Raw genomic sequence first — 102,594 nt, forward strand, 5'->3', positions numbered from 1 at the left:
GGATTTAGAAAATGTTTTTGCTGATTCATTTGGCACAAAAGGTTTCCCCAAAACACAATGAAAATCCACTTGTAAAACAGGTTTTCCAGTGAACAAACATATTTTGATAGTGGTTCTGGTTATAACTCAAAGCAAGCTTCCAAGTTTCTTGATAAATTTGTTTTCTCTTCCATGACATCATGAAAGAACAATTCTTGCAAAAGACACATAGAAAACAAAACGAAACAAAACAAAAATTACTTAGGTCTGTCATTTAACTCTGCCAATTGCCAATTTATTGTTAGCAAAATGCATTACTTTTTTAAAGTGACGCAGGAGGTAAGTTACTTGAACAATATATAAGCTAAAAAACACCTAGCAAACTAAATAGTTCAGAGGTTTTCCACCCTACTCCATGATATTTCTAAGTTGTCAGACAAATTTATATTTATCAGTGATTATTTCTAAATGTTTTATCTCTGAAAGAAGGAACAAGTCAAACTGTAAGAAAAATAAACTTTGAAGAGTAAAATACTGTTCGGGGCAAAAGGAGAAATGGGAAATATAATTAGCAGTGATGAAATTATCTAAGTGACAGTTCGTTTTATTGGGCTGTAATAGAATGTTTCCACATTAGCAGGTCTAAATGTTCACTCCACCTAATCAAAACCAGTTGTTTCATGTTTTTTTTTTTGTTCCATATTGAGAAACAATTAAGCAAAACTCAAGGCTTCTCAGTGTAGCTTTAAGAAACTCAAATTACTTAGCCCTCCGAGCAAAGTTCAGGTTTCAAATAGAATTATTAAGGCGGAGAAGCTAAATCTCTTCCAAATCCAAATTACAGTTTTACCTGATTATTGATCTCAGATTTCAAATGTTAAAGACACAATTTACTCTCACTTCTTGCAACTGGTTTTGTGTCACTTTTTAAGCTTCAGACTGCAAACTCGTGGATATCAAGAGTACTGGTCATTGTGATTCTGTATGTTTGTTGTCTTAGTCTGCCTTGTCATATTTCATCTGCAAACTTTTGATCTTGATTTATGTGTCCTTTGTGCTTTTTATCAAGATTGGAAAGGAAAGAGAAAAAGGAAAATAACTTCCTAGTTCTTCTCTGGGGGAATATAATTTCTTATAACTATTTCTAAGTGGGTCAAATTCATTTTAGAAACCTCTCTATTTCATTCCCAAGTGCTATCCTTTGAGAAGATGGAAACTAGAAAGAGAGGAGAGGAGAGGAGAATATTCTTGGTTCTCCAACCCTTAGAAGCTTCTAGTTCTTAGGACATTTATTTCAATTTAATCTATTCATAGATATATTTTTATTGTTCAGTATCAATGAATACTGGGAGTGGGAAGGGGGCACTCCCCAATGAGGATATTCTCAAAATCCTCAAAGAAACAAATTTAGATGGGAATAAAATCCATAAAACAAGAGAAAGTTTGAAACTAGAACATGCTAGAACTAGAATCAACTAGAAATGTTAAAATGAAAATATAGTTGTTGAAATAAAAAATTTAAAAATGAGCTTCATAGCAGCTTCTTTACTGCTGAAGAATGAATGGGTAAACTGGAAGGTCAAACAAAGTTTATCTCCCAGAATAAAGAGAATGAAAATGTTAAAGAAGAGTTCAAAGAGAAGAGGACACATCCAAACCCTCCAATACCTATTTAATAAAGTGTCAGAAGCAGAGAATAGAAGAAATAGTGAACAGGTAATACTGAAGAGATACTAGGAAGAACATCCCAAACTGTAGGGAAAAAATGAGTCCTTAAATAGAAAATTCCCATCAAGTGTATAAAAGAATAAATTAAGAACACACTCTTAGGTATATCATGTAAAATTCCAGAGCATCCAAGATAAAGTGAACATTCTAAAAGCTATCAGAGGGAAAAGACATAATAATTCAAGGAAGGAATGAGAATGAGATTATCAGCAACACTGGAGGTTAGCAGTCAATGTGCTAAAGGAAAATAATTTTGGACCCAGAATTCTATATCTAGCCAAATTATTGTCCAAGTGGAAAGACAAAATAAAGACATTTTCAGACATACGAATATTTGGAAAGTTTACTATCCAAAGATTCTCTTTGAATAAAATATACTAGGGTGTACTCCCGCAAGAAGAAAAGTAAATCTAAAGGAAGGGTACAAAAAGTCACAGTGAGCAAATAAATCATCAGAAATATACTATTAAATCAAAATGAATAAGTTTTTAAAATTATGTGTTTAAAAACAAGCTGGAAACAAAATTTCAGAGAGTAGTAACACGGGAGTTGGGAGGAATAGTGTAGAGAGAAGTAAAAGTAAGTTGTATCTTTTTGTGCTTGGAGAATAGAGATACTGATTAAATTATGTGTTTAAATATTTTAAAGTAACCACTTACAGGCACACACATATATAAAACAGTAGAAGAGGGAAATGTGGAAAAAAGAAATGTAGTCAATACAATAAAAGACAGGACTAGAGAAGAAGAAAGGGAAAAAAAGAGTCAAGAGAAAAAAAGACTTAGCCTTAGTGACATTTTCTGAGCTCCTGGATTCAGCCTTACCTGATGCTAGATGCACTCCTGGACTTCTTACCTACTTGAGTCATTCAATCACCCTTTTGGCTAAAATTAGATTAGATGGATTTTTACCACATGCATCCCAAAGCATCTTAATCAATTCAGCCTTCATATTCATCACCCATATTTTTGCTTCACTTGCCTTCCCTTTCATGCTGAATTAAATGCTCACACATTTCCATAACGTGTTAAAATTTATTTTTGAAAACTTCCAGGATATAAATAATGAAAAAAAAATTGACTCATTGCTAGATTCCTCATTCCTCTGACTTTTCAACATTTCTGCTTTGCCATTCCCCAGCCCTGCATAGAGATGTCATCTATTTTTCCACCTCAGAGTCTGGGCCACACGGTCTTTGTTGGAAGAAGAACTTTTTAAAAATCAACTTCTTCAAGCAAAAGTGAAACACAGGATATGCCATTTATAGAGTGTTTTCATACCCAATTTGATCTGAGATGATAGCTTGGGGACAATTAAATAGCCATAAAATAAATCAGCCTCAGAGAGCCTATTTCCCAGGTCTAACATCCATCAGAGTTCCAAGCAGAGTTCCTAATCAGTTTTATTTACATAGGAAAGCACTTCCAGTTATATTTTTTTCCTGCTGCACTCACTGGCCAGGATTTTCTTTTGACCATCTGCAGAATAAAAAGTACTCCTTACCTGGATCACTCTTTCTCTGTTTATAGAGAACCTAGAAGCTTTTAAACATTCCACCGTCAGCATTTATCTCACTGTGGTGTGACTGTTGGTTCCCCTCTCCTAGCAGATGTTTGGTCAGAGGCTGTGCCTCAGCTATGTTTTGGTCCCAGGGCTTAGCGCAGGGCCTGGCCCCCAGGGGTTGCCTGGCCCCCAGTGGTGCTCAGTAAGCATTTGCTAAGTGGATGGATGGGGCCCCATACTTCCCCTGACTATGCTCTGTGCGTTCCAGCTTCCTCATTTAGCTTCTATCACCTCTCTCAATGCCTCCAATGTCCCCCTCACTCCCCCTGGACCTATTTTTCTCTATTTGACCAATTCAATCTCACTTTTTTTCAGGAAGACTTCCTTAACTTGGTGATCACCCTCTTTGGTGTCTGTCACCACCTGCCTCTTGCTTTATTATATTCTTTATTGAGGGCAGTCACTAGGAAACATGGCATCTTTGTGAAGATTAGGAAAAGGTGCCCTCTCTGGACAGATACGCCCTGAGGTACATCAGAGCACGTGGCTTTGGGGGCAAAGAACAGACCAAGCTCAACCCTTTTTCCCTATTAGCTTTGTGCCCTTGTGCAGTGAACCGTGTACAGAGCCAGATGAGGTGGCCCTGACACAGAGCCTCCTTCCTGAACCAGACCACACCTGGGGCAGGGACTTTGTTTGAACCTCACCTTCTAAATCTTTTTAAGCCCCTTTTTATATTCCCAGCCTTTCATCTACCACATTCTTCATTCTATGTGATAAACGTTGTAACTGCTGATGCTTATTATATGAATTTGTTGATTCTTGCTAGTTATTAGATTTCTTATAGGCTGGTTAAATGAAATACTGTCATTTTCTGAAAAACAGAGACAAAATGATTGTGAAGCAATTATACCTAGTTGCTTTTTATAACAGCTTAATTGAGATATAATTCTTACAACATAAAATTCATCCTTTTAAAGTGTACAATTCAGTGGTTTTTAGTATATTCAGAGTTATGGAACCCATTATTGCCACAACACTTTAGCATATTTTCCACCCAAAAGAAACCCCATATTCATAAACATTCACTCTCCTCTCTCCCCTCCTTCCAGCCTCTAGCTACCACTAATCTTCTTTCTGGATCTTTCTCTATGAATATGTCTATTCTGGACATTTCATATAAGTGCATTCATATAATATGTGATCTTTTGTGAATGGATCCTTTTACTTAGCATAATGATTTTAAGGTTAATAAACACTGTAGCATGGTTAAGTACTGCTATTCTTTCAAAGTTGAATAGGACTCCATTGTATGAAGTTATCACATTTTATTTGTCAATTCACCAATTGATAGATATTTGGGTTGTTTCCACTTTTGGGCTATTATGAATAATGCTGCTATGAACGTTCATGTGTAAGTTTTGTGTGGACACACATTTCCAATTTTCTTGGTTATATACCTAGGAGTGGAATTGCTGGGTCATATGATAACTCTATGTTTAACTTTTTGAGGAAATTCCAAGCTGTTTTCCAAAGTGGCTGCACCATTTTACAATCCCACCATCACTGTGGGTTCCAATTTCTGCACATTCTCATGTAAACATGCTATTGTCTTTCTTTTTTTATTAGAGCCCCTTAGTGTTTGTGAAGAGGTATTTCATTGTGGTTTTGATTTGTATTCCTAGTGAAAAGTGCTGTTGAGAACCTTTTTGTGAACAATCAGACTGAAGGTAGTGTAGGGATGCAGTGAGGTCTCAGAAACAACTGGAGGCAGGGTCACAAGTACAGTCAAGACTCCCTCTCTTTCCCCATCAGCTGCTCTGCTTTTCTTTTCTTTTTTTAAAGGAAAGCACATTTATTTGTTTTAAATTTATTTATTTATTTATTTTTGGCCGCGTCGGGTCTTCGTTGTGGCACGCGTGGCATGCGGCATCTTGCATTGCGGCGCGTGGGCTTCTCTCTAGTTGTGGTGTGCAGGCTCCAGAGCGCGTGGGCTCTGCTGTTTGCGGCATGCAGGCTCTCTAGTTGAGGCTCGCAGGCTTAGTTGCCCCAGGCATGTGGGATCTTAGTTCCCCAACCAGGGATGGAACCCCTGTCCCCTGCATTGGAAGGCGGATTCTTTACCACTGTCCACGAGGGAAGTCCCCCTGCTCTGCTTTTCTCTGCAGGTGGGCTAGGCTTTCTTCTCTCTCATTGCAGACCAGCTTCTTCCACACGGCTTCTGCCAGCTCCTGCCACCAGAGAGGGCCTGACTCCTTTTCTCAGGGAACTCTGATTCATCTGCCTTGGATCAGACACTCAGGACTAGACCAATTAATAGTGAACAGGAAATCAGCATAAGACAAAAACATGGCAGCTCCCAATGGAATCACATGACTGAAAAAGGAAGAGTGGTTCTCAAGAATAGGGAAATGTTATTGCCAGTGGAAAAAGGAGATACTGATAATATGAAATAGTATGAGTCCATGTCAGGACTAACTTTGAAGAGCAAAAGGTACTAGATTTTTGGTCTCTAAGAGTTTTAAAATGGCCTTTGGTCAAAAGCCTTAAAGGTTTTTACTCACCTGAACTATTGCCAAATACAAAGGAATATATACTTATAATCTTAATGCATATTAGTGATGTTCTTGATGTTGTTTGTCTATTTAAACAACAATATCCTGGGGCCAAGGTAACATTATAACAAAGTTTTTGAAGGAAATGCTATTTTAATAAACTACAGCATCATTCTGTTTGTTTCGCAACTTCCATTAACCTCACCAAAAAGGATTCTGATGAAAGGCTGAACTCAGAGGTCACAGTCTGGCAGCCTACATACCTGATTTCACCTTATAACACTTATTGTTTGACTCACATGGTGTTTTTTTTTAAGTTTGAATTAATTTCCCACACTAAAAAATCTGGAAATTTCACATAGAAATCTGGATTTCTAGCTTCTCTTGAAAAATCAAAGGCACCGCCATTCCATTCCCATTCTTCTGCAGGCATGTGGTTTGTAATCCCTGATTTGAATTATTTTGATCTCTAGTCATTAACTGTCTCTGAGGAAGCATATACCAAGTAACTAAGTCATAGTTTCCATTCATGTGGCCTTGCTGACTTGTAAGGTGACAGGATATAAATGGGGGATTCACTTCACAGTTGAATGAAACAAAAATCTCTTCCATAGGTATTTAAAGTTTGTGATCATTTTACTTTCGGGCTCTTGTATAACAGGAAGGGAGATTATAGAGACAACATAAATTCTCTTTGCAAAACCAGGAGTCTTTGTATTAATTCTTGATCTTCTCTCAAAACAGGCAACTCCTAATTAGTTTTAACTACCTACCACTGGAGGATTATATTTATCTAACAGTATTCCGTAGTTTCTTTAACAATTGTCATAAAACATGTCTTTAGTAAATAATATAAACATATATAGTTATAATAATATAAATATAGTTAATAACACTGTATTACATATTGGAAAGTTGCTATGAGAGTAGATCTTTAAAGTTCTCATCAGAAGAAAAAAAATTTTTTGTAACTGTGTAAGGTGATAGATGTTAAACTAGACTGTGGTGATCATTTTGCAATATATACAAATATGGAATCATATGTTATAACCTGAAACAAATATAATGTTATATGTCAATTATACCTCATAAAAATTTAAAAAAATGTTTTTAGCTTGAAGTGCTCTAAACAATTCTGGTTCTAATCTAAGGCCATCTGGTTGTCGTCTTACTCTAATTGATTGCAAGAAGTTTATAATCGTGCCTTTTACCTAAATCAACCCAATGAAAGATGGCACTCTGTGTTATTTCAATTCGGTTCCTTAAGACTCGAGAGGCCAAAGTATTGCTGTGTTAACCAACGACTGCCTGAGGTAGACCCTGGGCTATGGTACCCAGATTCCCCTTCAGGAATGAGGGATTTATTCCCTCAGATGCTGGGAGTGCTGTTGGAAGATGTCTTCAGCTGTCAACCCTATTTAAACTGCCTCACCCAAGGTCATGTCTTCTCCGAGGACATACCACATCTGAAGAATGATCATTTGAGGATATAAAATCCTGCCCCTCTTGCCCCAATGTGGGATATCTAAAGGGCCATTCCATCCCCAGAGCTCCTGAGGTCTTCGTTGGGAATGCATCTTAGTTCAACCTCTGCTTAATCCTGCTTCCCTGTGTCCCTTCCATAGGTGTTGATCTCAAGCTCTCTTTAGTAACCCCCTGCACCCTAATCTCCACCTTGGAGTCAGCTTTGTGGGAGCCCATCTTATGAAACTACTATGAAGAGGGTGGCTACGAATAAGGGTGGTGTTTCAGAGAGGAGGGGAAGAAACCAGGAGATCTGAAGCACAGGATTCCTATTTGGGAGAAAAGGCAAATTAGAAAGTGGGGAAAGTTTCTGAAAGTCCAGCAGGAAAGTCTCCACTGATTCTCAACCAAAGCTTCTAGAGAGCAGAAGCCAAGCAATACAAGCAATACTGATTATCCTTCTCCTATTTCCTATTATCAATAAAATACTCACAAACCCAAAGAGAGGAGATGAAAAAGTTACAGTGGCATTACAAACTAGAAATGCTGCCCAGCCATCTGTCAGATGTTAGGAAGAACGTTTATGTAGCAAAGCCTGGAATGAGAAGCCCGGGGACATAACCGAGGGCTCTAAGTAGGGAAACGTGGGATGGTGAATATGGGCAGAACTATAGACTGCTAGAGATGATTGCCCCCAGAGGGTGGGGGGATCAGTTTTGAAGGCTGGAAGCCCTATCTTGTAAGGGCCAGGGGATTTATCCCTTAGAGTGAACAGATTCAGAATAAAATGGAATCAGCAAGCTAACAGAAAGATGGGCTAGGTGGTTTGCCCATCCAGTCCTCCAGTCTAAGATGCAGATAGAGGATTCTAACACTGACCATTGCCCCATGTTTACAGGCATTCACCAGAGCTGAATACAGTTCTCCTTTTTCAAGGATAATCAATATTTAAAATGTCATAGGGGGAGCCTATGAAACATCACGTAACATAAATGACAGAGAATTTGGCATTTGAAGTTTTCCGAATAACGTGTTTGGAAAATATTCCTACAGGAAACTTAACTAATTTTAGAAAACCTCAGGTTTTTACCCTGGATAAGATTTAGGAAAATATGGATGTTTGAAATAAAAGATGAACTATGGGTAAGAAAACAAACAGATTAAAAAAGGAGCTAGCTGAGATGGAATCAGAAATCAAAAGCTGTATGAGAGGACGGGACTACTGTAAAAAAAAAGAGTTATAAATACAATCACAGAATTAGTCACACGTTGACAGGAAAGAAAATTGAAGCAGTGATTTGGAGAATGAGCTTGAGAAGAAAGAAGCATAAGAAAAAACAGAGATAACCAATTTTTTTTATGAATGGTTTGATTTTCATCTGTTTATTTGTTCATTGTTTTCATCTGTTTTCTACCTAAAAGATCTACTGGCTGGAAATTCAGTATTCATTCTCAGTGTGTTCTCTCAACTCCTTGATTTTATAACTATTAATCAAGCTTCACTCTATGGCATTTGTTTTCCTTACCATGCACAAATGTGAATGTTGCACTGGTAACTTCAGAATGACCCATTAGCAGTGCTATCCCCCTGAATATCTGTTATCTTAACTCTGTGGCTCTTGGGATACTGGGGACAGTGTTTCTGAGAGGAAGGCATGTATGTGGGAGGAAGTGGAGTAGAGAAGGTTACTCAAGTTTAAAAAAAAAAAAAAAGGGAACAAGAAAAAACTGAGGACTTCCCTGCTGGTCCAGTGGTTAAGACTCCGTGCTTCCAATGCAGGGGGCACGGGTTTGATCTCTGTCCTGGAAGTTCCATATGCCGCGTGGTGCGGTCAAAAAAAAGAAAAAGAAAAAAGAAAAAACGGAGAGTGAAAATGTGATAAATATGTACGGCAGAGACTAGAGATTCAAGATAATAATTATTCCTAAAATACAAGCCAGAATAAACATAAGCAACAAATTAACAATAGAAAACTTTGCTGATATGAAGATGTATCACAGTTCGTGGAATTCAAGAGCCCATATACCCGAACATGAAAAGTATGAAAAAAATGAACATCTAGACATATTCTGTTAAAATTTTCTTTTAGTTTCAAAAAATTGTGAAGTGCCCTACATACAGGAGAAACAACTGACCTACAGAGGAAAAACTATAGGTATAAAATGAGACATATTCTTTACCTCTCATGTAGAGATGAAGTCATAGACAGGAGGGTGGGCTGTAGAAAGAACAAGGGTGCCAAAGTTTGAGCTATTACAGTAACTCCTTGTCAAAGCAAGTCCTGGATCTAGGACGCAAGTTATACTCAGTATCTCTAATAGCTTCTTAGACTCCTTTGACCTGCTTGCCTTTCCCTCTGTCCTCTGCCAAGAATGAAGGACCCTTCACCAATGCTGTTATCAGCTAGTGCACATTATATCTTCACAATGAGGTTCAGTAAAGACCAGGCCACCATCAGATTGACTGCTCTGAACTCCTCTGTCATCACACTTTTGAGGCACCCAATCTGCTGGATCATTTGTAGTGATTTTTGTTTTCAGTTTGTGACCACAAACAGGTATATTAGTTTGCTATTGCTGCTATAACAAATTAGCACAAACTTGGTGGCTTAAAACCACTCAAATTTATTATCTTACAGTTCTGGAGGCTGGAAGTCTGAAATGGGTTTCACCGGGATAAATCAAGGTGTCACGAGGGCTGCAGTCCCTACTGGGGGCTCTAAGGGAGAATCTGTTTTCCTGCTCTTTCCAGGTTCTCAAGGCCCACCTGTATCCCTTGGAACATGGCCCTCTTCCATCTTCAAAGCTAACAACTGTTGGCCAAGTTCTCATCACGTTGCATCACTCTGACCTTCCCTTCTGCCTTCCTCTTCCACATTTAAGAACACATGTGATTATATTGGGCCCACCTGGATAATCCAGGATACACTCTCTCTCTTAAGGTCAGTTTGTTAGTAACCTTAATTCTATCTGCTACCTTAATTCCCCTTTGCCATATGACCTAATAAGTTTTAGGAATTAGAACATAGCCATCTTTGGAGTTCCATTATTCCTTCTACTACCAACAGGCTTCTCTTGTTTTGCTTCTGGCTACCTTAACTATTCATTAGCACTTCCAGAGAAGACTGATGATAAGAAAAAAAAAGGTAAATGTTGACATTTATTTATAATTGATAAGAGTTTGATGAAGGAGGGGGAAACTCATGGCTAAAATATAGACCTGAGATTACATCAGTGGTGATTAAATCAGATAAAATATGTGAAATCCTCTACCCTAGGATTGACCCAGAGCCTTCTGATTAAGTGGAATCTAAAGTTGATACCCCAGGTCCTTTCAAAGCATGGCTACTAGAGTTTGGTCTTTCATCTACTTTTACACGAGTCACTATTTCACAAAATTCTCGTTACCATCTTTCTCTTCTCCTCATCATCATCCTGAAAATATTTTTTATTTCTCTTCTGGATACATTCAGCATGGAAAGGCTGCCATGGACATTGTGTCTGTTTTATTGTTGTGGACCAAGAGTCTGTCCAGTTCCTCTTCTGAGCTGATATTATGCATCCCTGATCTATAATTATTATTTCAATGAAGGGATTGACAGAGGGAACTGTACAGTAAGCAAGGATTGAAGGAGCTCTAGCTATTTGGGAAGAAAGCAACCTCAATAGTCAAGAAAATGTAGAGTTTCATTTATATATGTTGTATCAGTTACGATCAAGTGTGGTTGTACGTAACAGAAACCCCCATAAAGGGAGTTAAACATAGAAGTGTTTTTCTTGGATGTAGAAGAATTCCCAAAGTGGGCAGTCCCAGGCTTGCGTGGTAACTGCAAATAAGACTGCAGTTTGTACAAGGCAAGGTAAATGTCTAATTCTTTCTTTTTAATGACCAGTTTTCAAAGTATGGTGTTAGTGTGCTGACTACCTTCAATGGTGAATTTTTTTTTCATTTTTTGAATTTTTAAAAGTATCATTATGAACTCAAATTTTCTGTGTTCAATGTGTTTCAATCAATTACAGTTATTCTTTTTGGTGCCCAAATTGTCTCATCTCCTGCCAGTTAAAAGCCCGTGTAGGTTGGCTCCAGTCCTTTTGACATGACCCTATTGGTCTTTGAGAACTTCCTTGCTTTGGGTACAAAAAATATGTCAGGCTCATCTTGTACATTCCTGCCCCAGACCAGGAATCAGCCATTTCTCCAATGTGCCCTGGCTCCTTCTAGTGGGAGATGGCATTTGGAGAACACGATCTAGTTTTTACTACTGGGTTGTCATTATTCTTAGGCCTCAGTAGACAGAGCTATTAAATATGTGTGTTTTGGAGGAACCAATAAAACCATTAACAATAAGGCTACTGAATAGAATTTAAGTTTCTTTAAAGTTCGTTTTGCCCTTAGAATATTTCCTAAAATATTGTGAAAGACTGTGAAAATTATTAATGTGAAGTAATTCTTCTTAGAGTAAATATGTCACCACCTTGATACCCAATTAGGTTTTCTTTTGTGTGTTTTTTAATTTTAGAGATCATGTGTTTTTCTTTCTGACTTAATCTTGTTTTTTAATTATAACATTTACCTAGTCACAAATAAAAATTTTAAATGGGGTATGTTTAGAAAAGTCTAGTTTCCTTTCCTCATAGCTAATTATTAGTTTTTGAGTTATCCTTTCATCATTTAAAAAAAAATACAAACAAATGCTTACAGATATTCCTATTTCTCTTCCTGTTTTACACACAAAGTATCACTATAAAAACTGTGCTGCACTGTGCTTTTTTCCACTTTAAAAAAATACCCTGGGGATTACTCCATACCAGTATGTACACAGCTTACCCATTTTTTTTTTCATGGCTGCAAAGACCATCATATGTATGTACCACAGTTTATTCAACCAACCCCCAACTGACAGACGTTTGTGCTACTTCTTCTCTTTTGCTATTATAAATAATGTTGTAATGAAAATCTTGAATGTATGTCATTATATTTTGTCAGTATACCTTTGGGATAGATTCCTAGACTGGGACAAAGGGTATCTGCATATATAGTATTGCAGATACTGACAAACTTCCCTCACTGGGTTATTTTGCATTCTCCCGGCAATGTATCAGAATGGATGTCTCCCTGTAGCCTTGCCAATAAAATGTCAAACTTTTGCATTTTTGCCATCTGATAGATGAAAAATGATATCAGCATAATTTTCATGTCTTTTATTTTGAATGAGCTTGACCATCTTTTCATGTTTAAGAATCATGGAAAATACATTTTAATTTAAATGTATTTGTTGCTTATGCTGGTATCTTCTCACTTGTAAAGTTGGAGAGAACAGGATGGATGTGATTAGGTATGAAACAAGTTTATATTGAGCCAAAGGTAATGCCCAATGTGTTTCTTAGAGTAGAGAAAGTTCTATGAAGCTTTATTTGAAAGATTGCATGGAGGAAATTTTATCCATCAGATTTTAACATGAATTCGTATCGTTTTCTTAGAGTATCCTACCCTCACTAGAGCGCTCATCTTTAGCTGTGCATCAGATTCACATACAGAATTTTTTTGAAAAAGAAAAGAAATAGATGCCTTGGCCCATCCCTGGACATTTGGACCCGGAGACTCCGGAGTCCCTGTCAGCTATGTTTTTTGTTCTTAGTTTTTTGGAGGTGTTTGTTTGTTTGTTTAAACTGAGGAGATGATTCTATGCAAATGCACTTGTTCAATAAATATTTATTGGGTGTCTACCAAGTGCCAGGGAATGAATTGGCTGGCAGGCGCACGGAACAGAGCAGTGATAAAACAGACATAGCCCCTGTCCTCAGAGACTGTAGAAAGATATACCAAAAATATTGACTAGATTCACATGAAGTGTCGCCAGTGCTCTGAAAGGACAGAGGGCTGAGATAGAGAGTAATAGGAAGGAATGCTTTTGGACAGCAATGGTCAGGGACAGTCTCCCTGAAGAGGTAATATTCAAGCTGATCTGCAGAAGCAAAATGGGCTTTGGAGCCATGCAGACCTAAACTTTTAAGGGCTATTGGAAACATCTGAACAGAATTCACATAAAGTCCTTCACTCAGTGCCGGGTTCATAGTAAATGGCAGCTGCTATGGTGATGGTGCAAACGATTTTCTGCTCAGCCAGACCTTCTTCCTCTAAGGCCCATTTCTGACTAAACTACTCCATTAAACCTTCTTTAGTGAATCCAGCCCACACTGATTCATTTATTCACCAAATGTTTATGGGGCCTCTACTGTTTGTCAGGTACCATCCTCAGCTCTGGGGATACACCGGTAAAGCCCACTTGGCTGTCACAGAACACATATTACAGGAGGAAATTCAATTCTGCAATTTTCTTTTCTTTTCCAGACACAATAGAATTACAGACTCCTGGAGGGCAGGGGACTTACCCCTTTTTGAATTCCCCCCCACAGTTCCTGACATCAACTAAGTGCTCTGTAAAGTGCTAGACTGTGACCTTTTAGCTGGTCCAGTGTGCACCACCTGCCCAGTAGCCAAGGACTTTGAGACCTGGCAGTTCTATTAGGAGAGAGAAGAGAAAGTGTAGAGTCTGACACATTAAGGGCCCCAAAGCTATCTTTATGCCTTGAAAAAAGGCCGACATCTCTACCATTCCAGTCTGCTGAAAGGCCTGAAGTTGTAAAGTGCCAAAACTCAGATCCTGTTGGCCTGGCCTTTAAAGAAGCAGTTTTCATGAATTTGTTGATTTTGTTGTGGTAGTAGTGGTTAACCAACTTAAATTTTTTTTTTTTCTTAAGAGAATATGTTTGCCGATCCTGGAGAAGCTTTTGGTTTCCCGATGTTAACCAAAACCTTCCACCTTGCCCACTATTCACCCCGCTCCACATATGTGCATCCACATCTATATACTATGTAGAGTCTGTCATTTTATTTCAAACCTCCTGTTTCCTCCAAGTCAGTGCTTCCCAGCATAAAAAACACCTATTATGCCAATAACTTATTGAGCTACAGTTCACTTATTATTAGAGTTTATTATTAGATAAACAATACAGGATGCCTCATTAAATGTGAATTTCAGATAAACAACATATAATTATTTAGTGTAAGTGTGCCCCATGCAAGGTTTGGAACATAGTTATACAAAAAACATCTGTTGCTTTATGAAATTCTAATTTAACTAGGTGTCCTGTATTACTATTTGCCAGATCTGGCAATCCTACTTGTTATAGGTCTTTACCTGTGCTGTCTCTCATAAGCCTTTAAAAAATACACAAAGTAAGTATGCTAATTTTACAAATAAAGACACTGATGCTCAGACAGAGACAGTAATATCCTCAAGATTATAGCTGGTACATGGTAGAATCAGGATTTGAAGCTAGATATGTTCAAATACGAAGGCCCTGTTTTCACCTTTCTCAAGAAAACCAGTAATTGTTACAACTGTTTTGTCCAGAGCTAAATCAAGCTAGAGTTCTATAATGTGAGATTAATGGACATGCCTTTGCAGTTCCCAAAACACAGCTCTTTACCATGCTGAGACTTGGCACCCATCTGCCCCTTCTTGCCATGTGAGTGCTACTCAGCCTTCCTGACTCAGCTCAGAGGTTACCTCATGGAGGAAGCTTCTCTGATCCTCCCAGGAAGAGCTGATCATTCTATGTGTCTCCTCAGCACTTGTACAGCGCACCGCAATGATCTTCTTAAGGGTCTGTCTCCCTCAGAAGGCCAAGAGTTTCCTGAGATGGGCACCATGTCATTTTCCCAGTGCCTAGCATGAAAGTGGAGCCTCAGTAAATTCTCGGTAAATGCCCAAATTTGAAGCCCAAATCCTGGGCATCCGATTTATATAAACTCTGCTAAAACATGTATGAGATTACTGATTGGAAGACAATGGATCTCCTGGCTGTTTGTGAAAAACGTCATCAGAAGATGGATACTAGAAACTAACCTATGTCATGTGAGTCTTTATGGAGGTACTTTTATTTATTCAATAAACTGTAAATGATTCTATTTGAACTGTTAGAGTTCATCAGCTAAATATATATTCACAATACAAAATGTGTCTACTAGATTTCTGCATTTTAAAAATCTTATGAAATACAGTAATTAGACGTGTCCATTAACCATTTTTCAAGACTTTAATATCTTAGTTTTCTAAGGGTATTTTTGCAACAACAGCAAAAATAAATAAAGCATTAATGTAATAATAATAAAGAAACTAACCTATCTAGACATGGACAAGAAAACCATTACTATTTAACTTGAGAACTACCCTAACAGTTACACTTTTTCTAAATGATCCTATTTTGCTGTCGCCTTTGACATAGCTTTAAGTTGTATTGTTGCACAATTACCTTGAATGGAACATCTGAGAATGAATCAGATTTAGTTAACATTCATAAATATCTGCAGTGGCAGGAGGGAGGAGTAAAGCAAAGTTTAGCCTCACCTTCTAGCTCGGCAAAGTTCAAACCAGTCATTTTAAGAAGCCAATTTTGTGTGAAAAATGATGTCATTTTATATGCTAAAGATACATGTGCTTGGCATATGAGGACTTTCGTTATTCCTTAAAATATTTCCTTGAATATATTCCAGAGATTTTTTAAAAAGTCATTTAAAAATGAATTATAATTGTGGTGAATACAGGGCTTCTTTATGTCATTCCTCCTTTGTGGACAGACTCGGTGACTTCCAAAGGCACCCAATTAGATTACTGAAAAGAAATACAGTACTCTTGTCCCTTGGCTGACCTGCTCATCATCGTGAACTGATACTCATATTTAGTGCCAACAAAGCACAACTTCATTGAGAACAGAAATATACCCATTCCCTCTGGTTCTGAGTCATCTGACCACATCCAGGTCCTTTAGTTCTTTTGCCGAAATATTCCAGATAAGAATAACGATGGGTTGATGCCCTTTCCAAAACGATATGTAAGTGCTATAAAAGGCAGCTATTTATACTAGTCAGTAAGTGTTTTAGGAATGATGGACAAATTCAAATTTAGATAATTTCTATTAAGACAAATAATGACTAGACTCAAATGGCAACTCTTCTTTGGCAGAAGCACAAAGATATAAACAATCCACTGAGGAAAACATCTGATTTATTTCTTCATGCTGAGGAAATGACTGATGCAGTCTGGTGTGTCACTTCATGCGTCGGACAAAGCTTTAAGTCACAAGGATGTCTGTCTAATGGCGGAGTCCCAGACACCGGCCACGCAGTGCAGGCAGCATCTTGAGAACGAGAAGCGAACTCTCCCTAGTCTGGGCCAGCGTGAGCACACTGTCGGCTGTCCTCAGTATGTGTGGTGGAGGAGGGAGACACATATAATAGGTAAGAACACTGGCTGCAGAGTCAGACTGCTGGAATTTGTCTCCCACACCTAGCACGTCCTGACCTTGGACAAGGTACTTCGCTCTGAGCCTCGTTTTTTTTCATCTATGAAAGAGAAATGATAACAGTTATCTAGCTCATGGATTCTTGTGAGGATCAGTGAGACTACAGGTGAATGACTTAGTTCAAGGCCTAGCACGGTAAGCACACAACCTGTCAGTCCTTTCTTGCCTGTCAGAATGACTGAAATCAATGGAACAGTACGTTGGCACGCAGGTGGACAACGTTTCAGCTTCTGACCACAGCTTCCTCTAGACTGATTTCCATGAATAACGTAAATCATACTTAAAACGAGCAGAGATTACAAACAGAGGAAGGGATGGCAGGGACTCAGGATTTTAAATGCCTCTCTTCTTCCCCCTCTTTCCCCTTGGCCTCCTTCCCCCCTTGGGTTCTTGAAGGAAACAAACAAAATGCACAAAAGACAGGTCAGGAAAATGCACGTTATAAGCCTTTGGCCTAAACCCCCATGCAGACTATAGAGTAAGCTGAGCTGGCCCTTGGGGAGGATCCCTTTCACACGGCTAGAGGCAGGCCTAGGGCCTAAGAGCAAAGGAGCTCCTGCAGCCCTTTCCTCCCAAAGCCCATACCCAAGTTCCTCTGGATCTGACTGCTTTAACAGCATGCAAAAGGGGATTTGGGAAGAACTAGCAAGTCAGCAAAGAAGCAACACATTGAAGAGATCATGTGGCCCTCACCTAGCGCTCACCTGGTCCAGGCTTTCTCAGCAGGTTGGAGTAACGAATGGAAACTTAAGTCAGAATTTTTTTTTATGTTTCATTCTATCCGATTAATTCATGGTTCAGTATTTGAGTACAATTTGTACCATTTCAGATCTGTACTCCAGACAAAAATAGAGTAACTTGAAATACTGTGTTTAAAGAAATTCTCGTGTTCTATCATTAAATTATTTGCCTAATAGTTGATTATATGATTTGTTTAAGTACTTTACGTGCTAAGAGCCAATTATCAGGAACGTTTGAATTATGTATGGTGATATTTCAAGGTGATAGTTTTATTGCAATGAGCATTGTTTTTTTGTCAGCAAGATTCCTGATGTAAAATAACAACTACTGATAAAAATACATGTTCTATACACACCGCAGCCCCAGGACACCTGGCCTAGGTAAGCCCATCAGAGGGAGAGAAAAAGTCAGAAGAAAGAGTCAAGAGCAACAAGCACACCTGGCTCAGAACTTAAACTTGTTCAGTTCATTCAACAATTACTTTGTTGAACCGCTATTACGTGCTGGGCACTTGTTCCAGATGCTAAAACCGATCCACCCCAGTTTAGAAGTCAATGACAACCACAAAGAGGATTCAAGCCCTAGACCCCGTGCACCTCAAACCTGCCCTCTTCTTTCTCAGCGCTTAACTCCTTCCCCTCATGTTAATGGCTTTGCCCTCCACCCTCATGCATCCTGAGGGCAGGGTAGGAAAGAGGGGAGGAGAGGGAGGAGAAGACGGGTTTAAGCTTCCAGAGCTGGCAGATAACAGAGGATATCAAGAGAGGCGATGTTTTTGGTTGTTTTTCCTAGTTTCACTTTATTCAGCACTGGGGTCAAAAGCGGTAGTCCTGCTGACCCCAGCAGGTTCTGCTCTCACAAAGCATCTTTAGATTTTAACTCAATGCACAAAAGCCTCACTACTTCTCCCTCAGTTCCGAGTTACTACGAACCTCACATTTCTGTCACTGCACTGTCATTTGGCCCCAAATAGAAAATTAGCTAATTAGCTTTTGCTCTCAATTGGGGAAAAAGTGGCTTGCACCAGCCAGAAGAGATTCCGGTAGATAGCCTGTACTTGTTTGCTTTGGGAAGTGATTTGCCTGCATTACATCATAAGCAAGAAGATTTTCATACAGGACTAGCCTAGAGCAATAATAATCCACTCAAGTGTCATGAGCTGAGGTGAGGCCAAGTTCTAGAGACAAGAAAAAACAGCTCCACCAGACAACTTCCTTTCCAGGCCAATCCCAACCGTCAGTTATGCCAACGCAGGTCCCCAAATGGAGCTGGAGACTCAGTGGAGAGCTCAGCACAAACTTCTCTAAATCATCACAGGGCTTGATTTTTTTGAGCTGCTCCTTAAATTCCCTACTCACCTATCCCCACCATCTTTAAAAATTAAATCAACTTATATTAACATGCTTATATTTTAACTTTGGAGGTTTGAAATTGAACTAATTCAACCAACTAGGACACTCTGTGTTTAAAAACAAAGAATAGAATTCAGAGGGGAAAAAAAACCTCTCCAGACCTCATGATCTAAGTGTTTTCGTGCTTGTTCTATCACTAACATACTCTCTCTGGAACTCTCTTCATTTTCCAGATGTGAATAAAAAGGTGAGAATGTGAAGAAGGTAAGTGACCCTCGTCAAGTCACATAGCTAGTGAGTTGCAGAGATAACGCTAGACCACAAGACTGTACTTCAGTCTAGTGCTTTTGTTTTGTTCTCAAACACAACAGAGCCTTCCTATAGTCCGTAGACTTGTGTTGTAAATTACTCTATAAACTAGCTGTTAGCATATCAGAACAGGAGCCTGAATTTCTTTCATTGGCTAAAAAAAATGTTATCAGTTTCCTGAAAGTTTCAGGTTTTGTGGCTTTTTAAAAACCATCTCTTTAGTTGGGTTAGTTAGTAAATAAAAAGCAACAGGTAATTTTTTTTTTTTGGCCAGGCCTTACTTCCTTGATGATGTGGTCATTGTAACTGTTTTCACGATCTAAGAACCACCCCCGATCGTTCTCTCTTCCAGTTCTGCATCAGGCATGTTGCTTACACTGATGACATCCCAGTTTTCTGAGATTATAATAACTATGCAAAAAAGCTTCTTTCTCAATTGTTGCCCTTTGCTCTTTGCATAAGAATCAGCTCTGGGTAATTCCCTCTTGGTCCAGTTGTTATGACTGGGTTCTTTCACTGCTGGGGCCTGGGTTCAATCCCTGGTCAGGTAACTAAGGGGAACTAAGATCCTGCAAGCCAAGCGGCACGGCCAAAAAAAAAAAAAAAAAGAATCAACTTTTGTATCACACACATTCGACTTCTGAAACCTTATCAGATCTTCTGTTTGGAATTCCAGAAAGCAGTGTAAGAAAAACTGGAGAAATCCCCAACTTTCTAGTTAGAAGACTGGACTGGGTGGGTGTGGCATGCTATGGATTTGATTTCTTGATTGTCTGCTGTGTTTACAATGAGGATAGTTGTGAGGTATGGCAGAAACAGCTGCTGAGTCAGAAAGCAGAAAACGTGGATTTCAAGTGTCCTACACTACAAATTAGCTGACTGAACACAGACACAAATCATAGGTTGTAAGTTACATAAACAACAGAACTTAGAATTGGAATGGACTTTAAGGACCATGGTCCAATAGCCTTGTTTTACATATGAATCAACTGAGGTTCAGAGAAATTCAATAATTGTCCAATATATATATGTATTTTCTATATATATATAATTGTTCAATATATATACATATATATACATATATATGTATGTGTGTGTATATATATATATATATATATATTTTTTTTTTTTTGGCTGCACCGCACAGCTTGTGGGATTTTAGTTCCCCAACCAGGGATCGAACCAGGGCCCTCAACAGTGAGAACGTGGACTCCTAACCCCTTTATATTTTATACATATAAAAATATGTATATAACTGGATTTCTGGTCAAAATGACTCAGTAAGTCCACACTTTGACAAACCTCTTCTGCTCAAATAGTAATAAAGACAAAAATCAAAATAAAGAAAAGATATGAGGGGCCTCAAAAAAATACTACATATTCCATGAAACAGAAACAGAAGAGTAACATGAAGCAGTGAGAGGGGCTGATGCTCCTGGCCAGGAAGCGGGCAGACACGGGTGGGCCTCTAACTTCTGAAATTTAATGGGGATTAAATATGTTCCAAATGAGATAGGAAATTAATGATTTACTAGTTGAAACCAGGGATTTCAAAGGATGAAAAAAACTGCTGTACAGCCACTTCCAGGAGACATGTAGGCCTTGGCAGGCCAGGGAACACGGGGCAATGGCCTCAGGAATCAGCAAGATTTTTTGTCAGCAAGACTCCTGATGTAAAATAGCAACTACTGATAAAAATACATGTTCTATATACACTACAGAAAGACAATGCTTATGCCTAGGAATGGCTTGGTGATACAGGAGACCCCCAAATATCATTATGAGACATGGTTTGGGGCTAGGTATTCAGACTGCAGCCACTGCAGAACCATTAAACAGAGGTTAAGGACAGAAAGATTGTAAAAAGGAGAAAAAGAAGACATAAATAAACAACTTCTTTGGTAAACAAGTATGCTGAAGACATTTCAAACAAAAAGAAATCTAACGCTAAAAGAGAAAAACAAACAATAAAATCAACAATGAGAATATGAATTCATCCCTGAAAAAATTAATTTTATGTTACAGAATGGCAAAACTCTAAAATAAATGTTTAGAATGGCCAAAGAGATAAACTGAAGATGAACTTTCATTTTAAAAGAACAACAAAAGATAAAACAAAAAGAAATAAAACAGGTAAATATGAAAAAGAACCAATTAGAAGTACTGGAAATTATTTTTAAGTAGTCATGAAGTTTTTAAAAAGTAGTAATAAAATTAAACAAACAAACAAACAAAAAAACCCTCACCAGATTGGATAAACTCTAGACTAGACAAAAACAGTAAGGAAATTAGAAAGAAGCATTGAGAGACAAAGGTTGAAAAATATATAGAAAAGCTGTGAAGAGCCCTGAAGGATCAATTTACAGGTGAACAGATTGAAAGGATCCAACATACATCTAACAGGGGTTCCAGAAGAGGAGAATGGAAAAATGGCAGAGAAATATGTTTAAAGAAAGAAAAACTGAGAAGTTTCCAGATCTGGAAAAAACCATGAGTTTTCAGGTCTACCTTCTCGTACTAAACAAAGACAATCCCACACTTACATTTCAGAATATCAAGGATAAAGAAAAAGATTTAAAGCTACTAGAGCCTACAAATCAGTACAAGAAAAAAGGCAGGCAAACCAATACAAAAATGGGTAAAAGACTAGAAGAGGCACTTCACAAAAGAAGTTATGTAATGGTCATTTGAAAATGCTTAATTTCATTAACCATAAAGAAATGCGAATTAAAACCACAATGAGATAACTCAACACACTATAAAAGTAGCTAAAATGAAAAAGATGGATAATACCAACTATTGGTAGAATGTCAGCCATATGGCACTTTCACATAACCATTTTTGGGAGTATAGATTGGTTTAACTTCCTCAGAAAATTGTTTAGCAGTAACTACCAAAACTGAACATATGCAGACCCTATGGCCACAACTAGAGAAAGCCTGCGTGCAGCAACAAAGACCCAACAAGCCAAAAATAAATAAATAAGTAAATTTTTAAGAAGTGGGCAAATTATTTGAACAGGAACTTTGTTAGTGAAGATATATGAATGGTGATGATCCTCTAAAAGACTTAGAAAGGAGAATCTGAGAAGATGACAGTGATGGCATGATTTTTTTTAACGTTTCCCATCACCTCCCATCACCTAAAAAGAGAGCAACAAAGGTTAAAAAACAAAAACCCATAGACTGTATCTGCAACACAAGTTGATGAAGCATCCCTAAGAATTTCCCAAACTGAGACGGTGGAAGACAAACCACCAATTGCTACAAGGCCCATACCAATAAGCACCATCTTACTGGGAAGAAGCAGAGGGAAGCAGCAGAGTAGCTGCTGGAATGAGGGAACTCCCAAGTCACTATAGGTACTCACTGGAAGTTTAGAGGGCTAACTGCTGTTGTGTAAGGAATTACTACCTTAAGCTCTGAGAGGACTTGAGCAGAGGGGCCCTATGAACTCTCAAAACTCACCAGCTGAAGCTCCCTTCTGGAACATAACTTTGAGAAATATCTCCCAGGAATAAAAATCCATATTAAACATGATAGAGACAAAAAGGGTACAGGAAAGAGAAGGCCCAGATGAAAATGGGGGCAGGAACAGAATCAGATCTCTGAAAGGGCAAGGAAGAGCACTTCTGACCGACTCCACCCTCCCCATCCCGATACCCCAACCAAGGTTCGGGAAAATAACTTAGTACTAGATATGTAGGAAAATCTCACAGATCAGTTCTGAGCCATTTAATACCACCTCCCTAAGTACCCAGTAAACAGAACACTAAGGCTGCAACTCCTTCCCTACAATTTTGTTTAAACCTGCTGGTTAATTCTACTAATTCAGTAGAGGAATATTCCTGCTTGGTTTTTGTTTTGGCTCATTGGGATCTCATCTCAATTATTTCCCAGTTCCCTAGTGGCCTGTGTTTTAGTCATGTCCTGGTCTTCTGACGAGTCATTGTCCCAAGGACCCCACCTCTCTCTCTCTCTATCATAGATATGGTTCACAAGTACATATTTACATATTTTACATCAAAATTGGATTTTCTTCCAGAATGAGAATATTTATTGAAAAAGTTTCCAAAAGCACCCACATTGTTAACGTTTGGTCAAGAGACAATCAGAACCCCAAGGTTGGTAGAATGAACTCTAATGAAAACTGCTGAGAGAATCAAAAAATCCCAACTTAATCTTTCATATTAGCTATTTCATAAATAATGTAAAATAAATATTCTAATGAAACATTCTTATTATACTAGGAGTATTATTCAATTTGGAAGGCTATCATTCTAATGAACAATTATTTGTTCTCCCAGTAACACAAACAAAAGTGTGAACATAAACTGCTTGGGTCTAAATAATGGTTTAAAATCTGGGAATATAGTACATGGAAGATGTTGAACTGAGACTGGTTTTAGAAGTAATAAATTTAAGAATCCTTCTATCATAAAATGTATTATTCCAGTAATGATAAAATAGTTAAAGTTTTAGAAGTTAACTTCCTCTCAGGTTGCAAGGTATGAAGCTCAAACTACAAATCTTTTAACTAGAAGAATATAACATCTTTTTTCTTGCTGTGGAATTTTCTCAAAAATACTGTCTCTCTCCCTTTCTCTCTCTCTCCTCTCTCTCTCTCTCTCTCTCTCACACACACACACACACACACACACACACACCAATTAAAAAAATAGCTTAACAGATTGATGTGAAGGTGCTTAAGGGTAGACTGAGCTGATAGGTGAGTGGAAGAAAATGCTTGAGTGAGAGAAAATGAATAGTTAGGAGAGAATTCAGTGACCTGTGATTCTATGAGAATTAAGTGATTGGGTAAGTTAAGGAGAAGAGCTAGATACAGGCAAATTACACTGTAATGCAAATATTTATTTTCAGCTTACATTTGGCAGAACACAGTCCAAATTCCAAGGATCATTAATGAATTATATGGAATACTACCTTAGAGAAATATATTCCAGAAATTGACACTTATAGATTCTGGTTTGGTTGTATGTAGCTCCCAAATGTTTAAGGGCATGCATCAATTCTGAAGTTTATAAAAGGAAAGCACTCAAAGCTATCATAAAAGTTGATTTTGCCTAAAAAAAACGAAGCTCCTTTTGAGATCAAGATTATATACAAAAAGAGTTTCAAGTACATGATTATGTGTTGGAGAGAAAAAACTTCAAAATGATAAAATGACTATAAAAAACCGTAAGTACAGTGCACTGCACACATCAAGTTGTAAACTAGACAGAAAAATGGCTAATGTCCACAGGCTATTTACTAACTGACCAAAGTCTCAGAACCGACAGCGATTAAATTTTGGCTTGACTGAATAATTTGGTCACCTATCATGAATGAACTCTTGTTGGCCAAAGATTATTACTCAACATTCAACTTTTTATACATCCTACCCTAGAAAAGACCTTTTGCTTTTATCATGAGATTCTTCAGTTTCAGGCATTTCCTAAGTGAGAATAATAGCACCAGAGTAATGTCACAACCTCTGTAACATTAGGGAAAATGGACCACACTTATCCTCTATCCTGAACTATTTTACATACCAAGGACTACAATGATAACCATATAGTCCTATTTAACAATAAATTAAACAATTCCTATAAAACTTTAATAGTCTATGAAAAGTTTATGAATCAAATTAATGTTCCAGACATCAAGTAAATTTATTTTAAGGTCTTTTAAGATAATCCCCTTGAAAGAAAAACTAGGTTCATTCCACTTTAACATGCCCATAGACTTAGTCTAGTGTTTGTACATAAAAAGTACACAATAGGTATTGATGAACTGATGGTGTTAATTTAAGACAAGTGATCAGGATCAAGAAGTTTTGAAAAACAAATATAGCAATTAAAAGAAATCAATTATTCAAGAATGATACGCACAGTATAAGTCCATTTATAGAAAATTTTAAATTCCCACAACAATACTACAAGTTTTCAGAGTCAAGCATGCAATGGAGTGGTAAATACTGAGCTTCATGTTGGTGGCTACCTCTAAGAAGGGAGTGAGGGCAAAAGCACCAGGGAGGCATACAAAAGTCCTCAATTCTTCTTATTTGGATCTAAACCGAATGATATAATGTTAATTTTGATAAAACAGTATGATGGGCATGAATGCTCATTATACTGTTCTCTTCTTGTCTGCCTAATTACAAATTTAAAAAAAGAAAAAGATTAATACCAGACCTTTGCAGGAACAATCAGCAGTGTATTGATGTATCAGTAGTATTTATCAGCTAATCATCTATTTTATGAATATCATTCATTTGAAGATCAATGATCTACAGACCAATGATCTATGCATCTTCTTTTATACCTTCAATATATAGTTGTATCACTTTTTATTTAGATTTTTAATAAAACAGATTTCAATTTTTCTCTAATAAGTGAAAATCTGAGGAAACTTCTATTAGAAAAAAATTTCCTTATATTGCCTGATTTAGTCAAAGCTGCTTGAAATGCTAGCCTGTTACCATCAGTTACTGATTGTGTATTAATACGGAGAGCAGAAAAGACCTGGTAGTAAAGTCACAGGAATTCTGTTTATTATTATAGCAAACATTTTCCTGGCATTTGACAGAACTCAGAACCATTTCTTTGAAATGGGTTCATATCTGTGAAACTAAGCCCACCAGTAGGAAGTCTTTCTTTACAGAAATGAACAAAAAGGAAACTAAACCATCAAAAGATATATTTCACATAATAGTAAAATATAAAAATATAAGCAAAAATGACAAAATTTTTTAAAAAATGCTAAGCAATGGATTTAAGAAACTTTGATTCTATTCTTCTGTCTTGTTGCTAATGGTCCTCTTTGTTCTTCCACTGTTACATATGTGAAACAGGAATGATAATAATTAAAGAATGGCTTTGCAAGACTTACTAGGAGGTTAAAAGGAATTATTGAAACAGTGTTCAAATACTTTATAAATACTACTAGCAAAGATATTTATTACATTTTTGTCTTCCTTCAGTGAAGGTGTTCTTTTAAATCAGACTCTGTTTATTAATATCGTTTCGAATTCTCAACTAGAGAGATGTTAGCTTTCTTTCAAAGCGATACTCCCAGTGAATCATAATAGTTCTGATTAAGAAAGATGATACCAGAACTGTGCTACCTGAGGAAAAGAGAAAGAACTGCAGCACAACTGGCAAAGTTCCTAGACTTAGTCCAATCAAGTTATGGATTGTCCAACTGACATAATATTTTGTTACTCCAACTTTCAAGTATCATCCTGAAATCACATTCTATCTTAGTGTGAGTTTTCGTACATAAATATTTAACTTCTGTAAATGTTTGTAGTGCCAGTTATCTTTTTGAATAGATCTTTTTCCTTTAAGAGAGCTGCTCCAGTGAAGAATCATTTCTTACACATCCATGTCCAGACTCAAAAAGAAACGTTTTTCTTTGAAAAGACAGAAATACCCAAGTAATGTTAAAGCTTGCTGTAGCCAGGGACTGCCCACCTATTCCAAGCATGGGGTCACTCCCTGGAGATTTCTGATGAATTAAAAATGTTTTCCAGTTACTCATAGCTCATCAGATGTGTTCACCTTTGGTAGTTCACATTCTTCACTGGTGTGACAACTCTGAAGGATGTCCTTGTAGTGGTTCTTCAGATCTTCATACAAAGAAACAGTTTCTTGGGAGTGAGCCAATGGTAACACCTTTTCATTCAGTAACATCTGCACTTGGAATTCTTCCTTAGGAGTCTTAGCATTTTTACAATGGTAAAGCACAAATATTAGGTTTGAGGCATAGGGTACAATGTGACCACTTCGGAACTTCCGATGCATTTGCTCCTTGTAATTGTAAGCTGTTAGGGGCTCCTTGTCTTTGAAGTAGCCCATGAGAGAAAGCAGTGGAAGAAGGGTCTCTGCATGACCAAACTGAAGGATGACTGGAGAGGAAACTGGTTGAGAACTTAAAAGAGAAGTAGAGAAAAAAATACATATAAACATATTTTTACATACAAAGTAATTTAACATGATAGCTTTTAAACATAATAGCTATACTTAGAATTAGCATACAACTTTATCATCTCTTTGTAATCTTTATAACAACAGTCTACATAACAACAATATGGCTGAAATTCTGTGTGGCAGAGAACTGAACTTTTTTTTTTTTCCTTGCAGTACGCGGGCTTCTCACTGTTGCGGCCTCTCCCGTTGCAGAGCACAGGCTCCGGATGCTCAGGCTCAGCAGCCATGGCTCATGGGCCCAGCCGCTCTGTAGCATGTGGGATCTTCCCAGACCGGGGCACGAACCTGCGTCCCCTGCATCGGCAGGCGGACTCTCAAACACTGTGCCACCAGGGAAGCCCTGAACTTTTTATAATAAAAGTTATGTTCCAAAATTTTAGAACACTGTAGTATTGTAAACCCATCTAAAACAGTGAGCATACACATTATTCTTTAAGTTTAAAGAGAGTGTTGAGTCTTTTCTTGTAGATTAAGGAACTTGAAGTTGATATGTATTTCAAAACTGCATTGCCTGTCTGTGAAGGACTGGCCCTTAATAAATATTGATTACTCCTTGGAGCTCATCTGAATAAATTTCAAATGTTATTTTATCTTTATCTAGGGAATAAGGACAAGCACTATTCAGTAAATTTCTCGGTTAAAACCAAGTCTGAACAGTGAACAGTAATGCATGTTATTCCTCAATGTTTTATAAGACCCAACTTGGGCACAAAATGTGGAAGAGAGCTACAAAAGGGTAGAGACATAACCTATTCTAGCTCATATACTGTGTCTGTGGTTGGGAATGGACTTTATACACTGCCAGAAACACAACAGCTTCCAACACCATGAGCTAGGTCACCTTTATTTTTGTTTTTTCCAAGTTTTCTACGATTTTTTTCTGGTAAAGGCTTCTTTTAAAAGCAGCAGCAAATGACTGTTTAGCCTTCTCTCAACTTTTATAAAAAGAATATGACTATTGTTCTTAAATATAATTCATAAACCTATTCAAACACAGTTAACCATCTGACTTCTTGCCACCACCCCAACACATTAGGTTCACATTTTCTGGGAGGACAGCAGCATTTGCAGCAGTTTTTGAACCTTCCTAATTCCTTACATAAAAACAGATGGAGTTGGGCTTCCCTGGTGGCACAGTGGTTGAGAGTCTGTCTGCCGATGCAGGGGACACAGGTTCGTGCCCCAGTCCGGGAAGATCCCACATGCTGCGGAGCGGCTGGGCCTATGTGCCATGGCCGCTGAGCCTGCGCGTCCAGAGCCTGTGCTCTGCAACGGGAGAGGCCACAACAATGAGAGGCCCGCGTACCGCAAAAAAAAACAAAAAACAAAACACAGATGGAGCAAATGGACAGCAGATCCCAAACCCAAGGGAAACATTCACAACATAACTATGTGGAAAAGTATTCTCCATGAATCATCAATAGCCTCAAGACCTGCATATTATCAGTATCAGTGTAGAAGGAAGCAGAGGGAAGCATGTAAGAGATCTGAAAACTGGAGAATCCCAAACAGCCATCGGATATTCACTGGAAAGTGCTGTGGGCCAATCTGAGATAGCAGCTGAAATTGGGAAGGGTTTAGGTTACTCTAGTGTGTGTGTGTGTGTGTGTGTGTGTGTAGAATATGTATGTACTGATACTATATATTATATATGTATGTATATGTATATATATATAATGACAATAGTAATATAGATTGATTTTTTCTATATGCCATAAACATACAACATATCATAATTATTTTTGCTTTAGGTAATGTTACCTTTTAGAGCAATTAAAAATAGAATAAAAATTATGGTAGACAGAATTCTAAAATGACCTCCAAGAGTTCAGCCCCTTGGTGTATATACCCAGTATAATCCACACCTCTTAAATTGGGAAAGACCTACATATTATCAAGATATCACTTGCATGATTATGTCATATGATACGGCAGAAAATATTTTGTAGATGTAAATAAGTTTCCTAATCATTTGAGTTTGAGTTAATCAAAAGGAAGATTACTCTGGGTGGACCTAGCCTAATCTGGGTAGGTTACTGAAAGGGGATGAAGTTTCTGAGAGATCTTCCTGCTGACCTGAGAGCGGAAATAGCCATGTTGTAAACTACATATGGAGGGACCACATAACGAGAATATGAAATTGGCCTCCAACAGCTAAGAGCAGACCCCCGCTGACGAGCAAAAAAACAGGGACTCAAATGCTTCAACTTCAACTTGGTGAGTGCAAGGGAGGACTACCTCTAGGCCTCTCTTGGGGCTGCAGAAATCTAGCCCTTATGAACTCTCCAAACAACTGCTCCAAAGTTCCACTGAAGGACAGAGGCCACACTAAGGAGAAACTGCTGGGAATGGGGTCAAGACTGAGCAGGAGAGGGACCACAGAGATAAAGAAAAAAGGAAGCCCAGATAAAAGTGGGGGGAGAAGAGCAGAGCCAGGAAGCAAGCTACCATATTCCTGAACAGTACACACACACACACACACACACACACACACACACACACACACACACACACACACACACACACACACACACACACACACACACACCAGAAAAGGGAGCTCTGTAAGGTTAAAAGAGCAACCTGATACAGACTTCTTCTAAATGTTGAGGAAAACTAAATTTACATTATAACAAGCAACAGAAAAATAAATAAGAGAATAAGGAGCAGAAAAACATTCCTACAGAAAATAAACTATACTAGAAAAGTATACTCAAAAAATACAGAGAAACATACTATTTCTCAATTATCCATTATTTTGAGATTAATATTCTCTAAAAGGTGTGAGATTTAAAAACCATTCATCAGCAGGTGACTGTAAGCCTCTTTTCTTAACTGGTATACTTTAATTAGGTCATCTAAAGTACCTAAAACCTTTATTTATTTCCAAGCAGTATCTCCTTAAGTCCAAAGTTCTAAAGCAGTACCATTCAAACCACAGTTATATTTAGTTTGACTGCATAAATATTTTTACATCTTATAATATTTGTCAGTATTTTAAAAGTGGGAGATTTCAAATTCTTAAAAATCCAGATTTGTGGCTCCTCTTAAAAACCTGAAAGATCTGGCAACATGAACTCCTAACAAGGCAATCATCAGCTGAACAGGAATAAATAAGGTTTACCCTCCAGAGATGACATATACCTGTTGCACAGGACATATATCATTTCACGTTGTTTAAGATAGGATGGATTCATTCATTTGTTACTTGCCTCGCCCCTTTATATATTTGACTATAAATAAGCGAAAGCCACTGCCATAATGTAAATATAATGGAATTTAATAGTGATAGAAGTTAAAGAAAAACATGTAATATAAAGATACTGGTTTGTATTTTAAATCTTCTAGCCATGAGGCAGTAAGTGCAAAGCCAGGAACAACCCTCAGCTCAATACTCTACTATTGCTCTTTGTAAGGTTTATTAGGACACATCAGAGTTCAGGAAGGAGAGCAGCAATACCCTCCCTGTCTCACTGAAAGGCTTAACTGTCAGCAACCCTCTCCTCTTTTCCCCACTGGGGAACTCCAATAAACTGGGAAGAATATATAAGGCAATATATAATATAAAATATTCTACTTTTAACATGTAATTAACATAAAAATTATTAATAAAACTATTTTATTCTTTTCTACCAAGTCTTTGAAATGCCGTGTGTACTTTACATTTACAGCAATCTGAATTCAGATCAATCCCATTTTCAGATGCTGAATAACTGCATGTGGCTGGTGGCTATTATGTGGGAAAGTGATAGACAGTGGAGTAAACAGCCTTACCCTACCTACCTGGGTTTCAAAAGTCAATCAAATAAAGAGAAAATAGAAAAAAAGATAAAAAGCAAATAACAAACACACATATGAAACAAAAAAATGTGTGTTGGGGAAGAGAAGAGACCAACAGGGCTATGTACAAATGATGAGTTCAAAGTCCTATTAACTACATCCAAGCTACAGAATAAATTAAATCTAAGCTGTTACCCAAATTTAAGGTTTAAACCTAGGGTTCCTTAGGTTTATATAAAAAGCAATAAATCCCATTTTCTCTTTTGACTGCCTACTTTCAGTCACATATTAAAATCAGCTATTTTTGAGAAGAAAGTCGAGAAAAATTGTGCTTTAAAAATGCTTATTGGGAGTTTTATGGGAAATCAAATAACTTTATATATTAGATTCATATAGGAAGCCAAATCAACAAAAATAAATGACTGTCTTCTGCCATATGATCCACCTAAATTAAAAAAAATATTTTAGAATTCCAAGCAATTCTCAATAGGAAGGAAAAATGCAATTTAAAAAATAAATGCCATGAGTATCATCTTACTACAGATCAATCTCCATTACAGAAGTATGCAATATACAAAAACAGTATGTTTGAAGGTCTGGTTAAATGCATCAATACAATAATGATAACTAAGGACAAGGAAAACTACATACTAGAGGGTCAAGACTAATGTAGCCTTCCCCAAAACAATCTAAACAACTAAAAACATCAATTTACTTAGAGATCCAAATGTGCTTGCAGAAAATAGTAAGCAACTTACCATTTTTTGTAGGTTATATATTTCTACAATAATGCCAAATATAAAGAAGGAGAAATGAGCACAATTTCACTCATGATTATTTTTTGTCTGCCTTTAACCTTTGTGCCTTAAAGTGTCTTGCACAAATAGCAGATGCTGTTGCTACTTCAGAAAAAGAAGTTGGCTGATGTTGCTTGTATTCATACAAAAAAAGCATTGGACAAAAATGGATGTGCTCAATTTTCTGAAACATAAAGAAGAGACTTTTCAAAGATCCATTCTGCCATTTGTTTAGATGTGACAGATACTAGCATTCTCTGCCAAGTGCCAGGTACCATGATAGTTTCGCTTTTTAGAAGAGGGAGGAAAGATGAGAAAGGGGGAGAAAAAAGGTGGTAAGGTGAAAGAACAAAAATACAAACAAAACATATGCCTGGTTCTTGCAGATGAGAATTTGTCTACGTGTTAGGGGAACCCAGAGAAAGAGTAAAATCACTCTGTCTGAGGAAGAATTGGACGGACTTTGCTGAGGAGGTGGCGTTTGAGCTGGATCATGAATACATTCCTATGAAGTCTTATAATAGAAATGCTGCCCGTTGTGGCTTTAGTAAAGTGTAGTATCTGGTTTACCCTATGATGTAGGTATCATCATCCCATTTTTACAGATGAAAACACTGAGGTTAACTTACTTGCCTAAGTTAACTCTGAACCATCAATTAAACTCACTAGAAAAAATACTATGCATTAAATTCATAGGAATAGATAATATAAAAGATTAACCTAAATCCTTTCAAAAAAATATTAATCGTCCTCAGCCTGATTCTTAAGTTCAATTTTTCAAAATTGTTTTTTTTAAAGAAGGGCACATCTGAAATTATTTAATTTTTTAGCTTGAACTTGAATACAGGAATATTATAAATCGAGTTTCACGAATATAATATACACACAAAAAAATTCACTTGGAAAAAGCTCAATGCCTCTTATATAGGAAAATATTTGCGTAACTGGACTGGAGCAAATAAGTTAGGAATTTAGTAACCCAAGTTTACTTTCAAGCCATTGCTGATTTAAAATCAATCAAATCAAATAAAAAAAACTTAGTACAAATTTAAAATCAATTTCAAATCAAATCAGTGGGGGGGGGGGCTATGAAAACATGGCATTTCAATATACCAGCTGAGAAAAACCACATTGTTAGTGCTTGGTAACAAGGCCCCTGGCGTACTAATGTGAATTGGGCAATTTAAAAAATACTCTTTAGCAACATGCCCTTTGGTGAGAGCACATGTTAAATCCTACAGAATAAGAAAATGGACTATCTCTTAAACAAGGCATCAATTCTTCTCCAAGAATGTATAAAAGGCAAAGATTACATTCCCCGGGTTTTTAACCTGAAATAAATATGTGACAGAGGATAAACAAAAACAAAAGACAAGAAATCTTGCTTCAGGAACACACTACATGACTAACTGCTTCCTAAAATTTGAGACACCATGTGTCTATTATGAGCTTATGGAGACCATCTTTTCTCAATAACTCTGAGACACTCAGTACAACATACTCTCCACCATGAATTCAGTTTGCTGAGTAATAAAGGGTGTATGCAACTACATTTTTATTGTAGCATGAAGAAAGGGAATATGTCAACAAATGACAGTTCTCAGTTTCAGAGACCCAACATCTAAGCCAAATACTTTTCAACTCCCATTAGTAAGTACTAGCTATCTGGAACACTGTACTGAGGTTGTATCCAGATCCAATGTCATCTACTTCTTATTTCCTAAACACTTTCTTTATATATGAACATCTTCTCCTTGCCAACCAATCTCCCCCTCTTTATCTCTCTCATTTCCCAGACATAACTATTTAAAATCACTTTGCCCATTTCTAAGACACCTGATTACAAAATACAGCAGCAGACAATGCTTCAAGTTTGTATCAGGATGCATGATTTCTTGTTTTTTGACAGCAATATCACCCCTGGTCAAGTGTATTACAAAACAACACAAATATATATATAAAAAATATATACACATATATGTGTAATATATTTTTATATATATATATATATATATATATATATCCTACAATCACCTGAAACAAACGATCACTTTAAGAACTATGTGTAAATCATTCCTAAATGTATGTATACAAAACTTCATTGAGCGCAGAATAAGAAGACACTTAATTGGTTTGGTTTACATCTTTTTAAAAAATGTCAAGGAATATCATTAAAAATCTGGCTTAGAGAAATTTTATCTCACAGGGAAAGAGCTTATAAAATAGAAAAGAATGCCTTATGATACTTTGTAAAATATGCTATCAACAAGAACATAAAACTGAAACTCTCACATGGCCTAAAAGTTATCTTTAAGCACTTAACATGTTTCATACAATTCTAAAAATCTTTCTTCTTGATTTTTGCATTTCAAAAAAAAATTCAGAGATCACTAAATGTGCAGGTTGGATTTTAAGGGTAAGAAGCAGAATTTAGCACACTCCTAAATAAGTTAAAAGATCGAAAAAAGTAATTTTTCCATTAACTCAAAAAGTATTCCCAATAAATAATAGCTCAGAATATAAATCACTTGCCTCAGACATAACTGTTTTTCTTCACTATTTATTTTTCCTAGCTGATTCAACCTGGTAATCCTTAATGATTCAAGTGTTAAAACTAGAATAAATATAATAATCTTCTTCAAGCCTCCCTAAGAAAGCAGAAGTAAAACACCTACCTCATAATTATGAGGTATAAAATTCAAAAGAACTTAGCTAATAATTTTTCAGTCCTTTTAAACTACATACTTTAAATCAAGGGCCTACTTACAGCTAAGAATGCCAGAATGCTTTTCTTCACTAATAAACAGTGACTAAGCAATATGTAAACTGATTTCTACTTTACTATTTGAAACTCAACTGCCAAAATATCAAATGCTGGGTATAAAAAAAACAAGTAGAAATTTCAGTCTGCAGTCTGTAAGGAGCTTAGAAATTGCAATTCCATCCTAACAGCAAAGAGCTGAACAAACTGAAAAATCAACAATTCTTCTTAGATCCATCAGAGAAGTGAGGTCACAGGTCAAACCGCTGTCCCCCAAATTGGAGAGAGAGACAGGTAGATACAGAGAATAACAATTTACAGGAGCAGAAACCTCCATGGGAACCATGCCAGGGTCGGAAAACCTAAACTGTAATTGACAAATTGCTAGAGGCTCAGTGTGGACAAGTCTAAGTTAAAAACTTCAGGGGACCAGGGCTTCCCTGGTGGTGCAGTGGTTAAGAATCTGCCTGCCAATGCAGGGGGCACAGCTTCAAGCCCTGGTCTGGGAAGATCTCACATGCCGCGAAGCAACTAAGCTGTGAGCCACAGCTATTGAGCCTGTGCTCTAGAGACCGTGAGCCACAACTACTGAGCCCACATGTCACAACTACTGAAGCCCACACGCCTAGAGCCTGTGCTCTGCAACAAGAGAAACCACCGCAATGAGAAGCCCGTGCACCGCAATGAAGAGTAGCCCCTGCTCACCGCAACTAGAGGAAGCCTGCACACAGCAATGAAGACCCAATGCAGCCAAAAATTAATTAATTAACTTAAAAAAATAAATAAAAAGTAAAAAATAAAAATTTCAGGTGACTAGGCATAGCGAGGGGAGTGAACTCTGCCAGGTCCTCAGTGAATCCCCTCTTGCTTCTGGCAGGGAAAGGATAAAAGGAACCATTTTGAAATAAACCAGAGCTTTCTGTTCTTCTTAACAAGGCCTGCCCTCAGGAGAAACTATTTCACCAGAGTCTAACCTGCTAGGGGGTTTTATCAGAGCCTAGCCTACCTGGGAGAATAGAAATACTCAACTCTAGCCCCCTCTAACTCTCCTGTGTCATTTATGGAGGAGAAGAAAACTGAGAGGCACTGGTGAAGTTCACTGCTTGGGGCACAGGCTCATCAAAAGCCTGAGACCTAATCATAGGACTATAGAATGCTTCCCTTCCCTCCACACCTTACCACTATATTACTAAAGGCCTATTTACCATAGTTCCTCTTACCCAGTACATCATGTCCACTTTCAACAAAAAAATTACAAGGCATACTGAAAGGCGAAAAACATCATTTAAAGAGACTGAACAAGCATTAGAACCATAGTCAGATACAGCAGGTATGTTAGAATGATCAGGCCAGGAATTTTTTTAAAATATAATTTATCTGTCAAGGGCTTTAATGGAAATAAAAGCAGACAATATGCAAGAACAGATGAATAATTAAAGAGATGAAATTTCTAAGAAAGAATCAAAAATAAATACTAGAGATCAAAAACACAGTATAGAAACAAGGAATATCTTTGTAAACCTGACACAGATGAGGAAAGAATCTCTGGGCTTCAGCATATGACAACAGAGACTTCCAAAGCTGAAAAGCACAGAGAAAGAAGACTGGAAAAAACCGGAACAGAATATACAAGAACTGTGGGACAATTACAAAAGGTTTAAATTAACATATATGTAATGCGAATACCAGAAGGAGAAGAAAGAGAGACAGGGACAGATGAAATATTTAAATCAATAATGAATGAGAATTTACCCAAATTAATGTCAGATGCCAAACCACAGATCTAGGAAGAGAATATTGAATGGACAAATTCCAAAAAAAAAAAAACTATACCTACACATATAATATTCAAACTTCAGAAAATTAAAAATAATGAAAAAAAATTTTGAAAGAAGCCACAGGAAAAAAGCACCTTACCTATAGAGGCACAAAGATAAGAATTACACCTGACTTCTCTTCAGAAGCCATGCAAGCAAGAAGACAGTGGAGTGAAATATTTTTAAGTGTTGAGAGAAAAAAAAACCCAACCTAGAATTAATGTTGAGGAACTCAGAGCTTTCCTGCTAATATAAGGTACAGGCAAGAACGTTCCCTCTCACTACTGTTTTTCAACATTGTACTGTAAGTCCTGGCTAATGAGAGGAGATAAGAAAATAAAATAAAAGGTATACATATTGAGAAGGAAGAAATAAAACTGTCTTTGTTTGCAAATGACATGATCATCTATCTAGAAAATCCAAAGAATCAACAAAAAAAAACCTCCTGGAATCAATAAGCACTTATACCAAGATTGCAAGGTACAAGGTTAATATACTAAAGTCAACTGCTCTTCTATATACTAACAATAATCAAATTTCCATTTGAAATTAAAAACACATTACCATTTACACTAGCAACCCTAAAAATGAAATACTTAGGTATAAAATAACAAAATACGTACAAGATCTATATGAGGAAAACTACAAAGCTCTTATGAATGAAATCAAAGAATAAATAAATGAAGTGATATTCCATGCTCTCAGATAGGAAGGCTCAATATTGTCAAAATGTCAGTTTTCCCTAACTTGATCTATGGATTCAACACAATTCCAATCAAAATCCCAGCAAGTTGGGCTTCCCTGGTGGCGCAGTGGTTGAGAGTCTGCCTGCCGATGCAGGGGACATGGGTTCGTGCCCCGGTCCGGGAAGATCCCACATGCCGCGGAGCGGCTGGGCCCGTGAGCCATGGCCGCTGAGCCTGTGCGTCCGGAGCCTGTGCTCCGCCAACAGGAAAGGCCACAACAGTGAGAGGCCCGCGTACAAAAAAAAAAAAAAAAAAATCCCAGCAAGTTATTTTTGTGGATATATTCTAAAGTTTATACGGAGAGGCAAAAGACACAGAATAACCAACACTCAATATTGAAGGAGAAGAACAAAGTTGGAGGACTGATACTACTCGACTTCATGACTTACTATAAAGCTACAGTTACGAAGATAGTGTGGTATTAGTGAAATAGACAAATCAATGGAACAGAAGAGAGAGCCCAGAAATAGGCCCCTGTAAATAATGTCAACTGATCTTTGACAAAGGAACAAAGGCAATACAATGGATCAAAGACAGTCATTTCAATAAATGGTGCTGTAACACTAGAGATCCACATGCAAAAAAAACAAACAAACAAAAAACATCTAGTCACAGACCTAACACCCTTCACAAAAATTAACTCAAAAAGGATCAGAGGCTTAAATGTAAAACTCATAGAAGATATAACATCAGAGAAAACCTAGATGACCTTGAGGATGGCAATAACTTTTCAGATACAACACCAAAGGCACAATCCATGAAAGAAATAATTGATAAACTGGACTTCCTTAAAATTAAAAGCGTACGCTCTACTTAAGTCAACGTCAAGAGAATGAGAAGACAAGTCACAGATTGACAGAAAATATTTATAAAAGACACATCTGATAAAAGACTGTTATCTAAAATATACAAAGAGCTCTTTAAGATTCAACAATAAGAAAACAATCCAACTAAAAAATGGACAAAAGATCTGAATAGACACCTCAGAAAAGAAGATATACGGATGCAAACTAAGCATATGAAAAGGTGCTCATATGTCATTAGGCAATTAAAAATTAAAACAATGAGATACCACTACACACCTATTGGAAAGGCCCAAATCCAGAACACTGACAACACCAAGTGCTGGCAACAGGAACTCTCATTCATTCTTGGTGGGAATGCAAAATGATACAGCCACTGTGGAAGTTTCTTACAAAAAAACCATATTCTTATCATGTGATCCAGCAACTGCAATGCTTAGTATTCATGCAAATGAATTAAAAACGTATGTTCACACAAAAACCTGAACATCGATCTTTATAGCAGCTTTATTCATAATTATCAAAACTTGGAAGCAACCAAGATGTCCTTTAGTAGGTAAATGAGTAAATTAACTGTGGTACATCCAGTCAATGGAATAATATTCAGCACTAAAAAGAAATGCACTATCAGAGCATGAAAAGATACGGAGGGAACATAAATGCATATTACTAAGTAAAAGAAGCTAATCTGAAAAGGCTACATATTGTATGATTCCAACTATATGACATTCTGCAAAAGGCAAAACTATGAAGGTAGTAAAAAGATCAGTGGTTGCCGGGGTTGGTGAGAAGGGAGGGATAAACAGGCAAAGCACAGAGGATTTTTAGGGCAGTGAAATTATTCCATACAATACTACAATGGCAGATACGTGTCATTATACATTTGTCCAAACCCAGAAGACGTAAAACACCAACAGTGAACCCTAATGGAAACTATGGACTTTGGTGATAATGATGTGCTAATGTAGGGTCATCAATTATAACAAATGTACCACTGTGGTGTGAGATGTCAATAGTAAGGGAGGTTGGGGGGCACGTGGTAGGGAGTTTATGAGAAAACTCTGTACTTGCTGCTCAATTTTGCTGTAAACCTAAAACTGCTCTAGGAAATAAAGTTTATTAATTAAGCAACAACAAAAAAACTACTACATGGGAATATATGTGACCAAAAAAGCACACTTTTCCTTCCAAAGAGTTAAAATAGTCCCTCTTAAATAGCTGCTCATGCTTCTACCTGTTTGCCCTGCTATAAATGACTTACTCACATCTCAGTTTTCTTTGACAAAGTTAAGCAGCACACATGTTACATGTAAAAACATACTGTGTTTCTATTCTAAATTACTTCCAAACACCCAAAAATGGGGACTTGGATACCTTCAATTAGTGGAGGCTAAAGAGTTGTGGAGTTTCTGTGTGTGCACATATAGCAGTGATTTTTAAATGTGGGGTTATTTTTGTAACTCTAAAGATGTCAAAACAAATATACAAAAGTATTTATTTATGGTCCAGCTTTCATCAGAAGCCATTAAAGGTATGTGCCAGGTTTCTGTAAAGTAAATCAGTAATTCTTGTGAAGGTAGTGGGTTCCATCTCAGGAACACAACACTCTTTGCTTTGTCTCATAATGGAGAGTGCATCTTAGAAGTGTTCTAAGTCACCTGCTAGGAACTGATTTACTTCACTTAGTACAGGCACAACTGCTGTTTGAAAGAACCAAATCCCCAGCTTCTCCTTAAATATACCCAAGTTCCGAGGATGGCATGGGAATTTTTCTGGGTTTTATTCCCAAGCTTCGTCAAAGCAAAGTTGGTTTATGATTAAGCCCAAAATACTGACAACAGCCACTAGGTAAGTGTGTGTGCATATGTCTGAATGAGGGAGTACAGAAGTGTGTGTGTGTGTGTGTGTGTGTGTGTGTGTGTCTGTCTGTCTGGGGGCTGGGGGGTTAGAAAGACCAGAGAGAACAAGAGAACATAATGTATGGGAGGACAAAAAGGGAAAGAATGTGAAAAAAAATCACTTCTCAGTTTACTCAGTTCCTAATATAAGGCCACTGCACATAGTTTTGCCAGAAAATTGCTGAGCGCATGAAGACTGCTACATTCCATTCTACCTATGGTCCCATGTAAATAGCTTTCTTTGTATCATATGGCCATTCAATAAACAGAGTTGTGAGGTTCAAGATGCCATGACACCCAGAACTAGGTTTTTACCTTTAACCACTTAACAAATTAAGAAAAATTCAGATATTCTATAATTTGCTTTGAACATTCCTATTTTTCTTAAATCATGCTGTTCCTGTTCTCTATATCTTGGCTGCATACTCTAATCCTTCAACAAACATAGACTTCTATTAGTCACACTTCTCATATTAACTATATCTCTGACTTGTAATGATATTCTTTAGAACTCATAGCACAACAGTCTCCCAAAAAACAAGGAATAAAATGCCATGGCATAAACCTTTAACTCTGCCCTCTCCCTCTGATAAAGATGCATTAAAACTGAAATGTCACATTTTCCAAAAACTGACAAAACCACTTTTACAGAGGTTCATTTTAGCTTTAAAAAATTTTAACAACCCTAGAAAATGTAAACTACTAATACAAATATAAGAAAACAAATAACCTATATGAAATATATGTAGAAATACACAGTTGGAATTCTAATATTTTAGGGTTGAGATCTGGTCAAGATTTGCTCATTTTAGAAATAAGGAAAAGACAAGTGAATTACCTAATGTTATCTAGCAAGATAAGAATGCAGTTCTCTAAATTACAGTCCTCTTTTTACTTATATAAGTTGGTAAGGAGATTTTATCAAATCTTCCATTAAAAACCAAATTTAATTTGAAGTCTAAAATTATGTTGTTAACTGAGGTTTGATGACTATGCATGTGTTCAAAGTAAGTAAAACACCCCCCAAAAAGCTCAACTAGAAAAACAACTGATAATTGCATGTTTTTCCCTAAATGTACTCAGCTTAGATTTTTCTAAGCTCTTAATTCATGTTTCACACTCAACTAATGTTACACAAAGTGTATTTTTAAACATGATCCAGGAATATCAAATAGAGCTTTAGACAACTCATAAAATTCCCATACTTATGTAAGTGCACAAATAAGCAACATGAACTGCCAGAGATATGAGATGCTTTGGGAAGAAAATTAGGAGGAAAAAAAAATTTTTTTGAAGTCTTCTTTTACATCTGATTGAAGCATCAGCTCCAATGAGACATATGGAGAAGCATCAGGTTTGACAGTTTAACACAAATATAGAATGAAATGATTCAAGCATAAAATTTTATCTCAAGCAAAAATACATAGAAATAACTTCTGCTTCCAGCCAAGATGGAGTAACAGGGACTGGATTTACCTTCCTGCCTTAAACTACTATATAGCCAAACAAAATACATGAAACAGCAATTTTGAGACGTTCGACAATAGTGAGAATAAGAGCGAGGCAAGGCAAATGAGGTGAATCCCAACAGCTGTCCCATCTTAACTGCCCAGAGCTTCCAGGCTGCAGCACAGGGCAGGGGAACCCAAACAGAGCATGGCAGTCTTCCTGAGCAGATGAGACAGAACTGAAAATTTAGGGAGGCCAAGCTGGCTAGAATACACAGGCTAGAGTACCACAGAAGAGAGATCTACAGGGACTCCCCTCAAGTTTTCAGCTAGTACTGATCAGCTCATGTCTGTGAGAAAACTATCCAAACCCAGACAAAAAGTGTTAAAAAGAAGGAGGCGAAAAAAATGCCCAAAGCTAACACAAGGCCAGGAATAGTTTGTGTTCACACAAGCCAGACTAGGAAAACCTCAAAATATACAGGGTGCCAAATAGATGCTCAGGAGGAATTGCCTCAATAGTGGGCCAAAATTAGCCCATAAAAAACATTATTATAAACACAAAAAAGGTAAACCACAGACTAGGAGAATGTATTTGTAAAGCATAAATCTGAGAAAGAATTTGTATCTAGAATATACTTAAAGAACTCTTACAACAACAGTAAAAATGATAACCCAGTTAATAAATGGCAAAAGATTTGAACAGACACTTCACCATAGTAAACATATGGATGGTAAATAAGCACACAAAAAGATGCTCAATATCACTAGTTGTATGGCTGTTAGCATAACTGATACCATCTTGAGCCCTTAGAGTTTCTCCTTCCACTGACCCTGCCCAGAACTGTACTGTGTAGCAGTGAATCACTACTCTGTCATCAAGGGCTTTGTAGTTAATAGATACTGTTTAACAATCATCAGGACCAGGTGGCCTCAATGCTCTGTTCGTCCCCAAACAATAAAAACCTTCACTGACGTATTCCCAGTGCCCAGGAGACTCATTACCCATTCGTGAATCCTGACTTAGGAATGCACATCCTATTTCCAAGTTCCCACCCCCATACCCTAAGTTAACTATAAAACTGTCCCGATGCCCCCTTGGCGGTGCAGAGTACAGTTGTGAATGCTTCCAGATCACTGTCCGCCTGACCCTGATCCCACCATGTGCGTAAGTTACCCTATAATAACGGATCCATTGATTACATGGAGCTGCCCAACTTTTGTTTCCGTTTCAAGATGCCTTATCAGTTTGGTGGGCACTTTTCATTCCCTCTGTCCTCCAACACTAGTTTTTAGGGAAATGCAAACTAAAACCACAATGAGGTGCTCCAACACACCCATGAGAATGGCTAAAATTAAAAATACCTACCATATCAAGTGTTGGCCAGGATGTAGAACAACTGTAACTCACACACTGGTGGGGAGAGTTTGGCAGTTTCTCAAAAAGTTGAACATACACCTAAATATGACTCAGCTAGTCCATCTCTAGGTATTAATTACCCGAAAGAAATGAAAGCATATGTTCATACGAAGACCACAAATGTTCACAGCAGCTTTATTTGTAATAGCCTCAAACTGTAAACACCCAAATGTCCATCATAAAGAGAATGGATAAACAAATTGTGTAGTATCCATATAATGGAATACTAAGTAAAATGCTAAATAAAAAGGAATGAATGACTGATACCCACAACATTAATCTTATAACCATTATGCTGAGGGAAAGAAGCCAAACCAAAAAAAATGTGCATATACATACTATATGGTTCCATTATATAAAATTCTAGAAAATACAAGTTAATCTATAGTGACAGAAAGCAGATCAGTGGTCTGCCTGGGAATGGGGGGTGGGAAGTACATTAGAAAGAGTCACAAAGAAATTTCTTTATGCGATGGATAGTTCATTATCTTATTATGGTGATCGTTTCATGGGTGTATAAATATGTAAAAACTCATCAAATTGTATACTTCAAATATGTGTTGTTTATTTCACATCAGTTATACTTCAATAAAGTTTTAAAAAATCAAAACAAGTATTAATAGTTGGTATGCTGAGGTCTGTGAAAGAAATCTTCAATGACCAACCTCAAAAACTCCTCCTCCCATAAAGCCTTTACCAAACCCCAACAGTTCAAATCAATTCTCCTTCAGTATTTCTTTTTACCTGTTTTAGTGCTGTCATACAGATATCCTCCAAACTAGGATATGAGTTCCTTGAGACAATAATTTAAATGTATTCAACTTCGTATATACCCTCTGTTGCCTGCATCATAAGCTGCACTGGAGTAGAAGTAAAACTAAAATCAGGGAAGTACTCACTTAGGAGGCAGTTGCTAAAATCTAACAGAGAGAAGATATTAGCCTGAATTGAGATGGTAGCAGTGGGGATGAAGAAAAGTCAAAGGGCTTGATATAAAACTGGAAGAAAAAAAAAAACAAACCCCACAATATGGTGAGTAGATGTAGAAGGTGAGGGAGATAGAGTCAAGAATGATGCATAGGTTTGTGGCTTGGATGCCTGGGAGGATAAACAAGGACTGTAGATATTCCTTCGGTACATACTAAGCACCAACTGCATGGCAGCCTTGTTCTAGACACTGAGGACAGAGCAGGGAAATAAAGTTCTAGACATCACAGATCTACAGTCTACTGAGAGTCAAAACATGTCTTTCCAGAAGACCAATGGACACTTGAATCTGAATTCAAAGCATAGCCAGGCTGTGCTGGCTTTTACCATATTTAGCCAGTATCTTTCAACAACTAGCACTATCCTGGTACCTAGTTAAACTCTATGGAACACTGACTTCGGAAAGTTAGCAAAAAAACAAGCAAGAATATATTCTGAGAATTTAGAATCTGTATACATTCCTAAGAACTTTAAAAGACAAAGTTCATTGGTTACAATGGGCTAAGTAATCTCTTGGTGCCACTATACTTTTATTTCAATGCTGCCATCTTATGTTAAAATGTGGAACTACACAACTTAAAAAGCCATACTCTTATTCAACTGTGAAATATAAAAACATCAAAGATTTGAGAGTCAATGAAAAGGTAGATAAAGGCTAATGAGAGTTATTTAATGACCATAACATATATTTACAGCAATTACTTCTGGTATCTGAGAGTACCCCTGACAAAATGGAAGATCTCATGAGGTAATTAATACATAGTCCAGAATATAAACCTTACTTTGAAAAAGTAAGGAAGTGACTTACTGAATCCCCCCAGTTAAAAAATAAAAATAAAAATATACTAACAGAGGTAATGGGGAATGGGAAAGTAGAATAAAATCCAGATATATCTCATTTATTCAGTAAATTCAATCTGCTTTTCTCATCACAGCTGCTTAAACAGCAAGAGCTGTTTAAATTTGCTTAAATAGTAAAATTACTGGTTTTAACTTTAATCCCATCACTGTAGTGATGGTTTAAGAAGGAAAATAAAGTCAAGATCCTAATAAGAGCCAAGGACTATGCATTTGGAGGACTGGTTATATTTAACCAAAATGTTGACACTTGTCAATTAACATCATTTGCAATCTCCAATTTTTCTGTGAAGTAAAACATGCTATAAAAATTATGTTGAAAAATATTCAGAAACATTGAAGAATATCTTTGATTTAATGTTAATATAAAAAGATAACAAAAAAAAAGAGAACAACCTGTGTACACAGTATCATCTCAAAGTGGGGTGGAGGAGGGATGGAGATAGCAAACAGTAGTCTGGGAACTCTAGAATTAAGTGAAAGACATTTCCTCAGATAATATTAATGACAAAATATTGCTTTTGTATATATGTATACATATACATATATAAACACACTTGGTATAAACTCAATACAAATTCAAAAAAGAACTTTAAAAGTCATGAAGAAAAAAGGTTCATTGTTTTGATAGAACAGATCATAAAAAGTACAAAGATAAAATATTCTGTTAAAACATTATTATTATACCACACTGGTGTGTGATATTAGCAGCGGGAAGTCTGTGTATGTGGGAGAGGGGGTAGTGTGAGGGAACTCTTTTTTTTTTTTTTTTTTTTGGCGGTACGCGGGCCTCTCACTGTTGTGGCCTCTCCCGTTGCGAAGCACAGGCTCCGGACGCGCAGGCTCAGCGGCCATGGCTCACGGGCCCAGCCGCTCCGCGGCATGTGGGATCCTCCCGGACCGGGGCACGAACCCGTGTCCGCTGCATCGGCAGGCGGACTCTCAACCACTGCGCCACCAGGGAAGCCCGAGGGAACTCTTTAATTGCTACCCATTTTCGTTGTGAACCTAAAACTGCTCTAAAAAAGTCTATTAGCTTTTTGTTTTTTTGTAACCTATTATTCTCTCTTTGCTGAGCATATACTGGTTTTCTTGAGAAGTACCCTTAATTTTGGCACTGCTCATAGAATTGGATAGTGTCAATCTGTTTTTTGGAAAGAAATCTGACAGAAGTCTCGAAACTCACTTTCTTCCCTCTACTTATTTAAGATTTCATCTTGATTCGGCTAAATGCATATTTTTTAAAAACCCTAATCAGTCTTTTAGTATAGAGAAAACCAGTCTCTGAAAAGCACCTGCCAGTTTCTTCACAATCAGTGCTAACTCTCCTTCCTCTGTTAGAAAAGGAGGCAGTGGCCAAAATCATTTCCTGACTTACAAGGTCAAACTCTCCTTCCTTTAACTTTTTATACTGTTTTACAAACTTACATGAATAATTATACCATGGCCCATGGCTTTTATATACATTTCTATCTTCTCTCAATTGTAAGAGTCACAAGTGCAATGACTTTGTCTTACTCATCACTATATCCAGCTCCTAAGACACTGCCTGACATGTATCACAGTAGACGTTTAAAATATTGTTGAATGAATCTTCTTTTCAATTCACAAATAAAGGAGTAGTCCTCCAAAAGGAGTAAAAATTCAGGAGTAGTCCTCCAAAACAAGTAAAAATTTTCTCCATCTTGCTGATGAAAAGGGAATTAGTTTAAGAAATGAGCTCAAGACCATGAAAATTTGAAGAGACTAAGTACTACAAAATATGTGTTTCCAATATTTGAATAATCACAGCAGCAGAGGGAGGGGAGGTGTGTGAATGTCCGACAAAGACATTAAGGACATGTTTTGACCAGAGAACTCTCGTATACGATAATAATACCACCATTGTATACTGCATTATACTAAGTGCTTTAATAGACACTACCTCATTTGATTATCACAACAACCCTGTGAATCAGGAGAGATATTCGCCTTTTCAGAAGTGGGGAATCTGCAGCATCAATAAAGCAGAACCAGGACTCAAACCAAACCCAAGCATCTGCCCACTACATCACATTGCCTCTATATTACTGCATCTCATTCAACAAGCCACCTATGAAAGTTAGTCTCATTAGCTTCTAAGTATTTAAAAACACAGTCAGCTATTACCTAACATAATGGAGTACTCAGTTTGTTGCATTTTTTTCCCTCTGTACTTCACTTGTGGGTAAGATAAGCAAATTATAAGAAAATAAACTAAAACTGTTAGGATAAAAACAAAACTTCCTAGCAGGTAATCTAGATTACTATAAATGGACGAACCTCAGCTTGGAATGCTTCATCTTCAGATCACATCCAGGAACCACTGCATGTCAGGGATTGTATACACATCTACAGTTTTAATATTCTTTAGCAATCCCTGATAGTCAAAATTGCTGACCCCCTAGAAACTGCATTCCTAGGTATATACCAAAGCAAAATAAAAATAAGTCCCCACAAAAATATGAATACAAATGTTCACAGTAGCATTACTCACAACAACCCAAAAGTGAATATATCTCTCATGTCCATCAACTAATGAACAGATAAACAAAATATGGTATATTCATACAATGAAACATTATTCAGCCATAAAAAAAGAATGAAATACTGATACATGCTACAACATGGATGAACCTTGAAAACACTATGCTAAATCAAAGAAGCCAGTCACAAAGAACCACATATTATACGATTCTATTTATATGAAATGTCCAGAAAAGGCAAATCCAGACGCAAAAAGTAGATTAGTGCTTGCCTAGTGCTGAGAGGGCTGGGGTAAATGAGGAATGACTGCTCATTGGCATGGGTTTTTTTTGTTTTGTTTTGTTTTTAATTTTTTGAAATTGAAGTACTGTAGAGTTGATTTACAATGTTGTGTTAGTTTCAGGTATACAGCAAAGTGATTCAGTCATAATCTTTTTCAGATTCTTTTCCCTTATACGTTATTACAAAATACTGAGTATAGCTCCCTGTGCTATACAGTAGGTTATCTATTTTATGTATAGTAATGTGTATATGTTAATCCCAGACTCCTAACTTATTCCCCACTCCTTTCCCCTTTGGTAACCATAGTTTGTTTTCTATGTCTGTGGGTCTATTTCTGTTTTGTATGTAAGTTCATTTGTATCATTTTTTTTTTAAGATTCCACATATAAGCGATATCATATTTGTCTTTCTCTGTCTGGCTTACTTCACTTAATATGATGATCTCTAGGTCCATCCATGTTGTTGCAAATGGCATTATGTCATTCTTTTTTACAGTTGAGTAATATTCTATTGTGTATATATACCACATCTTTATCCATTCATCTGTCCATGTCAATTAATTGAAGTATAGTTGATTTACAACATTATGTTAGTTTCAGGTGTATAGCATAGTGATTCATTATTTTCATAGATTATACTCCATTAAAAGTTATTACAAAATAATGGCCATAATTCCCTGCGCTGTACAATATATATCTTATTTACTTATCTATTTTATATATAGTAGTTTATATGTCTTTTTTAAAAATTTATTTATTTTGGGCTGCTTTGGGTCTTCATTGCTGTGCGTGGGCTTTCTCTAGTTGCAGTGAGCGGGGGCTACTCTTCTTTGCGGTGCGCGGGCTTCTCATTGCAGTGGCTTCTCTTTTGCGGAGCACAGGCTCTAGGCGCATAGGCTTCAGTAGTTGTGGCACGTGGGCTCAGTAGTTATGGCTCGTGGGCTCTAGAGCGCAGGCTCAGTAGTTGTGGCTCACGGGCTTAGTTGCTCTGCAGCACGTGGGATTTTCCTGGACCAGGGATCGAACCCGCGTCCCCTGCAGTGGCAGGCGGATTCTTAATCACTGTGCACCAGGAAAGTCCAGTAGTTTTTATGTCTTAAGCGCATACCCTTATTGTGCCCTGCCCTACTTCCCTCCCCTCACTGGTAACAACTAGTTTGTTTTCTGTATCTGTGAGACTTTGTTTTGCTATATACATTTGTTTATTTTTTAGACTCTAAATATAAGTGATATCATACAGTATTTGCCCTTCTCTGTCTGACTTATTTCACTAAACATAATACCCTCCAGGTCCATCCATGTTGCAAACGGCAAACTTTCTTTTTTTATGGCTGAGTAATATTCCATTGTATTTACTCATATACACTGCATCTTCTTTATCCATTTGTATGTTGATGGACACTTGGGTTGCTTTCATATCTTGGCTATTGTAAATACTGCTGCTATGATCATTTTGGGGCATGTATCTTTTTGAATTAGTGTTTTCACTTTTTCCAGATACATACCCAGAAGTGGAATTGCTGGGTCATATGGTTGTTCTATTTTTAGTTTTTTAAGGAACCTCCATACTGTTTTCCATAGTGGTTACACCAAATTATGCTCCCACCAACAGTGCACAAGAGTTCCCTTTTCTCCACATCCTCACCAATATTTGTTATTTGCAGACTTTTTTTTTTTTTTTTTTGCGATACGCGGGCCTCTCACTGTTGTGGCCTCTCCCGTTGCAGAGCACAGGTTCCGGACGCGCAGGCTCAGCAGCCATGGCTCACGGGCCCAGCCGCTCCGTGGCATGTGGGATCTTCCCGGACTGGGGCACGAACCCGTGTCCCCTGCATCGGCAGGCGGACTCTCAACCACTGCGCCACCAGGGAAGCCCCTATTTGCAGACTTTTTGATGTTAGCCATTCTGACCAGTGTGAGGTGATATCCATTGTTGTTTTGATTTGCATTTCTCTAATAATTAGTGATGCTGAGCATCTTTTCATATGCCTGTTAGCCATCTGTATGTCTTCCTTGGAAAAATGTCTATTCTGGTCTTCTGCCTGTTTTTTGATTTGGTTGCCTGTTTTTCAGATATTGGATTGTATGAGCTGTTTATATATTTTAGATATTAACCCCTTGTCAGTCATATCATTTGCAAATATTTACTCCCATTTAGTAGATTGTCTTTTCGTTTTGTTGATGGTTTCCTTTGCTGTGCAAAAGTTTTTAAGTTTAATTAGGTTCCATTTGTTTATGTCTGCTTTTATTTCCTTTTTAGGAGATGGATCAAAAAAATTATTGCTACAATTTATGTCATAGAGTGTTCTGCCTATGTTGTCCTCTAGGAGTTTTATAGTATCTAGTCATACATTTAGGTCTTTAATGCATTTTGAGTTATTTTTGTATACAGTGTTAGAGAATGTTCTGATTTCATTCTTACATGTCATAAGCATTTTGGGGTCATCCTGAAAAAACTCTAAGGAAAGGTGCCATTTTTCTGAATTAGTAAATTCTTTTTTAAAAATAATTAATTAATTAATTAATTTTTGGCTGTGTTGAGTCTTCATTGCTACACGTGCGGGCTTTCTCTAGTTGCAGCGGGTAGGGGCTACTCTTCGTTGCGGTGCACGGGCTTCTCATTGCGGTGGCTTCTCTTGTTGCAGAGCACGGGCTCTAGGTGTGTGGGCTTCAGTTGTTGCAGCACGTGGGCTCAGTAGTTGTGGCTTGCGGGCTCTAGAGCGCAGGCTCAGTAGTTGTGGTGCACGGGCTTAGTTGCTCCACAGCATGTGGGATCTTCCCTGACCAGGGCTCAAACCCGTGTCCCCTGCACTGGCAGGCAGATTCTTAACCACTGTGCCACTAGGGAAGTCCTAAGAAGATTCTTTTTAAGAAGCTGTCAAACTTTTTCAAAGCAGCTATACAATTTTACATTCCCACCAAAAGTGCATAAGGTTTCCAGTTCCTCCACATCTCACCAACACTTGGTAAAATATATATTTTTTTAATTTTAGCCGGTGAATAAGAAAAATACGTAGTCCTTTCCTCCTCTGTTTCTCCTTTACTCTCACACTATCACCACATTCACAATACTTCTGACGCTTCTGGTTACCAAATGTGTAGGGTTTTTTCCCCCACATTAAGCAATTTTCTGTGACACCAGATGGCTGTTGTAAAATTTAACTCGATTCTGACACTATCTACCTAGAGACAGCATCAGATCCCACAGGCTAAGGGCTCAGTCCCACAAGACTGGCCCCCACTTCAGGTGCCAATTGTAAGCAGTAGGTTGTCACCCAGGTTACCCACAACTTCTATCCAGTATGGCTACAGATAGAAGGTTCTCATGACCCCTTCCTCGGGTTTAATTTGCTAGAGTGGTTCAAGAACTCAGGGAAATACTTATTTACATTTACCAGTTTACTAAAAAAGGATATATGACATAGGATACAGATGAACATCCAGATGGAAAAGATGTGCAGGGCAAGGTATGTGGGAAGGGGCACAGAGCTTCCATGTCCTCTCCAGGCAAGCCACTCTCGCCACACCTCTACTCATTCACCAACCCACAAGCTCCCTGAACCTCGTAGCCAAGATTGATCATTAACTCCACTTCCAGCCCTTTCCCCTTCTCAAGAGAATTGTGGGGGCGGGGGGGGGCCGGCGATGGGGCTGAAAATTCCAAGCTTCTAATCATGGCTTGGTCTTTCTGGTGACCAGTCGTCATCCTGGAGCCATCCATGAGCCTATACAGTCACCTCATTAGAACAAAAGACACTCCTATCACCCAGGAAATGACAATGGTTTCAGGAGCCCTGTGTCAAGAACCTGGGGCAGAGACCAATATATATATTTTTTCTATTATTTTACAGCCAGTTTAGGGGTATTACTGGTATTTCACAGTGGTTTTAATATCTAATAATATAATCAGTAGATAGTTTATTAGTATCTTTTCACGTGCTTATTTGCCATCCATATGTCTTCTTTAGTAAAGTATCTGTTCAAATCTTTTGCCCTTTTTTAAAACTGGGTTATGTGTCACCTTACTAGTGAGATATAACTTCTTTATATATTCTGGATTCAAATCCTTAATCATATATATGTTTTGCAATTATTTTCTCCAAGTCTATTGCTTGTCTTCTCATTTTCCAGATAGTGCTTTTTGAAGCACAAAGATTTTTTAATTTTGATGGAGTCCATTTCATCAATTTTTTAATGGACTGTGCTTTTAGTGTTGTTATCTAAGAAATCTCTGCCTAATCCCAAATAGGCAGAGTAGTAAATGAAGATTTACTACTATGTTTTCTTCTAAGAGTTTCATTGTTTTAGCTCTTATATCCAGGCCATTGATCCTGTATTTTTTGTTTACTTTTTAAAATTGAAGTATCATTGATTTACAATTATACTAGTTTCAGGTATATCACACAATGGTTCAATATTTTTATAGATTATACTGTTTAAGTTATTACAAAATAATGGCTATATGTCTCTACACTGTACAATATATCCTTGCTGCTTGATCTTACATTTTCTTCTAGAAGTCTTCTAATTCTACATTTTATACTTAAATTTATGATCAATTTTTGTGTAGAGTGTGAAGTAAGGGTCTGTCATTTTTTAACATATGGATGTCCAATTGTTCCAGCACCATTTGTTGAAAGGACTATTCTTTTCTCCAATGCATTACCATGGCATCTTTGTCAAAAACTGACCATATATATCGGAATTTATTTGTTGACTTTATTCTATTCTATTGATCCATTTGTTTACAGCTATAGTTTTATAAGTTTTGAAGTCAGGTATTTATTAAGTCTTTTTGTTCTTTTTCAAAATTGTTTTAGCTCTTCTGGGTGCTTTGCATTTCTGTATAGGTTTTAGAATAAGTTTCTCGATTTCTACAAAGAGACCTACTGGAATTACAATAGGGATTGCAGTCAGCCTACAGATGATCAATCTGAGTCTTCCAATCCATAAAGATAGTATCTCTCTGCATTTATTTGGGTTACCTTTAATTTCTCTCTGTAATGCTTTGTAGTTTCCAGTGTACAGAAATACTTATTTTTAAAACACCAATGATAAAATTCTTACTTAAGCTTTGAATCTGGTATCAAATTGTAACAGCAAACCTTGCAAAAGTTACTTAAGAATCTTTCTGACACAATTTTAATTACCTCACATTCAACAACGGGACAAACAAATAAACAATGAACAAACAGTAAAGATCTGTTATCTCATAAAGTCTAAGGGTTTTAAAAAGTTCATAAAACCAAGTAGGAAAGAAATTAATGCCTATCTCAAGATGGAATTTTCCTTGACTATTTTGCCCCAAAAAAGTGTTTGGTAGCAGAAACTAAGTACAGATCTTCCTCCACTTATGATGGGGTTATGTCTCAATAAACCCATCATTAAACTGAAAACATCAATAAGTCAAAAACCTACCAAACATCATAACTTAACCTAGCCTACCTTAAATGTGCTGAAAACACTTACATTTGCCTATAGTTGGGCAAAATCACCTAATACAAAGACTATTTTATAATAAAGTGTTGACTATTTCATATAATTTATTGAACACTGTACTCAAAGTGAAGACCAGAATGGTTGTATAGATATAGAAGAGTCGTAAGTATATTAGCAGTGTTTCACTCGTGATCGCATGGCTGACTGGGAGCTGCGGCTGACTGCCAATGCCCAGCATCATAAGAGAGTATCATACTGCATATAGCTAGCCCCAGAAAAGATCAAAATTCAAAGTACAGTTTCTACTGAATGTGTATCATTTCTGCACCATCAAAAAGTCAAAACATCATAAGCTGAACCATTGTAAGTCAGGGAAGAAAACCAGATCTAGTACAGATGGTCCCTAATTCCCAAACCCAAGAAAATTCCACAAACTAAAGTCATATCCACAAACTCACATAATTTCTCGCTATATCTGTATGTATATAAAACTTCATACTGCCAACCCAATTAAATACACCATCTTCAGTCTTTCTGTCTCAGTGTTTATAGCATGATTTTCATCTCCAACTGTGAATGTATAAGCTTTCAAGGAAGCATATTTATCAAATAAAATGGGGTTTATATTCTACCAAATGTTCAAATTATGAAAAGGTTTTTTTTAAACTTTGAGAAGTATGAATGTTAACAGAGACTTTTTGATGAGAAACTCTCATTTAAAATAAAAACAAAAAAAAAATTCATACCAGAAACCATGTACAATTACACTATTTATAATAGCAAAAAACAGAAACTACCCAAATGCCCACTGACAAGAGAAGATGATATAAACTGTGGTATTTATTTACTGAATATTGAACATTATTGAATATTGTACTGTAGTAAAAATGAATGAACTACAGTATATGCAACAACATGATAAATATTATAAATGTAATGTTGAGGGGGAAAAAAAACAAGTCCCATTTGCTTATGTCTCTAAGCAAAACTAAACATATTGTTTGGGCACACATACATTCATAATAAAGCCTTTTTATAGAGGCAAAGGAATGATATGCACCAAATGCAGAATAGTAGTTAAAGGGGATAGGGAGTAAATGGGGCAAGGGAGGGCAGGAAAATTGAGTCACTAAGGAACACATAAATAGACACATGCAAATTATTAGTAATGTTCCAGTTCCTGGGTTGAATGGAGGGTTTATATGTTTATATGCTTTATAACTTACATATGTCATCTAATTCTTTTGTAAGTATAATTATTTTTAAAAAACATAAGCAAAATCTATTTTTAAAAATCACCCATTATAAAACATTTTCCAGAAGCGTAACTGGGCACTCAGAATATATTGGGTTGGCCAAAAAGTTCACTTGGGTTTCTCCATAAGATCCTAAAACCCGAATGAACTTTCTGGCCAACCCAATACATCAAAAAACAAATTTTTTTAAGTTTTTACCTTTGTTTCTGTTCAACTGCTTTGTCCAAGTGCTGAAAGATATCCTGAAACAGGGTGCAGCTGGATTGACTATTAATCGTATACCCATATCCTCTTTTCCAATATTGTTTCAGATCATTTAAGTATTCTAAAACCTAAAAATACAAATTTCAAAAATCATTACTATTAATTTTTATTAATGTAACAGATTTTCTGATTTAATCATGATTTTTTCAGAAAAGGTTACATTGTTTAATCACCATTCTACACAAAGTATAGTAGAATCTTAGCATTTACAGAGTTTATACTTACCATTTCAAGCATTTAAGGGTTGAACCTAAAGGTCCATGACACAGAGATTTATGCTGAGACACAAACCCAAATGGGAATGTAGAGACTGACATGCAAGAGCAAGTTAGTAGTACTCACAAGCAGTAATCCAGCATCCATGACAGTTCAGGATACTGGGTTAAAGACATGTGCTCACCTCCGCTTTCTTCTAAAATTATTTTAAGATGATAGCAAAGATATATACAGAAAAAAGAAAAAATGTACATAGAAGAATATTCATTACAGCACAGAAGGTGCCAACAGTGAATCCGGAATTTTTAAGAATTTCAGGAAGGTAGAAACCAGATAGAAAATGAGTTACTTTGGTTCATGTACCAGTTTGGCAAAAACAGTAATAAAAGTAGACCAAGGGGGCTTCCCTGGTGGCGCAGTGGTTGAGAATCTGCCTGCCAATGCAGGGGACATGGGTTTGAGCCCTGGTCTGGGAAGATTCCACATGCCGCAGAGCAACTAGGCCCGTGAGCCACAACTACTGAGCCTGCGCGTCTGGAGCCTGTGCTACGCAACAAGAGAGCCTGCGACAGTGAGAGGCCCGCGCACCGCGATGAAGAGTGGCCCCCGCTCGCCGCAACTAGAGAAAGCCCTCGCACAGAAACAAAGACCCAACACAGCAAAAAAAAAAAAAAAAAAGTAGACCAAGGATATGGAAAACTGGTACTAGAAGGAATGTGTATTAATACAGATGTTCTAAAGGACAGACTGGCAAAATACACAAAAACACACATCTTTAAGGCCCGTTTAATTCTGTTTCTTATAAACTAATATTCACAGAGGAACAGAAGAGACAATGTACAAGAATATCTTAGAGTAGCACTGCTTAAAGGAGCTCCCCCCCCCCAAATTTCCTGGAAATACCTGAATTTCATTAATAGGTAGAGGCTTAAATAAACTGTGATATACACATACTATGGAATACTATAAGATTATTTATAGATCTACATGAACTGACATGGAAAGATCTCCAAAACATACTGCTAAATGAGAAGAGCAGGTTAAGAATGATAAATACTTACTGGCCTCTGCTACTTGCAATAGATCAGACCCACCAACTATTATTGTTGTAGTTCAGTGGGGCAATATTATGCCATTTCTGAACCTATCATGGCCAGAGTGCTCTTTATGTACTGGGTTTTTTTTTTTTTTAAGCTGTACGCGGGCCTGTCACTGTTGTGGCCTCTCCCGTTGCGGAGCACAGGCTCCGGACGCGCAGGCTCAGCGGCCATGGCTCACGGGCCCAGCGGCTCCGCGCCATGGGGGACCTTCGCGGACCGGAGCACGAACCCGTGTCCCCTGCATCCGCAGGTAGACACTCAACCACTGCGCCACCAGGGAAGCCCTGTACTGGGTTTTTGTATAAAACCCAGTGTATGTTGTCTAACTGCTGTTGGTAGCAGGAGAAGAGCAAGATGGTGGGGAAGGATTGTACACAGATATGTAGGGAAGGAAGCTAGCTATCTGTAAGTCAAGGAGAGAGGCCTGGAACAGATACTTCTCTTACAGCCCTCTGAGGAGACCAATACTCCTGACATCTTGATTGCAGACTAGCAAAGGAATACATAATTTTCCTTCTTCATTTTCATGAGAAGTAATTGAAAGCTATCATCTATGCAAGGGGAAGCTCTGGTCAGTTATTTTCAGTGTTTTGATCCTTATGCCTTTCACAGATCTAATTCAAATGCTGGATCTCTTCCTTATTAGCTTTGTAATCTTGGACGCATCCCATAATTTAGTTGAGTCTTACTTTCATTATCTGCAAACTGAGAGTTCTAGTACCTCCTGAGAATTGTGCAAAGCCCTCAAAAATGCCCTTAGCACACAGACGTTGTTCAGTAAATGTCAATTGCTTTGTGAATTCCTGTAGTTGTGTGCTGCAGTAATTTTTTTAAAAATAAATTTATTTATTTTATTTATTTATTTTTGGCTGTGTTGGGTCTTCGTTGCTGCATGTGGGCTTCTCACTGTGGTGGCTTCTCTTGCTGCAGTACACGGGCTCTAGGCACGTGGGCTTACTTGCCCACGTGGCTTACTTGCTCCATGGCATGTGGGATCTTCCGGACCAGGGATCAAACCTGTGTCCCCTGCACTGGCAGGCGGATTCTCAACCCCTGCGCCACCAGGGAAGCCCTGCTGCAGTAATTTATATGAGGGGTAATCTTTGTACAATAAACATATTTGTTAAAGACAAAAAAAAAAGGAATAATACAGTATAATATCATTTACTAGCAAAATACACACACAATTACACTGTTTACATTTCTAAGAATGGTATAAATTATAAATAGAGCACAGAAAAGGTTGAAAAGTACACATCAAACTGACAGGAGTGGTAGATTTCTGTGGAGAGGTCTTGAATTGGAGTTGGTGATTAAGGTAGCCTTTATCTGAATGTCAAACTTGTACTCATGTATCATTCTGATCCAACACCAAAAATAAAGGACTAAATCTTGAAACCCAAAAGAGGTACAAGAGAAGACTACACAGTAGTTATGAGCCATTCTTCTCAGAAGAGTCCCTAGAGAAATTAAGTGCAAGCCATAAATTTAAGAGCAAGAGCAAGGGTAGGCCACCGCCATATACCAAACACAAAACTAAACATATATTAAAGAGGCAATTAAATTAAGAAGTTAGCAAAAGGGACAAAGTAAACGTTAAAAAAATTAAAATAAAAAGAATTAGATAAAGTTCTGCCAAATCTATTCAAGAAATAAAACAAAAATAGTATCAGAAATGAAAAAGGAGAGGCGCTTCAAACTGTGGCACAGGGAAAAGGATGTCAAGCAGAATTAGGCAGTCTTGCTGAGTTGAGGAGTCAGAACTCAGAGTTTAGTAAGTCTGAAGTGGTTGGAATTAGCAGGGTAGAGTATCAGAGAGGAGGAAGCTACACAGAAAAAGAACTCCAAAAATCGTGGGGGGGTCCCCTTGATTCTGCTGCCAAAGGCCGTGGGAGTTGTAAGCTGATCAATTCCAGGGCTATCACAAGGCTGAGAGATATTCATGTTCCAAGCGGCCTAAGTAGAGAGAGCTTCCATAGATACCAAGACATCCAGGACTTCAATCTGGACCCCAGAAGAGACATACTTTAATAGTAAAGACATGTGTATAAGTAAGGTTTTGTTTCTGAGTTTTGTAAGGTCAGGTCGAGAGCATGAAACTCAGAAAAATGAAGCCTGAAAAGGATCAAACTGATCCACAAGTAACTTAACTGCAAAATAAAACAAAATTCAATACTTAGAAGACAAAATCCAGGCATTCAACACCATAACATTCACAGTGTCCAGTATCTAATAAATAATTACTGGAAATACATGAACAAACAAGAAACATGACTTATAACTAGAAGAAAAATCAGTCAGTAAAAGAATCTATCATAAGAAAGAAGGAATGTAAGGATAATTCAGTATTAGAAAATGTACTAATGTAATTTCTATGTTAGAAGATTAAAGAGGAAAAAAAATCATCTTCCTAGATGCCAGAAATTCAGCAAACATTCCTGATCTTAAAAACAATAAATAAATAGAAGGTTTTAGTAAGAAACAGAAATTTTCTTAACTTGGTAAGGATAACTACTAGTGACTATGCCAAACATCATATTTTGCAATGAAACACTGAAAGTGCTCTTAACTAGAAAATATAAACAAAGCTTTGGGTTTTAAGATGATGGAATTAAGATATATATGCTCTCTTCTCTCAGAAATCACTCTAAAAAAAGAAGAATGAAAAAGAAATGCAAATGCCCCTTTCAAAGAAATTAGGAGACCTCTGTACCCTGAGCCACCACCATAAATGAGGAAGGACTGCCAAATGCAGTGAAAATCAAATAAAACACAAACAAAACCCCTCAGATAAAACTAACAGAAGACAGATTCTCAAAGCACATTGTACACTTGCAGGAGTAGATCCAATAATCCTTTGCTTGAAACAATAAGAACGAAGTCTAAGAGGAGCCTCCCTGGACAGTATGTAACACCATTACAGGAAACAGACTGATCTTCCATCTTTACAAGAAGCATTCTACAAAGAATCTCAGAGAAAAACTCCAAACTGGAAGGAACACGACTTATCTCTGAATAGCTGCTCATCCCTACTGGCCGTGTGAGAAGTAAAAGCTGAATTCACTGCAAAGATGAGTAATAATTTAAAAGGTACTAGTATCTTTACAAACATACAAATTAAAAACAAGACTGCTACACAGATAAAATAGCCAGAAAAAAACCCCTCACCCTAGAAATTCTGCTACAGAGCAAATGAAAACTATAATTAAATAAACACAGTATCATGAATTCCAAAGACTTAAGAAAATAAAATAATCATTTAAAAAAGAATGAGTCCAAAACAAGAAAAAAAATACATGGAAAGAAGCAAAGATAGAAATATAAACTGGAACAGCTCCAAAAAATAATTGGGCATTATCTAGTAAATTTGAAGTTCTGCATATCCTATGATCCAGCAATTCTACTACAGACATAGACCTTCAGAAATGTGTATATACACACCTATAGACATACACAAGAATATTCATAATAGTCCCAAACTGAAAACAACCCAAATGTTCACCAACAAGATAATTGATTAAAAAACTATGGTAATTCATGTAATGGAATATTATACAGCAATAAAAATAACTGAACTATAGCTACATGAGGCATCATAGATAAATCTTAAAAACATAATGTTGATAAAAAACTAGATACAAAAAAACACATACTGGATGATTCCATTACATAAAGTTCAAAACATAGTTAAACTGTTTCTTGGGAAAAAAATAATAAATTAGTAGACACTAAACTAACATAATAAAGAAAATGCAGACACACAAATAAGTAATAATAATGGGGACATAATCTCAGATATAGAAGGAAGACATTTTTTTAAATCATGAGATAAATTTGCCAAACTCCACAAATAAATCTGAAAACCTAGAGAACATGAATGACTTTTACAAGAAAATATTAAATACCAAAACCGACCCCAGATGAGATAGAAAATCTAGATATACTTGTTACAGAAGATAGACACAAAGCTGCAAAAAGCTATCCCACAGAGAAGTACATAGTTCATGTGTCATTTCTTTTGTAAGGTTTACCTGACTGCCATTAATCAACTTCCTCCTTTGTGTATCACTATACACTATATATACTTCTGTTATAGCCATCCCATTGTCTTGCAATGGTTTTTTTGTCTTTCACTCCTTGTGACATTCTTTGAGGACAATGCCTATCTTACGTTAGTATCTTCAGTTTCAACCAAGTGCCTGGCATGGAGCAGGCACTCAAACAATATTTGCTGAATGAAGGCACAGATGGACCAGCATTTCATAAGGTCTTGGATATCTAATAATATCCAGAATTCTTAGAATTTCATACATTTCTATTCATTTTTAATTCTTAAAACATTTTTTTTTATAAATTAATTTATTTTATTTATTTATATTGGCTGTGTTGGGTCTTCGTTGCTGTGCGTGGGCTTTCTCTGGCTGTGGCAAGCGGGGGCTACTCTTCGTTGCCGTGCGCGGGCTTCTCATTGTGGTGGCTTCTCTTGTTGCGGAGCACGGACTCTAGTCACGCGGGCTTCAGTAGCTGTGGCTCGCGGGCTCTAGAGCGCAGGTCAGTAGTTGTGGCGCGCGGGCTTAGTTGCTCCGCGGCATGTGGGATCTTCCCTGACCAGGGCTTGAACCCATGTCCCCTGCATTGGCAGATGGATTGTTAACTACCGCACCACCAGGGAAGCCCCTTAAAACATTTTTAATAAAGAATTTCAAACATAAAAATAGAGAACAGGAGAATAATGAACCCCCACGTACCTCTCATCCAACTTCAACAACAATTAACACTTGGCCAATTCTGTTTCAGTTATGCCCCTACCACCACCACTGGATTATGCTAAAGCAAATTCCAGACATCATTTTATTGCATCTGTAAATACTTCAGTATGTAAACCTATTTCATAGTGAAAAGTCCTAAGCAGAGATTTTTGTGTCAAATTACTGAAAAAGAAAAAAAAAAAATCACAGGAAACATCTAAATCAAAAGAAAACTTTAGGGCTTCCCTGGTGGCACAGTGGTTGAGAGTCCGCCTGCCAATGCAGGGGACACGGGTTCGTGCCCCGGTCCGGGAAGATCCCACATGCCGCGGAGCGGCTGGGCCCGTGAGCCATGGCCGCTGAGCCTGCACGTCCGGAGCCTGTACTCCACAATGGGAGAGACCACAACAGTGAGAGGCCCACATACCACAAAAAAAAAAAAAAAGAAAACTTTATATTTTTTAATGAAGAATCTAACTTATTTGCTTTTACTATATAAAAAGAAAGTCTCTTATTCAATTAATTTAAACATGTATTTCAAATTTTCAAATCATGGTCATTTAAATGAGAAGTTCTTTGAAAGTGGCGGTGGGGGGTGGGGGAGGTAGGATAAAGTGGGAGATTGGTACTGACATATGTACACTAATATGTATAAAATGGATACCTAATAAGAACCTGCTGTATAAAAAATAAATAAAGTTCAAAAAAAATATGAGAAGTTGTTTAAAGGAACCTACACAATGGAGAAATCTGGAAGGTGCCACTTTAATCATATGATCAAACATATCATCATCAGTGATGTGACAAACTGACATCATTCCTTCTGATTAGACACACTATATAAGAATACTTATATAGTATTCTTGTCAAAAATGTTTAAACCCCAATCTAATCTTAAGTGAAAAAACAGACACAAAGACATTCTGCAAAAAAGCTGGCCTAGATGCCTGCAAAATGCCAGTGTATAAAAGACAAAAGAAAGGCTGGAACACTCTTCTAGATTAAAGGCAACTAAAGGCATGACAAATAAATACAATGAATGATCCTTGATTAGATCCTGAATTTAAAAATAAAAAAAAAGTGGGAGGGAGACGCAAAAGGGAGGAGATATGGGGATATATGTATATGTATAGCTGTTTCACTTTGTTATAAAGCAGAAACTAACACACCGTAATAAAGCAATTATACTCCAATAAAGATGTTTAAATATTTTTTTAAAATAAAAGCTATAAATATAGGATTCTATTAAGACAAGTGTGAAAACACAAATACTGACTGCATATTAGACAATACTGTACTATATATGCATATGTAAATTTACATTTTATTATGATTATGTAGGAGAAGTTTCTTGTTTAGATGTACGTCCAAGTATTTAAGGGTGAAGTGTCTTGATGTTTAGAAGAAAAAGGTTACATATATATGTGACAGAATAAATGTCCCTCAAAGATGTCTACATCCTAACGCCTACAACCAATGAATATGTTATCTTACATGATAAAAGGGAATTTGCAAATGTGATTAAGTTAAGGAGCTTAAGATGGAAAATTATCCTAGACTATCTAGATGGGCCCAATAATCACAAAGATCCTTATAAGAAGTAGGCAGGAAGGACACAGTAGGAGATATAACAATGAAGCCGTGGTCATAGTGATACAAGGAATGCAGGTGGGCTCTAGAGACTGGAAAGGGCAAGGAACAGATTTTCCCCTAGAGTCTCCAGAGAACACAGCCCCCTGTTGATACCTTGATTTTAGCCCTGTAAAATTCATTTTGGACTTCTGACTTCCAGAACTGTAAGATAATAAATTTGTGTTGCTTTCAACCACTAAGTTAGCAGTAATAGGAAACTATTACTGTTATAGCAGTTATAGCAGCAATAGGAAACTAATAGATTATAAAGAAAGAAAAACAAATGTGGCAAAAAAGTTTAAAAACTGGTGAATGTAGGTGAAGGACATGAATGTTCATTCTGTTATTCTTACAACTTCTGTCAGTTTGAAATTTTTCAAAATAAGTTGTGGGGAAAAAAAGAGAGAAGTTCATATGCAATAAAGAGATAAAAGGGTAATCCTAAAAATAAAAGGAAAAGAAAAACAAGTAGCACAGAATCTAAGTCACCTAATAGTTCCATCTTTTACGATATGGAAATAAAAGCACAGCGTTGTCGGTCTTTGGAAGTAAGGGACCACATGGATATAGCTACTCAGAATACAAAAAGGGCAGATAGCCAGGTAAGCATATGCCAAATATTCCAACAACTGTAGTAACTTGGGCAAATAAGTTGTTCTTCTGTTAAAAAGTAAATTTCCCTTTTGCCCACACCCCTCAGTCATTTACACAATACTGAAAATCACTTCAATTCTGTTTATTGGCCTTTTCCCCTACAGCAATCTGGGCAGGGAGAAAAGGGAGGTGAGGAATTTTGACACAAGTGAATGGTGACCATAAGTCTCAGTTTACACCTATACTGGTGTAATTATTACTGGTTCCCCTTTCACTTTTAAAAGTATTCAATTTAGGAGATTCCCTAGTGGTGGAGTGGTTAAGAATCCACCTGCCAGTGCAGGAGACACGGGTTCGAACCCTGGGCCGGGAAGATCCCACATGCCGTGGAGCAACTAAGCCCATGTACCATACTATTGAGCCTGCACTCTAGAGCCTGCGAGCCACAACTACTGAAGCCCGCGTGCCACAACTACTGAAGCCTGCGTGCCTAGAGCCTGTGCTCCGCAACAAGAAGCCACTGCGATGAGAAGCCCGCGCACCACAACAAAGAGTAGCCCCCACTCGCCACAACTAGAGAAAGCCCGTGCACAGCAACGAAGACCCAACGCAGCTAAAAATAAATAAATAAATTTATAAAAAATAAAGTATTCAATTTAGAACATAAATTTTATGATCATCCTAAGCACAGAGTATTTCAAAGAAGGGTAGGCCGGGATGTTTCTAAAGTGATAGTTATGGACACTTAGAGGAGATGAGAAGTGTTTTGAGTACTTGAGACAGAGAAAAAGTAGATCATCAGGGAGCAATTCAGGAGCACCGAGAGGAAATACATAAACCTATTACTTCTGGCGCTCAGCATCCTAGAGCAAGCATCCATCGAGGGCTCTTTTCCCTTCTTCCAACTTACCGGCTAAGCCCTACATCTGCATTGGCATAATACTACAGAAAAATCACCTTTAATCTGGTTGTTGGTCACTTTAGTCTTTAATTAACGAAATAAAGCACTTGTTTTACTTTCAAATGTACATTAGCTCTCAGCTTAAAAGCTTGCTTCTAACTGACAAATAGTACACTTCTTTTCAAAATTTGAGGTTAAATTCTGAAGTTAGTAATTGATTTTCATACAGAATGCTGAAGGTTCCATATGTATGCAAGGGATGACTGAAGTTTCTAAAGTCCGTATTTCTGAATGACCCATACATAAAGATACATCTTACTCTCATCCATCAGAATTCTATCCAATGCCTTGATCCTCAATACTTAAGAAAACAATTAACACTTTCCTACCCCAACTCTCTGGCTCCCAGCATCCCAGATTTGACCAGAATTTGCCTCCTTTACAGTCACCAGAGCTCTGTCTGCCCTTCTCTCTCTAGAGTCTAAAAGTCTACAAAGAAACAACATGAATGAAGAGGAAAGAAAGGGAATACAAAGTAGCCAGGCAGAACCAAGATGAATCACTGCCATCACTGGGTAGAAAATAGAACTCTATTTATTATGAAAACTTTATAAAAGAATAGGTATTTGGAAAACCATTCATCCTCTCTGAGCTTTGGCTTCCAATAAAAAGAAGAATTTGGATTATATTAGCTCTATAATCCTTTCCAGCAGTAAAATTTGATGATGGGTTAAGTAGGTTTTTAACTGGGTGGACTTAGAAATCAAATCACAATGGAAGAATGTTTTCCAGAGTTTTATGAGCCTAAACTATTTACAAGTAGGTAGGTCCTATCTGAACAATTAATCTCTCTTTTTAAGGAAAATTACAAGATAGTCAAAGGCACTTAATGTTCCCTACTCTGCTTATTTTTTGAAAAGCTGCTTCAAATAAAGACAACAATGAAAACCATGCAAAAAAAAAAGCAAAGAAACTGCAAAAGTAATACTTACCTTTGCATCATCTATGTCAAAAACATCACACCAAGGAGATTTAACACCTTTAATTGCCAGGTCAAATGAACAGGTGAAAAAAGCTACCTGAATTAAATCTGAGAGAAAAAAAAAGGTAAAATTTGTAGGTTACTATTTCCTGCAGTTTTCCAAAGGCTGAATATCTATAGAATGCCAAGGACTTACTACATAAAACATAACTTGATTTTGTTACTTTTAGAGGATTAGAGGAGGGGAGATAAAGTTATAAAAGGTTTTAGTCCCCAACTTGAAAGTCAGCAATGACAAAGAACATTTATTGAACAGTTCTTTTAACTACACAATTCACATTATAACTATTAAGAAGAAGCAAGTACAGAGAAGGATATAAAAAAGAAGAGAAGACTGCAAAAGGTAAAGAACAAAGAAAAGGCAGACTGAGGAGTCAGGAGGAAGGTGAAGCAAAGGGTCAAGAAGGAGAGAAACAAAGAGGGAAAAATCACACTATGAGACCTGACTCTGACATTAATTATCCTGGGTAAGTCACTCTAAGCTTCCTGGGTCTCAACACAAAATAGGTAAAGGATTTATTCTTTTGTCAAGCAATATCAAAGGACATATAATTAATATATCCATAACACATAAAGGGTACCTATGATCAATAAGAAAAAACATAAAAATAATCCAATAGAAGATGGCCAAGGTTATGAAGAGGCAATCCTCAGAAGGAATGAAATAGCTAATAAACATATGAAAAGATGTTCAACCTTACAAGTAACCAAAGAAATGCAAATTAAAGCTAGATATCATTTTTCATTAATTAAATTGGCAAAAGTCAAAAGACTAATAATATCCACTGTCAGATGAATTGGGGGAAATGAGCATTCTCACATATTGTTGATATAAATTTTTCTACACCTTCAGAGAACAATTTGGAAGTATATGTTAAGATGTAAAATATTCATGCACCTTAACCCAACAATTCTACCTATAGTTATCTTATAAACTCTCAAGTGCAAAAAGCAGACTATAAGAATGTCCACTGTTGCGTTATTTGAAAGAGTTAAAAACTAAGAAAAAGCTTAGTAGGAATGTAATTTCCTATAAAATAAAGAATTTGGACTGTATTAGCTCCAGCCTCTCTGACCAGTAAAACTTGATGATGGGTTAAATAAATTTTTAACTATCATTTACCTAAAAATGTAATCATATATATCCTATAAAATAACAGAATTTAAAAAAATGAGACAGATACATTGCTAAGTAAAAATAAGTTACAGAAAATACATACAGCATCACCTTTCTATGCAAAAAAAAAAAAGTATTTAAATAGGTAAAATATTTTTGAACAGTTACTCTGTGCCACGTACTGTGCTAATGCTTTGCATGAATTAATCTCATATAATCCTTGCAATAATCCTGTGAGGCAGGTACAATTCCTATATCCATTTTACAGAGAAAGAAACTACGGCACAGTGATATTAAGGAACTTGCCAAAGATCACAGAGTTAGTCAATAATATAACAAAGTCAAGAATCGAATAGTCGAATTCCAAACAGTCCAATTCCAGAACCCATGATTTTAACCACTATGCTAATATTGCCTCCAAAAAAAGGTTGTTCTCAGTTACCCCATCAGTAAAATACAAATAATCCTTGTCAAGTCAGAGACTAGAAATAATGTTTTTTAAAAAATCTTCAACAATCTTAAATGCCCACTAACAGAATAATGGCTAGATGCTGGTATTATATAATGGGATTCTGTACATAAGTTTAAAATGCAGAACTAGAATTACACACATTAAATAAAAAATGCAAAGTTGAATTAAAATCAAATTTCAGACTGATACCATAGTTTGATACCATTCCTAAAAGTTTAAAAATCTGCAAAATGCCCCATTTAGTCATAGAAACATAAATATAAAAACTGGCATGGGATGACTTAAATGTTCAATTCATGACAATGGTTACCTCTGGGAGAAAAGGAAAGGAATGAGATCCTAGAGAGGGACAAAGGACCCTCAATTTATTTAAAGCAACTAAGTGAAGCATAATGTTAAAATCTGATCAAACTAAGTTGTGGGTATACAGATACTCATTATATTAGCCTTTATTATTATCTATATACTTGAATTATTTCCCAAAGAAAATAATTTTTAAAGCTCTGCAAATGACCCCAATGTATAGCCAGTTGAAGAAAAGAGAAAAAACTCAATTTTAGACGCTAGTCTAGGCATCTTCACTTTTTTGATCCTTATAAAGCATTCAGACACCAGGACTGACATATTCTAGTCTAATTAATTTATTCCCAACATCTCCTATTTCTAGTCTTTGGAAATTTATTCACAGTATAATGAAATCACACTCTATATATCTGTCAATATCTGCTGTATGGATTATACATTCCTAGAAAACAGGAAAAAAAATCTTATTATTTTTTCTTAATTTCTCATTGCTAGGTAACCATGTACCTTGGTTTTCCACCTGCTCTCCCAGCATAATTATTAATAGTGTTTCCTTTCACCCTAAAGTGTCCCAGGTGGCACAGTCTACCATACACTGCAATAGCTTATGACATACATGACTGCTCATTTTCTCAGCATCTCTAGGTATAAAAGCTCCAAAGAAAAAAAAAAAAAAATCACACTACTTTTTAAAAACTTAACCTCTCTCAAAACATTAACATGTACTTCTGAACTGCTTTAAAAGCTAAAGAATTTATATGACTTTCCATTTGTATCACTTTAAGAGGAGATAATTCAGAAAAAGATAATTTTTGTTTTATAAATAATGTTTAGAGTTGAAGCTTTATATAACTTTGCCCTCAAAACAAAACAAAAAATTCCAGGATACATCAAGAGTCTTGTGTATTAATTTACATAAAACTCAAAGAAGAATCTGAATCTAAGAATAGTAAGCATGAGATATAGAATTTTCTTGACCTAGAACACATTATTTTCTCAACGTAAAATCAATTGTGGTCCTTTAAAAGGAATAACTTTATGCTTCCATATTTTTCCACGTTCAGAGTTTAAAAACCACTTAAACTATTTCAGAGTTCAAATGCAAGACAATAGGCACATTACCTGCATTTAAGTTGTTGACTGGCACTTGCAAAATACCTGCAACTTTTTTTAAAATGTTCTGCATTTCTGGTCCAGTTTTGAAGGCTTCTACATGATAAAGAGCCGTAGCATTCCTTTCCACTTGAGTTAAAAACTTCTCACAATGATCAAAGAACCTCATTAATTTATCATTAATTCTTGGAGGTCCACACTCCATGTCTGAAAGGGAAAAAAATAATTGTGTGTGTATGTATGTGTGTGTGTGTGTGTGTGTGTGTGTGTGTGTATCCATTGACACGAATGACAATTCCAAATTATTGGAAAATTTTGTTTCAAGTGTAAAAAGGAACCCTAAAAACCTATTTATTCATTGACATGTCTGAAATAAGTACACACTGCTCAAGAAAGACATAGGGCAAAACTATTCCCCATTTGTAATAATTGTTAGCTCATGAGAGGATACGCTAAAAAAGACTAAAGAAACAGAAAATATCAAAGATAAAATAAAATGTTAGAGCAATACTACACTATGAAATAAAGGTAACTGAAATGAATGTTTTCTTAAAGAAAACAAAAATAATTAGATATGAATGTCATAAAAAGTGTAAAAATCTATTACCTAAGTACTGTTTCCATCAGGCACAGAAAATTTGAGAAAACAACCTAAAAATGAGCAACGTTTCTAATTACAAAGTGAGAGAGAATTCAACAGACAGGCTCTGTTTTACTACTCTAAGCCATAGTCTAAATAGACTATTTTATTTTCTCAATTAAGTTTCTCAACCCTGTGTTCCTTTACAAAAGACTGCTTTGGACAAAAACTACTGACAATAGCACAAAATACATTAAAGTTTCAGGTCTTCTGTATTTCATTGTGCTAGATGCTTCTGATTCGGTTTATTTTCTAACTGAAGCTCCAGAATAACTTCCCATTTAGAATTTTATGTGTTAACATTATTTCCCCAATTCGGTAACAAATACATACTAGAAAAGCATTCGTAATCATGCTTCAGCTACTGGGGTGCCTTTTAAGTTTTCTCAGAGTCATATTTAAAAATACACAGATTCCAACCATCATTTCTCCAATAATTTACCATGAAAAGAACACCAAGTATACTATTTCTGTAATTAAAATAAGAAAATTATCCCTAGTTATACCATTTTGCTTCAGATGTGTATGTGAAAATATTTATATGTATGTGTGTGTGTATCCATTTCAGGAGCTCCTGAAATGAATAATTCTGCCAATTTTAACTGGTAATCAGATTACAGTTCTTAAGAAATTACTAGGAAAATCTTTGTCATCTTTTTCTGTGGCCTCAAAATTTCCTAAGTGGATCTGGATAATTCATCTCTGCTATTATCTAATTACTGCTATTCTTTAAATAGAAACAAAGGCATTGTTCTGTTTCTGTAAGAATACAAAATCCAATTCAGTGGCTTCCCTCCAAAGCCCAGATGTACACAACAGGCAAAACAATTGTCTGTAGATAATAATGAAGCAGCTAAGCAAAGGGTTTAATCTCTGATACTGAAAATGGTGAGGGGTGGCTTATCCTGAACTATTTTGATCCACGGCTGGCAAATGCCCATTCTCATAATCCATCTAAGGGCAAAAATTCATTCATCCCAGGAGGTCCAGTAGTCCCTTTTTGGTATACACTATATACATATATAGTACTATATTGAAGTATGTTCTGCTTTCAACATTCAGTTAATTTAACAGATTTGTGGAAAATCTTCACTCATATCAATGGAAAAAAGGCTAGCTATATTAAAAAGCATGATTCAACAAGTGACTGAACACAAGTCAGCCAACCGAGTTACTCACAGAGTCATGACAGAGTCATAACACATGACAGAGTCAATGGAAGAACCCCTTGGAGATGGCTGAACGGCTTAAGAGAGAATGCTATTAGAGAAATGACAAACCAGTCTACTTCTAATTTATTTTTTGCTTGGGCTTTTTAAAGCTAAATGATGCCTCACCTCAACTTTGATCTTAAAGCTGATCAAGAAAGTATTAACACTTGTTCATCTCTCTGGCACAAAAATGTCACGTTTTCATTCTTATCCTTAAGTTACAGGACAAATGGAAGCTGTACGTACAGTGTAATGGTTAAGAGACCAAGCTCTAAATCAGATTTCCTGGGTTCATACCTACTCATTTGAAATTAGGCAAATTAGTGTTTCTACGTCTCAATTTCCTCACCGGTTAAGAGGGGGGGAAATACAATCAACCTCAGAGAGCTGTTGTAAGGATTTTGTGAAATAAATGTGAGGCATGCAGAGCACATAGCAAGCATTAAGTGTTTGCTATTATTATTATGTGACTTTTAAAATATTTTCTAAGGAAAAAGCATCATTTGAGGGAAAACAGAAGACCTGGATTCTGGGCCTCAAACTAAGAAAGGACAATCAGCAGGGCATTTTCTTAGGCTCAGCTTCTTCACCTGTGAAATAAAAGAGCTCTGCTAGACGATCTCTCAAATTTTGCAAAAGTATTGGTAGTGGAATAAATTAGTAAAGTACTGTGCCATGACCATGGACCACAGCTACAAGGAGAGTAACTCTATAGTACATGCAAAATCAAAACAGAGAAAAAAGCAGAGCAGTAAAGAAAGTTTGAGAGTACTTCCCAAAATATGTTGTAGGTCTAGAATTAATATCTGAAAAAGCTGTTAAATGAAAAAAAAAAAAACAAAACAAAACCCAAATAGTATTAGTATCAGAAGTAAAACCTGAGGAAGAAAAGTCCTAGATTTAAAAAAAAAAAAAAAAAAGTGCGCCGAACTGCAGAACTAGTCGCCAGAGAGGGAGGAAGGGGAGAGGGGTTGGTGCTCAGATGGAGAAATTCATTTTGGGAATGGGTGATCAAAAACTGCCCTGGCCTGTCTCCCTTCCTACTGGATCCCCCAACGTCTACCACAGCGTCCTGCACGTAGAAGGTGCCAAACTCATCCCTGATGAATGAAAAAATGAACATTATGTACGAGGATAAGGGAGAGAGCCAAGTCCTGAACATCCCATGGGATGGGGGGCTGGGGACAGAAGGAAGTAAGGAGAGGCTGGGATCGGGGAAGTCCGGGATCTGGGGGAGGACCGAGGCAGGGCACTGGCTGGGCGGCCCGGGGTGGTCACCTGCGACGTCGGGCGGCGGTAACCCAGGGTGGTAGTGCTGCCACAGTCCCTGCAGGAAGGCGGCGCCGCTGTCCATGCAGCGGTGCTTGGAGCTGGTGACTAGCTGCAGGCGGCCGCAGTTTTCTCGGCTGAAGAGGACCGGGAAAAGGGAGGCCAGGCGCAGGGCCAGCTGTCGCATGTCCTGCCGCCCCTTCTCCACCAGCTGCCCGTCCATCCAGTCCGCGTACCACAGCGGCCAGTTGGCCAGCACAGCGCCCAGGTCGCCGCCGCCGGCAGCGCGGATCCGGTCATCCCCGGGCCCGCGGGCCTGCAGCAGTCCGTGTAGCTGCCGCAGCTTGCGGATCTGTTTGGTGGTCGGGTAGCGGGTGCCGTGGCGAATGAGGGCGACCAGCTGTACCGGGGTGCAGGTCTCCTCCAGCAGTTGTGGGTCCCGCCGTGGCGCCTCGGGGTCCGGCAGCAGCCCGGGGTTGGCATCCTCGTAGCGAGTCTTGGTGCCGAAGTAGGGGCTGAGCGGCGAGACCACGCTGTTCTCCGGCTCCAGGAGGGAGCAGCGAGAGAGCGACGAGACCAGCGCCACAGCCAGGGCCGCGACGGGTGCCACGGAAACCCTGAACAGGCGGCAAGGGCCACGGAGCATGATGCACTGCGGTCCCCGGAGGGAAACATACCGGCTCAGTCGACGGCTTCCGGATCCGGTGGGCAGGGGGCGGGCCCGGCGGGTGCTTCCGGCCAGTGCCCCACCCCGGGAATCACTGCGCGTACCCAGCTCTCAGGCTGTGAGGAGGCGGCCACTGTTAGCGGAGTACCGAGAATGCGGGCTGGACGCTCGGAGGAGCCCAGTGGCCCTGTGGCTCGAGTGAGCCGGTAGAAATCCTCGAGGCGCTTCGGAGACCTGTGGCTTAGGTGGAGCCGGCGTCGCCTGCACCCCCGAGCGTGGGCGAGTTTCCTTGTAGCTGGCGGCGCCTCAGGGACTGACTTAACGACTCCTGTTTAAATTCTCTTGGGTGTGAATAAGCCGGGACTCAGCCTTAAGTCTCCAAAGCTGCCAAAACAGGACACCTTTTAAGAGCTGACTTCTGTATCATCATCCATACCCCATTCTACTCTGTTTTTCAAAATGTACTTTGAACCAGCTGCATCAAATCCACCTGAGGCGGTGACTGAAAATGCAAACCCCAGGGCCCGGGCCCAGCATGCTTCCTGGAGCCCAAGGTTTACTCCTCCATTACAGTTTGAAATTAATCGCTATACATTAAGGCAGAGGCGAACCTGGAAAGAGGCTCAGTTCTCCAGGAAATTTAATTCCTGAGCGTTTGGTAGTATTTTGACCTGGACCAGCAAAGCTGACATCAGGGGGCAGCACCCCAGAAGAACTGTGCTTGTTGATACCGAGGGCTTAGACAGTAGAGACAGCAGTCCTGCTAACGGGCGCATTGAATCGTGGCCCAGCAGATTTACTCCATTATAAGTATGAGCTGATCTGTGTGAAGCAAACAAGATGTGTATTTACCGCCACTCCGAGTCCAAACTCTCCTCCCACGTAATGACATATTCAAATCAACCCCAACGTTTTTTCGTAGGTTATTGCTCCCCCCAAATCATAAATCTGAAGAATACCTTGGTTTCTCCACTTGAACCCTAGTTCATATGCCAGCTGGAAAAAGAATAAGTATTAAGTCATACGGTGATCCAGATTGAAGGAAGTTTGGGCCATGTTTTTATAAGTGCAGCTTTTCCTTCAGACACCATTAAATTGCTCTTGGTAAGTCCGCCTCCACGTTTACTCCTTTTCTCCTTAAAAGTGCCCCTCCGGTCCAGAGAGGTATACCTCTTAATGTTAACCCAGGGAAGAAAATGGTGTAAAATCAAGAATAGATTCCGACTTGAATGCTGCAAATTTTAAGCTGTTCTGTGGCAGGTAACCATCTTTAGAATATGTTCTTTTTTGGTATGCCATTTTGTGGAATGTCAATGCCTGAATAGTCATGGTCAGTGATATTGTCACAGAACTTTGCTCAAATTAATATTTATTGAATATCTACTCTGTATGAACTTCCTTTTTTAAAAAATTTTTATTGGAGTAGAGTTGATGTACAATGTTGTTTTAGTTTCAGGTGTACAGCACAGTGATGCAGTTATACATATACTTATATCCACTCCTTTAGATTTTTTTTCCCATATAGGCCATTAGAGTACTGGGTAGAGTTCCCTGTGCTACACAATAGGTCCTTATTAGTTATGTATTATATATACAGTGTAGTAGTGTGTATATGTCAATCCCAATCTCCCAATTTGTCCCTCCCACCCCCCTTTATGGACTTCCTAACCTTATATTTTATAGGCTGAGGTGCTTGGTAATATTTCTAACTTCATTCAGCAGGCATTTGTGCTAGATGCGTCTCACTATATTTTACTTAGTATATGTATTTAATAATGATCACCTCTCATGCCCAATCTTTTGAGTCCTCAGGAGCTACCAAGTCTTCCTAATGGCATCACTCCTTCCTAATGAAACAATCTTTAGAGACCCTGCCTAAATATTTACAAAACACTAAATTTGCCCCTAGCTTGATTTTATTTTTCTTCCTCTAATTACTCATTAATTTATGCTGGTTATATACTTATGTAAGCCAACTCTGATCATCTTTGGTGTCAAGCCAAGATGACAAATGATAAAATTAATCAATGCCTTCATGTTTTTGGCTAGGAAAAAGCAGCATAAAAAGGACAAAGAGCTCATAAGCTTTGGATCCAGACTACAGCTCAGTGACACATTAACCTCAGAAACCTACCCAAGTTCTCTGAGCCTTGGTTTCCTTACCTGAAAATAGGCATATTAGAACCTACATTGCAGGATTTTTGTGAGAGTCAGAGATGATTAAACCCAGTATAATAGGCTGCTATGAGTGATTTTTTTTTTTTTGCGGTACGCGGGCCTCTCACTGCTGTGGCCTCTCCCGTTGCGGAGCACAGGCTCCGGACGCGCAGGCCCAGCGGCCATGGCCCACGGGCCCAGCCGCTCCGCGGCACATGGGATCCTCCCGGACCGGGGCACGAACCCACGTCCCCTGCATCGGCAGGCGGACCCCTAACAACTGCACCACCAGGGAAGCCCTATGAGTGATATTTTTATCATAATGTTCAATGTTGTTATTATTTCTGTACTGAGATGCTTAGGTCTCTAGCAACTATACAGTGTAAACTTACTTCCACCTTAAAGTGAATGACTTTCACAGGCAAGACATGCATCAAAGATCATTTCATAACTTTTCTAATAATAAAAATCCACTCATCTCACTTAAAATGGGTCTCTCATTTTTAAAGCAGTGAGCACCTTTGAAAAGTTTTCATACCAGGCCATGTATTAATTCTCTACCAGTCTGTAAATTGGCTGCCCTTTGAAATAGATGCCCACCTTGTCCAATCAGTTAGTACACAAGAATTTGTATGGTACAAAACGTGGCTGCCCCTTTGCAAAGACTGGGTGGTTTCCCTTCCCTTATAAGAGGCTGTGGGCATGGCAGCAATGTATTTGACAAATCTACCACAACACAAGAGATAGAATGGAAAATTAATAGTTCAACTTCCTTGAAGAGATGGAAGAGGATGGAACCAAGAGCACAGAGAGTTTGATTTGGACCAGAAGGAGAGGAGACTTTATCTTCTGAAGGAGGATTGAAAGGATGGATGCATATGTGGATAAATTTATTGGTCTAGAGGCAGAGAATTTGTGGATTTCAGGCCTGGTGGCCTCACTTTCTTCTGTGACTTAGGAAGCAAGATTGTCTGAAGAGATGGAGGAATGGGAATTAAGTCCCATGGAATGTAGAAATGGCTTAGATTTGCAATTGAGAGAAAAGGGGAAAAAAGTAGAAGTTTGGATGTTCAGCTCTGAGGATCCAACTGAAAATGGAAGATTTGGATTGCTAATGGTTGTGCAGTTTTATCCAAAAGTAAACATTATCTGTTGTGTCTTTCAGAGTGGAAAAGAAAACTGAACTCAGTTCTACATTTTTCTAATTTGTCTTAAGTAGAACTTCTTTTCTAATCAATCTATTACATTAAAGCATAGGGTAGGTTATTTTTAAATTTTTATTTATTTATTTATTTATTTTTGCGGTACGCGGGCCTCTCACTGTTGTGGCCTCTCCCGCTGCGGAGCACAGGCTCCGGACGCACGGGCTCCGGACGCACAGGCTCAGCGGTCATGGCTCACGGGCCCAGCCGCTCCGCGGCATGTGGGATCTTCCCGGACCGGAGCATGAACCCGTGTCCCCTGCATCGGCAGGTGGACTCTCAACCACTGCGCCACCAGGGAAGCCCGGGTAGGTTATTTTTGTCAGATTATTCATAGGACTTTTAAAATGGTAAAGTCATTCTACTCTTAAGATTGCATGATGACATACGTAGCATTCAAAGTTACAGTTATCTACTAGACTTTTAAAGAAGTTATTAAAGAAGATGGCCTCCTGGTGAAGTAACAGTAAAGAAAGGAAAAAGCTAAATTCTGGGAGGAAAAGGGTAAGCTGTCTGAAAGGATAGAAAATATTAAGAACATGGTTTCTGAAGTTAGAATTCCTGGCTTTTAAAATTCCAGCTTCACTTAATATCTGTGAGAAAAAGGGTAGGCTCTCTATGAAAGGATAGAAAATACTAAGAACATGGTTTCTAAAGTTAGAATTCCTGGCTTTTAAAATTCCAGCTTCATCACTTAATATCTGTGAGATTTTAAACAAGTTAAACTCTTTGCCTCAATTGTTTTCTGTAGTGAGGAAGATACCTATGTCATGGGATTGTCCAGCGGATTAACTGAAACAGTTAACATAAGTGCTTTATATAGTTCCTGGCCCCAAATAAGTATCAGTTACTTTTAGTAAACAGAATTAAAATTTCTTATTATCACTTTTAATCAAGTAAACTGACAAATGGCCAGCTCTTCGTAGATATTTATTATCTCACAACTACATTAAGCAGCTAACTTTGTGCCTATGCCAAGAAGGTTTTATCTCTAGTATCTTAGTGCCCTGCTGTTTCATCTTTCCTTTGTCAGTTAATGATTCAGTGCTTACTTGTTTTTTACTGCAGTAGAAGAAGCCAACAGAGGAGGGGTCCATGTGTATGGACAGAGCTGGAGTGATCCATGCTTCAACGGCAGTCCCTTCAACCTTGCTTGAATGTGGAGGCTGCATAGATCACAAGCTCCGCAGACTGCAAGACAGCTTTGCTCCAAAGAAGCTGACCACTGTATGGTTCCCCAGCGTATCAAAGCTAACCTGAATTATTTAAGTTGTGTTTCAGTTGATGAATAGAACTTCACGGAACCACACAACAACAATGGAGGTGACCTGCTGTTTTACATTCTCTATTATACCCTGCTAAGGAAGTTATTTTGCAGTGACAAAGCTTCTTTTCTAGTGTCCTGACAAATCCTAGGATTTTGATGTTGGGAATTCTTCCCTCCCATCAAATTTTGGTTCTAAATCCACAGAACTATTTGAGAAACCAGGTAGAAAATTATGGTAAGTTTAAATTACCAATATGCTTTCTATAATGACTTTCAACAAGCCGGCACTATTGCTCAGAAACATAATTTCCTCCAGAAGTCCCCTCCATCCAAAATATATTGTTATCCTGTTACAGAAATAAATAATATTTTCCAAATCCTGGTAAAAATCTTTCTTCTCACACACACACACAAAAAAAATCTTTCTTCTCCCCTATATTTTTCAAGAACAAGCATAGGTGATAGCAATTGTGTTTTAACATCTTATTTTTTTTCTGAAATGTTAGTTTTCCAAAATTGAAAAATATTTTTGATCTGTTGGATCTTTTAGACAATTGGTTGGCTGACTTTAAAGCCATGAGTGTTTTCTTATCATTCCAAAGAATGGAGAACTTTCAGAACACAAGTTTATTAGTTCATCAGTTAGGCAATTTTTTACTTAGTTCATTAATGGCAATTTCATGTTGTCTCACTAGCCCGTGCAGGAACCAAACTTCTTTTAGTTTTTGTTCACTGTTTTGTTCTAGGATAAACCCATCTTGTTGCTTTGCTTGTATTATATATCAGTAAATATTAAAACACAATAATACCTAAGCTAGAAAAGCAATGTAGGCACCTCTGGACTCACACACTTGGTTGCAGCTACTTTAGTAAATAGGGTAGATCACACTACAATTGAAGCGACCTTTATGTTTCCAGAAACAACACCCCTCGTTACCCCACTTTACCTTTCTTGTCTTACATCTTACACTGCCTTGTAAGGCATCTTACACTTGCCTGATTCTGTACTCCAGGAGAAAGTAGTTGCTGCTAAATCATTCATTGGTTAATACCTTAGATGCAAGGACCATGGTGAAAACTTTTTTGATTCCCAAATATTTATTCCATGTCTTACATGAAGTATACTGTCAACAACTATTTGTTGAAAGGGTGTACAAATGAATGAATAAATGAAAATAGAACAAACAGGCAGTATGGGAAGCTAAAATAATATTGCTTTGTATTTATACAGTATAATTATTTTATTTTCCCAGCTATCCCATGATATATGAAGAGCAACATTTATATCACGTTGTGGGTGTGGAAATCAAGAGGTTAGTAGATGCCTTACCTAAAGTCATCCAACAAGTATTTAGTAGAACAAGTTCTAGAATGTGATTGATGGAAACAGAGCTGTCTTTAATGCCTACCCTATTTATGACAAATGAGCAGTGACTACAAAAAGTGTCACTTGTAGCTGAGGCTAAAAGATAAATTTAACACATAGTGCTATAGCACTTACTATTGGCTAACCACCCAACATTTAGTCCCCCTGTTTCATTGGAATCAATGTGTAAGTATTCACCTCTCAGGAAGATCACTCTATCCCCACCTCAGGAGAAAAATCCCGATTGGTTTAACCCAATCCCAGTAACTCTATTTTTCTTAATGGTTTTAGTTTAAGAAAGAGCATGTGATTCAGTTCTAGCCACTAAGATATGAGGGTCAGTCTCCTGAAAAGTTTCTGGGAAAGATTTTTGGTTCTAGGAAAGAGACAAATAATGGGGCAATGAACAGTCAACTGTCAATGGATTGGAGATTCTGTTGAGTCAGAGGAATATTGCATTTGGCGCAGTAAAATATTCTGGAAGGAAAGGAGATAGTATTCAGTGAATGAAATGCTTAATGTATATTTTGAAGGTGGTACAGTATTTGTTATTGATTAAATGAGACATTTTAGAATATGAGATTAAGAAAGCTTAGCCAAGGTAAATTACAGAATATAAATCTTTCAGAAGTAAGGAGGCAGGTTGGTTGTTTGGCCTGGGGCACCCAAGCACTCGAGGCTACAGCTTTTTGGTGGGGCTAATGGCGGACTCCGGGAGGGCTCAGGAGGGCTCACGCCAGGCAGTGCTTTCCGGAACTTCTGCTGCCAGTGTCCTTGTCCCCGCGGTGAGCCACAGCCAACCCCCACCTCTGTGCGGGAGACCCTCCAACAGTAGCAGGTATACATCCAAAAGAATTGAAAACAGATATTCAAACAAAACTTGTACATAAAAGTTCATAGCAGCACTATTCACAATAGTCAAAAGGAAACAATCCAGATAGCCAACTGATGAATGGATAAAATGTGATATGGCCATACAATTGTAATACCATTCAGCCACAAAAAGGAGCAAAGTACATGCTGCAACGTGGATAAACCTTGAAAATTTTATGGTTTATAAATCAAGGAGCTAAGCATGGCCCTCCAGCCAACAACCAGGGACAAACTGAAGTCCTCAGTCCAACATCCAGTAAGGAATCAAATCCCACCATCAACCATGTGGGTGAGCTGGGAAGGGCACCCTGCCCCAGTTGGGCCTTGAGAGAACTGCAGCTTTGGGAACACTTGTTTGCAACCTCGTGAGAGACCCTGAGCTGGAGGACCCAGATAAGCCATGCCCAGATTCCTGACCTGCAGAAACTGTTTCTCCTGTGGAACATCAAAATCACCATAGTGGGGACTTCCCTGGTGGCACAGTAGTTAAGAATTCGCCTGCCAATGCAGGGGACATGGATTCAATCCCTGGTCCGGAAAGATCCCATGTGCTGCAGAGCAACTAAGCCCGTGCACCACAACTACTGAGCCTGCGTGCCTAGAGCCTGTGCTCTGCAACAAGAGAAGCCACCGCAGTGAGAAGCCCGCACCCCACAACAAGGAGTAGCCCCTGCTAGCCGCAACTGGAGAAAGCCTGCTCGCAGCAATGAAGACCCAACCCAGCCAAAAATATAAATAAATAAATAATTTTAAAAAATATTCTAAAATAAAAGTAAGGAGGCCAAAAAAAAAGGCCAAAAAATCCTGGCCCGAAACTTTTGCTCCTGGCTGTAAATTTCTGTTCCTACTGGACTTAAGCCCCAGTAGCTTCTCACCTTCCACTAGCCTATACACCCCACCCCCTACCCCACCCCTAAAAATCCCCACCTCACTCAGCAACTATCCCATGAATGTTATTAAAATAAATTATTTTACACAGACATTTTGTTTTTAATAGATGCTACTGATGGTTTGGAAAGATGAAAGAGATCAACAACAAAAAGATGTCAGTAATTTAAAATATAATATTAAAAAACTTTATTCTTAAAATGAGAGAGATACACATACAAGGAAGAGAAAACTGCCCTGGACACTAGCATGTCCAATTGTGATGACTAGATATGCTGCAGCCATCTTGCAACCAGAGAGGAGCCAGCTTGAAAACAAAGCTAACACAATGAGATCACACAGCAGAAAATTAAAAGAACCTGAATCCTTGATAATCCTAATGAGCTGATGGATTAAACCTGGAGTATACCTACTATGGGTTTTCTGTCATCTCAAGTAATAAATGCTTTTACTGTTTAAACCAATGTTTCATTATTTTCTGTAGAAAGCCGATTGGGGTAAGTACCTATTAACCCCACTTAACCACTTAGGATGTCCTTTCAGTGCTTTTCTTGATTGTGCTTAAGTCATCTGAGAATAACAGAAAATCACAGGTGGTGATTTTCTGATTCCAACCCTTTAGATATTACTTTGGATTCTCATTCTGAATGATCATAGTTAATAAAGCATAGAAAGCACTGGGAAGAGTAGGAAGTAGTTGGGTAGGATGAGATATCTGGTGATGGAGGTGATCCTGGTCAGGTAAGATGAAGTGTAAGCCAAGCAGGAGATGCAAATGAAAACAGAAGGCAACGATTCTTTTTTTGGGGGGTGGTGGTGGTGGTATTCTAACCTTTATTATTTTTTAATTTTTTAATTTAAGTTCTATTTTATATTGGAGTATAGTTGATTTACAGTGTTGTGTTTCAGGTGTACAGCAAAGCAATTCAGTTTTACATAAACATATATACATTCTTTTTCAGATTCTTTTCCTATATAGGTTATTACAGGTTATTGAGTAGAGTTCCCTGTGCTATACAGTAGGTCCTTGTTGATTATCTGTTTTATACATCTTAGTGTGTATATGTTAATCCCAAACTCCTAATTTATCCCTCGCCTCTACATTTCCCCTTTGGTAACCGTAAGCTTGGTTTCAAGATCTGTGAGTCTGTTTCTGTTTTGTAAATAAGTTCATTTGTATCATCTTTTTATTAGGTTCTACATATAAGTGATATCATATGATATTTGTCTTTCTCTGTCTGACTTACTTCACTTAGTATGATAATCCCCAGGTCCATCCATGTTGCTGCAAATGGCATTATTTCATTCTTTCTTTATGGCTGGGTAGTATTCTATTGTGTATATGTACACAACTTCTTTATTCATTCCTCTGTCAATGGACATTTAGGTTACTTCCATGTCTTGGCTATTGTGAATAGTGCTGCAGTGAACATTGGGGTGTATATATCTATTTGAATTATGGTTTTCTCTGAATATATGTCCAGGAGCAGGATTAACTGACCATAGGGGCATGGGTTTATTTCTGGGCTTTCTATCCTGTTCCATTGAGCTATATTTCTGTTTTATGTGTGTGTCTGTACCATACTGTTTTGATTACTATAGCTTTGTAGTGTAGTCTGAAGTCAAGGAACCTGATTCCTCCAGCATTGTTTTTCTTTCTCAGGATTGCTTTGGCTATGTAGAGTCTTTTGTGTTTCTATACAAATTTAAATTTTTTTCTACTTCTGTGAAAAATGCCATTGATAATTTGATAGGGGTTGCATTGAATCTGTAGGTAGCCTTGGGTAGTATAGTCATTTTGACAATATTGATTCTTTCAATCCAAGAACATGGTATATCTTTCCAACTGTTTGTGTCATCTTTGATTTCTTTCATCAGTGTCTTATAGTTCTCAGAGTACAGGTCTTTTACCAACTTAGATTTATTCGTAGGTATTTTATTCCTTTTGATGCAATGGTAAATGGGATTGTTTCCTTAATTTCTCTTTCTGATATTTCATTGTTAGTGTTTATGAATGCAAGAGATTTCTGTGCATTAATTTTGTATCCTGCAACTTTACTGAATTCATTGATGAGCTCTAGTAGTTTTTTGGTAGAATCTTTATGATTTTCTATGTAAAGTATCATGTCATCTGCAAACAGTGACAGTTTTACTTCTTCTTTTCCAATTTGTATTCCTTTTATTTCTTTTTCTTCTCTGATTGCTATAGCTAGGACTTCCAAATCTATGTTGAATAAAAGTGGTGAGAGTGGACATCCTTTTCTTGTTCCTGATATTAGATGAAATGCTTTCAGCTTTTCACTGTTGAGAATGATGTTAGCTGTGGGTTTGTCATATGTGGCAGAAGGCAATTATTCTGAACAGACCCTTAGAAAGCCAGTCTTAGGGACATAAGAGCCATATCTTTGGGGAGAGTTGTGAAACCCACATTATACTAATGTTCTTCTCTCCAGGAGAGAAGTCAGTGTTCATGGGATATCACAGGGTTCTTGTCATGCTTGTCTTCTTCAGAAACAGACCTAAGTTCTGATGTGTCTCATGATGACATGATGATCTAAAAATGAGAAGCTTGATTTTAATTTTTCCTGTAAACATGCAAGAGGTCCATGGTATTGCTCTCTTTCAGCCTGGCACAAGTCTCATAAACTAGAAGATAACCTTAACATTCAATCTATGGTAGTTCTCCCCCATGACCTTTGCCCTTTTCTAAACATATTCGTAAAGACATAGTAATATTCTACTGTGAATTATATGAGAGCTCTTAACATGGATTTAAACAGTAAATTTAACAAATAGGCTGCTCTTTGCCTGATGACTCAGAGGTTGTTAATTATTCTTCAATTTTAGGCATTTGGAAGAAAAAATTAATTCCTTAATATACTGTATTCAATTGAGTTCAAACCATAAAGAGGAAAGAAATAATAAGAATTAGAGTAGAAATAAATGAAATAGAGAATAGAAAAACAATAGAATCAATGAAACCAAAAATTGATTCTTTGAAAAAAATCAACAAATTGAGAAACCTAAAGATTAAGAAAAAAAAAGAATACTCAAATTACTAAAATCAGAAATTAAAGAGGGAACATTACTACTGACCTTACAGGAATAAAAAGCATTATAAGAGAATACTATGAACTCTATGTGCCAATAAATCAGATAACCTGGATGAAATGGACAAATTCCTAGAAATACACAAACTACCAAAACTAAAGAAGAAATAGAAAATCTGAATAGACCTATAACAAGTAAGAAGATTGGATTAGCAATAGAAAATATCCCAACACAGAAAAGCCTAGGACCAGATAACTCCATTCGGTGAATTCTACAAACATTTAAAGAATAAACATGACTACTTCTCAAACTCTTCCAACAAATAGAAGAGGAAAGAATACTTCTTAACTCATTGTATGAGGCTGACATTATCCTAATACCAAAACCAGACAAAAAGACACTACAAGAAAAGAAAACTACAGACCAGTTTTTCTTGTGAATTTATTGATAGATACAAAACTCCTCAATAAAATGCTAACAGATAGAATTCAGCAGCATGTTAAAAGGATTATACACCAGGACCAAGGGGGATTTATCCCAGAAATGCAAGTGTAGTTCAACACACAAAATCAGTCAGTGTAATTCACCACATAAATAGAATGAAGGAGGGGAAGCACATGACCATCTCAATTGATGTTGAAAAAGCATTTGACAAAATCCAACATTCCTTCATGAGAAAACACTCATTAAACTAGAACTAGAAGGGAACTTTCTCAACATGATAAAGGCTATATATAAAGAACTCCCAGGTAACATCATCCTCAAGGGAAAAATACTGAAAGCTTTTCCCCTAAAATCTGTGTTGGGTGTTTGAAAGTCAAACATTCAGAAACCATTAGATGTTCTTTAAAAAAGAATCCATTTTGGGGGCTTCCCTGGTGGCACAGTGGTTAAGAATCCGCCTTCCAATGCAGGGGACACGGGTTCAAGCCCTGGTCTGGGAAGATCCCACATGCTGTGGAGCAACTGAGCCCGTGCGCCATAACTACTAAGCCTGTGCTCTAGAGCCCTCGAGCCACAACTACTGAGCCCACGTGCCACAACTACTGAAGCCCATGTGCCTAGAGCCCGTGCTCCACAACAACAGAAGCCACTGCGATGAGAAGCCCATGCACCGCAACGAAGAGTAGCCCCCGCTCGCCACAACTATAGAAAACCCACGTGCAGCAATGAAGACCCAATGCAGTCAAAAATAAATAAATAAACCAAAATTTATTTAAAAATAAAAAGAATCCATTTTCTTAAAGTTTCTGGAAAAAAGAATGTTCTCGGGCTTCCCTGGTGGCGCAGTGGTTGAGAGTCCGCCTGCCAATGCACGGGACGCGGGTTCGTGCCCCGGTCCGGGAAGATCCCACACGCCGCGGAGTGGCTGGACCCGTGAGCCATGGCCGCTGGGCTTGCACGTCTGGAGCCTATGCTCCGCAACGGGAGAGGCCACAACAGTGAGAGGCCCGCGTACCGCAAAAAAAAAAAAAAAAAAAAGAATGTGCTCCTCCGTATTAAAACCTCTTCATAATGAACATTGCTACATTGTACATTAGGCACAAGTATTATTGAAGTTTTAAAAGAATTGTTATTGTTCATGCAACTGGAGTATTTAATGTTTATTTCATAAATACATTTTGCAAACAATAGGAAATCTAGAGGACATTCTTTGAAGTATGAAGCAGTGGTGCTTAATTTTGGGGTACTTTTATTTATCCTCTGTTTTACACATGAATACAATAAAACCTTTTTTAAGAAATTCAAAATTTTTAAGGAGAATGCAGAAAAGCATTTGATGATCTGGGATGTAGATGAGGGGTGGCTTTTTTTTTTTTTTTTAAGTCCTTTCTAGACTCTTAATGTTTGGGCCAATTACTGTGATGGAGTTTCTGCCCTCAGACCAAATCCCAGTGATAAGATATCTGTTCTTCACATGAGCAATAACTGGAGTACATAGGATAAAACAAAATATTAAATGTCTGTCACAGTATAGAAGAAGTGAGGAAAGTGTAAAGTGATAAGGTGCTAGTCACCTCAGAGTGGTCAGTTCAGATATGGTGATGCAGCAGAGTAGAAACTCGTCAGAAAGGAAAGGTGTCAGGCAGGAGATAAATATGTGCCCACATTATCCAATGTCAAGAGCTGAAAACTGTTTTGAATTTTTATCCTGAAGATAGAAATGACATCCTTATGAGAAATTGAACATTAAATAGATATGTATTAAACCGGTTTTGCTTGTTGACACATTTGTTTATTTATTTGACAGTTACTGAGTGGCTACGTGGTAGTTTTTAGGCCTTAGAATTAACCTAAGGCAAAATTGTGAAGTAAAAATTTTCATTTCAGTCATTTTCCCTCTTTATACTGTGCTCTTTTTTGGATTCTTCAGCCTTCCTTTTCCTCCCTCAGGCTTTGGAGCTTAGAAACTAATAACATTAAAGCTCCGGTGACAGGAGTGACAGGACTCTAGGATAAAAGATGGTTGTGTTCAGAGGAAGAGAAAGTGTGTGTTTAGGAAAGAAGCAGCACCAAGTTGTAAATTCTATTACCTGTGGATAGGTAGAATTATGGTGTACTTTATATTCTTTTTGCTTTTCTACTGTAATGATATGCCTTGCTATCATAATACATGAAAAAGAGTACATATAAGAAAAGTAACAGCAAAAGGAATGTGTTAAAAATTATTTCTACCATTTCAGTTTTTTTTCTTTCTAATTCATTTTTTAGTCCATCAGGCCTGCTTTGCTTGTTTGGCAATGTCCTTTAAATTGTTTAAAAACTTTTCCAAATTGGTAAAAGCTTAATGTTTCCAAGTACTACAGACTTTTATAACTATTATGCATCATGCAAACATCATGAGGTGTGGTATGAGGCAATGAACATTTTAAGTTGCTTTAAAATTTAAGTATTGGACATTTAGGGTGCTCTCAACTTTACACAGTTACTAATGGAGTTGAACAAATATAACTGGTTAGTATTTTTAACCAAATATTTTGACTAAATCATTGCATTGCTTTGGAGTCTTGAAGGATACAATATACCATGAAGGAAAAGCATAGAGTAGATTAGGATGTGACTGTGCACAACTAAAACGGTACTTTGTCATTTTCCTTTTTCTCATTTTTGAAAGTAGTTGATAGCTACTTTTTCTTTTTCCCTTTCTTTCTCTCAGCGTATGAAGATTACCAGTATAAAAGCAAGAGGTGAAGTTATCTGCAAATATACAAACTTGTATCTATCCATTGGGTCTTCCTGCTGCAGATGACTCTCTTGCATTTTCAGATATTCCTTCTCATGTTTCTTCAGTTTCTTGGTTTGTACCTTAATATTGTAAGCCTGCTCCATTATACTTCTTGCATTTTCCTCTGCCTTGTATCTCTGAATAACTTTAGAAAGCTAACTCTGAAGAACTGTAAAGTACCTTCAGAATCAGCTTGCAGAAGATCTTCCTTTGAGGTCTTTAGGAGAGCCAAGGCTACGTGAAAGGTTATGTTCAAACCCTCACAAAGTGTAAGTCAATGATGTGGAAGACCATGCAGAGTGGGAACTTGTCAGTAAAAGGAGTGAGAAACCACTGGGATGCACACATACGAGCTTCCAGGTTCAGATTAGAAAAATGGTCGTGGAGGTCCAGTAACTGCTCTTGCATTAGTCTTTCCAGCTGATACAATTTGCAGTGAAGGTCTTCAAAGCTGTTTTTGCAGAAGTCTCATAAATCATAGTCATTCATGATTTTCACCAAAACACAGAATGCTTGTTCCTCTGGCAAATGCAGCTGCGATACAGCAGCAAGAAAAGACTGCCCTTGACAGTACCCAGTGTCTCTGTTGTAGACAGAGTAGGCCTTGCAAATCTTGTAGAGCGATTCCTGGCCATCTCCTCTGGTATCTTTAAAGTAATCATGTGCAGGAAATGTCTGATGAATATATCTCTAGTAATAACACTCTCCTGGGCTGAGTCCATTGTGATAAGAAAATGATATCTATCGAGCATTGCCTGGTTGTCATGGCAGCCTGCTAATAATTACCATACCTCTGCCCTCAATGCTTCAGGAACAGCACTCTTCACCACAGTGGATAGCCCTTTCTGTCGTGCACCAAGGTTATTGTGCCATCTTCCTAACAATTCTCCCCAAGAATATAGGATCTTCTCAGGACAATGCTTAGAACATCACCTGTTCCACTTGAGAGTTCATTATCACTCTTCTCTTCTGCTTCATCCTCCTAGGGTGACACTGGACCCCATCTGCTAGTAGCAGTGTGATTCGTTCCTCCTTCTCAGACTCTTGCTGTAGACTTACCACCTCATCTATTGCATTTCCAGCATTGGTATGGCCTTTTCCCTCAGACTGTTTCAACCTCATGAAGAAAGTCTCTGTGAAAGTCTTTCTGCTAAAATGCCAAAATCACTTATTTGCAGGGTATACATGTACTGCTGTCTCCAGGTGAAAATAGGCTCCATCACGTCCATGACTCCCATATCCATTGCCACAGTCCTATGCACTCATTTATCTTTTGGAGTTTCTTCATTAAGTGCCAGAAATATTGGTTCATTGGTGTTCCACATGCCGGTGATAACATAAGCTCTTCCATCATAGCTCTTTCCCATGGCTTCCATATCCAGTAAATAAATGTCACAGTTCTTCACATTTCAACCTGGGCTTAATAAGATTCCAAAGCATCTTTCAGCAGCTAATTCTTTGTTAGAAAGTTGCTGCGCTGTAATCACAACCTTCTTTTCTATTCCTTGTTTTAATTTGACAGTGTTTAATTGACAGTATTTTTTAAAGTTTAATATTAGTATAAAAGATTATAAAGTGAGGAGTAAAAGTCTTCCTCTATCTAATTTCCCCTATTCAAATTTCCAAAGGTAAAACCATTGTTTCTTCTATAACCAGGCATTTGTTATTAGAATGCAAACATATGTATATCTATGTGTGTAAATATGTATCTATGTACACACACACACACACACACACACACACACACACACACATACACGGGATTTTGTTAATGGTTCCACAGCATTTATTGTATGGTTGTACCATAGTTATTTAACGGGTCCCCCCATGATGACATTTATTTGTTTATTTATTTATTTATTTTGGGGGCTGTGTTGGGTCTTTGTTGCTGCGCGCAGGCTTTCTCTAGTTGGGGTGAGCAGGGGCTACTCTTCGTTGAGGTACACAGGCTTCTCACTGCAGTGGATTCTCTTTTTGTGGAGCACGGGCTCAGTAGTTGTGGCTCTAGAGCTTAGTTGTTCCATGGCATGTGGGATCTTCCTGGACCAGGGCTTGAATCCATGTCCCCTGCATTGGCAGGCGGATTCTTAACCACTGTGTCACCAGGGAAGTCCTCGTGATGACATTTAGATGGTTTCCTGTTATACACTACCTCAAGCAATGTTGCAGTAATCATATATATTTGTATATGAGTTTATGTGTAAGGTAAATTTCTAAAAGTGGAATTTCTAAGTTAACAGGTGTTTCACCATCAGTAGATGTTACCAAGTTGTTCTATAAGAATGTTATACCAGTTTACACTACCACCAACAGTTTATGGGAATGTCTTGTTTCCCTTCCCTCTGGCCAACACTGAGCATCATCAATCTTTTTAATCTTTGCCAGTGTGAGAGATGAAAAATGACATCCCACTCCTGGCTTTTATTTTGTTTAGAAGTGTTAATATGAAAAGTCTTAGTGATTGATGAAACCATACAGCAGTAAGTAAAGTACGAAAGAATGTGTTAAATTGAAACTACCACTGTGAACCATAGAAAGCAGTCCAGTGCAGCCACAGTAGCAGCACTTTTGCTTATCACCAGTGCTTATAAATATACCTCTGAAGCCCATAGTTTGACCTCTAATGTCATTCTCTTCTAGAGGAAACCAAGATTTTTGAGGATAGTTAATGTCATGCCCTTCAGCAGGAAAAAAATCAGGAAGCATCCAGGAATTCCTGTTTTGTTTTGTTTTTTTCAAGGAAGTCAGGATGTTCTTGGGATCATTAGAGGCAACTCTAAAAAAGCCAAACAGGCCAGTTTAAGGGGGTTCCTTTTAACCAAGTTGAGGCAATGTGATCATAAAAAAATTATAATAATCATGTTAAATTAGAACTCATTGAATTTTTAAAAGACCATAAGTTTCTAATAATGCCCCAAAGGAAAATTTATACAAGGTATAAAGATGATAGTCGTAATATAAAAAGGTGAATAGATTATGTTTAGCTTCTGTTAATTCTAGTAAGTAGGAAAATGCTTATTATATAATACAGTGTTAATATTATAATATAATAATATTTCTATTAAGTATATTCATTCATAAAGAAGAGGTAAGTTCCTGTTTCAGTGTGAACAGAAAGAATGAACCATTTGTGAATTTTTTCCAACAGTTCTGAAAAAAAAAGGAAACTGTATCAAACAAAAGAAGGGCCAGTTAGCAAGTGGGCGGGCAGTTAAACAGATTAGCACCACTGGTCACATACAGTAACCATTTAAATGAGAATCCAACAGTGTATTTCAAGATGTGCTTCAAGATGACAAATCAGACAAATGTCCCCCCAAACGAAAGCTAACTGCACACACGCATTCTCTCATCTGCCTGGTAATAAAACATTTAGATGACCTTATAATTATAATGAAGTTCTATTAAGACATACATAAGTTTCCAAGTATACCAACATACCATGTCAATAATCATCATGAAAGGATAAAAATTAGGTACAGCCAGCTTACAGAATGCCTCAATTATAGTAAAAACACTGCATTTTCTAAAATTGAAATCTATACATATGATATATATGAAGGATAATGATGTAAGCTGAATAAAGTTCCTCAAGATGTCCATGTTCTAATTCTCCAGAACCTGTGAATTTTACTTTACATGGCAAAAGGGATTTTGCAGATGTGATTAAGAACCTTGAGATGGGGACTATTTTGGATTGGCCAGGTGGGCTGATATAATCACAGCGCTCCTTGTAAGACAGTCAAAGGAGTTCAGGTCAGAGAAGAAGAGGATGTGATGCTGGAAGAAGAAAACGTAGCACGATGCCTTGAAGATGGAGATAGGGGCCACAAGTAAAGAAATACAGCAGGCCACTAGAAGCTGAAAAAGTCAAGGAAATAGATTCTCCTCTTAGAGTCTCCAGAAAGAACCAGCCCTGACAATACCTTGATGTTAGCTCAGTGAAATTGATTTCGAACTTTTGAACCCCAGAACAGTAAGAGAACAAATTTGTATTGTTTCAAACCACTAAATTTGTGGTAATTTGTCTTGTGAATGGCAGTCTTCTACCTGTATTTTCACATACTCTTCTGTGTCTGTCTATTTGCAAATTTCCTCTTCTTACAGGGCTACCAGTCAAATTGGCTTAGGGCCCACCCTAATGACCTCATTTAACTTAATCATCTCTTTAAAGATGCCTCTCCAAATACAGTGGCATTCTAAGGTACTGGGGAGTAGGACTTCAACATATGAATTTTTGGGGGGTGGGGTGCACAATTCAGTCCATAACAATATATAAGATTAATAAATGGTAGTGAATTCTTCCTCTCTACACAGAGAAGGTCTGGAACATTAAAGAACATAAAAGAGTTCCCAAAAGAGACCACATTCCTCTCAGAGTATCAGTGTTCCCCAAAACTATGATGTGTCCTTCCATATTGAAATAAGCTTTCGTGAATTCTTTATAGAAAGAAAAAAATACACTATCATCCCTACTTCATTTTATTTTTAATTTTCAAAAGTAATTTATGATGCTAGTAATGACCAATTGGAAATGGCAATTTTAAAACAATACCATTTATTGCAATAGTATATTAGTCAGTGTCCTCCAGAGAAAAAAAACCAATGGGATCTGTATAGACAGAGCGAAAGAAATAGATTTATTTGAAGGAATTGGCTCCCAATTATGGAAGCTGACAAGTCCAAAATAGGCAGGGAGGGCTGGCAGGCTGAAGACCTAAGGAAGAGCAGGTGTTGTAGTTTAAGTCCAAAAGCTGTCTGCTGCAGAATTGTTTCTTATTTGAGGGAGGTCAGTCTTTTGTTCTATTCAGGCCTTCAGTTAACACCCATATTATGGGGGGCAATCTGGTTTACTCAAAGTCTACTGATTTTTTAAAAAAATTTTTATTGGAGTATAGTTGATTTACAGTGCTGTCTTAGTTTCAGGTGTACAACAAAGGGAATCAGTTATGCATATACATATATCCACTCTTTTTTTAGATTCTTTTCCCATATAGGCCATTACAGAGTACTGAGTAGAGTTCCCTGTGCTATACAGTAGGTCCTTATTAGTTATCTATTTTATATATAGTAGTATACATGTCAATCCCAATCTCCCAATTTATCCCTCCCGTTAACCCCTGGTAACCATAAGTTTGTTTTCTACATATGTAACTCTATTTCTGTTCTGTAGATAAATTCATTTGTACCCTTTTTTATAGATTCCACATATAAATGATATCATATGATATTTATCTTTCTCTGACTTACTTCACTCAGTATGACAATCTCTCAGTCCATCCATGTTGCTGCAAATGGCATTATTTCATTTTTTTATGACTAATAGTCCATTGTATATATGTGCCCCATCTTTATCCATTCCTCTGTCAATGGACATTTAGGTTGCTTCTATGTCCTGGCTACTGTAAATAGTGCTGCAATGAACATTTTTTCTTCTGCCCATTTTTTATATATATATTTTTAAATGTTGAGCCTTCATTTTTTAATTTATTTATTTTTATTTTTGGCTGTGTTGGGTCTTCGTTTCTGTGCAAGGGCTTTCTCTAATTGTGGCAAGCGGGGGCCACTCTTCATCGCGGTGTGCAGGCCTCTCCCTGTCGTGGTCTCTCTTGTTGTGGAGCACAGGCTCCAGACGCGCAGGCTCAGTAGTTGTGGCTCACGGGCCTAGTTGCTCCGCGGCATGTGGGATCTTCCCAGACCGGGGCCCGAACCCGTGTCCCCTGCATTAGCAGGCAGACTCTCAACCACTGCGCCACCAAGGAAGCCCCTTCTGCCCATTTTTTGATTGGGTTGTTTGTTTTTTGATATAGAGCTGCATGAGCTGTTTGTATATTTTGGAGATTAATCCTTTGTCAGTTGCTTCATTTGCAAATACTTTCTCCCATTCCGAGGGCTATCTTTTTGTTTTGTTTATGGTTTCCTTTGCTGTGCAAAAGCTTTTAAGTTTAATTAGGTCCCATTTGTTTATTTTTGTTTTTATTTTCATTGCTCTGCGAGGTGGATCAAAAAAGATCTTGCTGCAATTTATGTCGGAGAGTGTTCTGCCTATGTTTTCCTCTAAGGGTTTTATAATGTCCCATCTTACATTTAGACCTTTAATCCATTTGCAGTTTATTTTTGTGTATAGTGTTAGAGAATGTTCTAATTTCATTCTTTTACATGTAGCTGTCCAGTTTTCCTAGCACCACTTACTGAAGAGACTTTTTCTCCATTGTACATTCTTGCTTCCTTTGTCATAGATTAGGTGACCATAGGTGCGTGGGTTTATAAAGTCTACTGATTTAAATGCTAATTTCATCCAAAGACATCCTCAAAGAATCATCCGAATAATCTTTGACCACATATCTGGGCACCAAGGCCCAGCCAAGTTGACACATAAAATTAACCATCCCAAGTAGCATCAAAAAATCATGACATAAAAAAAAATTTAATGAAATATCTGCATGCCCTGTATACCAAAAAGCACAAAACATTGCTGAAAGAAATAAAGAAGATGTAAAGAATGGGGAAATATAGCATATTCATGGGTTGAAAGACTCAGTATTGTTCACTCACATTTGATGTATTGATTCAATACAATCCAATTCAAAATCTCAGCATACTTTTTTCTTAGAAATTGACAAGCTTATTCTCAAATTCATATGGAAATTCAAAGGACTTAGTATAGCCGAAAGGAATTTTGAAAAAGTAGAACAAAGTTGGAGGACTCTAACTGATTTCCAGGTTTACTATAAAACTACAGTAATCTAAACAGTGTGGTATTGGCATATGCATAGACATATAGATTAATGAAATGCAAAGAAGAGTCCAGAAATATATATATATATATATATATATATATATATATATATATATATATATATATGGTCAATTTATTTTCAACAGATGTGTCATGGTAAATCAATAAGGAAGGTATAGTCTTTTCAACAAATTGTGCTGCTGGTTCTGTCGGATATCCATACACAAAAGAAAAAGGATGAACTTTTACCCTTACATCACACTATGTATTAGTTTCCTATGCTGTCATAACAAATTACCACAAATTTAGTAGCTAAAAAAATCCACAAATTTATTATTTTGTAGTTTTGTAGGTCAGAAGTCAAACATGGTTCTCACTGAACTAAAAGCAAGGTGTTGGTAGAGCTGTGCTTCTTTCTGTAGGCTTTCAGGGAGAATCTGTTTCCTGGTCTTTCTAGCTTCTAGGTGTTGCCCACATTCCTTGGCTCATGGTCCCTTTCCTCTGTCTTTAAAGCCAGCAAAGTTGCATTTCTTTTGACCCTTCCTCAATTGTCACATCTCCCTATGACTACAGACAGAGGACACATGTAATTAGATTGGGTCCACCAAGATAATCCAGGATTATCTCCCCGTTTCAGGTCTGTAACCTTAATCACATCTGCAAAGTCCCCTTTGCTGTGTAAGTGCCTTCAGCTCAAAATAAACAATATGCCAAAGTGGCATATTTTGGGATGGCATATTCTGATCTCCTTCACTGATTTTAGAGTATGTCTTTCAATGTGAGGTAGTGTGGTCTGATTGGGATAGGGCAAACTTCAGGATGGGCAAGCATTAGAATTTATATGGTGAGGCAAGGATTATGAAGCCAGACTTGAAGGGTAAAGCCATTTGAAAAGTCGTTTGAGTGATCCATTGTTCTGAAAAGGGAGCTGTTTACACTGATGAGGGCTATATAAGTAGTTTTTTATTCAGATTTACAGATTTTCAGGAAGTTCCTAAAACAAACAAAAACATTATTTGTAACTTTACTTTCTTGGGCAAGAATTTCCTGGAATAAAGTTGTGTTAATGAAAACAGTTCCTAGTTTTATTAAGCTGTGTAGCTTTAGGTTGTTTCAGTTCTAATCATAGCCTCTGTAAGATTCATCTCTTTTGTTTACAAGTCTTCTATTTAGATATGTAATTTCTGGTTCTATGTGTCTTTTTTTAACATTAATTGAAAGAATACATGAGGCCAGGAATGTGAATACCTACTATTCATATTCACGCAGAGATATCCCACACCTGTACTAGAACATGTAGAGGGCTTAAAACAGTGCCCACATAGAGTAAGTGCTCAGTAAATGTTTTCAAATAACTATCCCTCACTACGATAAAACAATAAAACATGTCAGTAAATTGTCCCAGTTTTCTCAAGGATCAGCTCCCTCCAAATTCCATTAGGGAGAACATCTACAAGATGATCAGAGCCATTCACACCGCCAAACTGGTTGTCTTAGCATATTTTCCATACATCATTATGCTAAAAAAGTTTCTGTCTCTCTATTTTGAAGCATACCATCAAATATCTCATCAGTTATACAGGACTTCTTGTGTGCCATTTCCCATTAAGGAGAGTCAGTGTGTTCTAGGTCTCCGAATACAAGAAAAGGGATTCTGTCTGACTGCAGCAGATGCTTTTGGTGCCTCGTGCCACATTCCTCAGCCCATCAGATTTTAACGCAGCATGGTAGACAATTCTACACATGTGGCTAGTGTCCCACTTCAAATGCATACCTTGGCTACTCTTGCTTTTTTGTCTTAGGCTTTCTTTGAAACGTGGGAAAGCTGCTCATAGCCTGCAGGTTCAGTTCTGGAGTTTGGGGGAGTTAACACTGGAAGCAATTGGCAATCAGTGGGGGATAAATGTCCCCACCTTCCTGTCCTTTGGCGAGTTGTTCTGGGTAATTCTATACAGTTCATCAGAGGGGCCCCAGTGGGATTGGGCTCAGTTGCCCATTATCCTTTTGGGAGGTTTTCTCCCTTCCCTGTCTTACTCCTTCCACTCCCTCACTTCTGATTCCTAGGATCACCCTCAAATGTCTGCTCCCAAGTCATTACTGAATGCTCTGCTTTAGAGGAAACCCAAGCTAAACCTACAATGTATTAAGTTTAAATCCTGAATGAGAAGTAATGATGGAAGAATTTTTGGTTAAAAGCAGTATTTTCCGTCTTGCCTCAAACTATCCATCAAGGCAACTGTACATTCCATGCAGATGTGGGTCTGTTCTTGCCCTCTGATGCCGCTTTATACTGAAAAGGATGCCCTGGACTGGAGATGTCCCTGTTCCATAGCCCCTATAATGAATGCCTAAATTAGAAATTTTTAAATTTTTTTCTCATAATTTCTATTATCACCTTTAAAGTAGTGTGAAAAATCTAGGTGACGTATCCTATTTCTTAAATCTACCTTAATCTGCACATCTGCTAAATTGACTGATTTCAATAGCAGGTTTAGATAGATGGAAAGATCAGGCATAGATACTGCTCAGACAAATAAAAGAGTTTATTTATCTGAAGGGCATAGAAGAAAGTCAACACAATTAAAATACATGGGCAACTTTTTCTAAAACAAATCAAGATGTGTAGCTTCCTAATCTCAAAGGCCTCCCCAGAGGATGTATAGTTGCAGATGATAATGCCTGTTTAGTGAGGATCCTATCACATGCTCTGGAAGCAGAGAAGTCTCTCCAAGTCTAGCCATACATATGTACATACATACATACATATATACTTATATACATACATACAATGCTGGCATATTCCTTTGTGTAGCCCAGTCTAGGTTTGTGTAAGAGACATCCTTAACTGACCAAGTGCACTTCATCAATGCGGTGGTTACAAATCGCAAAAAATATAATTGCAAGGTACAACAAGGTCTTCAGGCATAAACAAAGCCCTACTCCCTCATTCTCAGGCTCTGTAGTCTACTACAGCCTGAAGTTACTCCTCAGGAAACAGCAGAGATCAGTTTCCCAGCCCTTTCCAGGAGGTATTTGAGCAAATGATTAGACCGACTATTGGGCTTATGTTGAATGAGTTCCTGTAGCAGTCTGCATTTACCGCTGTATTATTTACTACACATTGAAGTTAAGCTCTATGAGGGCAGGGATTTTTATCAGTTTTGTACATTGCTATAGTCCCAGTGCCTAAACAATGCCTGACACATGATAGAACCTCAATAAATATCTGTCAATAAGTAAATGAATGAATTAGATATTATATATTGAATGTCTCTTTCCTCCCCTGGACCATAAACTTCACAGTTGGAAGGATCTTCTGCCTTGTTTACTTCGGCATTCCTATACCTAACACAGCACCTGCACACATTTTTGGTAAGATAGTGTTTGCATGAATAAAATTTGGTAAAATCCATTCAGCAAAGATAGAAGTAAAAAATAATTATGTATTCTTATTTCAAGACTTCCTTGAAGATAAACCTTTTGTGCTAAATATTCATTCAATAATATGTCCTTCAGCTTCTAGGACCAAATGGTTTGCTTATCTCAACAATATACATTCAGAATACCCAATTCAGTCTTGCCTTTGCAGAGAAAATTATTTTTTCTCTTGGATGACTCCAAAATATGTAGGAATATACATGTTTTCTTCTTTTACTCCTTCTTTTGTAAATTGGTGTTGACTTTTTTATTTTTATTGATAGTTTGGAATTTATAATGAAAATGAGAATGATGACAAGGTCTGGCTCTGGTAACAAATGTTACAGATAACTCACAGAATAAAGCTTCCCTGCATTACATTAAAATTCATCTCTTGGAAAATTATATAATGTGGTTGGCTGGAGATGAAAGTAATTTATCAACTTATTTTGTTGATGCATATTCTATGATCATAACTTTTCTAAAATTAAATCTGTATATATAATGATTTAGAACACCTTAATGCTAAGCCTTATCACTTGAATGAGCCTCTTTTATCAAACTGGAACTCTAAAATTACCTAGCATCATTTATCCTGATGATATAACACATCAACGGCTTACTTTGTATCATTTATTTTCATAATTCATCCTTCATGAAAAATATTACCAGAAGTATTTACCATAAAAGTGAGTGAAACTTAAAGAAAAAGAAAAATAATAAAATTAGAATTAAAGAGAAATGACTCAGAGGATGGGAACCATTAATTCTAAAAGAATGAATGAAGGAAGCATCTTATAATGTTCAATTATTGAGCCTTGGTAAAGCCAAAACTCATTTTGCATATGTAAAAAAGTGACTACATTATTCACATAGCTACATTCTGGGATATGAGTAAAGCTGGAAGTCACTATGGTGGAAGATGGGCATTCTAGGGCAAGAATATTAGAGTCCCCTAGAGCAGAAATGTTGGGATGGTCTCATAGAAAAGAGAGTATAAGATATTTTAATTGCTGTTGATGACTTCCTCTAAAATAGGCTACATTTATGACCCTAGGTTTTTAATCACAGATAATAGAATTAGGGAAAATTTCAAGTAATTTTCACTCCCCTTTCACCTCTGAAACATCCCATAGGTATACAGTGCAAATATTACAAGTATAAATTTCAAAAGAGAGAGATGCTGTAACTCCTTTCAGTAACCAAGCCTTTAGGTGTATCCAACCCTTTTCTTTTCTTCAATTTCTATTTCTAGAGGATTACACTTCTAAAATGTGTTTAGAATTCTCACTGTCTTTATCTTTCCATTGCTACTGCTCTTGTCATCTTTCATGGAGACTATTCAGGTAGCTTACTAAATGGTATCTCTGTATCTAGGTTTTCCCCTCTTCAATCTATCTTCCATCCTACTGCTATTTATTTTTCTAAGTAAATAGATAATCATGTTACTTCTTTACTCACAGACATCTGATGGTATATCACAACTTAAATTTTAGAAAGTTCCAAAATACTTAATATGGCATTTGATCTGACCCAATCAACTCTTCCAGCTTCATTCAGTAACCAGTTCCCACCACTTACCACATTGAAATGAGCAATATTCTTTAAACATATGGTACTTTATGTTTTCAAGGCATTTCAACTTCTTCTGTCCAACCCTTTCCCCTCTTTTTTTGCTCGCAGAAATTTTACTGCTTCATCACAGCATCTTAAATGTCATCTCCTATGTGAAGTTTTCTCAGGTCCTCATTCTCATACAGAACTGTTATTTCCTCTTGACAGCTATGATTCTTAGTTTAACCTCTATCATAGCACTTAGCAGTGTGAATTTAAATGAGACGAAGACTCTCAAACTCTTGAATAAGGAATGGAATAGAATCATGGGTTTATTACTGTTTTAAATATAAAGGGAAAAGAAGGATATTATGAAGCTCTTCATACTTAGTGAACAAATCCTGCAAGTATTTATACTTTTCAGAAAAGAGAGGCCAATTTAAATGTTATTATTTGAGCAAGAAATTATTACATAAGTTCACCAATCAGAATTACAGAATTCTAGCAATTATAAGGCTCTTTTCACAGGATATAGCAATATACTCAGAAGTTCAGGTATCTTAAAAGACTCTTCTGTTAGACAGAAAAAGCTTAAAATAGATTATATAGTCTTTACAGGTCTTCACATTGGATAAGAGATAGGAGTGATACTTTTGTGAATGTCCTAAATTCTTTACTTTATCAGAATTGACTTTACAATACAGGATAATGTGTGCTCTTCTGCAACCCAAGGAAATATATTCTTCTCTTTCTGAGAGTCTTATTGTGAGATGTATTCTCAAATTTATTCGATTAGTTAATGACTAAAGGAGGCTTAAGAATCTTAAAACTTATAGTATGGCAAAGAAAAGAGCAGGATAGATGTTTAACAAATGGAATATTAGACATATAATGTTTTGCTTCCATATCAGAGTTTATTCCCCATGGAATTAGAACTCCTTAAAGATTGGTCCTTAATATTGTTTAACCTGGTACCTTCTATCCCTAGCATAAAGAGGTTGTTTAAGTATTAGAATGTTTTGAGTGTTGTAACCAAAATGTACCCTTGTCTGTCAAAGGGGTAAGAAAGTTTAATCATCTTCTATCCGTTGGTAGAGTCTCCAGTGCAATATATGATTCACAAAGAGCAGTTCAAAGACTGATCCACGGTGAGTATCTAGCATATTTCCTGGAATGAGCTCAGATTTACTATGAACCTCAGGGAACAGACTCAAAAGACTTCATCCTAATCCTATGTTTTCCTCTTAGTTGAGCAGGCTTCATTATGTTTAAGCACTCTCCAGATTAAGCAGTATGTTAAAGACAACAGGCCCCAAAATGGAGATGCTCATGCTAAGCCCCCATGTCACCAAACCCAGACTTAACAGTTTCAGCTCTCCCAGAAATGGAATCTTAAACCAGCCAATCAGGAATCACCTGATTAGCATTAGTAGGTAATCTGCCTGAAAAACCCCTGCTTTTCCCTATAGGGAAAGTAACTTCCAATAATCAATCTGGTTTTTGCCTAGTATAACTTCCTTGTTCTTGCTCCCTCTGTCTATAAAAGTGTTTCATTTTGTACAGCTCCTCAGGGCTCCTTTCTATCTGCTAGATTGGGCGCTGCCTGATTCATGAATCACTGAATAAAGCCTATAATATCTTTAAATTTTACTCGGTTGGATTTTGTTTTTTAGAAGTATAAAGCAGCTAATACACGTATGGCACCCACATATACCCGCTGAGTTCAGAGGAATTGCTTAAGTCTGGAGCCTTCCAATTTAGAGTCTTGCCAGTACAAGGTAGCATCCCAAACCTAAGATCTTTCTCTTCATGTATTAGAACTTACTGATTTTTCCTGTTCTCCCAGGTTCTGCTAGCTGACTGGCTAGTGTGATAAATTGAGCTAATACTGTTATTTATCTGAAGTAACATTTGCACTTGTCCTTAGGTCCAATACATGATTCAAGTGGGACATATCGGGACCAGTAGAGACATTTTATGTTAGGGGAAAAAAAGCTGTCTTGGGATGCTTAAAATCTCAGCTTCCTAGTTTACTCTTTATTCTGAACTTGCATCAACTCAGGGCCTAAAGAGGAACCTTTGTTTCCTCAGAATTTCTTTTTGTGGGCATTAGTCACATTGATGGAGTTTCTGTAATCTTTTCTTATCAACCATGCACAGGTAGCTCATATGTAAACTTTCCAATATAAACACTCCAGTGTAAGCCTATGAAGGGTTTGGTTACCACAGACACTTAGCAAACAAAACCCAGTCAGTATTCAGATACCAGCTCAAACTGAAATAATTTATAGGTGACAAACAATACATGTTGGATGGCAGAGAAAGTGAATCCATTTGGAACTTTCCTATTTCCATTTTAAGAACAACCTTGGAAAAGAATGAAACCTCAGTACTATGTACTTAAAAATGAAAAGGAGGGGCGGTTCAGTCTTAAACTTTATCTCAGCCAGTCGCACACATGAAAAGTCAAAAGAAGCCTTGGTCCTTTAACTGATGTTTGAATCATATCTTCAAAACCATACAAGGTTCACAGGGGATTAAGGGGTTGGGTAGTGGCTCCTTCATCCTCTTCAACCCCAGCCCTTTAAGGGGTATGGCTCCTTCAGTCTCTCAAGGCCCATTCCCTTTGTACCCTTCCTCTTCTCCCTCTACTCTGCTTCAAAGTCCCTGAGTTTCTTTAACCCAGTGATTCTCAATCCATACTATACATTAGAATCTCCTAAGGAGTTTTTCAAATTTATTAATGCCTAGGCCCTATCCCTACAAGGTCTCATTCGTTTGATCTGGGGTGAGGCCTTGGGCATCTTTTTTTTTTTTTTTCCCTTAAAATTCCACCAAGTCAATGCACAGTTTAGTTTGAGAAACATTGCCCACCTCTGCTTCTCTCACCCTGGGTCCCACTTTATCCAGTTAACCTGGACAGTCACTCAGTTCTATCAGGTTCTGTTCCAGGTGGAATGAGAGTCATTGGAATTTAGAATGGAGTAGTTTCGAAGTCATTATGTTTCTCATTTTGACTAGAAAGACTAGACAGACCTCCTCTCAGCATGTTTTCTTTTCATTATTATGCTGAAACTGCCACTATCTCTTGTACCACCTTGAATTACTTGACCAAATGTACCCATTTATTACCCTCGTCTCAGTACATGTAGGTAATAGCCTTTGAGTTTGATCCTGTGCTAACTCAACAAGTATATTTCTGGGCCAAGAAAATGTGCCTTCATTTAGTCCTTTGTATTTTTCCTAGGGATTTTGAAAAGATAACATTGACTTTTTGTTCTATAATTAAGAAATTGAAGCTCAGCAACAATATGAAGTTTCCTTGTTTATATGTCTATACACACCTGAATTTTAGCTACTGTATTTGTGGCCTTTGGATTGGCACTTAAAATATAAGTTTAATTTGTAAATTCTTTTCTATTGCCCTCCAGAACTCCCTAATATGTCGCCAGCAGCATCTCTTTGGAATATAAAATACTGAGGAGCTTCTTCAGACATAATCATCAAAAATTTAAATATTTAATAGGCTATTGGTTACTTATCTTTTTTGTGGTTGTTGTTGCATAGTTCCTGCTTCTTTGTTTACTGAATTTAATTTTTTTTTTTTTTTTTTGCTGTACGTGGGCCTCTCACTGTTGTGGCCTCTCCGGTTGCAGAGCACAGGCTCCGGACGCACAGGCTCAGTGGCCATGGCTCACGGGCCCAGCCGCTCCGCGGCATGTGGGACCTTCCTGGACCGGGGCACGAACCCGTGTCCCCTGCATCGGCAGGTGGACTCTCAACCACTGCGCCACCAGGGAAGCCCTGAATTTAACTTTTTTAAAAAAATATTTATTTATTTTTGGCTGCATTGGGTCTTCGTTGCTAAGCAGACTTTCTTTAGTTGCGGTGAGCGGGGGCTACTCTTCGTTGTGGTGCGCAGGCTTCTCATTGTGGTGGCTTCTCTTGTCGTGGAGCACAGGCTCTAGGGCACGCGGGCTTCGGTAGTTGTGGCTTGAGGACTCTAGAGCGCAGGCTCAGTAGTTGTAGCGCACGGGCTTAGTTGCTCCGTGGCACGTGGGATCTTCCCAGACCAGTGCTCCAACCCATGTCCCCTGCACTGGCAAGCAGATTCTGAACCACAGCGCCACCTGGGAAGCCCCTGAATTTAACTTTTAAACTAAGTTGGGTTCTTTTTAGCCCTGCCATCCAAATTGAATATGGGCTAATTTGTTGAAATAATGTCCTGTTATCTTAAGAAGAGAATTGTTAGATACAGACTAGAAAAATCAACTTGGTGTTCATTGTATCCATCAAGGAAAGGCTCTTTTTTTTTTTTCTTCTCTATCATAAAGTAATATGTTGTATTTCAGGGTTAAAGCTTTAAATTAAAATAAAGCCTTTTGAGTTTTGCATTTGGAAATACACAACCAGGTCTGCTGGGGTAGGCTTTTGGTGCAGGTAGTAGAAAAAAAATCCTCTTGCTGGTATTAAGTGACCTTGGTCAAGTTATTTAACCTCTCTAAGCCTTGGTTTCCTCATTTATAAATGGGATAATATTAGCCGTCTTGCAGTATTGTTGGGAAAATTAAAGATAAGGAATATTTGTAAAGTACATGGCATTTAGCAGGATAAATAAATGGAATCTAATATTATTGTTTATATCTGAAAATAACAATGTGTGCATTCACAGTAGTAACTTTATTTTATCTATACAATACATCAAACGTAGTTTTTCCTATAAGCACAACACTTCTAATATTAAGTAGAGTTCTAAAACATAAGCAACAAAACAACAGTGAGGGAACATAGCAGTGTAGCTCTGACCTTTTATCAGTTTCTGGAAATCTTCACACCTCAAGACCTTTATATTTCCATTCCCTTTGGCCTGGAAAGCTTTTACTCAAGCAGTTTACATGGCTGACTTCTTATCATTTAGTTGTAAGCTTAATAACACCTCCTAAAAGAGACCCCTCCTGATCATCTTAGCTAAATGGGCCCTCCCATCCACTAGTCACTATTACAGTACCCTGTTTATTTTCTTCAGAGAGATTGTTGCAGTCTGAATTACTTTACTGTTTTGTTTACCTGATTACTATCAGTCTCTCCCACTAAGCTCCAGGAGGTCAAGGGCCACGTCTATCTTGAGGAACATTGAAGACCCACTGCCTAGTGTATGTTGAATGGCCAATAAATATTTGTTGAAACAATTGATTAATAAACATTGTTCAAGTCCTCTATTTTACTTTTTTTAATTTATTTTTTATTGAAGTATAGTTGAATTACAATGTTGTGGGGGTTTTGCCTTTTTTTTAAATTTATTTTTTATTGAGGTATAGTTGAATTACAATGTTGTGTCAAGTCCTCTATTTTATAGATGAGGCAGGTGAGATTAAAATGTGACTAATGTCACAGAAATAGTAGGAAAGCCAAGCTTCCAGGAGTCATTCCAGGGCCCTTGTCGGGGTGTTAAATCCTGTGTCCCTTGACAATACCACCACCATATCAGTAAACTCTCCTTTTCCCAATTTCATATTCCATCCTCTTGATCCAGCACCCTTGGGATCCATTTCCAGGCTTATTCTCTGGGTTCCTGCTGGTAGATGTCAGCCAGATCCAGCAGATCTTTTGCCATATATTTCTCTCTTCCCTTAGTAGACCCTGCACTTCCCCAGTTGGGTCATACTAAAATTTGATCCTAGAATTAGCTGGTGGCCAGGGGAGAAGTAAGGCAAATTCTGAGCAGCGCCAGCATTATTTTGTGAGGTACTTGACTCATTTGAAGCTTCTATATAGTTTT

At 37.6% G+C, this 102,594-nt stretch overlaps 1 protein-coding gene, 1 long non-coding RNA gene and 1 pseudogene across 8 annotated transcripts; 1 reads left to right on the forward strand and 2 right to left on the reverse strand.

Annotated features, from left to right (window-relative positions):
- Positions 1–5,092: 5,092 nt before the first annotated feature.
- On the reverse strand, positions 5,093–71,105 carry MINPP1 (multiple inositol-polyphosphate phosphatase 1). 7 transcript variants are annotated; one of them, XM_067710117.1, is made up of 5 exons: positions 70,418–71,102; positions 67,298–67,495; positions 64,234–64,331; positions 53,985–54,118; positions 5,093–5,514 (listed from the first exon to the last, which is right to left on the reverse strand). In XM_067710117.1, exons 1-5 carry the CDS (start codon positions 71,052–71,054, stop codon positions 5,487–5,489), a joined length of 1,095 nt encoding a protein of 364 aa, XP_067566218.1. In that variant the 5' UTR covers positions 71,055–71,102; the 3' UTR covers positions 5,093–5,486. The 7 variants fall into 7 exon arrangements, with proteins under 7 accessions (XP_067566218.1, XP_067566219.1, XP_067566220.1 ...); XM_067710118.1 differs by lacking the exon at positions 5,093–5,514 and adding an exon at positions 9,411–9,448; XM_067710119.1 differs by lacking the exon at positions 5,093–5,514 and adding an exon at positions 16,294–16,638.
- A 1,085-nt stretch (positions 71,106–72,190) lies between these two features.
- LOC137209039 (uncharacterized) lies at positions 72,191–76,078 on the forward strand. The gene is made up of 2 exons (XR_010935875.1): positions 72,191–74,742; positions 75,503–76,078. It is a non-coding gene; the product is annotated as an uncharacterized lncRNA (long non-coding RNA).
- Positions 76,079–85,032: 8,954 nt separating this feature from the next.
- LOC137208460 (rab GTPase-activating protein 1-like pseudogene) lies at positions 85,033–86,496 on the reverse strand (annotated as a pseudogene).
- Positions 86,497–102,594: the final 16,098 nt, after the last annotated feature.

This window comes from Pseudorca crassidens, chromosome 16, assembly GCF_039906515.1.
Source record: "Pseudorca crassidens isolate mPseCra1 chromosome 16, mPseCra1.hap1, whole genome shotgun sequence".
Taxonomy (NCBI): domain Eukaryota; kingdom Metazoa; phylum Chordata; class Mammalia; order Artiodactyla; family Delphinidae; genus Pseudorca; species Pseudorca crassidens.

Excerpts from the sequence above, each read along its gene's own strand:
- MINPP1 (XM_067710114.1), bottom strand. The coding sequence starts at position 71,054 with ATGCTCCGTGGCCCTTGCCGCCTGTTCAGGGTTTCCGTGGCACCCGTC. Across the intron at positions 54,119-64,233 it reads TTGACATAGATGATGCAAAG|GTTTTAGAATACTTAAATGA; the intron begins GTAAGTATTACT and ends TTGTATTTTTAG. Across the intron at positions 26,932-53,984 it reads GCAGTTGAACAGAAACAAAG|TTCTCAACCAGTTTCCTCTC; the intron begins GTAAAAACTTAA and ends TTCTCTTTTAAG.